The sequence below is a fragment of the Bos javanicus genome, chromosome 9, assembly GCF_032452875.1.
Source record: "Bos javanicus breed banteng chromosome 9, ARS-OSU_banteng_1.0, whole genome shotgun sequence".
Taxonomy (NCBI): Eukaryota; Metazoa; Chordata; class Mammalia; order Artiodactyla; family Bovidae; genus Bos; species Bos javanicus.
This window is the reverse complement of record NC_083876.1, coordinates 62,828,221-62,972,399: the sequence shown is the minus strand read 5'-3', so window position 1 is coordinate 62,972,399 and position 144,179 is coordinate 62,828,221. Positions and strand designations below refer to the sequence as shown.

Here is a 144,179-nt window from a genome sequence, read left to right as displayed (position 1 = left end):
TGAGTTTTCCAAATTTGCTGGCATATTGAGTGTAGCATTTTCACAGCATCATCTAGGATTTGAAATAGTTCAACTGGAATTCCATCACCTCCACTAGCTTTGTTCATAGTGATGCTTCCTAAGGCCCACTTGACTTTGCATTCCAGGATGTCTGGCTGTAGGTGAGTGATCACATCATCATGGCTACCTGGATCATCAAGATCTTTTTTTTATACTTCTTCTGTGTATTCTTGCCACCTCTTCTTAATATCTTCTGCTTCTGTTAGGTCCATAACATTTCTGTCCTTTATTGTGCCCATCTTTGCATGAAATGTTCCTTTGGTATCTCTAATTTTCTTGAAAAGATCTCCAGTCTTTCCCATTCTATTGTTTTCCTCTGTTTCACTGTATTGATCACTTAGGAAGACTTTCTTATCTCTTCTTGCTATTCTTTGGAACTTTGCATTCAAATGGTTATATCTTCCCTTTTCTTCTTTGCCTTTAGCTTCATTCTTTTCTCAGCTATTTGTAAGGCCTCCTTAGACAAACTTTTTGCATTTCTTTTCCTTGGGGATGGTCTTAATCACTGCCTCCTGTACAATGTTACAAACCTCTGTCCATAGCTCTTCAGCCACTGTGTTTATCAGATCTAATCCCTTGAATCTATTGTCACTTCCACTGAATAATCATAGGGGACTTGATTTACTGAGCATGGCCCTGCCCATCAGAACAAGACCCAGTTTCCCCCACAGTCAGTCTATCCCATCAGGAAGCTTCCATAAGCCTCTTATCTTATCTATCAGAGGGCAGAGAGAATGAAAACCACAATCACAGAAAACTAATCAAACTGATCACATGGACCACAGCCTTGTCTAACTCAATGAAACTATGAGCCATGCTGTGTAGGGCCACCCAAGTCAGATAGGTCATGGTGGATAGTTCTGACAAAATGTGGTCCACTGGAGAAGGGAATGTCAATCTACTTCAGTATTCTTGCCTTGAGAACCCCATGAACAGTATGAAAAGTACATCTATGATACCTGTCTAATAAAGTCTGGTCTTGGGAATGTCAATGGGTTTGTGGGAAGAATAATGCATATGACCCCACCAAGCCTCATCCATACACAAACAAGCTTCAGTTGAGACATATTTTGACTCAGAACACCTCAGACATGTTCACAATGAATAACTAGGACAGATCCTTGCCTCACTAAAACCACACTACAAATTAGATCACCACAATTTGGGCGAAGTTAAAATAGACTCTAGTAATTATCTTGAGTATCTCTCTCCCAATATGAAATGTGCCAATGGGTCATCCTATAGACATCCAAGGGATCTGGGTTCTATTTTAAGCTTCAGTGGCATACAACTGAAATTTATTCTAAAAAAGAACATTAGCTAGGTATACATCTGCAATTTTGTCCAAATGTAAAATGATAGGCAAAATTAATTCTATAACCTTATGCAAGTGATACTATTTGTTGTTTTTGTTGTTTAGTCATTAAGTCATGTTCGACTCTTTTGCAACCCCATGGACTACAGCATGCCAGGCCCCTCTGTCCATGGCATTTCCCAGGCAAGAATACTGGAGTGGGCTGCCATTTCCTCCTCCAGGGGATTTTCCTGACCCAGGGATCAAACCTGAGTCTCCCGTGTTGCAGGAAGATTCTTTATGGTTGAGCCATGAGAGAAGCCTGAGTGATACTATCATGGTATCACTACTGTAGAATTTGCACAGCATCCATTATTTGGCCAGTCTCATTCCATATTTTGTTGTAGTTTATTAAAGGATATCATACTAATTCATTAATTTATCCTGTTACAGTGAGTTTCTGCAAGAATGATGGAGGTAAGATTAACTCTATAAAAACATATTGAGACTGTACAGAACATCTTCCAGCCCTATTAGAACATTATCAGTTATATAAATACATTTAATGACAGTCTCACCAGAAAAAAAGGTAATCAATCTAAATATTCATATTTTGAAAACCAAACCATGTCACTATTTATCTAGCCCTATTCAAGACAGACACAAGCAACCCCAACACTATGAAAAAATTCTCAACAGTGAGAAATTCTTCACGGAATGTCTTTTGTTATTCAGTCACTAAGTTGTGTCCAACTCTTTGCGACCACATGGACTGCAGTACACCAGGCTTCCCTGTCCTTCACTATCTCCCAGAGTTTGCTCAAACTTATGTTCATTGAGTCAGTGATGCCATCCAACCATCTCATCCTCTGTCATTCCCTTTTCTTCCTGCCTCGATCTTTCCCAGCATCACAGTCTTCTTCAGTGTGTTGGTTCTTTGCATCAGGTGGCCAAATATTGGAGCTTCAGCTCCAGCATCAGTTCTTCCAATGAATATTCAGAGTTGATTTCCAGAGACTGATTTGATCTCCTTGCTGTCCAAGGGACTCTCAAGAGTCTTCTCCAGCACCTGTGGTAACATGTTATGCTTCCTTGGGGCTTAATAGAAACATCTTAGCAAGCCATTCCTAAAAGTAGCACATCAAGGTTTCTTAGGAATATAAGGGAAAAAATACCTCAAACACTACAACCCCAAAATATAGTGATCTGAATAAGACAGAAGTTTCTTACTCTCTCACAAAGCAGGCTGGATGTGACCGATTCAGGTCTGGTGGATCCCCTCTACCATCCTCTACCAGGGCTTCAGGGTTCCCTCATTCCCCAATCAAACTAGTCAATTCTAAAGGAAATCAACCTTGAATATTCACTGGAAGGACTGATGCTGAAGCTCCAATACTTTGGCCACCTGATGCAAGCAGCAGACTCATCGGAAAAGACTGTGATGCTGGGAAAGATTGAAGGCAGGAGGAGAAGGGACTGACAAAGGATGAGATGATTGGATGGCATCACCAGTTCAATGGACATGAGTTTGCACAAACTAGGGACATAGTGGAGGACAAGAAAGACTGACGTGCTGCAGTCCATGGGGTTGCAGAGTTGGACACGACTCAGTGACTGAACCACAACAACATTCCCCTATCAGAATCAGGACGAAAAAGATGTCTAGGACATGTGAATTGACCTTGAAAAAGATGACATGGAAATCCTATATCTCTTTTGCCCATAGCCAACTAGTCAGTAATTTGCTGCAAGAGAGGTAAAGAAGTGTCATTCCTAGCTGGGTGGGAGGATTTTCTTCCTAAAAAGGACAGAAAGGCTACTAGGAAGAAGTTATTAGTTTCTATCATAGACCAACTCTGGCCATCCAAATACTCATACATATGGAACACATTCCCACCCTATATTTCCTCCAACTCAAAGTCCTGGGTCTCTGAGTGGTACATGTCCTTTCCATCAGGACTTTTCAGGGACCTGCAAACTAACACATTACTCTCTCTCCCTCCCCTTCTCTCAGTTCAACTCACACACACACATACATATGGGCTCACATACAAAAGTAGAGACAGAACAGGATAGCTGCCATAACATCTCCTATTCATAAAAGGATTGCACATGCACAGCAATGAATGGTCCTCAACTATGAACCCTCCTGGGAGTACTTATGGAGACCCCCTCATCCTGGAAGGACAGGTGCTGTCTTGGTTGCCAGGAGGCACCACCTTGTCAGTCACTCTGTGGCCACTGGTACTGCTCTCTAGGTAGTTTTCTCTCATTTACCATCATGGTGGCCCCATAACCAGAGAAGGAGATGTTGGCAAATAGTCCACCTTTCTGATGGTACATGTTTGGGAGGGAGGGAAGGGCTACAAAAATAAGCTTTGTAGGCCAGACCTGTGACTTCTTTGGCAGAACAATTCCCTCAAAGTTGTGATAGGCTCTTATGGGCTTGCTCCTGCCAAGTTCCAAGTGCAATAACCATTCCTAAAGTTCTCTTTAGAGCACAGATCTTAAGAGGAGTGACTCTTGTTTTATTTACTACCCCCTATATTTTCTCAGTTTCATGACTGCTACCCTAAGGCCACTTGAAACAGTCAGCTTGGGAGGGAAAGAGAAGCCTTTAATAAGATCCTTGCCTCTGAGTTGCTTCCTGGTCTGAATGTGGTGTCTTACCATATTTGTGAGAAAAGTTCTAAAATACAGATTTATCTTTAGAACTTTGCTACAGAAGAGCTGACTTTTCCAACCTGGCAAATCCCCAAATTTAACTTGCACATCATAGGCAAAAGCAAATTTATGTTTCTTCCCAGCTCTGCTTCCAAACTGGGCAAATTTTGTCTGCTTTCATCTCTTTTTTGTAAAAACCAGCAGGAAAAAGCCAGGAAACATCAAACACTTGAGTTTTTCCATGTCGTTACCCTAGACCAACAGATTCAGTAAGCATGTCATCTGTCTTTCAAGTTACTAGAGATGAAATTTTACCAAATAGTTTTCAACAGCCTACAGTCAGCAGCATGAGAACCTGTACTTTCTGTTGGTCTGCAAACCACTGCCAGACAACTGGGCATCATTTTAGTTATTTTTACGTTGAAGCTCACTTCTGGGTACCATTTTCTGTATTAGCTAGCTGCTATAACAAAAAGCCCCCAAACATTGGCTTATAATAAGAATGAAGTTCACTACTTTCCCAAAAGGCAGTCTAGAGATTGCAGGGTGGCCCTACATTGGTGATACATGGTTTCATAACTGTTTAAACTGTCACCATTTCCTAGCTAGCAGACAAGGAAGAAGAGACAACTCAAAGCAAATGGGTGCTCTATAGGGAGACAATTTCAAAAGTACTCATATATCTACTCTCATCCCATTGGCTTAAACTTATTTACATTGCCATATCTTGATTCACATGTGTTCTCTAGCTGGTGAAATACCTGCTCCTTGAAAACTGGCTGGAGGAGGATACTATTACTAAAAATAACAGAGAGACTGGCTAGTGAAGAGCAATCAGCAGTCTTTGCCACCATGGATTTTAGAATCCTAGCTTAACGTTACTCCATCATTTTGATTCCCCCTTTCAACCTGGGCTCCTAAGAGTCTGCAAAGCATAGTACACAATGTAGCATCTCAATTACAGACACAAAGACCCATCTTTGATGAGTTTACATAGATAACAATCCCCACACACTACACATTCCTAGTTCAGCCTCACGTTTACCGTAATTTTTCACATCCCATAAAAAGGAGAAAAGAAAGAAACAGACTAGCATACCAGTCTCTTGCTTCCATTTTGAAATGTTCATAATTGAAGACTTCTTTCTTATCTCCTCTTCATGATGAAATTCTTGGAATTCTGTGTCATATAGCACCCACCCACTAGCTATAGTACAGTCTCCCAGTGAATCAGGGTTTCACCAACCTTTTCAGCCCTGATGTTATCCTTCTCAAGTTCCACAAACACAAAATTTATGACTCAGGGAAATACGATTTAATGGTTTAATCAAAACAGTCATAGATGGGCTACACAGTATTCTAAGAAAAAATGGAAAACAAGTCCCCTATTGATTACAACACATCACCCTTTAAGACAAGAGTTCAGTATACCATTTGAGCCTTTTTAATGCTTCTTCAACACACTTTGCTTCTAGTACCATAATTTCACGCTTATCTTCTGATTAGTACTAAGCTCACTTCCCAGATACTTTGGTACCAGAATTGCATACCATGGGGTAAGTGATTCACAAAATATCTATTATGCAGCATAAACTGGATATAATGTTATGTGTGAGATGTATGTGAATGTAATAGTAATGAGGCTGTCATCAAGAGAATCTTATTCCTATAGAATGGGACAAACAATAGAAATGGTGACCCAATCAAGACGTTTTTCCTAAGAGGCTCCACTTATAAGTGATTGTCTCCCAAATGACAACCTCATTGGCCTTCCTTCAAATGCCTTTAAATGCATTTCTAATTCTCATCAGTAGATCTCCTGTAAGCTGTAAATCTAGGGCAATGGTGAGGTGATCTTGCCACTTGTTTTAAAAAACTCTTAATGGACACCCCTCCAACACTAATTAAAGAAATATAACTGTTCTCGACTTTTTATTGTGTTTAATGAAGTTCTGTTTACAGGGAGAAAACACACATATACACACCCCAAGAGCCAGAAAACAAAATCCTGAAACATAATTCTTTTTATCATTTTGGTTGATTACTACATAACATTCCTCATCAATGCCATAATAGATACTTTAAACCCATCATAACAACCTTTCCCACCAATGCCAAAAGTAACCCTAGAATCCTACTCTAGCCCAAGCTCTAAGAAATTGTCATCAATTAGAATTGGTCCTCAGATTGAAACCTATTCAACACCCTGACATCTAATCACATGCCCTCGCCCCCACCACACACACACGTATGCATACAATCACTGATGCCTAAGGTGACACAACCAACTAGCGACAGATCTGAGACTAGGGTCCAGCACTCCTATTTCCTGAGACTAACATTCTTTTTTCTACAATGTATTTTGATGGCTAGTTGATAAACTAATGATATTTTTAACAGTTTGGGATGACTTTATTTGCCAAAGGGAAAATCATCTAAAGAAAAATAAAAATCAATCCATAGCTCCCTAGATGGCAGTTTAAAAGAGCTTTCAAAAGTCCTTCTAAATGTTAAGAAGGTAAGAAAAAATACTGTTAATTAAATTCAATAGCTAATGTTTACTATACATATTTTATCATTATTAGGCTAAACTTAGTAGAGGCTAAACAGAGTAGAGATGTATGTAGGTGTGCTTTCTGCATTTTATAGTATATTCATGCTCTCTTGTATCATCATTTGTGAAATGCTAATGCTATTTCTCCACCTTTTATAAGGAATGTAATTGGCTGTACTCTTACAAATTAGGAGAAATAGATGAGGTCTCCTTTATCTTAGAGTATGGGTGTGGGCTACTCCTGGACTTTTTTGCACTCTAGTTCTCTCTTTGTTGAGTTGAAGGGATCTTCTTTATGCTCTCTGAAAATACTCAAGCCCTATTATTCAAAGCATAATTTGAGGGACTTCCCTGATGGTCCAGTGGTTAAGACTCTGCACTGCAAATGTAGGGGATGTGGGTTCGATCTCTGGTCTGGGAAATAAGGTCCCACTCACCACACAGCAAAAAAAAAAAAAAAAGGCATAATTTTGTTGTTTTAAAATTATTATAGGATATTTCTGGACTTTCTATCTTGTTTCATTGGTCTATATTTCTGTTTTTGTGCCGGTACCATATAGTTTTGATGACCGCAGCTTTGTAGTATAATCTGAAGTTAGGAAGGTTGATTCTTCCAGCTTCATTCTTCTTCCTCAAGACTGTTTTGGCTTGTCTTGAGAATGGAGAAGGAAATGGCACCCCACTCCAGTACTCTTGCCTGGAAAATCCCATGGACGGAGGAGCCTGGTGGGCTGCAGACCATGGGGTCACAAGGAGTTGAACACGACTGAGTGACTTCACTTTCACATTTCCCTTTCATGCATTGGAGAAGGAAATGGCAACCCACTCCAGTGTTCTTGCCTGGAGAATCCCAGGGATGGGGGAGTCTGGTGGGCCACCATCTATGGGGTCACACAGAGTCAGACACGACTGAAGCGACTTAGCAGCAGCAGTCTTGAGAAAGCCCAGAAATAAACAAGAAAACCCAGAAACAAACCCATGTACCTATGGGTACCTTATTTTTGACAAAGGAGGCAAGACTATACAATGGGGCAAAGACAGCCTCTTCAGTAAATGGTGCTGGGAAAACTGGACAGCTACATGTAAAAGAATGAAATTAGAACACTTTCTAACACCATACACAAAGATAAACTCAAAATGGATTAAAGAGCTAAATGTAAGACCAGAAACTATAAAACTCTTAGAAGAAAACATAGGCAGAACACTCAATGACATGAATCAAAGCAAGATCCTTTAGGATCCACCTCATGGAGTAATGGAAATAAAAACAAAAGTAAACAAGTGGGACCTGCTTAAACTTAAAAGCTTTTGCACAGCAAAGAACGCTATCAGTTCAGTTCAGTCGCTCAGTCGTGTCCGACTCTTTGTGACCTCATGAATTGCAGCACGCCAGGACTCCCTGTCCATCACCAACTTCCAGAGTTCACTCAAACTCATGTCCATCGAGTCGGTGATACCATCCAGCCATCTCATCCTCTGTCGTCCCCTTCTCTTCCTGCCCCCAATCCCGCCCAGAATCAGAGTCTTTTCCAATGAGTCAGCTCTTCGCATGAGGTGGCCAAAGTACTGGAGTTTCAGCTTCAGCATCATTCCTTCCAATGAACACCCAGGACTGATCTCCTTTAGAATGGACTGGTTGGATCTCCTTGTAGTACAAGGGACTCTCAAGAGTCTTCTCCAACACCACAGTTCAAAAGCACCAATTCTTTGGCACTCAGCTTTCTTCACAGTCCAACTCTCACATCCATACAAGACCACTGGAAAAACCATAGCCTCGACTAGATGGAACTTTGTTGGCAAAGTAATGTCTGTGCTTTTGAATATGCCATCTAGGTTGGTCATAACTTTCCTTCCAAGGAGTAAGCGTCTTTTAATTTCATGGCTGCAGTCACCATCTGCAGTGATTTGGAGCCCAGAAAAAGAAAGTCTGACACTGTTTCCACTGTTTCCCCATCTATTTCCCATGAAGTGATGGGACCAGATGCCATGATCTTTGTTTTCTGAATGTTGAGCTTTAAGCCAACTTTTTCACTCTCCACTTTCACTTTCATCAAGAGGCTTTTGAGTTCCTCTTCACTTTCTGCCATAAGGGTGCTATCATCTGCATATCTGAGGTTACTATATTTCTCCCAGCAATCTTGATTCCAGCTTGTGCTTCTTCCAGCCCAGCGTTTCTCATGATGTACTACAGATGGTGACTGCAGCCATGAAATTAAAAGATGCTTACTCCTTGGAAGGAAAGTTATGACCAACCTAGATGGCATATTCAAAAGCACAGACATTACTTTGCCAACAAAGTTCCATCTAGTCGAAGCTATGGTTTTTCCTGTGGTCATGTATGGATGTGAGAGTTGGACTGTGAAGAAAGCTGAGCGCCAAAGAATTGATGCTTTTGAACTGTGGTGTTGGAAAAGACTCTTGAGAGTCCCGTGGAGTGCAAGGAGATCCAACCAGTCCATCCTAAAGGAGATCAGTCCTGGGTGTTCATTGGAAGGACTGATGCTGAAGCTGAAACTCCAGTACTTTGGCCACCTCATGCGAAGAGTTGACTCATTGGAAAAGACCCTGATGCTGGGAGGGATTGGGGGCAGGAGGAGAAGGGGACGACAGAGGATGAGATGGCTGGATGGCATCACTGACTCAATGGACGTGAGTCTAGGTGAACTCCGGGAGTTGGTGATGGACAGGGAGGCCTGGTGTGCTGTGATTCACAGGGTCGCAAAGAGTCGGACACGACTGAGCAACTGAACTGAACTGAACTGAAGGAGGAGGGAGGGTATAGGGAAAAGAAGGATTTTCTTGGTGCAAACCGGAAGATGCAAACTAGTATATATAGGATGGGTAAACACAGGGTCCTACTGTATAGCACAGGGAACTAAATTCAATATCTTGTGATAAATCAGAATGGAAAAGAATACAAAAAAGAATATGTATAACAACTGAGTCACTTTGTTGTACAGCAGAAATTAGCACAATATGGTAAATCAACTATATTTCAATAAAATTCTTTTTTAAAAAGTCAGCATGATTTACTCAAGCTACTTCATTTGAGTGCTATTTGGCTATCTGAACTTCAATTCTTAGAATTCTGAATGTAGGTACATTCCAAGGAATACACATCTTTAAAGGAAATATGCATTAGTCTTACTTTATCATATATATATCACAAGTAAATATAAACAAATTTTCTCCATATGAAAATAAAATGCAATATATTTATCAATCAGTTGAGAAAAATGGTATTTATTCATTTTTTATTATCTATAGATAGGCTCAGTAGAGAATGCTTGTGCTTTATTAAAGGAACTGAATTGATTTTAGTAGGGCTGGAAAATAAAGTGCTAGGAAGTGACGAGTAAAGAGAAGCCTGGACTAATTAGCAGAGGCAATGTGGTAAAGGATCTTGTAAGCATTAGGATGGAGTCATAAGGCAGAGGAAGCCATCAGAGTTGTCATCTTCCTACATGATCAGATTTACATTGTAAGAAGCTCCCTCTAGAGGCAGTGCAGGGAACAGATGATTAAAGGGCGGGAAGAAGCAAGAAGAGGCTTGAGTATTCTTTGTTGTTGTTTGATGGCTAACTTGTCAACTGCTAACTTTGCGACCTTATGTACTGTAGATTGTCAGGCTCCTCTGTCCATAGGATTTCCAGGCAAGAATACTGGAGTGGCTTGCTATTTCCTCCTCCAGGTGATCTTCCCAACCCAGGGACTGAACCCATGTCTCCTGCATTGGCAGGCGGATTCTTTACCACTGAGCCACCAGGCAAGCCCTTTGAGTATTCATAGGTGACAGATAATGTTGAGTTGAAATACCAGTATTTGTTGTGGGAATAAAGAGAAGTGGAAAGACTCAAGATTGTAAGAGTTGAAATCTCCCAGACTTGATAATTTGTTGGCAGAGGAACGCATGGCAGAATCACAAACTGGGGGATAAAAAAGAACAGGCTTGGAGTAAGAGACAGAGTTCAGATTGGGACATACAGAGACTGAGCCAGTTAGACATATGGGTGTTGGGGGCCAGCGTGAGGCACTCTGCCCATGGCAAAGGTCATGAGGAAGGAGGCTCGACATACGCAAAGGCGGGATCGAGCCTCAGGAGTCCCCCTGGAAATCCTTGAGCATCTACCCCCATAACCAGAGTCTGCCTACTTTACTACTTTGTGCTCTCACCTACACCTCTGACTTTATGGGGGGCTGTCCCCCACCCTCTCTTTCAGAGAAGGAGTTAACTTAGAGCTCCAGTTAATAAAAATTCCTGGGTGTGACAAGAGTGTTTTAACCTACAAACTCCTCTGAAGGTTCTCTAGCCTGCCTGACAGGCTTGTCCGGCCACATGTGATTGCTCACAGCCTCCCAACCATGAGAGGCACGAGATGCTTTAAACCCTCTAAAAACAGGTTCTTTAGAGAAGTTAGAAAACTATTAGTATAAGTATAGTGGGCTGATTAGAAGTTGTATTGGTGAAGGGTTTTTCATTTGTTGAGCCAATATTTACTGCTAAGTCTCCACATCCCCTGCCCTTGTACACATTAATGAATATATAGAAGAAATAAGTATTAACCTTTGATATAAATCACGTTAGATCTTAGGCCAAGTAAATTCTTTCCTTAACTAAAACCCACTACACCCTCACCCTACAGGAATGTAACTTTATTTGAGTGGCGTCTGTTTTAAGAATAATCACCCCTGGAGAAATAAGTGTTGACTGACCGCTGTCACAAGGAGAGGGTCATAAATTGTCAGCAGGCCCCCCTGGCCAGAAGATGATGAAACACCCTTAAGACCTCTGTATACATTTGTATGAAGCACCTGACTTTTAATAAAGTCAGGACTGCTCACCCCACGTGACTTTTGTATAACATCTCAGTGTATAAAAACAGACTCTGGAAAATAAAGAATGGGGATCAGTTCCTCAAAAGACTGGTCTCCCCATGTCTCTCTCTCTCTCAAACTCTGGCTGAGTCTCCATCTGGAGCGTGGAACCCACCATGCTTACTAATTTTGCCTGGGCTTCTAAAATCCGACCAGGGAGGCCTCAATGTCTCCTCTCCTTCGGGAGAATGGAAGGACGCCTGCAGCCTACGTAAGTGGTGCAAGCTTCTTGTCTTGAAGTTTTATTGGTCTCCTGTGTAAACCAAGCTACTCAGCCTCTTTTCTCCACTGAATTTTCCTACTGAGCTATCCTCATTCTATTACTCTTTATATCTCTAATTAATATCTAATTGAAGCTATTGTATCCTGATCCTCACTGAAGCTGTCTCCCCTTCAAATACCCTGGATCAGCAGGGGCTGGACCCCAGCATATGGGTTTATGGCTCTAGAGAAAGGTCAAGGCCAGAAATCAAAGTGGGAGGATCTCTGGCATAAACACAGTAGTTGAAGCTATGGAAAGAAGTGTAGTGAAAGTTGGGCAAGTGTGTAGTGTGGAGGGTGAGAAGGATCCAAGAAAGGAGCACCAAGATCATAGGGATGGGTCAGAAGAAGCAGCTTGCAAAGGAGAGTGAGAAAGAGGGCTTGAGAGTTAAAGGAAGCCTGGAATAGGAACGGGCCATGGAAAACAAGGGAAACAAGCACTCCAAAACAAGAAGAGCTTCAGTGGTATAAAAGATTGTCAGGTGGAAAGTAAAAAAGGACTAAGGCACGTGGGCTTAGTGTTAGTCAGTGTTTGTGTCAATGAGAGGTTTTTTCCTGCCTCGGTAACTTAAGGAAGAGTTCACTTAACTCAAGAGTTAAGGCTTGAGTAGTGATGAGGCTTGAAATTAGAGAAGAAATTTGAACAGGAAAGAGTGAATAGACTACAGTAGGTGGAGAAGAGCATCTCTGTGCTCAAGGGGGGTTGTTGTTGTTTACCATAAGAAAGCTTTGAACAATTTTTAAATGATAGGAAAAGCCTGTACACAAAAGAAATATTTTAAGAATTTAGGAGAGAGACAGTATGCTGGAGCTGAGAAACAATGTAAAGTGGGAGAGGGGCTAAATTTAAAAAAAAAAAAATGAAAGGGTGGAGGTATTATGGGTTGAACTATGTCCTGTGCTGTGCTGAGCGTAATTGCTCAGTTGTGTGCAACTCCATGCGCTGCAGTCCATCAGGATCCTCTGTCCTTGGGGATTCTCCAGACAAGAATACTAGAGTGGGTTGCCATGCCCTCCTCCAGAGGATCTTCCCCACCCAGGGATCGAACCCAGGTCTCCTGCATTGCAGGCAGATTCTTTACCATCTGAGCCACCAGAGGAGCCCAAACAATGTTACTATCTTTGCATAAATCAGATTTTTTTAATTATAACCCTCACAGAACTGTAACATTACAAAGATCATGTATTTCTACTAAAAAAGGAGACATAAAGGGAAAAAAGGGAAAATAAGTATTAACAAAACTCAGCTTCCCAGAAAAAAAAACCTCATAATCTATATTACACAATTTGTTGTTTCTTAAATTATCTCTGCACATTGGTTCTCAAAATTTATAATTTATATGGCCATGATGCACTCATATATGATAAGCAGATATTTCAGATTAAATTCAATCCTCCAAATTCAGTCCATTTTTTGCACTCAGAAACACCATTCAGGGCCCCCCTGGTGGACTAATAGTTAAGAATCTGCCTACCAATGCTGGGGACATGAGTTCCATCCCTGGTCAGTGAAGATCTCACCGTATCTCGGAGCAACAAAGTTCACTGGCTGGGGGCTTAGTTGAGCTCTGCAGCAAGACAAGCCACCACAATGAAAAGTCTGCATACCTCAATGAAGAGTAACCGCTGCTCTGCAACTAGAGAAAGCCAGTGCATAGCAATGAAGACCCAGCACAGCCAAAATAAACATAAACAATAAATAAATAATTCTTAAAAAAAAAATTCAGACTTTAACAATAGAAAACAATTACATACTCCTAAAGCATATCACGGAGAAGGCAATGGCAACCCACTCCAGTACTCTTGCCTGGAAAATCCCATGGACAGAGGAACCTGGTGGGCTGCAGTCCATGGGGTCGCTAGGAGCCAGACACGATTGAGCAACTTAACTTTCACTTTTCACTTTCATGCATTGGAGAAGGAAATGACAACCCACTCCAGTGTTCTTGCCTGGAGAATCCCAGGGATGGGTCAGCCTGGTGGGCTGCCATCTGGGTCGCACAGAGTTGGACATGACTGAAGTGACTTAGCAGCAGCAGCAGCAGCAAAGCATAGCAAAGCAAAGAAAGGGCTTTCCTGGTCAAAGTATTTTGCTTAAGATCATTCAGTTCAATAACATTTGTTAGAAAAACAAAACAGAATTTTTTAAATTATAAAGTAATTATAAATATATATTATTTATATAATATATAATTTATTTATAATTTATAAATATAAATTAATTTTTTAATTTAATTTTTAAAATTGGCCATTTATTTTACATATATTTGGACTTCTACTTTTTTCCTTTGTAGATAATTGTGAGCAAGAATTGGTGCCAAAAGTAAATTGAGACTTTTGAAGTAAGATAACCTATAACTCCGTTCTCAACACACCACAGTTATGCTGATTCAATATTTCCTTGAAATAACTCTTCTGCCTTCTGATATATGGTCATCAGAGTTAAGCTCTTAATGTGGCAGCATCTAGATCATTGTTAGTCTCTCAATTTTGGCCCATGTTCTGACCAATGGGAATCTCATGGATCACACAGTACTTCACAAACCACCAGCCTGTAAAATTAACAAAAAGTAACACAGCAATATTTCTGATTCAGTCACCTTCTAGAGAATTCAGATAACTCAGATCCTAGACCCTCTCTTCCAAGAAGAGAAACCCCTCTCTCAAAAAAGAAAAAAGTCCTGAAAGAAGTCTTTCTCCTCACACCCATGTCTCTCCTGGCTCCTGGGAATGCAATCTTTCTCAATGTATTTGAGAAACAAGATGCTTCCAATGCCTATTAAATCCAAGCTCACTAAGGATGCCAACCTGATACCAAAATGAGAGCTCGGGACTTCTTTAATGGGTGCTTTTTCTGGTCCATGTTAGATCTCAAAGCAGCATCGTTATGTGTCCTGTTGTGTTTTAAATAAAAGCTCTCATGACATACCTTAACTTATTCCCCTCTCTAGTACAGTTCCCTCTTGACACATGTCCAAAGACAACTGAGCTGGAAGCCAGAAGATGATCACATCTTGGTGCAACTGTGTGCATATCCTACCCCACTCCCACCTAGGTTATAATTTGTGGAGCATCGTTTCATAAAGGAATGAGCTATATGAAGAGAAAGCCCCAGAGATCTGCAGAGGGGCCCAATCAAATCTTTGAATGAATTCTTATCTATCCATGAACATAATGAAACTCTATGAGGCTGATAAAGAGCCTCCAGAAAACAAAAGACTGAACAATTACCAGAGCTCACACAAGCCTGGGAATAGTTTATATTACCAGAGTGCAGAGACTTTTTAACTAATAGGCCACTGGATAGCATCCTTGGAAGGGCATTGCCTTAGTAAATTAGCCCCTAAAGGATATGTTAAATCTGCCCTAACAAATTTTAAAATTAGCTCCCGGAAGAATCAGTCTCTTCCAAGACAAATATACTACATCTGATGTTATAGACTTAGCCTTTCTCAGGACAGAGAAGGAAGGCTCCAGTGTGAGCAGAAGGCTGGAGGGACAAAAACCATTCACACACACAAAAAACAATCACACCTACACAAATACAAAACAGGTTTGCTACTAAAGGCATTTAATGCTATTAGCCATGCATTCTCAAATGTCTTTAAATCCAGCCTTATGGTTCATCTATCTCATATATGAAAGGAAACAATTATGTAAGTTCTTTAAGAAAGACATCAGTTCCTATCGAGTTCAGTATATAACAATCTGTGTCCACTTCGTGCTTAATGAAAGTTGACAAGAATGCTTGATTCAGATCGTCCATGCATTTGAATTATTGTTCTGCATGGGAAATGAATTTCACTTATGCCAGCACCTGAAGGAACACACGATCAGCACATATAAAAATGCTTGCCACAGAGAGTAAACCTTAGTTTTTCTTTCTCTGCAAAACACAAACAGGCAAACAAATCCCCAAGGTTATTATAAAATGTTACAGAAAGTTAATAGGCTAAGTAGATTTTTGCAAAGCTAATGACTTTCAAAGTTCTCAGCAAGATTAATTTACTTAATGAAAAGACCAGCATTCTCTTCCCTCATATATTGTATTTTCCTTCTCGAGTGTCAGAGTTTAAAAATACAGTCTTTGGTATCAGATAATAAGCCTCATTCTTCCTGTCTCTGAGCCACTCCAAAATTATGTTACATGCCATTTTAGGTCACTGGAGTCTCAAAATCTATGGTGTTTTTAATATAAGTTCAATTCAGTTCAATCGCTCAGTCGTGTCTGACTCTTTGCGACCCCATGAATCGCAGCACACCAGGACTCCCTGTCCATCACCAACTCCCGGAGTTCACTCAGACTCACGTCCATCGAGTCAGTGATGCCATCCAGCCATCTCATCCTCTGTCGTCCCCTTCTCCTCCTGCCCCCAATCTCTCCCACCATCAGAATCTTTTCTAATGAGTCAACTCTTCACATGAGATGGCCAAACTACTGGAGTTTCAGCTTTAGCATCATTCCTTCCAAAAAAATCCCAAGGCTAATCTCCTTCAGAATGGACTGGTTGGATCTCCTTGCAGTCCAAGGGACTCTCAAGAGTCTTCTCCACCACAGTTCAAAAGCATCAATTCTTCGGCGCTCAGCCTTCTTCACAGTCCAACTCTCACATTCATACATGACCACAGGAAAAACCATAGCCTTGACTAGACCTAGAACCTTTGTTGGCAAAGTAATGTCTCTGTTTTTCAATATGCTATCTAGGTTGGTCATAACTTTCCTTCCAAGGAGTAAGCATCTTTTAATTTCATGGCTGCAGTCACCATCTGCAGTGATTTGGAGCCCAAAAAAATAAAGTCTGACACTGTTTCCACTGTTTGGAAACAGTGGTCCCATCTATTTGCCATGAAGTGATGGGACCAGATGCCATGATCTTCGTTTTCTGAATGTTGAGCTTTAAGCCCACTTTTTCACTCTCCACTTTCACTTTCATCAAGAGGCTTTTTAGTTCCTCTTCACTTTCTGCCATAAGGGTGGTGTCACCTACATATCTGAGGTTATTGATATTTCTCCTGGCAATCTTGATTCCAGCTTGTATTTAAGTTTAATACAATAATTCCTCCATTGAGCAAATAAATATTAATACTTTTACCAAACATGATTAATATAAACACTGCAAATAGGAAGCATTGTATAATCGTAATAAGATCAGAAATTTCCTCAAATTCCAATAACAACTTAGAATTTTTAAAATATAGAACATATTATTATAAGTTTTAGTCTGTGGGTCATACTGCTTATAAAACAAAAACCTCAAAAACTGTTAGCAAATAGGTCTCAAAGTTTTCTACCTCAACTCCATTCACATGTGCAACCAATTCGTTTTTCCCATCATAGGCATTCATTCAAAAAATTACACTAAATTCCTTCTACAAGCAAAGTGCATACAGGAGTAAATACCACTGACATGGTCCCTATCCTCATAGAGATTAAAGTCTCCTAGTGGTGGAGATAGTAATCAAGCTATATAAACATAAATAGGAATGACAAAAGATTTTAAAATGATATTAAGATATATGAACCCTAATGTTGGCTGCAGCACTAATTATAATAGCCAAGACATGGAAGCAACCTAAATGTCCATTGACACATGACTGGGTAAAGAAGATGTGCATGTATGCATATATATATTGGGCTTCCCTGGTGGTTCAGGTAGTAAAGAATCCACCAATAATGCGGAAGACCTGGGTTTGATACTTGGGTTGGGAAGACCCCCTGGAGAAGGCAACAGCCACCCACTCCAGTATTCTAGCCTGGAGAATTTCATGGATTTAGGAGCCTGTAAGGTTTGCGAAGAGTTGACTCATTGGAAGAGACTCTGATGCTGGGAGGGATTGGGGGCAGGAGGAGAAGGGGATGGCAGAGGATGAGATGGCTGGATGGCATCACTAACTTGATGGACGTGAGTCTGAGTGAACTCCGGGAGTTGGTGATGGACAGAGAGTCCTGGCATGCTGCAATTCATGGGGTTGCAAAGAGTCAGACACGACTGAGCGACTGAACTGAACTGAACTGAACTGAAGGTTACAGTCCATGAGGTCACAAAGAGTCAGACACGACTGAGTGACTTTCACTTTCATATATATATATATATATATATATATATGTAAGTACATATATATATGTATATTGCAGTAGAATATTACTCAGCCATAAAAAAGAACAAAATAATGCCATTTGTAGCAACATGGATGAACCTAGACATTATCACCCTAAGTGAAATGTCAGATAGAGAAAGACAAATATATAATATCACTCATATGTGGAATCTAAACACATAAATTAACTTCTTTATAAAACATAAATAGACTCACAGACATAGAAAACAAACTTATGCTTACCAAAGGGGAAAGAGAGGGAGGGAGTGATAAATTGGGAATTTGAGATTAAAATACACACACTTCTATATATAAAATAGAAAAATAACAAGGATTTAACAAGGATTTCCCTGTGCTGTACAGGATATTATAAAATATTCAATATTTTATAATAACTTGTAAGGGAAAAGAATCTGAAAAGGAATATGTGTGTGTGTGTGTGTGTAACTAAATCACTGTGCTGTACACCTGAAACTGCATGATACTGTAAATAAATAATACTTTAATTAAATTTTTTAATAATTTTTAAGGACATATGAGATTTGGTATCTAGGTTTATAATTTATGATATAGGAAACTCTCTCCTTAAAAACTGCCTCACGGAGATGAAAGTTGGTGTCTCTCTCTCATAGTAGTGCCACAGACTCCTTGTCTTACTGGCCCATCATTCCTTCAGTCAATTTAGTCGCTCAGTCATGTCCGACTCTTTGCAACCCTGTGAATCCCAGCACGCCAGGCCTCCTGTCCATCACCAACTCCCGGAGTTCACTCAGACTCACGTCCATCGAGTCAATGATGCCATCCAGCCATCTCATCCTCTGTCGTCCCCTTCTCCTCCTGCCCCCAATCCCTCCCAGTATCAGAGTCTTTTCCAATGAGTCAACTCTTCGCATGAGGTGGCCAAACTACTGGAGCTTCAGCTTTAGCATCATTCCTTCCAAAGAAATCCCAGGGCTGATCTCCTTCAAAATGGACTGGTTGGATCTCCTTGCAGTCCAAGGGACTCTCAAGAGTCTTCTCCAACACCACAGTTCAAAAGCATCAATTCTTCGGTGCTCAGCCTTCTTCACAGTCCAACTCTCATATCCATACATGACCACTGGAAAAACCATAGCCTCGACTAGATGGACCTTTGTTGGCAAAGTAATGTCTCTGTTTTTCAATATGCTATCTAGGTTGGTCATAACTTTCCTTCCAAGGAGTAAGCTTCTTTTAATTTCATGGCTGCAGTGACCATCTGCAGTGATTTTGGAGCCCCAAAAAACAAAGTCTGACACTGTTTCCACTGTTTCCCCATCTATTTGCCATGAAGTGATGGGACCGGATGCCATGATCTTCGTTTTCTGAATGTTGAGCTTTAAGCCCACTTTTTCACTCTCCACTTTCACTTTCATCAAGAGGCTTTTGAGTTCCTCTTCACTTTCTGCCATAAGGGTGGTATCATCTGCATATCTGAGGTTACTGATATTTCTCCCAGCAATCTTAATTCCAGCTTGTGCTTCTTCCAGCCCAGCGTTTCTCATGATGTACTCTGCATAGAAGTTAAATGAGCAGGGTGATAATATACAGCCTTGATGTACTCCTTTTCCTATTTGGAACCAGTCTGTTGTTCCATGTCCAGTTCTAACTGTTGCTTCCTGACCTGCAAATAGGTTTCTCAAAAGGCAGGTCAGGTGGTCTGGTATTCCCATCTCTTTCAGAATTTTCCACAGTTGATTGTGATCCACACAGTCAAAGGCTTTGGCATAGTCAATAAAGCAGAAATAGATGTTTTTCTGGAACTCTCTGGCTTTTTCCATGATCCAGCGGATGTTGGCAATTTGATCTCCGGTTCCTCTGCCTTTTCTAAAACCAGCTTGAACATCAGGAAGTTCATGGTTCACATATTGCTGAAGCCTGGCTGGGAGAATTTTGAGCATTACTTTACTAGCGTATGAGATGAGTGCAATTGTGCGGTAGTTTGAGCATTCTTTGGCATTGCCTTTCTTTGGGACTGGAATGAAAACTGACCTTTTCCAGCCCTGTGGTCACTGCTGAGTTTTCCAAATTTGCTGGCATATTGAGTGCAGCCCTTTCACAGCATCATCTTTCAGGATTTGAAATAGCTCAACTGGAATTCCATCACCTCCACTAGCTTTGTTCATAGTGATGCTTTCTAAGGCCCACTTGACTTCACATTCCAGGATGTCTGGCTCTAGGTGAGTGATCACACCATCATGATTATCTTGGTCATGAAGATCTTTTTTGTACAGTTCTTCGCCATTCCTTAGGAAGTTCCTTTTGACAGTCTAGTCACCATGCATTGTGTCTACATTCTAACTTCAAAAAGTAGAGGAAAAAAAGAAAGGGGAAGCAAGCAATTTCCTTCTAAAGGACAGAACCCAGAAGCTGCCTACATCACTGCTGCTCAGGTCTTGTCATCAGGATTTAGTTGTTCAGCCACATCTGTCTTCAAGAGAGTCTGTGAAATATAGTCTCAAGCTGGGCAGTCACATGCCAAACTTGGGGTTCTATTATTTTAAAAAGGAGAGAGCAGAGACAGAGGACCTTTCCCAGACTCTGCCTTATCTAGCCCATGCTTTAAACAGATGCATTCAGATGAATAATGTAGTTATCATTTGTTGTAGAAAATCAGATCACAAGCATAAATGGCCTCTCTCACATGAATTAATTAAATGATTAACTGAGTATTAATTAAAAGGGCTTTTGTTCTTAATTTGTTATTATTTCAAGAAAGTTGGAGATTGTGTCTCCTAACCATTTACCAATGTGGAGAAAATATTCAAACTTGGTTGCTAAGTAACCATTCTTATTTGACACATAGTTAAAATCTAACTGAACTAAGTAATCTTCAATAATAGGAGAGAAACTGCTAAAGTAAATTTACAGTACCCTAAATTCATTCCAAGTAATAATTGTAAGTGTTTCTTAACAAACCAGTCATTTAAGAAGTAAAATAACAGTTAATAAATACAAATTAATGAAAGAATAAATAGAAACCAGCTTTTTGCTTGAATATAATTCTGTTCTTATTTCTGCTCATTCTCATAGACTTAGCTATCTTTTATGATAAGCCCCACTAGAAAATAAACATGTAAGAAGCATGGATCCATCAGCCTTTACATTTCAAATTACAACTAAAAAAGATGTGAAAACATGAGAGAATTAGAAGAGCAGATATCTAGATTCTCCATGATCAGGAACAGAGGAATATCCTTCCTAGCCTTCTGGTCTCCAATTATTCAACAAACATCTGTTGAGCACCTTCCCTGAGTTACATGCTGTGCTAAGTGGTGTCATGAGAGAAAGCAGACATACTTTATGCTGGCAAAATCTCATAGTCAAGAAAGATAAGAACAGGGGCTCCTTCACCTCCATGAACTCAGTCAGAACATTTTGAGCCTTCTGCCACAGTTTCCTCATTGTGTTTACTTGCCCCCCACCTCCTGCCACCCCTTGTGTAAGAAATTGTTTATAAGATTCTTTTCTGGGGAATCGGATCAGAGAAACAGAAAAACTTAAAGATACCACTCCCAATTCCCTGATGAAATGGCCCAGACTTTCAAGTCTCCTACAATAAAAGGCATTATTAACATGGCTGCCCACATGCATGCAGCCTCCAGTCAGATGTAAAGAACTCCTCTAAACATGAGGAGACATGGACTTCCCTATGGTAGTTAAGACTTTGCCTTCCAATGCAGGGGGTGTGGGTTTGATCACTGGTCTGGGAGCTAAGATCTCACATGTCTTGAGGCCAAAAAACCAAAACATAAAATAGAAACAACATTGTAACAAACTCATAAAGACTTTAAAAATGGTCAACATCAAAAAAATCTTTAATAAGTAGATAAACATGATGAAACATTCAGAGATCGTCAGACATCTGAGAGATGTGTGTGTGTGTGGTGACAGGGCAGGTGTAAGAGAGTCAGAGAGAATTATCCCATCACAACTGAGGGGACAGAAATATAGGACTTATACTATTTTATAAAATTGTTAACATACCTCCTGTTTGGAGATCCACTGAGTATATGTGCTACAACAGGGGTCAGCAAATGATGGCCCATCATTTGGGCCCAAATCAAGCCTACTCACTCATAGTTTTTGTAAATAAAATTTTATAGAAACACATCCACGCCCCTCATTCACTCATTGCCTATGGTGGCATTCATACTACAGCAGGAAAGTGGAGTGGTCAAGAGGTAGACCTTATGGTCCACAGAAGCCTTAATTATCTACTGTTTGTCCTTTCATAGGAAAAGTTTGTAGACCTCTCTTCTACAAAACAGATAATTTGAATGATCTCTTCAATCAATCATACAATTTTTTTTTGTGCCAGCTCTATGAAGGGAGAAATAAAGGTGATTAAGACATGGATTCCATTTTCAAGCAACCTAAGATTTAGTAAGAAGAACTAACATGTGTGTGTGTGTGTGTGTGCACGCATGCATGCAGGCACGCATGTGTGCACTTAGTCTTTCAGTTGTGTCCGACTCTTTGCAATCCCATGGACTGTATATATCTATGTGTGTGTGTGTATATATATATATATATAATCATATTAGCAAGTAGACAGTGAAAAGTGCTGTACAGGGTAAGATAATATGCTAAGTTATTAGGAGACACATTAATATTTGTGTAGTACAGAGACTCACAGAAGATCCTAAAGCAGATGATTTTTGAATTGGAACTTAAATATTAGCTGCATCCTTGAAATTTTACCTTCTTTTATATCTTTAAAGTGCTTTACATATTTACTGGAAACCACGGGTTTTTAATTCAGATGTTTAAAAAATAATAATCTTGTCCTTTTAAAATATCACTTTCTGTACAAACTGTTATAATTGTATTTAGCTTTGTCTTATTTAATTCTTGTTGTCAAGGATCTTGAAAACTATGTCTAAAGAAATTAATAGTGAATTCACATAATGTTCTCTAACATACTCTGATTTGGGTAGGAAGCATTTATGAAAGTCTATACAGCAGAGAAGAAGAAATGGTTAGGTCAAAGTAATTACAGCCAAGCTGCTCTCTAATCACAAGGTAACTTGGCTGTTTGGCATGAATCTAATTTCACAAAACATACCATTCATTATTGCTGGTATAAAAGAATGTTTAAAAGAATTTTTTTCAAAGAACACTATAGTTCTATAGCAACAGAAGCCCAACTTTTATTTTCTTTTTTTTTCTTCTTTATTTTTTAATTTTACAATATTGTGTTGGTTTTGCCATATATCAACATGAATCTGCCACAGGTATACACGAAACATATATAATATCATATATGAAACGAGTCACCAGTCCAGGTTCGATGCACGATACTGGATGCTTGGGGCTGGTGCACTGGGATGACCTAGAAGGATGGTACGGGGAGGGAGGAAGGAGGAGGGTTCAGGACGGGGAACACGTGTATACCTGTGGCAGATTCATGTTGATATATGGCAAAACCAACTTTTATTTTCAATTGTTCAGTTTTTAAATTGTATTCAAAATAGATATGCACATCTCTTCTGAGCTCCATATACATGAGTAAGCCAACGATGCTCACCCACATCTATCTGGACTGATGGTTTCCTACTTTCCTTTAAAGTATCATTACTGGAAACTTCACAACGGAGGGAAAATCTCTTCTTTGGTGGGGAGGCAGCTCTTATCTCAAGAGTCTCCTTTCAGCCTCCTTGCTACCATCTTGTTGGCAATGACAACCATTAATAACCAACAAGCACAGAAGAGAAAAAGTTCTAAAGCCCTTACCAACGTTTTAGTAAAGACTTTGTGGTAAGAAGGCAGTAAAACCAGAATATCACATGAAACTGAATCTATAAGAGCTCATCAGGACTCTGAGTCTCAGTGCTGCCCTCCTGTCCTTCTAGAGAGAAGATGGGGACACCATTCCCACATTTAACTCCTTGAGCTTTCTCCCACACCTGATTTCCCCCAACCGTTTTAAGAGATTCAATTATTTCACCATGACCCACAGCAGTTAACTCACCACTATGTTCAAGGTTGATACAAGGAACAATTTTTTAATTAAAATACCATTTGAAGACATTTTTTAACATACAACATGTTAATATTTGTCACTACTGCTGTGGTGTGACCCTGGAAAAGACGTTATTAAACAATCTCAAAATTTAAGTTGTCATTTCAGAAACAAGATCATAATTAGGTGTTCAGTATCCATCATGAAATTAGCATGAAGTCAGTCATATACATGATCAACTGTATGGAATGAAGAGAAGGTGCTAATGCGAGGTGGTGCCTGACACATTTCCTTTCTACATCACATGATTGAGCCTCTCAGGACAGCTTTCTCTCCTCTAATGTTTCCTTATGGAAATTCAGAACTTAGCCTGGAAACTGTAGGCCATTTCCATTTCTAATAAAAAATTTCAAATGATAAAAAGAAAATATTATTCCCTTTTCCTCTACAGTTACAGAGAAGTAGATTTAGTTTTGTGACATAAAACTGAACTTATAATTGTAATTTCTAACACATAAGTCTTGTAAAACATCTGAACTTCAAAGATAATTGCTATGCCCTATAAAAGTAACCTCTAACATCTAAAAAAAAAAACAAACATATATGTTATTGATTATCTAAAAAGCCTGCTTTCCAGGTGTTACTATTTAAACAAACTCTTCCTTATTTGCCCAGGCATTTCCTGGTTTGAGCACTAAAAAGTCCCTCTTCCCAGGAAAACTCTCAGTCCCAGGTAAACCCAGACATTAGTCAGACTAATTGACATCCTTGTGTTCTGGAAAGTATAAATACATGCAAATTTTCTTTGTAAAGCCAGAAAAGAATGATTGGCATTTAGCTCTTCACCTCAAAGTAGGAAGATTTTAAAACCTGACTGCGATATTCCTTGCTTAAACAAAGGGGTTAAGAATCTGTGTCTCACTTAACAATTCAAGCAACTGCAAACTATGAACTTCCTTGATAACTGTAAATAAGTCAATATGCCCTGAATCCTAGAATATCAGAATATATTTTTGTGCACACCAAGTACTCACAACAAAATGAAACACATTTAATAAGTCTATCACATAACAAAATAGTTTTATGATTCATTTCATTTATGATTCATTTCAAACAGCTTATCAGTAGTAATTCTAGTGTTCTCTGAAGAATTGAATGGACTCAGCACTATTGAAACACTGCCTTAGAATGAGCCCTATGGTCCTGGATTAGAATCAAGGATGTATGTTTTAGCTTAATATAAATACAAATGGAAAGATAAAATAACAATTATAGACACACACACATATTTATATTATACACATATTATATATACATATGGGTTAGTATACATAAATATATTACCTCACTTTTTTGGCAGAGATGGCCAAGAATAATGACACCCCAGGGGCTGTTACCACATTCAGTTCCTGATCTTGGACCCAGAAGCCAACATGAAAGAGCTTCCAGTGGCCAGAGCTGGAACAACCCAAGCAACAAAATAAATAATATAGCATGAGACTGCAATTTAGAATAAAATATAAACACAAGATTCCACTAAAATTTTAAGGAATAAAAATGACAGAATAAGAAAGTAGACATAAGCAAAAATATACTTCAAAAACATTTTCTGGAAAAAGGAAAGTAGTCAGAATGTTCTGGTAATCAATTAATTGAGATGGAGAAAACCATAAACCAAACTGCTCACAGGAGGGATAGAGATGAAAAGAGGGATGATTTCCCTCATCAAATGCTGATGATGGCTCAATCCTTAGAGATGCAAGATACAGAACGGAGGGGTAGAACTGAGAGATAAGTCTAAAACAGAGGCTTTGGTTAAAAGTGTGTATGTGGAGGGAGGAGGGTTCAGGATGGGGAACACGTGTATACCTGTGGCGGATTCATGTTAATGTATGGCAAAACCTATACAAATTGTAAAGTAATTAACCTCCAATTAAAATAAATAAATTTATATATTTTTAAAAAATGTGTATGTGGAACATTCATTTATTCCATTGCTTTCCACACCCTAAATATGAAATCCTGGGAACTAGATGTCCATTCCCTAGAGGGCACCTTCTCTAGGAAAACTGAGAAGTCCAAGAGAAAACATAATCTCTGAGACAGTAGATTATAGACCTAGAGAGTTGACTATACTCAAGTATAGTCAATAGAAATGGCATCCAAAAGACAGGAATTCAATATTGGTTCATTCAATTAACAGGAGTTTCAGAGGTGAAAAAGAATAACTAGGAGATGTAAATTATCAGAGAAATAATACTAGCGAAATTCCCAGAGGTAACAAGTACAAGTTGTCAGACTGCAAATTCCCACTGACTATCCAATATACTGAATTAAAAAAAAAATAGACCTGTAACACATTATTTGAAATTTTGCACACCAAACTTGAATAAAACAAATGAGAAAATATAGGTTATCTACCCAAAATAATAATGATATGGCATTTCTCATTCATAATCCTATATGCTACAGGACATTAGACCAAACCTTCAAAAATATGAGGGAAAAATTATTTTCAGCAATTAATTCTTTGCAGAATTATCAGCCAAGTGTGAGATAAAAGATACGTTTGTAAAGGCATGAATTCAAATAAGTTCTCCTTCAGCTCTATTCAGTTCAGTCACTCAGTTATGTCCGACTCTGCGACTCCATGGACTACAGTACCCCGTGACTGTTAGTGACCGTCCATCACCAACTCCCAGAGCTTGCTCAAACTCACGTCCATTTAGTCAGTAATACCATCTAACCATCTCATCCTCTGTCGTCCCCTTCTCCTCCTGCCTTCAATCTTTCCCAGCATCAGGGCCTTTTCCAATGAGTCAGTTATTCGCATCAAGTGGCCAAAGTATTGGAGTAAATATATTAATTCAAATAAATTCTCCTTAGGTGCACCTTTTCTAAGGATTCTGTTTGGCAAGACACTCCAAAAAAATAAGAGGACTAACCAAGAAAAAGAAATGGAATAAGACCCAAATTGTTGGTTTCAACCTAAAGGAAGTGGTGAATCAGAGTTCCCAAAGGGCAGATATGGAGAACAATCAGGCCAACAATCAAGAGCAAAGAAGACAGGACACCAAGAGGACTCCAAAGCCCCCAAGGAAAAAAGCAGAGGGCAACAAATGGGATACAAATACAGCAGAACATTTAGAAACATTAAACATAACTGAATGGAAATTGGGGAAAAGAAAAAAGAGCACTTTGAAAAAATTTAACTCTACAATAAATGAATACATTCTTACAAGCATTGACTTTTAGTCACTTAGAGTAGGACTATATCCATAGTGGGAATACTGGAGAAGAGGAGGTAGATATCCTAAAATATATAAACCCTCATCAATTAAAACAGGAAGTCAGTAGGTAATCTCTCAACTTGATTAATAAGAATATAATAGTATAAGCATATCACTGTAAGTAAAAACAACCACTGAAAATAAAGCAAATAAAGACAATAAAAATGATAACTTCCTAAAAGTAATTTTTTAAAATCAGAGAAATAATAGTAGAGAATGTCCTGAAAATGAGTGCTGGACACATTCATACTGACAACACCCTCAAAGTGTGCATCACCTGGCAATATATATGTGCCAGCTTATAGTATTGTATAATGTTGCATCATTAAGGATTAAAGAGAAGATTCATGGATACCAAAAAGTGTGTGCTGATTCCAGCTAATTTTCTAACCTACATTTTCTTTTCTTTTTCTTTTACTCAATAGGTAATTTTCTTGAGCATCTAGCAATGCCAGGCATCATTCTAGATGCTGAGTCTAGAGCAGTGATCAAACACCAAATTCTTGCTTTGTGGAGCTCATTGCATGTACAGAGGACAGACAATATAACTACTAAATATAGAAAGTGTCAGGCATGGTGAGTTTCAGTATGAATAAGCATGGGAGCATAGTAATTTCATAGTAAATTTTGAATTAATTATATATTTTAATAGTTTCATACCTTCATCAACCTGATATTTCCCAAATGTGAGATTCTTGCTATGCTTAAAGCTACTTAAAAGTTGAAAGAAGAGGCCAATAATCACCACCTATATATCCTTTTCCTAAATTCAATTGTTAAAAACATTATGCATTTGCTTGCTCTTACTTTCTCCAGTGAGGGAAGGAGTGAAAAAGAGAGACAGAAACAGAAAGATCTACATTATTTAACTTTTTTCTGAGCCATTGGAAACTATGTTATAAGCATCATGATCCCTACTTCATTCAGCACGTATCTCCTAAGAATAAGAATATTCTCTTAGCTAACCACAATACCATTATTTCACCTAAGAAAATCAATGATGTATGTTTGTTGCTCCTGGGATGGAACTGCTTCTGAGACATTTTAATGAAGATAGCAAGGAAAATATATACACAATTAGTTTATACCAGTATCTTCAATTCAAATCTACATCCCAGGGTTCTACCTTAACTTTTCCCAACCCATATTTGCAGCTCCCTTCTCCCACAATGAAAATCATTATTTCCCCCCTACATCTATATATTCACTCATTAGCTGTGTCCTACTACACAAAATAGTTTGAAAATTATACCACCAATATCACTAAAAACAAAAAAATCTAATAAGAGCTCAAAGGTGTTTGTAATTGTTTTAGCCTTGAAATACTTTCTTCTAAGTGTACATGATCAAAGTACTGTATTCAAAAATCACTTGATTAATTTCTTCTTTGGTGTATTAGGGAGGATATCAACTTTACACAAAGTAAGGATGCTTGTGTCTGTATTTAGTTTCAATGTTTGCTTTTTATTTCACCTGTTTTGTTTGCTTTTTTTGAATATATAAAATATTTACATGAATATTACATCACAAAAGTCAAAACCATTTACAAGTTTATTCAGGGAACTCTAGTTCCCACATGTCTACCTTCCTCAATTCTCACCTGCCTGCTTATATAACCACTTCCATTGGTTTCTAGCTTGTCATTCCTGTATTTCTATTTGAAAAACCAAGTTGTGTGTGTGTGTGTGTTCTTATTTCTCCTTCTTTATTACACAAAGATAGTGCACTATATACCCTCTTTTGCACCTTGCTTTCTTTAACAATATATCCTGGAAATGATTCCATATAGTTTCATAAAGATCTTCTTTGTCATTTCATGATGACAAATTATTCCATTTTGTAGCTCTTAGAGTGCATATTTAGGCTGTTTGCAACATTTTACTAATACAAATCATTTTGCCATGAGTAGCTTGGGGCATTTTGTATTCTATATTTAAGATGTACCTTCAGAGGCTTAAAAATATTTTGAGAATTTGCCACATAGGATGGTTAAATGCTAGAGATATCGTTAAGACAGTGTGGTAGTTGTCTGTCCAAAATCCATTTTCTTCTCTCTACTCACAGAATCTTGGTTGAATTATAGACCTCAGTGTGCCAACTAGAATACTATATTCTCCACCCACTCTTAGGCAGACTCAACAGAGAGGAGGTCCTTTGCCCTTCTCTCATCTGCCCTTTTTTCTTTTTTACTTTTTATTTTATATTAGAGTATAGCTGATTAACAATATTGTGATAGTTTCAGGTGACCAGCAAAGGGACTCAGTCATACATATATATGCATCCATTCTCCCCCAAACTCCCCTCCCATCCAGACTGCATATAACATTGAGCAGATTTCCCTGTGCTATACAGTAGGCTCTTACTGGTTATCCATTTTAAGTATATTAATAGCAGTGTGTACCCTGCACTCTTTTTGTGTAAAATCTGAACAAAATGTCTGGAAGTCCAGATGCCATTTTGGACTATGTACTTAGTCGCTCAGTCATGTCTCTTTGCAACCCTTTAGACTGTAGCCTGCCAGGCTTCTCTGTCCATGAATACTCGAATGGGTTGCTATTTCCTCTCCAGGGGATCTTCCCAACCCAGGGATTGAACCCAAGTCTCCTGTGTCTCCTGCATTGCAGGTACATTCTTTACCTGATGATCCATCAGGGAAATACCTTTGGATTATGAAGTAACTTCAAAATCTGCAATCTACATACAAAGGATGGCATAGCAGATAAATAAGAGACTGAGTTTTGGCCCAAAACTGCCTGCCTCTAGATTTCCTTACATGAAAGAACAATAAACTTCTCTATCATTGGAGCTATTTGTTTGGATTTTTCTGATAATAAGCCAAAGAAAATAGTAGTGATACAGAAACCGGTACCTGATAGCAGAGTGACTTTAGGAACTTTAGTCAAAATATGCCAAGGCTTAGCAGAGGCAAGCCAGCTGGAAAACTGATGATCTTTATAATGGGAGAGCAAAACAGGCAAATGTTTGCCTCTGCTTTGGCAGAATGTCCACATGCTGATGGACTCCAGTGTTAGGGGAAATGGTTGGGATATTCATAATGATCCATGTGTTGGCTCTTTCCTGTCACTTTCAGTAAAACCTAATAGGGAGAAATAACTCAGATCAGAGCTATCAAGTCTGCAACCTGACATTAAAGGAAACCCTGTCTTAGTCAGGGAACTGTTCCCTGCCTGTGTTCTGTAATCTAAGTTTAATTAGAGACCCACAGTTTGAGGCCTCGGAGGTACAGGAGCAACCAGTGCTTCTGTACTTTCAACCCAAAACAGTAATAAGATGTGTCTGTAAAAGTGCAGCCTTAACAAGATTTTAGATGGAAAGTGCATCTGCTGCCAAAGACAAGATCGAGGGTGCACCCTCCCACTGGAGCCATTATTCCAAGTGTCCTCCAGACATCAGCCTTGAAGTTGAAAGACAGCACTGGAGAGAACACCAAAGCCACAACTAAAAGATGAAACTCTCAGGCTTTAGAATTATGTCTCAATGAGAGAACTAGAATAGTACATCCTTTTGAGAAAGGATGTATTGCCACTGCTGCAGCCCTGGACCGTGACCATGAAAACTGTCTCTGCCTCCTTGACTCCTGTCTTCCACAGGAAAACCAGCTGCTCTTGATGCTCAAGTGTTATATCAGAAATGCTAAAGCAGTTATACCAGAAATGCTGCAAGGGAGGAAATGTGTTATTGGCTTTCTTCCTCCTCAGACCAAGAGGCGATCAGGAGTTCTGACTACCATCGGATGGACTAACGACAAGTTCATTCAGTCAGGACTGGGTCAGCTGGGTCTTGCTGACCATACAAGGTCAACTCATAATCCCTAATTCCTTTTGAGCCAAAAAACTTGAATGCTGGTCTTTGACTCTTTCCAAGGGAAGGGGGAAAAAATATGCAAAAAACTACATCTCTGCCAAGATTAAAGCCTACTTTGCCTCTTTCAAACAAGTCCCCTAGGTGACATCATCATAAGATTAAATCGAAGAGATATCTCTTACAGACTTCATGAAGAAGCGAAACTTGAAATATGGGTTGAAATACATTAACTCTGACTTACTTCAAGCAGAATAAGCAGCATGCACAAAGGATTAGGGGAGAAAAGGCTCAGGGTCAGTCTAAAGAATAGACGTATTTGGTTGACGCTTCAGGTACAAGTGAAAAGATATATTTGGACATGGCCTTGAGTGCAAAGCTAAGACATTTGAAAGTTGTCCTGTAGGTAACAAGTGAAATGCTATGCAAGTAACACAGAAACATTTTCTATGTAGGTAACATATAAAACAACGCGGGATTTACAAACACTGTTTTTCTACAAGCTACATAGCAATGCCCACCGTTCAAGGAGTCAGCAAGGACCAAAGAAAAACAGCACAAGTTCAACTGAAAGAGTGAATAAGCAAAATAAAGTGAATCCACATTAAACAAGCAAGTCCCTTTAGTGCTCCCCAGCCCAGGAAGCAATAGCAGAGGGGAAATGAGATCAACTCTGCGTATTTGGAAAAACTATTCCACCTGTATTTCTACAGAATGAGACTAACCAATTTGGGAACTTCAGTAGCCTGTGACACATTATCTTTGCCAATTAAAATTTTGTAAGTCTTGCCTTTTTTCTCTCCATCATAATTTGATAGTAGGTCAGCATTATTTGATAGAGATCAGCATTGTTACTGAAACTAGGAGCATGAAGGGTGAGATTTATAACTCACCCATCCAGATTAAAATCTGTCTAAAGGCATGACCATTTACAGATATGTCAGAACCGTCTAAATAAAGAGACAGAAGTTCTTCTAGGCTTTCTAAGCAATCTTGATTTTTTTGCATCAATTTCTATAGTACACTCTCTATAAGCCTTAACTGAGCTAGGATACAGGATACAAAATGTTGTCTTTCTTTGGTCTCATTTATATCCATCAATTGTGTTACCTCCCTCTGGCAGTATCTAAGGATTTCTCTGCATTCTAGACAATGTGGTCCTGAAATGTGGTGTAATCTCAAGTTACTTGGTGAACAACCACTGTCCTCACATCAGTGCAGTCATCTCAGCCTCTGAACTGTCCACTCCAGATTATAAATTTTCTCTATCTGCTCATGAAGCTGGCCCTCGGAAGACAGATCAGGCCTTGCTTTGAAAGGGGAATGATTAGCAGCAAAGATGGATTCTAGTGTAAAAGAGTATTTAAAAAATTATGAAACCAAAATACATATTATCAATGCCTCTCTACGCAACAGAATAAATTATCCAAACTGAATGCAGCAGAAATATTGCTATTTGAGTTTGCCTTTCTCTCTCTCATTCTCTCTGTTTATCTTTTACCTCTCTCCTGTTTGGTACAGTACATTCTTTTAAATTACATGTTGCCAAGGGCAAACAGTTTTTGCTGGTACTTTCCTATCTCTGGAGGGAAACAAGGGTGAGTGTCATTTGAAGGTAGACAGCATCTTACTTGTACTGTTGGAAACCTTGCATCCTGCAGGCTTGATAAAAGCTCAAAAAATAAGAATCCTACTTCTACTTTCAGTGGTACCATCAAGATCAGTGTCCTTGGTTATAATGAGAATAAAAAATTTAACTCCATAAATGCAGAATTTGTGATCTCATAAACAAAAAAAAATCCTTCTGAACTCAGGCACTTGACTAGCTAGATGTAAGCTTATAAAGTGACAGCTCTGATGATCTTTTTCTCTCCATAAAATCATACTTTCTACTCCTAAAATGAATGCATACCCATCAATCAGAAGTTAATTACATATTTTCTTGCCAAAGTTTTTTTTTTAATTAATAACATTCTCTAAATTATGGAATTTTTCTCAGTGGACTAACACACTGTGGAATGTGGAGATAAAGATGATTGTCTGTCACAGAAACCTAAAGCTCTTACTGGGTTACCAGATAATGTGGGTTGATTTGTGTCCCCCCAAAAGATACACTGAAGTCCCAGGCCCTTGTTCCTGTGAATGTGATTTCATTCAATAGAAACATTTGTTAAGATATAATTCAGTTAAGATGAGGTCATTATGGTGGGCTGTAGCCTAAAATGACTGGAGTCCTTACAAGAAGAGGAAAGTGTCATGTGGAGACAGACACACAGGGGCAGCACCATGTGATGACACAGGCAGAGACCACAGTGATGCAGCCACAAGCCAAGGAACATGAGGGACTGTGGCCACCATGAGCAGCTAGGAAAAGGCAAGGGAAAGTTCTGCCCAAAGGTTCAGATGAAGCAGTACTCTGCTAACACCTTGATTTTTGAACTTTTAGCCTCAAGAACAGTGAGGGATACATTTCTACTGTTCTAAGTCATCTAGTTTGTGGTACTTTGTTACAATATTATAGGAAACTCGTACTCAGGGCAATGAGCTAGTTGGGAGCAATGACATCCCCTTTTCCCAGCTGGAGGGACTGCACCTGAACTTGACATCTCAGAGGACAGAGACACCATATAGCTTGTAGGTGCTGGGCAGTTGACATTTCCCAACACGCATTAAACAGGTGCTTGTCTCCTGTTTTACCAGGTGCTCTTACTCTCCCCTCATTAAAAGGTTGAGCAAAGGGAGGAGGAGTTCTGCTGCTGGAGCACAGTCCCATGATGAGTGCCACTGTGCCCAGGTCAAGCACGGAATGCTGAAGACACAAGAGGTGAGTGTAAGCCACCGACCTGCTCATGAGTGCCAGCCTGCACCAAGTGACAAGCTGGAACTTGCCCCAGGCCCTTTGCAGGACACATCATGAATTCAAAACAATGTGACATTCCATTTACATATCAAATAATAAATGGAGAGTGTGGAAGTATAAAACCCATATCCTAGAGTCACGGTACTTGGCTTCAGAATCAACTCCTCTCTACTAGCATTGTAGCCTTCGGCAATGTATTAACCTCCTTGGCCTTAGTCTCCTTAGCTATGAAATGAAGATAAAGATAGGAAGGTTTCTTCTGGGTGTCCCTGAAAAGAGTAAGTGAAAACAAAATCCATGTAAAGTGGTGAACACAATGAGACGCAAGTGTTCATTGCAGTGGTTGATAATTCTTTTACCTGCCCTGAGCACTAAGTGACTGAGAATTTATTTCTCATGACTGATGATGCATCTCCAGCCTCCCACTGTGCCAACCCTCTGTCTTCCTGCAAGTATCACACTGACAAATTTCACTGGCTCAGCATTTTCACTTGCATGCCGTTGTTCTGGGGCTTCATGTCCTTAAAGACAGCCATGTTTACTGTTTCCATTATTTTTCCAAAATCAGTAGGCAAAACATTTACTTAAATTTTTGTACTGAAAAACAGCACAGTCTGAAGGACTCTGAGCTCCCTTGAATGAATGATGATTGTGAGTATCAGGTAAGTACTGTCACCACCAGTCATTCAGTTGCTTTCTCACTCAACTGAGAACAAAGAGCCACCATACCCCAAGATGTGCTTGCTTTTAATCATATATGTAACTTGCATTCTTCTAACCAAATTCCCATCAAAATGTCTATAATACAGCAAAAACTAATGTTTAAAAACTAAAATATCATGATATTAGATCATTTTGGTTCCTTGTTTATTGGGAATGATGAGTCCCACCAGCACTGGGTTATTCACAGAGAAAAGGATTGCATACATATAACACCCTGTATCCTACAACTGCGCTGTAATTACTCACTTATTCCTGGAGGATTTTTTTCTTTTCTCTTTTTTTGGCTGATTGTTTTGGATTTTCTATATAGACAGTTGCATTATTTACAAAGACAGTTTTATTTCTTCCTTTCCAAATAATGTATCCTTTATTTTCTTTCCTTGTCTTATTGCATTAGGAAAAACTTCTGGTACAACTTTGAAAAGGAGTGGAGAGAGGAGATATTTTTGCATTGTTTCTGATCTGAATGGAAAAACTGCTCTACAGGTACAGTGGGAGGGACTTCCCAGGTGGCGCTAGTGGTAAAGAACCCTCCTGCCAATGCAGGAGTCCTAAGAGATGTGGGTTTGATCCCTGGGTCGGGAAGATCCCCTGGAGGAGGGCATGGCAACCTACTCCAGTATTCTTGCCTGGAGAATCCCATGGACAGAGGAGCCTGGCGGGCTATAGCTCATAGGTTTACAAAGAGTCAGACACAACTGAAGCGATTTAGCACAGTGTAAGGAGAAGGTCTTCCATTTAGTTCCTCTGATTCACTTCAAATGGCCAGTCATTTTCTTCAACACACCCCTTTTTTACATTCTTACTCTTCTCCCCTTCCTTCACTTCCTCTTTGCTTCCCAACTGTGCCCAAGCCAAATCTGTTTCTTTGTCTTCCCAACTTTCAAAGTAGGTCATGCCCATCTGGTTTCTCTTATGGATCTCTAGATGTGGCTGGAGGAAGGGGGGATGGAGTGAGGGGAAAGGCCCCATTAGAGTCAGGCTGGGTTATCTATAAGACAAACTGAACTTCCACATTGCCAAAGCAGACCTTTTTTTTGACATACCCCCTGTTTTACTATTGTGCTACAAAACAAATTAAAGCCTCTGTCTCTTTTCTGGCACCTTTTAAGGTGCTTTCCAAGGCCCTTCTTAGTTATTTTTACTTTGGTATATTTCAAGCCTGAGAAATGGCAGGAGGTAAGGGAAGGGAGAACGCAACCCTGCTATATGTATATTATGTTTATTATCACTAAAATTAAATTCATAAGAATCTTAATTATATGTTAACTAAAAAAAATTTACTTGAATTATAAAATAATTACTTTAATCGCTGAACAAATTATAAATGTGTGTTATTCCAAGGAAGTGTTTCAAAAATTAAAATAATGGGACTATATATTCTGCTATTCTGGACACAAGGACTACTCTGATATGTCCTATCAAATAACTGATTGTATCACTCTGACACTTTCTAAAGAACTTTATTCCTTGATGTCACTGATTTTTTTAAATTTCTGCTTTGCAATTGAAAAAGTGAAAAAGGAAACAAAGTGTTAAAAAACTGTAGTGAAAGGAAGCTAGAAAACTCTATATGTTTCCTATGTCACTGTTGTTGACAACGAGACTGGCTTTGTGTGCCACTGCAATGGACCAAACTGTCCCACTAAAATCCGTATGTCAAAGCCCTAACCCCTCACGTGACTGTACTGGAGAAAGGGCCTCTAAGAAGACATATAAGGTTAAAGAAAATCATAAGGGGAAGCCCTGATCCCATGGAACTGGTATCCCAAGGGGAGAGACACCAGAGATCTCTCTCTCTCTCCACCATGTGAGGACACAAAGGAGCATGGCTGTCTGCAAGCCAGGACGGAAGCTCTCACCAGAAACCAAACCCTGCTGGAACACTGGTCTTGGACTTCCCAGAGCTGTGAGGCATAATTTTTTTTGTTTGTTTAAGCCACCCAGTCTATGTTATTTTGTTATGGCAGCCTGAGACAACTTAGACAATCACTGAATAGATGCCAGGAAAAGGAGGGTTACCTAGTATGAACAGCTTGAGAAAACCTGTTCTGAGACAAAATTACCTTCATGAAAATATATTGTATCTGAGTCTCCAGCAATATTTTGGTTTTCTTTTTAACACATTAGGGAATCATCTGGAGAAGTTTCAAAAAACAGATTCCTCAGCCACAGCCTCAGAGATTTTGATTCAGTAGATCCAGACACATAGCACGCATGGAATTCTCATGCTGCCTCAGTCACCTGTGAATGCAAGAATTCACTGGAACTAGAGTAGGTCCGGGGCCCTGTCAGACATGCATGCTTTGTGATCCAAACTTAAAGAAAAACAGTTATGTCTCCTTCAGCTTTTACTTCCCTTTCAGAATCCCCCTCTTCAATACAAGGTTATTCGTCTTCTATCTCCGAGGATCCTAAATTCCACCACATCTGGCTTTGTACTGATCTTTAAGGAAGAGGCTAATGACAAAAGGACCTGGGTTCAGGAGAACTGGGATCTCATCCAGGGCCTACCTCTGACCAGATGTGTGGCTTTGGAGAAGGTCATATACAACTTTCTTTTCTCAGTCATGTCATCATCCATACAAAAAGAGGTATGCTACAAATATGTCTAAGGTGTCCAATTTTGTCTAAAATTCTCTGAGATCTAGTAAATAAATTTATAACAAACATGCCCATACCTGGTGGAAGAGAAACACAACCATTTATTAGCAATGGCCTTCAGTAAGTCAAGTCATCTAACTTCTCTAGGCCTCACTGTGCTGTGCTTAGTCGCTCAGTCATGTCTTAGTCTTTGCAGCTCCATGGACTGTAGCCTGCCAGGCTCCTCTGTCCATGGGGATCCTCCAGGCAAGAACACTGGAGTGGGTTGCCATGCCCTCCTCCAGGGGATCTTCCCGACCTAGGGATTGAACCCAGGTCTCCCGCATTGCAGGCAGATTCTTTACTGTCTAAGCCACCAGGGAAGCCCTACCAGGCCTCATTACTGATGTCAAATTGTCCGATTTTTAAACCCCAGTTTTGCCACCTACTGGCTACAAAGATTTGGGAATATTACTTAACCTCTTTGAACCAGTTAACCAAACTAAAAGATGAGGATAATAATGGCTCTTTCATCATAAGGTCATTGCAAAGATTAAATGAGTTAATATACTTAGCATGTTTAGAGAAGTGCTGCAAATAGTAAGAGCACAATCAATGTCAGCTATTATTATCATCCTTGTCATAATAAAATGAGAATAACCACCTGCTTTGATTTCTTGCCATGATTCACAAGGACCAATTGAGGTATTGTATATCAAAGTGATTTTTAAATTTAAAAGTTCTATTTAAAGTGAAGAAATGATCCAAATGTTCAGTTACTGGTTACTGAATTTTTAAGATATGTGCCATATACAACAACTATGGGGAAGACTATGGAGGTTCCTTAAAAAAAATAAAAATAGAACTACCATAAGATCCAGCAGTCCCAATCCTGGGCACACATCCAGAAAAAACTGTAATTCAAAATGAAGTGTGCACCCCAATTTTCACTGCAGCACTATTTACAACTGTCAAGACATAGAAACAGTTTAAATGTCTATCAACAGATGAATGGATAAAGAAGATGTGGTACATATACACAAAAGAATACTACTTAGCTGTAAAAAATTAAATAATGCCATTTGCAGCAATATGGATGGAGATAGAGAACATCATAATAAATGAAGTAAGCCAAAGAAAGACAAACATCATATGATACTATATGTGGAATCTAAAAAAGTGATACAAATGAACTTATTTATAAAACAGAAACAGACACACAGCTTTCAAAAACAATCTTGTGGTAACCAAAGGGGAAACATGAAGAGAAGGCATCAATTAGGAGGTTGGGATTAACATACACACACTATTATGTGTAAAACAGATAATCAACAAGGACCTACTTATAGCACAGGGAACTCGACTCAATATTCTCTCAGTGACTGATATATAATTCAATCATATTGCTGTACACCTGAAACTAACACAACACTAAATCAACTATACTCCAATATAAAATAAAAAATTAAATTTAAGATAAATATGTGCCATATTCATACAATGGAACATAATTCAGCAATTGAAAGGAACTAGCACACACACTGGAGAAGGCAATGGCAACCCACTCCAGTGTTCTTGCCTGGAGAATCCTAGGGACGGGGGAGCTTGGTGGGCTGCCGTCTATGGGGTCTCACAGAGTCGGACACGACTGAAGCGACTTAGCAGCAGCAGCAGCACTCCAGTACTCTTGCCTGGAAAATCCCATGGACGGAGGAGCCTGGTAGGCTGCAGTCCATGGGGTCGCTAAGAGTCAGACAAGACTGAGCAACTTCACTTTCACTTCTCACTTTCATGCATTGGAAAAGGAAATGGCAACCCACTCCAGTGTTCTTGCCTGGAGAATCCCAAGGATGGGGGAGCCTGGTGGGCTGCCGTCTATGGGGTCGCACAGAGTCAGACACGACTGAAGTGACTTAGCAGCAGTAGTGTTACATGTATACTGATGAAACCAAAGACATTTTTCCAAGTAAAAGAAGCCACACACAAAATATTGCATATTTATTCTATGTACTCATCTGCAAATTTATAGAGGCAAAGCAGATCAGTGGCTAGGATAGGTGTGGGAGGAGGGAAATTGACTGTAAATGGGCATGCGGGAAGTTTGGGAGTCACTGGAGATGTTCTACAACTGAACTGTGGTGATGGCTGCACAACTCTATTAAGCTACTAAAACCATTGAATTGTATGTTCACAGTGATTGCAAGCTATGTTGTATAAATTAAACCTCAATCAAGCTATTAAACTAATAAATACAAAGTGAAGGCATTACTGCCACTTAATATGTTATATTGTAAACCCTGTTTCTTTCTTAAAAATTGATTTGACATTGCTCAGTTTTGAAAACAAAGTGCTTTGAAAGCTGTCATTCTCTACACAAAGTAATAATGTTACTTATAAAAATAAAAATAATAAAAACATTTTAAGGCACTCTGTTGTGGCCCATCCCCCCCCACAACCATTCCCACAGTCAAATACTCCCACAAGAGTCCCTGTTTCATGAGCCCGAGTTCCACAGTCCACTCACTCCCATAACTAAGCTTTCCTCAGAACTCCATCAGCCCATCTTGGGGATCACACTCCAATAGAATGAAAAAAAAAAAAAACAAGCTTTAGAGTTAGTCATGGGTTCAAACCTCAGTTCAGCACATACCACTTGTATGACCCTAAGCAAAGTATTTACCCCAAGCACCTCCTTTTCCCAAGGGCAGGAAGACAGGAACCAAAGTAGAGAGATCAGTCCTACACTGAAAAAGCCCACTCATTCTCTCCACATCTTTCCAAATTCAGCTGAGTCCTAACTCCTCCATGTGGGCTTCTCCTAACTCCTCCTTCAGCTCTTCTATGAAGTCATCCATGGAAGTTCCTTCACCAACCTTAACTCTGAGCTCCTTGAGGATAGGCACCAGGTCCTCTATATATGTTTCAAACTTTTAGGTGGGAGATGTGCAAGCTATATTCATTAAAAATAAACTATGGTATTTCTGCTCATCACTGAGTGAGCTGCTTCTCATGATCATTTTTGATAAGAAGGGTACTGACCATTAGGTCCCTGTCTACATCCCAGGAGCCTGAGGTTTTATCCTTGTTAGGTTTGCCCTAACCTACCTAGTCTGCCTTTATTATTTCTTCATGGGAACAGATATTAAAATGTGCCAACATGTTAAAAATCAGAGACGTCACTTTGCTGACAAAGGTCCATATAGTCAAAGCTTTGGTTTTCCCAGTAGTCATGTATGGATGTGAGAGTTGGACCATAAAGAAGGCTGAGTGCTGAAGAATTGATACTTTCAAACTGTAGTGCTGGAGAAGACTTTTAGAGTTCCTTGGACTGCCAGGAGATCAAACCAGTCAATCCTAAAAGAAATCAACCCTGGATATTCATTGGAAGGACTGATGCTGAAGCTGAAGCTCCAATACTTTGGCCACCTGATGTGAAGAGCCGCCTCATTGGAAAAGACTTCGATGCTGGGAAAGATTGAAGGCAGGAGAAAGGAACGACAGAGGATGAGACAGTTGGATGGCATCACCGACTCAATGGACATGAGTTTGAGCAAACTCTGGGAGATGGTGAAGGACAGGGAAGCCTGACATGCTGCAATCTGTGAGGTCGCAGAGTCAGCTACAACTTAGCAATTGAACAACAACAATACATGGAGAAAGAGCCAGTATGTTGCCAGAGAATGGAGCTTTTTCATAGTGCGAGGACAGCTGTTCCTATGAAGTCTGGATTCTGATGACAGAGCCTAATCAGTTAAGTTCATCAACCTAGATTTACTATTTTGCCCCCCCCCCCCCATCCTAAGTTTGGTGAACATCATTAGCCAATAGACTCAGTAAATAAAGATTTTTAAAGAGAAAAGCATTCAAAAGCATGGCTGGAGACTTGTCAGTTGAATACTTTGTTGACTATATTTGTCACTCAGGCTCATTTACAGAGCCTTTCCCTGGAATCCCTCCCACTAAGAGAAAGTCATTTGACATCAGACTCAACCACGTGATTTGCTTTAGCAAATGGAATGTGAGCAGAAATGATTAACCTTATAAGTAAGCAAAAGCTTTAAGAACCATTGTGATGTTCTGCCATTACCCTTCCCTCTGCCTAAGCATAGTCTGGCTCCATCGGTCTGTGTCTCAGGACAAACATGTGGAGTGAACCCACTAGTCCACAGTTTATATGTACTGTGGGCAAGATACAATCCTTTGCTGTAATAAGCCACTGAAATTTCAAAGTTATGCTTTGTTCACAGTGGAACTTCCTGAGAACTGACTAACACAGAAAGTTAACTGTACACATCTCATACTCTCTCTCTGGTTTTTGTCACACCATAAATCTAGAAAGAGTTAGATGGTTGAATAGCATCACCAATTCAATGGACATGAGTTTGAGCAAATTCCAGGAGATAGTGAAGATCAGGGAAGCCTGGCATGCTGCCATCTATGGGGTTGTGAAGAGCTGGACATGACTTAGCAACTAAAAAACAACAACAAATCTTGAAGGAACTGGAAGCTCATTTTTTTTAAGTCAACAGCAAAAGAGAGAAGAACTATGTCATATAGCTGTTGGAATTGTCTGGTGGGCCAACGTATGGAATCATCTAGGATTCTGTGAGCTCACTTAATGTGAGCACCTCCCCACCACAACCTGTTCCCTTCTCACTTCATTCCTACTTCCACAGTGGAGGTAGGAAATTACAGATAAATGTCTACCAGGGTCTTAACTTTTCTCTTTACAGGTGAGATGAACAAGTCATACACAGTCCCTACCTTTAAAAGCTTCTAGGGAGCTTCTGGTAGGAAAATGTGCATATTTGCTTCCTCAGATATTAAAGTAAGGTTTCAGCATCCATGTGGAAAGCTAATAAATGTGACTGGGATGTGTCTAGGAGTCAATGCATTGTTCATCATTCTTTCCACTCCCCACTGCTTCAACCACCTTCCTCCAATACATGCACAGCTACCACCCCCACCTCCAGCTATCACTCAAGCTGGATTAGATTCCCCTCTGAGTTCCCACAGATCTCTGGACTTCCCTATTTGCCCAACTATTACTAAGGACTGGATTTACTTGTTTGTGAATCAGTGAATTAAACTACATTCTTTATCGTATCCCCAGAAGTTGGCTCAGGGGGTACAATGCTTGGAACAGGGTACTCATTCATTAACATTTTTGAATGAATAAATTTGATCAGTTAATTCCTTCATAATGACTTTTGAGCTCTCACTACAAGTTGATCAATTTGTTATGCCATGGGCTCAGGGCTCCAACTCAATCCTCATAGATGCTTTTTAAACTTAACTTACAAGGAGTTCTCTATGTGAAATCAGTACGTGATTCACATACACCTACAATGTTAAAGCACTCACAGAGCCTCGTGGAAATTCAAATGGGCAATCCACAAATTGAATTATCAGCTCCTAATTAGGCAGATGTTAACTTTCATTAAAACTGGTAAAATATATTCCAGAAGTTAATTAATAGCTTTGAAAATAACCATGAGCTTCACAAAGCTGAAATCTGCCAAAGCAGGGGTGTTCTGAGGTATGTGCAGCAGAGTTTCCAAGTGTATGATATGTTTCCATAGTTGCCTACACTGTAATAATCAAAGAATAGATAAATTAATTTATCTAAAAAATTAAAAAATGGAGTGAACTCAAATTGCCTTTATCTCCTGAAAGGCCTCCAGAGTTGCCAGAGTAAGAAAGACCATGCCCTTACTTACTCCAGGGGTATCTAAAAAACTTTGTTTCTATGAGTTCCTTTTTATAGATGAGGAATGATTCTTATTCTGTTTATTTTTACATAACACCTCTATCATCAACCATATTTCAAAATGATGATTTGGATTTGCTGAAGCCACTGTGGAAAACAGCATGGAGGTTTCTCAAAAAACTTAAACAGACCTACCATTTGACCCAGCAATTCCACTCCTGGATATACATCCAAACAAAAACAAAACACCTAGAGCAGGACATCCTGGAGTACAAAGTCAAGTGGACCTTAGGAAGCATGACTACAAACAAAGCTAGTGGAGGTGACAGAATTCCAGGAAGCTATTTCAAATCCTAAAAGATGATGCTGTGAAAGTGCTACACTCAATATGCCAGCAGATTTGGAAAACTCGGTAGTGGCCACAGGACTGGAAAAGGTCAGTTTTCATTCCAATCCCAAAGAAAGGCAGTGCCAAAGAATGCTCAAACTACTGCACAATTGCACTCATCTCACACGCTAGCAAAGTAATGCTCAAAATTCTCCAAGCCAGGCTTCAACAGTACAAGAACTGAGAACTTCCACATGTTCAAGCTGGATTCAGAAAAGGCAGAGGAACCAGAGACGAAACTGTCAACATCCACTGGATCATTGAAAAAGCAAGAGAATTCCAGAAAAACATCTACTTCTGCTTTATTGACTATGCCAAAGTCTTTGACTATGTAGATCACAACAAACTGTGGAAAATTCTTCAAGAGATGGGAATACCAGACCACCTGACCTGCCTCCTGAGAAATTTGTGTGCAGGTCAAGAAGCAACACTTAGACTTGAACACGGAACAACAGAGTGGTTCCAAATTGGGAAAGGAGTATGTCAAAGCTGTATATTGTCATCCTGCTTATTTAGTTTATATGCAGAGTTCAGTTCAATACTGTTCAGTCACTCAATGATGTCCAACTCTTTGCAACCCCATGGACTACAGCACATCAGGCTACCCTGTCCATCACCAACTCCCAGAGCTTGCTCAACTCATGTCCATAAAGCCGGTGATGGACTCAGTGATGATGCAGTTGGTGATGATGCATCCAACCATCTCATCCTCTGTCATCCCCTTCTTCTCCTGCCTTCAGATTTTCCCAGCATCAGATACATCATGCGAAATGCTAGGCTGGATGATGCACAAACTGGAATCAAGATTGTTGTGATAAATATCAATAACCTTGGATATGCAGATGACACCACCCATACGGCAGAAAGCAAAGAGGAACTAAAGAGCCTTTTCATGAAAGTGAAAGAGGAGAGTTAAAAAGCTAGCTTAAATCTCAACACACAAAAAACAAAGATCATGGCATCCAGGCCCATCTCTTTATGTCAAATAGATGGGGAAACAGTGGAAAAAGTGACAGACTTCATTTTCTTGGGCTCCAAAATCACTGCAGATGGTGACTGCAGCCATGAAATAAAAAGACGCATGCTCCTTGGAAGAAAAGCTATGACCAACCTAGACAGCATATTAAGAAGCAGAGACATTACTTTGTTGGCAAAGTAATGTCCATCTAGTCAAAGCTATGGTTTTCCCAGTAGTCATGTATGGATGTGAGAGTTGGACTATAAAGAAAGCTGAGCACCAAAGAACTGATGCTTTTGAACTGTGGTGTTGGAGAAGACTCTTGAGAGTCCCTTGGACAACAAGGAGATCAAACCAGTCAATCCTAAAGGAAATCAGTCCTGAATATTCATTGGAAGGACTGATGATGAAGCTGAAACTTCAATACTTTGGCCACCTAATGCGAAGAACTGACTCATTGGAAAAGACCCTGATGCTGGGAAAGGCTGAAGGCAAAGGGGACAATAGAGGATGAGATGGCTGGATGGTATCACCAACTCAATGGACATGAGTTTGACCAAGCTCAGGGAGTTGATCATGGACAGGGAAGCCTGGCATGCTACAGCTCATGGGATTGAAAAGAGTTGGATACGACTGAGCACCTGAACTAAACTGAACTGCAATGAATTAAAAAAGATACATACACTCCAATGTTTACAGTAGCATTACTTATAACTTCCCAGTTATGAAAGCAATCTATGTGTTCATCAACAGATGAATGGATAAAAAAGATGTGGCACATATATACAATGGAACACTACTCAGCCATAAAATACAGTGAAATTTTGCCACTTGCAGCAACATGGATGGACTTGGAGGCCATTGTGCTGAGTGAAATAAGTCAGTCAGAGAAAGACAAATACCGTATATATCACTGATATGTGGAATCTATAAAACACAACAAACCAGCAAATAATACAGAAAGAGGCAAACTCACAGATAAAGAGAACTACTGTTTACCAGTGGGGAGAGGTTACCAGTGGGGAGGGACCATACAGTAGAGGAGGGGAGGGCAGGAGTTATTATGGGATTATATAAAATAATGTATGTGAAATTTTTGAAAATTGTAAAGCACTACAGAATTTTAAAAATCTAATATTGTATGATATCACTTATATGTGGAATCTAAAAAATACAACAAACTAGTGAATACAACAACAACAAAAAAGAAGCAGGCTCATCGACGTAGACAACAAACCAGTGGTTAGGGGCAGAGGGGGTGGTGGCAATGTAGGGCTGGAGGGGTGGGAAGCACAAACTACTGGGTATAACATGGGCGCAGGGATATAGTGGACAACATGGGAAATATTGCCAATAATTTGTAATAACTGCAAATGGAAAGCAACCTTTAAGAATTAAATAATTTTAAAATTTTAATAATACAAAATATAAATAAAATCAAATTTTTAAAAGAATCTTTCATTCAATTAAAAAATGAAAAAAAATTAATTTTTAAAATGATAACTTATAAATACCATCTTCTTTGGCAGAAAAAAAAAAATCCTTCCATCCAATCCTCCTATTAGGCTTTAGTCCACATAAGCCCTTTCTCTTAGTTTAACAGGATTGACAAAAACAAATCACAATTCAAGACTTCAGTTTGTCAACTTTCCTTTCCCCTGTTCAGTGAAATTCTCCTACCTACCCATCACCCAGTCCCTGCTGATCCTGAGAGGCACTCCAGAAGGCAGGAAGAAGGGTACACATGCTTGCTTTCTGAGTTGAAGAAGAGGATTTCATTTGTTTTAGAAATGCCAAGCTATTGGGGGGGGGGGGGGAATCGCCTTCTCCGTTTAGCCACGAGGCTACACACAAGAAAGATAAGCAGTAAGGCAAGGATTTCGGGAAACACAAGGGTTGTCTGCAGAAGTTCCAATATCCTTTCAACGTGAAGATTATAACAAGCTGTCCACAAATCACATTGTCTATGTAAAATTGTCTCTTTCATTTCGTTGCTTCCTTGTTTCCTCTGCCATCTGCGAGGGTTGTGGTTCAAATAATTTGATTTTACCCCTGAAATATGGAATCAACTTATATAAAGCCTCATGGGTTCAGAGCCACCAAGGTTCCAGACAGGAGATAACCAACTAGCCCTAGGGAAGCTTCCTTCAGCAGCAGCACCAGGATTCCATAATGTCCCTCCCAAGTAAATTTCTCTGGCCTTGCGGCAGGTGGGTACTCCTGGAACATTATGAAGATCACGAAAGCTCCTGCCAACCCGAAAAGTCAGCTCCAACCCACTCCCTTCTCCTTTTCTTCTCTGCCTTCCCCCATCTCTCTGCCCCTTCCACTTTTCCCCATCCCAATTTGCCTCCACTACTTCCCCACCCTCTTCTTCCCATCCCTCTCCTTAAAGCATCCTGTAGATGTTGACCGAAATTTTCCCCTTGAGGACATCTGTGTAATAATTCACCTCCAGAGGGTTTGCCTCTGGAGAGAGACAATGTCCGCAGAAATACAATGTCCGAATCTGCCAACTCCTTTCTTTTCCTCTGTCTCCCAACCCAGTCTGGCCACGGGAGGGGAGAACGGGGTCTGCTTCTCCTGGGCACCCACTAGCCACCGCCAGCAAAGGGCTTAAGAGGCCGGACCCTCGTCCACTTCCCCCACCCCCATAGGCCAAGTTTATAGTGTGGCCAGCGCTGCCCTCTAGCGTTGGCAAGTGGGAGCCCTGGGGCGCCATCAGCTCCAGAATTTCTCTTTTACAGCCTAAGCAAGACCTGAAGAATCTCGGGGCTCCGAGCCCCTGGTTCTCCTCCACCACCACTCTCCGCATTGCACCCCGGCCCACCTTTTCACCCCACCCACCCCGTTCTCGGTTCAAGGGTGTCCTGGAGGGCTGTAACCTACCGGTCGATTTAACAGACTGCCCCCTGTTCCTGCTCCTCCTCCTGGTCCTCCCCGCTCTCGCTCTCGCTCTCGCCGCCTCTCCCAGTCCCGGCACCCAGACCTGGCGGAGCGCAGCTCCTGCCGCCCTGCGCGCCGCGCTCCCGGCCGGGTCTGCCGCAGCCCGGGGGCACCGCGCGGGCAAAGGGCGCCCGAGGGGCCAGCGCACCGGCTCGGCGAGCCCTGGAGCCGGGTGCGGTGAGAAGCGGCGCTTTGGTAACGCTCGGGAGCAGAAGGAGCGGCTCGGAGTGAGACTTCTGGAACCAGAGGACGCCCGGGTTCGCCCAGGGCGCGGCGGCTGCGCGCTCCGTCCACAAGGTGAGGGGCGCACGCCTTCCGAAACGCCCTCGGCTTTCCCTTGACCCCGTCTCCGGGCAGGGGCTCCGTTGCGGGCTGGCGGATTTCTGCCTGGTCTTTGGTTCAAAGGCGGCGGGGGTTGGGAGGGCAACGACTGGGGTCGCTCGGGCGCCGTGCCTGCCTCCAGAATTCTTTGCACGGGACACGGTTCTCGGTCAAACAATCCCCCAAATGTGTGAAACCTGAATGTCGACATTGTGTAGAACTATACTTGGAGAATTTTATCCTACTTCCTTGCAAAAGGATTTGAGCAGCTTAAAAATTAAATAAATTGTGGGAAAGGGGTGCTTGGAGGAAAAAAACTTGCATGGAAATTCCGCGGAGAGGGCTGTGCTGCGGGGACCGCGAGACCACGAGGGAGGTGCAGAGCCCACGCTCATGGGAAAACCTTTGATGAGAAAGGACTGCACTGTTTCTCCAGCGGTCAGAAAATTATGATGTGCTCTATCCTGAGAAAGAAAATACCCGTGTGGGGAGGTGATGGGGCTGACTCATTTACTTAAATTACCAAATACAGCTTGTAAGTGGGGACTGGGAAGTTTAGTCTTGAGCTACTTCCACCCAGTTCTGCAAGGTGAGAGATTGGCCCTCTACGTAGTGAAAATGAAAGGGAATTGAGGCTAAATGGAAGGGGCTCCTGCTCCTACCTCAAGATCAAACAAGGGTTTGCATTGTTAAAATATCATATACATTTTTTATGTGTTTCCGTCTGCGTCCAGTTTGGGGTAGGACCTTGTATTCAACCTTAGCCTGCTTGTCCTTGGCTTAGAAGGATGAGACAGAGGGTGTCAGCCTCCCAGGATGCTTCTTCCTAACCTTCCTTGTTGTCCTTCCATACTTCCTGCATCAAATCTCTGAGTCTGGGAGGGAATAACAGATGGTCAAGTGGATTGGGGGAGGGGTGTTTTCCCAAATAGTTCAGGGTCCTCTTACCATTCTTATCTTACTCCCAGCTCCACAGTAGTATATGTTCAGGTCTGAACTTGACATGGCTTCACAATATGTACTTACCATAGTTTCTACACTCAGATGCAAAGTGCTTGACCTTAAACACCCAAGGTGGACTTGTGAATCCAGGGCTTCCCTGAATTAACCCTTTTCCAGGGGCAGGAAGCAAGGGCCTGGGTCTGGCTCCCTGTGCAGTATCTTCCATGGAAAACATATTTGAAATACAGAGGAGATTATGAGCCAGTCTTTCTTCTCTTACTGGTGTACTTGTTTTCCTGCTGAATTAAATGAGGTGACACTGTCTTCAACAAACAAATGAATGGAGGTGTCTGAGGCCAACTTAGCAAATGCAGGAAATATATCTGCCTGTCTTTTTCAGCCCCCAGACCACAGAAATGTGAAAATGAAGCAGGCCTCCTAAATGGGAGGCCTAAAACTAAGTATTTTGCTAGTATTGTAGTATTGCTAAGTACAGCTAGAATTGCTAAGTATTTTGCTTATTTCTAAAATTGCACAGCTCCTCCACAGCTAACCATTTTTATGCATAAAAGTGGAAGAAGTACTTCTGCCCATGTATTTCATCACTAGAGAGCTACACAGAGAAGTTCATTCAGATCCTGATTCATTGTTGTTGATCGAACTTACCTATTATGTCATCATCACCTGATGTGGCTGTTGAAGCCCAAGGGTTGCTGCAGACCTCTGTATAGATTGAGACATCATGAAAGAGCTGAAATGGAGCTCAAAAATAATGCAATCAAGGCTCAGATCCACAGAGTCTTGGCATAAATGCATGCCCAAACATTCCTTTAGGTGATCATTGTTCCTTTGGGGAAGATTTTGAGGGATGAAGACTTTACAGACTATTTTCATACTAAAAAGTATTCAGAAATTGGCCATTTATGTCAACCAGCTGACAGATTTAAAATTCCATGTGAATCAACATAGAAAACTCAAGCTTTCCTTCTCTTCTCTTTTCCTGCCCATGGTAACTTTACACAGGGTGTATTCCCAGACCAGTACTCCTGGCACTTTGTTCCCTTGGACATATGTTGAAACCTGAGCCACAGCCTCCTTTGCAACTGGCCCTGATGTCACTTTTGTTAACCTTTCTGGTATCTGTTCAGAACGTCTGCTCACCATTTCTTCTTATTGATGCCTGGTCAGCATCAATCATGTAAATACTATTATATCCCTTTGAGGAAAATAACCAAGTCAAGACAAGTCAGAGATTCTCAGTGATGATATCTAGGAAGAAACAAAAATCTAGGAAACATCTTTAGCCCAGGTGACATTGCACTACTTCCATTTCCTGCTATTTGATGAGATACAGTGAAGTGAGCTACATTACTAACAGCACCTTGTCCCCATCTGTCTCAAGCACCTCCTCATTGACATTTTAACAGCCCCCTCCATCACCTTCAAGATCTCCCAAGGCTCAGATAGAAAGTAGAAAACCTCAGGCCCTGACTTGCTGGGTTGATGTTGTTGTTTAGTCGCTAAGTCACGTCCAACTCTTTTGTGACCCCCTGGACTGTAGCCTGCCAGGCTCCTCTGTCCATGGGATTTCCCAGGTGAGAATACTGGAACAGATTGCCATTTCCTTCTCCAGGGGAATCTCCCCAACCCAGGGATTGAACCTGGGTCTCCTGTATTGGAAGGCAGATTCCTTACCACTGAGCCACCAGGGAAGCCTCTGACCTGCTGGGTTATCTTGGCACTAACCAGGCATCTGATTTCACCTTTACACATGGATTGTTTTTTCATTTTTATGTAGTCTTTCTTGGAATTTTATTTCTATACTATCCTTTAAAAGTAGAAGATTATAGTCTAATATTTTTACAGAGAGGGGACGTCTCTATTTCTGGAGGCTTATTTACATGAGAAAATAAGCTTGAGGCTACTCAAGATGTGAATTTCAACCAAATAAGGATTTACTGTTCATACCACATGTTTTCAGGGTCATCTCAAGATAAAGGTGAATCTGGGCCTCTTATGCTTTATGCTCCTTTCTGCTCCACCTCCCACATTTTTATGTGTGGGAAATTATATGAACATGAATTGCAGGGAAACACTGAAGATGAGAATACTATAAGGATAGGGAGGGGTATAGATGACTGGATAGAGAAGAGAAAAGGGGAGAATGGGCAGTGGCTCTTTAGAGCATCTGACTTTGCCCCTGAGTTATTTTCTAAAAGTACTGGGGATCCTAAAACATGGGTCCAGTCATCCTTCCAAAGTCTTGTCTTCCTAGGAATGAAAATACTTTCATCAACATATCCCATCACCTTGTCATAATTTGGTGTTCATCTCCCCATTTTATGGATTAGGAAACTGAGACCAGAATTTATACAGCTCATTCAGTCAATTACCACATCCTAAATCACAATAAATTGGAAAAAATCTTTGAAAATTCTAAACCAGTTTGATTCTGATTTTATTTTTCATTTTTAATTTATTTTTTTATTTGTTTCATCCACTGGTTCGCTATGGTCCTGGTGCTAATAGATTTTAGTTCTTTTAGTTCTGAAAAATGCACATCAGCAGAGGAATACTTATAATAGATTTGTTGTTAGAGCTGTCTCCTGGTGACCAGTTCTCAACACATGCAGCTGTAGGATTAGGAAGACAAAATCCTTTGGAAGAACCTGTGAAATCCAGTCCTTATACACATGGATCATTTTATGTTGTAAGAGGAATGAGCATCTCAAGATTCAAGTTATCAGTACAGACCAGATGGAAGGTCTTTTATGAAATCTGGCTTGAGAAGGAAAGCATTTTTATAGTGAGAAGGTAATATTTTGAAAAATAGCAACCAATAGCAGCAGCAGCAGTTTGAAAGCTCTCAGATCCTTCTAACAATCCCATCTACCTAAAGTGACCAGGTAAAGTAAAACCAGACCCTGGACAATGTCTCTCCTTATCTGCAGCCATTTTTTATCCCTTTATCATAGTGGGCATATGGTGATGTTTCCAAAGAAAGGATCTGACTTAAACATGAAAGAATGGGTTTGGTTGGGACAGCTTGCCCAAGAATGTCAAATTTTTGTCAAGATCTGTATTCTTGGGAATCAAAGACAAGCCACAGTACCTTTTTGGAGTAAAGTCCACTGAATGGATAATGAGATTCATAGGCAATACCTTCCAGAAAATGACTTCAGCGACAATATTCTAATAATGTGCAGAGTTTTCATAAGTCCATTCATAGATGGTAGAAGGGAGAGAGGAGGAAGGAACTATCACGAGTATCTGCTATGCTTCAGGAATTGTGCCATGAACTGCACTTATATTCTTTTATTCAGTGCTAACACAGACACTGCAGTGTAAGCATTATCAACCCCACAGTTCATTCATCTAAAAACTACATTTGTCATCCAACTTCCAGACCTACTGTCCTTTTCAGAAAGCTGCGAAAATCCAGAGTAAAGTGAACACACACAAGGGGAACCGCTAGAGAAAAGGTCTGAAAACTGTGCTGGCCGTGGAGGGGATCCAGTGAATTTGGGCTTGACTCTGTAGGCCTGGGGGGATCATTACAGGATTTTTTAATGAATTTATCATGAATAATATACATACAAAAAGTGTACAAATCATAAGCGTTAAGCTCAGTGACCTTTCTCAAAGTAAACATACCCAGGTAACTAACCACCACCAAGATGAGAAACAGAACATCCCCATTACACAAATCCCCTTTCTGTCCCCACCCTGTCACTCCTTCACCCTCCTCCCTAAATGAAGCCACTACCTGCCTTCCAGCATCATAGATTATTTTAAGCTTTATAGATACAGAAATCCCACAGAATGATTTCTTTTGCAATTTGGCTAAGTCTTACATTTGTGAGATTCATTCTTGTGGACGGTGATAACAGTAGCTTGGTTACTTGTGGTTGAAATTGCATTGTATTATATGAATGCCCTGATGCTGGGGAAGACTGAAGGCAAAAGGAGAAGAGGGCAGTGGAGGATAAGATGGTTAGATAGCATCTAACTCAGTGGATATGAGTTTGAGCAAACTCCAAGAGAGGGTGAAGGACAGGGAAGGACTGCGTGCTGCAGTCCATGGGGTCACGGAGTCAAACACGACTGAGCAGCTGAACAACAATAGTCACAGGTTAATTAATTATTCTACTGTTAATGGGCATTTGAGTTGTTTCCAGGTTTCTAAACCTGGTGAATAGTGTTTCCTTTCACCAAGGCTGAGAACACAGGAGAATGAGTTAGAGCGCATTTGTTGGCTCTCAGAAGATGAAAAGAATTGCCCAAACCTGTGCTGCTGCCACAGATACTTTTTCCCCTAGCTCACCCATGTCCCTTCCTCTGTCCCAGCACCCCTCACACCCTGAATTGTAATGAGTAGTCACCTAAAAGGGAACATGAACTACTTCATATTTCCTGAACTGGTGACCTATGAATCATATGCTTTTTTCCCCTTAATTTTACCTCCTTTTGGCAGCACAATTACAAAAAAAGGAAGGAGATGATGAATCAGCTAAAACTTTCTTGCAAGACAGAATTCAGGGCAAGAGAATGGAAATAAAGGAAACAGAATGCAGAGGGCCTAGTCTTGTTCTGGTAGGTTTAGGGAGACTGACCCAGTTAACAAAATGCAGAGAGATGCCAACACTTTTTAAAAGACTGACACTATCTAACAATGCAGTTGGGCCATGGATGGAGTGTGTGCTGTACTCTGCATTGCTAGGGGCATGTCCTAGGCTGGGTTCTCCAAGAAACACACCCTGAGATGGGGTTTATGGTATAGAATATGTATTAGGGAATGCCTGGAGGGGAACACACCAAAGGAAGGGCAGAAAGCAGAGTTAGGCAAGAGGAGAAGTTGAACTTCGGTGTGGGCCCCTGGGTGGGGTGAGGGTGGGCCGAGGGGTGTCTGAGCATTCTAGAATGATCTATTAGAATTGTCCCAAGCTGGGCCATAAGAGTCAGGCTTCCCAACTCTTCTTCCAGCAGTAACCAAGAGTGGCTGCCCTGAGAAGGGCCCAACTCAGCAGTCTGCAGCTGAGGTCATTCCTGAAAGGCTGACCACTCAAGGCTGTCCTGACCCAAACCCAGCATCCAGGTCACAAGCCCTTTCTTTTTTTAATTTTTAAAAGATTTTTTTATTGGAGTATAGCTGATTTGCAATGTCATGGGCAATGGTACCCCACTCCAGTACTCTTGCTTGGAAAATCCCATGGATGGAGGAGCCCGGTAGGCTGCAGTCCATGGGGTCGCTAAGAGTCGGACATGACTGAGTGACTTCACTTTCACTTTTCACCTTTATGCTTTGGAGAAGGAAATGGCAACCCACTCCAGTGTTCTTGCCTGGAGAATCCCAGGGATGGCAGAGCCTGGTGGGCTGCCGTCTATGGGGTCACATAGAGTCGGACACAACTGAAGTGACTTAGCAGCAGCAGCAGCAGCAGTTAGTTTCAGGTGTACAGCAAAGTGAATCAGTTATACATATACATATATCCACTCTTTCTTAGATTCTTTTCCCATTTAGGTCATTACAGAGTATTGAGTAGAGTTCCTTGTGTGGGTGTGCTAAGTCACTGCAGTCGTGTCCAACTCTGACTCCATGGACTGTAGCCCGCCAGGCTCCTCTGTCCACGAGATTCTCCAGGCAAGAATACTGGAGTGGGTTGCCATTTCCTTCTCCAGAGGATCTTCCTGACCCAGGGATCAAACCCGCATCTCTTATGTCTCCTGCATTGGCAGATGGGTTCTTTACCACTAGCGCCAGTTATCTATTTTATATATAGTAGTGTATACATGTCAATCCCAGTCTCCCAATTTATACCCCCCCAACCGCTTACCCCCTAGTAACCATAAATTTGTTTTCTACATCTGTAACTTTGTTTTATAGATAAGTTCATTTGTACCCTTTTTTTTAGAGTCCACATATAAGCAGTATCGCATGGTATTTCTCATTCTCAGTCTGACTTGACTTCACTCAGTATGACAATCTCCAGGTCCATCCATGTTTCTGTAAATGTACAAGCCCTTTCTCAAAGGAGGGATCTGAACAGTGTGGGTCTGTATCCATTTAGGATATTTTTTATATGGACTCTATCTATAGAGGGTTAAACGAAATAACTTTCCAGGCCCCTTCTAACTGTGAGTTCTGCATTGACTTTTTTCATTATACCCAGGTTTCTAAGCCACTGAAGAACTTCCAAAGTGTAACTAATTTGCCATTTTGCCTCTCAGTTCTCCTCCCCGCCATTTTGGCAAGTAAATACATCACTTAAACTACTCAAGGCAGATGGGTGGTCAGACTCCTATAATATAAAATTCTCCCCTTGATGCAGAAAGAAGGTGGGGAGTGTGTACTGCCAACTGTCTTCAGGAGTAACCTTTTAGATGATCATAAAGGAACTCTGTGTGTGCATAATGGTGATACCTGTATTTAATGCTTGAGAAAGATGTTGCTATAACTGCTCCTTTGTGACTGGACCTGCATGATGACAAATACAATGGAAAAATCACCCATGAAAACCTCTCCTTACTATCTCTGCCTGTTCAACTCAGTAACACGCTATGCCGCAAAGGGGTGTTGACTGTACATTGTTGAGAAGGCGCCGGCTAATATTTGTCAGCTTGAACAACCTCTCAGAGCAGATTTTGCTGGGGAAACCCTGCTCCCACACCAGACACAGCAACCCTTGAGTTGGACACTCTGCCTCTGACCTCGTGACGTGTTCCATCGTTCCCTTTAATGTCAAGACTGCTGCTCTCAGTTTTCCCACAGCTGTATTTAGTGAATTCCTAGCAAGAGCCTCTCCACAGCACTTTTCTGATCCAGAAAGGGCAGAATTACAGTCTGCATCCATCTGAGCTCCTTTCCTGGGTGCTATTTGCTTTTCTTCCCTCAGGTTGGTTTCCTTTCAAAAATAGTTTTAGTGCCTGCAAAAGCATCATTATAAAAGAAACAGTCTGTTAAGAAAATGTCAATAGTTTTTATGGACTCTGTTGCATTCGTTTTCTCTAACACCCTTACTGCAGTTCTCCAGTTTGCTTTTCTTGATGGCAATCTGATGCCTCCTCCTCCCTTATTACCTCCAATAATTTCTTGGACCACTTTAGACTTCAGGTGTCCTGTCGCTAACATGAGAATGACAATTCCTGCCTCAGAGACCTATTGCGGGGAGTAAAGAAAGGGCAGTGTAACACAGGCTGTGAAGAAATGGAGGTATTATTACAATTAATGTTTTCATTACTATTCCTGTGGGGGTGTTGTGGAAATAACCTTGACCTAAATTTGGGGAAGAGTGTGGCGTGGGCCTTGTAGAAAGTAAAAAGTGGTGGATTTCCGACTGAATTCCACTGCACAGAACCCTGTGGGCAAGAATATTTCCTCTCGGGAATAGCATTGAAACATGTATATTACTATATGTGATACAGATCACCAGTCCAAATTCGATGCATGCAACAGGGCACTCAAAGCAGTGACTGGGACTGCACAACCCAGAGGGATGGGATGGGGAGGGAGGTGGGTGGGGGGTTTGGGATGGGGGACACATGTACAGCCGTGGCTGACTCATGTCAATGTGTGGCAAAAACCACCACAATACTGTAAAGTAATTAGCCTCCAATTAAAATAAATATTCTCTTTTTAAAAAAAGAATATTTCCTCTCTGGACTTCACAAATGGTCCACTGAGGCAGGAATTGTCATTCTCATGTTAGATCCCACGTATATGTGATATCATACAGTATTTCTCTTCCTCTGACTTATCTCACTTAGCATAATGCCCTCCAAGACCATCCATGCTTACATGCTAAGTGGCTTCAGTTGTGTCTGACTCTTTGGGACCCCATGGACTGTAGCCCACCAGGCGCCTCTGTCCATGGGGTTCTCCAGGATAGAATACTGGAGTGGGTGGCCATGCCCTCCTCCAGGAAATCTTTCTGACCCAGGGATCAAACTCATGTCTCCTGCAGTTTCTGCATTGCAGGCGGATTCTTCACTGCTGAGCCGCCAGGGAAGCCCCCAAGTCCATCCATGTTGCTGCAAATGGCAAAAAGATTTTACTGACTGACTACTACTACATTGTGTGTAGATATACCACATCTTCTTTATCCAATCATCTGTTTATGGACACTTAGGTTGCTTCTATATCTCGGCAATTGTAAATAACACTGCTATGAACATTGGGGTGCATGTATCTTTTTTCACTTTTTTCAGATATATAGTCAGAAGTGGAATTGCTGGGTCATATGGTAGTTCTATTTTTGATTTTTTGAGAAATCTTCATACTGTTTTACACAGTGCTGAGGCTGAAACTCCAGTACTTTGGCCACCTCATGCGGAGAGTTGACTCATTGGAAAAGACTCTGATGCTGGGAGGGATTGGGGGCAGGAGGAGAAGGGGACGACAGAGGATGAGATGGCTGGATGGCATCACTGACTCAATGGACGTGAGTCTGAATGAACTCCAGGAGTTGGTGATGGACAGGGAGGCCTGGCGTGCTGCGATTCATGGGGTTGCAAAGAGTCGGACACAACTGAGCCAGTGAACTGAACTGAAACTGAACTGACACTGGTTTAAATTCCTACTTGCAGTGTATGAGGGTTCCCTTTTCTTCACATCCTCACCAATATTTGTTTTTTGAGTTCTTTTTGACGATTAGTCGCTTGCATCTTAAAAGTTTATTTCAGGGTGCAGATTTTAATGTTGAACTCTGTCCTCCTCAAGGGAATTGTTATCACCTGACATGAGAATTGCACATTTAGTACTGTGTAAATACTCACCTACCGTATAGTCCAGCATAATTTAAGTAAACATTCAAGGAAAGAAGCAGGGTTTCCTATTTCATTATGTTTTCATTTGAACTGTTTTAACTTCCAGATCAGTCTGTTGCTCTGAACCTAATTCAGTTCCTTACAAAGATGCTCTTAAAAAAATCAAGTGTTAAATATGGCATTTAATTAGCTATTAGCAAATAAATTCACACGTGCATTTATATTGGCAAGCATGTTTTATTTCATAGATTCTAAACTGATAGAGTCATGTAATCTCCTCACCCTTTCTATGACACGATAAGCCTGTTTCTAAGGCCACCTGAGGCCTTACCTGATGTCCAAGGCATTGGAAGACCAAAATGTGCTGAGCCCAAGGTTTGGTGGCTTAAATATAAATGAAGTGTTTTACCAAGAAGGCATGAAAAATGACTCTAGAGGAAACAGAAGTCTCAAAGCTCATGAGATGTGGTTAGTTTTTCAGCTGAGTAGCAGAGGCAGTGCTCCTGGTATGCCGATGGAGCAGTTTTCTCCAGCACGTCCATGGCAATTTGTTGTTGTTGTTCAATCGCTCAGTCATGCCCAACTCTTTGCAACCCCATGGACTGCAGCACACCAGGCTCCTCGGTCCTCCACTATCTCCCGAAGCTTGCTCCAGTTCATGTCCATTGAGTCGGTGATGCCATCCAACCATCTCATCCTCCGTTGCTGGCTTCTTCTCCTGCCCTCAGTCTTTCCCAGCTTCAGGGCTTTTTCCAATGAGTCACCTCTTCACATTAGGTAGCCAGAGTCTTGGAACTTCAGTTTCAGCATCAGTCTTTGTAGTGAATATTCAGGATTGATTTCCTTTAGGATTGACTGGTTTGATCTCCTTGCTGTCCAAGGGAGTCTCAAGAGTCTTTTCTAACACTACAGTTGAAAACCGTCAATTCTTTGGTGCTCAGCCTTCTTTGTGGTCCAACTCTCACATCCATACATGACTACTGGAGAAACCATAGCTCTGACTATACAGACCTCTGTCAGCAAAAGTGATGTCTTTGCTTTTTAATATGCTGTCTCAGTTTGTCAGAGCTTTTCTTCCAAGGAACAAGTGTCTTTTAATTTCATGACTGCAGTCTCTGTCAATGTCCACAATGATTTTGGAGCCCAATAAAATAAAATCTGTCACTGTTTCCACTTTTCCCACATCTATTTGCCATGAAGTGATGGGACCAGATGCCATGATCTTAGTTTTTTAACGTTGACTTTTAAACCAGCTTTTTCTCTCTCCTCTTTCATGTTTATCTAGAGGCTCTTTAGATTGTCTTCACTTTCTGCCATTGTAGTGGTATCATCTGCATATCAGAGGCTGTCGATATTTCTCCCAGCAAACATTGGCATGTATTTAATGAATAATTTATGATTCACACAATATTATATTTTATAAATATAAATATTATATTTATATAATATATTGTTATATTAATTAATTAGAATAATTAATTATAGTGATTAATATATTAATATATTATTATATTTTACTTACTTTAATGAATATTTTATTGTTCACAGTTTTTATTATTATTGCATATTACTGTTATTAATATATATTAAAATATGTGGTATTTGTAGCATATAGTTTGCCAGTGTAATAAAAATTAGCATGAATCTAAGGGTGAGGATGCATGGAGCAAAGACAGAGAACCTGGATTAATGCCTCAGCCTCTGGCTTCTAAGCTTCATGGTTTATCATCATTGCTGGTGGTGGTAGTTTAGTCACTAAGTCGTGTCCAACTCTTTGCAACCCCATGAACTGTAGCCCACCAGCCTCCTCTGTCCATGGGATTATCCATGGAGTGAGTTGCTACGTCCTCCTCCAGAGGATCTTCCCGAACCAGGGATCAAACTTGCATCTCCCCACATCTCCTGCACTGCAGGTGGATTCTTTACCACTGACTGAGCCACCAGGGAAGCCCTTATCATCATTACCATAGGACAATAATACCCTGCCAACTTAGCCTTCTTTTAGAAAAGTTTCTCAAATCAGCATGTGCTGTAGGAATTCATCCTCTCCATGATCACCTGTGTTGAGTCAAACTGCATATTATCTTCCTCCTAGGGGGTAATTCAGCATGGAACTCAAGCTCTGGAGTTCAGCAAGCCAGGTGCAGATCCCAGCTCAGCCACTTATTAACTGTTTGCTTTGGGGAAAATTACTTACCTCTTTAAATCTTAATGTCATTTGTTAGGGCTGGAATAATAGACCTACCTCATAGGACTACCTATGGGAATTTAAAATATGTATTAATTATCCACTGCTGCATAACAAATTACCCCAAACCTAATGGCTTAAAACAACAGAACTCTCACTTATGTCAGGTTTTATGTGAATGAGGAATCTGGGCATAGCTTAGCTGGGTCTTCTGGCTCAGGTTTCTCAGAAGCCTGCAATCAAAGTGTCAATCAGGACTATGGACATCTCCTGGCACAAGTGAAGGAAGATCCCCTTTCAGGCTCACTCGTGTAACTATTGACAAGCCTCAGATCCTGTCTGGCTGGAGACTTAGGTTCATGATTACATGGACCTCTCTAAAGGGCTATTACCAGCACAGCTTACTTCTCCCACATGTTGCAGTTTGCTTTCCCCAGAGTGAGGGCTGAGAGTGAAAGATTCCAAGATGGAAGTCACACTCTTTTTATAACCTAATTTCAGAAGTGTCATTCCATCACTTGGCCTGCATTCTGTTCGTTACAGACAAGACACTAGCTCCAGCCTATATCAGGGGAAGGAGTTACATGGGGGCATGAGTGTCAGGAGGCACAGATCACTGGGCCCTCTTAGGTTGCCTACCACAATATGATGATATATGCAAAGTAGTTTAGTAAGGACTCAGGTCAGTATAAACTGCTATTACAACCACACAGTACTGTTCTTGTAGCTCAGCTGGTAAAGAATTCTCCTGCAATGCAGGAGACCTGGGTTCAACCCTGGATCGGGAAGATCCCCTGGAGAAGGGATAGGCTACCCACTACAGTATTCTTGGGCTTCCCTGGTGGCTCAGATGGTATAGAATCTGCCTGCAATGCAGGAGACCTGGGTTCAATCCCTGGTTTGGAAAGACCACCTGGATCAGGGCATGGCAACCCACTCCAGTGTTCTTGCCTGGAGAATCCCCATAGACAGAGGACCCCAGCAGGCTACAGTCCATGGGGTTGCAAAGAGTCGGACACAACCAAGTGACTAAGCACAGCACAGTACTGTTCTTAGACTGAACTTAGAATCAATGTAATATATTATAATATATGTAAAAGAAATTTGTAAAATGTAAACATCAATGTAAAATCAAGGTTTGATTAGCTTCATAATGTTGAAAATCTAGTTCCAGATTATAGATGGTGATATAAAAACAACAAATCAAGGAGTAAGTGATCTGAATTCTACACCTTTCTGTGAGAATGACCTTGGAATAACCATTTATTTATTTCATGCTTTAGTTCTCTTATAAGAGCAATATTAATAATAGCCTTGCCAGGATAAAATGTGATAGTATATATATATTGATAAAATTATGCTCAAACCTAAAGAAAATAAGACAATGATGATAATGCTGACGGTGATGATAATGATGACAACAAGTATAAAAATGATGATATAGTCCAGCTACTGCTTCTTGGTCCTTTGTTGACAGTTCAACTGAACAGGTGTGACTTTTATCAGTTATGTTTTAAGTGTATGTATAAAATCCAGCTGCTCCCAATTTTTACAGTAATTTTATATGGCTCAATCTTATCCTGCTTTGATTACTAGATATGCTGCACTGAAAAGTGGATGCAAATAGAGTTTTTAGAATCTGACCTGCAATTCAAATGCACAGAAAGGGTTTCCATATATCTAGGGAATATTTCATGCAAAGATGGGCACAATAAAGGACAGAAATGGTATGGACCTAACAGAAGCAAAAGATATTAAGAAGAGGTGGCAAGAATACACAGAAGAACTGTACAAAAAAAATCTTCATGACCCAGATAACCACAATGGTGTGATCATGCACCTAGAGCCAGACATTCTGGAATGCAAAGTCAAGTGGGCCTTAGGAAGCATCACTATGAACAAAGCTAGTGGAGGTGATGGAATTCCAGTTGAACTATATCAAATCCTAAAAGATGATGCTGTGAAAGTGCTGCACTCAATATGCCAGCAAATTTGGAAAACTCAACAGTGGCCACAGGACTGGAAAAGATCAGTTTTCATTCCAATCCCAAAGAACCTCAATGCCAAAGAATGCTCAAACTGCTGCACAATTGCACTCATCTCACACACTAGGCAAATAATGCTCAAAATTCTTCAATTCAGGCTTCAACACTACATGAACCATGAACTTCCAGATGTTCAAGCTGAATTTAGAAAAGGCAGAGGAACCAGAGATGAAATTGTCAACATCCATTGGATCATTGAAAAAGCAAGAGAATTCCAGAAAAACATATACTTCTGCTTTATTTATAAAGACTTTGACTGTGTAGATCACAACAAACTGTGGAAAATTCTTCAAGAGATGGGAATACCAGACCACCTCACCTGCCTCCTGAGAAATCTGTCTTCAGGTCAAGAAGCAACAGTTAGAACTGGACATGGAACAACAGACTGGCTCAAATTAGTAAAGGAGTACGTCAAGGCTGTATAGTGTCACCCTGCTTATTTAACTTATATGCAGAGTACATCATGCGAAATGCCAGGCTGGATGAAGCACAAGCTGGAATCAAGATTGCCGGGAGAAATATCAATAACCTCAGATATGCAGATGACACCACTCTTATGGCAGAAAGTGAAGAACTAAAGAGCCTCTTGATGAAAGTGAAAAAAGAGAGTGAAAAATCTGGCTTAAAACTCAACATTCAGAAAACTAAGATCATGACATCTGGTCCCATCACTTCATGGTAAATAGATGGGGAAACAATGGAAACAGTGATAGGCTTTATTTGGGGGGCTCCAAAATCACTGCAGATGGTGATTGCAGCCATGAAATTAAAATATGCTTGCTCTTTAGAAGAAAAGTTATGACCAACCTAGACAGCATATTAAAAAGGACAGACGTTACTTTGCCAACAAAGGTCCCTCTAGTCAGCTATGGTTTTTCCAGTAGTCATGTATGGATGTGAGAGTTGGACTATAAAGAAAGCTGAGTGCCAAAGAATTGATGCTTTTGAACTGTGGAGTTGAAGAAGACTCTTGAGAGTCCCTTGGACAGCAAGGAGATCCAACCAGTCCATCCTAAAGGAGATCAGTCCTGAATATTCATTGGAAGGACTGATGATGAAGCTGAAACTCCAATACCTTGGCCACCTGATGCAAAGAACTGACTCATTGGAAAAGACCCTGATGTTAGGAAAGATTGAAGGCGGTAAGAGAGAGGACGACAGAGGATGAGATGGTTAGATGGCATCACCGACTCAATGGACATGAGTTTGAGTAAGCTCTGGGAGGTGGTGATAGACAGGGAAGCCTGACAAGCTTCAGTCCACGGGGTCACAAAGCGTCAGACATGAATGAGCTATTGAACTGAACTCAATGCAATGTTTACAATGCAAGTGTAATGTAATTAGTATTTTTGCAATAGAAAGGATTATATTTCTCTAATTAGCTTAGTTTCTGACATTATGTCAAGTGCTATAGATTGGGCACATCTGGAAAAATACTGTGTTTTTTGTATCCATCAACTTTTTCAATTAACATTATATCTTTAATATCAATAGTTTCACTTATAATTAAATATGTTATAAAACATCTCTTCTAATAAGTATATAATATATTGTACGGATATTATTGTAACATTTAACCAATCATTACTACTGGGTTTTTAGATTGTCACTTTTTAATACTATAAAATTGTAGTGTGAAGTTATATAAATTTAATACTGTAACATAGTGTGACATTTTTTACTTAAATCGTTGCCTTTTATTATTCTGGTATTTTTAGTAAGTGATCTGTAGCAGAGGAGTTCTTGCAGTCACTACGTAGAAAATGAGGTTGGGTAATTTCATTATGGATAGGACTATCATACATAGCATAGCCTTTTCTTTCCCTTCCTCCCCTCCTTTGGCAGAAATTTGTAGCCTTTTAGTGCTGGAAATTGCCAAAGCAACAGTCTAATTGGAGTGGCATCTGTCTTTTTATCCCTCCCCAGCATCCATCCTCCTTATTCTGTAGTAGTGACCTGATTTTTCTTGAAGAACCACTCCTCTTTACTGTTTGTATGACCCACTCAGATCAAACTGAATGCACCCTTGGCTCTAAGAGTTACACATAACCCAGACCAATCACAACATCTTGCACTTGTAGCCACTGTGATTGGTTCAGGGATGCTTGTGATCCAGGACGGACCAATCAGAACCGGTGAAACTCAGTTCAGAGGTTTACCGGCGCCGCCAAAACCCCTGTATCCACTGTGCAGATTTGAGGATTTATGCCTGGAACAGCATAAATTGCTGGGACCTGATATAAAGGCAAAGACCCCTAAAGATAACATCTTACATGGTGGAAAGAAGAGATGAAGAAAGATTCTTGATTTACTCTTTGACTTTCTTGATCCAGCTGTGCGTGAATCTGCCTTGGACATTAAAATCTCCCAAGCAGTTTCCTCCCGCCCCACCTTTTTTTTTTTTTTTCATAAACCAGTTAAAGAGGATTTGTGTCATGTGTGTTTGAAAGGATTCTCATTAATCCAGGGATCTTACAGTCTCAACTGATGGAGAGGAGTTGTGATTAAGATAGGATAAATTCATATTTTATAAATTTTTGAGTTGTGGTAAGAAGATTTTGGAGCTTAATTGTACATCCATCTGGGGAAAGGTCGTTAACACAACCTTCCCTGTCACCTCAGCTTTAATGAGTAGAATGAAGAGTTAAATACATTAATATGTGAAAAGTGCTTAGAACTATGCCTGGCACCTCCTAAGTGCTATGTAACTCTGCCCCTGCTGCAGCTTTTGTTATTTTGAAAGCAGAAAGTGAAGCACAGGGGAGTTAAGTGACCTGTTTTACTCAGAGCTTTGTTGGTCAACCTAAAATTCAAACGTAGGTCTTCTTTTTTCTCCACTCGGTTAACCATGTCATCATCGTTACGAGAGAGATTTAAGCATTAAGCTTTGAGAGGGTTTTTGTGTATGTATTTGAATATTTCTGTCAAAGCATTGGAGGGAAATCTAGGACCCACAAAATAGCTTCATGTTACTAGCAGTGACTGGACCTTACCATTAGGACTGTAGGTTTTAATCCATAACTGAATATATTTTATTAAAATAAATGTAGTTAAATGTATTTAATTGTGAATATATTTCTAATTATGGATTTATATTTGATAATAAATGTATTTGCAATTATATATAATTATATAATAATATATTTATACATATATTTAATTATATACATAAATATATTTAATTAAAATTAGAATGCGTTTTATTGTAATTTCTGTTACAAATGACTGAAAAGGGAATACTTGCTCCCTTTCCCAACTTTTTATTTCTTAAGTAAAATATGTGTGTGTGTGTGCTTAGTTGTGTCTGACTCTTTGCAACCCCATGGACAATATATAGCCCAACAGGCTCCTCTGTCCTTGGAATTTTCCAGGCAAGAATACTGGAATGGATTGCCATTACCTCCTGGAGGGGATCTTCCCAACCCAGGGATGGAACCCGGATCTCTTGAGTCCCCTGTTGACAGGCAGATTCTTTACCACTGTGCCACCTGGGAAGCCCCTAAGTAGAATATACTTTCCCACTAAACCAGTTGCTCCTACAGAATGCTCTCAGTTAGCAGGCTCCCGTTACTACTGAGCGCTGGGGGAGTGTGTTTCCTGGGAAGGCAGCTAGTCTCTCCCAAATGTAAATCAGATTTCATCATGTCTGGCTCAGAGAGAACGTGGCATATAGAAAACAAATACACAGCTGCCTGGTGAATTTTTCCACTGAGAATTAGTCTAATACCTAAATGCACAATGAATAAAACATTTTCTAAATAAGACTATTACATTCAAATTCATTGTCACCATTAAATATTAAGAGTCAGGTCACTCCCTTGAATTATAACAAAATCCCACTCTCCTCCTTGAAAAAAAGTCCATATTACCTAGCATTTATTGTCACACTATTCAAATACGGGCTGCCTTTTAAATTTTATTATTAAATTTTTTCGGACAGCTACATTGCCTGTTATTAAAATATAAATTCTCCTTTGAGTGGAGAACTTCTCTGTAAAGGCCTCACAAAGTTCTTTTTTTTAATTATTTTTTAAACACTTCTCTTTATTTATTTGGCCACACCTCAAGGCATGTGGGGCTTCCCTGGTGGCTCAGTGGTAAATATTTTTTAAAAATCCACCTGCAATGCAGCAGATGCAAGGATACAGGTTCAATTTCTGGGTTGGGAAGATCCCCAGGAGTAGGAAATGGCAACCTGCTCCAGTGTTCTTGCCTGGAAAAACCTATGGACAGAGGAATCTGGTGGGCTACAACCCATGGGGTCACAAAGAGTCCGACACCTCTAAGCACACATGTGTGCACGTGTGCACACGCACACGCACGCGCGCACACACACACACACACACACACACACACAATGCTCTTAGCACAGTACAGGCTGTAGCTAGCCCTCAAAAACAATGCGCGCTGCTTTGTTATTGATTCCAAAATTTACAGAATCATCTTTGTAACCATGGGAAAATTATTAAACCTTCCTGGGCCTCACTTTTGTCATCTTTACAAGTAAATTGGATCAGATTCAATAGAAAATGCCTTTCAGGTTTCAAATGCTATGACAGTGCCCATAGGGATGGGGTAAACCCCAAATCTCTAACAGTGTGAGTGTTGGGGGAACTTTTTCAAACCTGTTCTTTCACAGTGAAATCAAGCTTCACCCATTCTCAACAAGGTTCATCATGAATTTTTCTGCATCCAGTGCTCAGATTTTTTAGCACTTGTTTGGGAAAGAGAATGACTCACTCATTGCAGAACTTTCCTCATTATGACAACTTTAATAATATTATTGACTTTCAAACTCCATAATGAATTTTTTTCTTTTTTTAAGATTATCTTATTATTCTTATTGTTGTTTATGTTTATTTTTTGACCATGCTGTGTGGTATGTGGGATCTTAGTTCCCCAACCAGGGATCAAACCTGTGCCTCCTGCATTGAAAATGCAGAGTCTTAATCACTGGACCTCCAGGGAAGTCCCTAAAAGTCCACAATGAATCTTTATTATAATCAAAGGGCTGCATGATGTAGATAGCACAGATAAAACTAACCAATTCAAGGGTTAGCTTGGTTAACGAGGATCACTAATATAGATTATTCCCTCCCAGTTGTTTTGGTGGGGTGAGTGTTAAGCACACTATCTAGCCATCTTCGCTGATTAAGCTAACCTGAAAATCTCCTTATCAGCCCTTAACTTTGTGCTTCACCAACACAGCCTTTGAAGTCTTTTTTTCTTTCTCATGAATAGCTTTTTTTTCTTTTTTTCCAGCCTAAGCTCCAAATTAAGAAATTAAATAGCATTACTTTCAAAGTAGATTTATGAGACCATTCACACATCATCATTAAATCTAAATTGATAAGTATTTTTTTCTCTAAATGATGCTACTTGTAGAACTAGTGGTATTTCCTATATGAATTACCATAGCTATATTGATTTGTGAACTCCAGAAAGAATTACCGCTAGGAGAAAAGACAAGCTAGAAGAGCATTAGCTGTTAAGTAGATATAACATTTTAAACTGTGTGTGTTAACTGATATTTATGCTCATTTTCCAAAAATGAATTGTAGATTGATGAAAGATATACTCACAACTCGATTTACTGGAAGAAAAAAAACCAATATATATAAATACACCCTGTGAGACTAAAAAATGTTTTTCTTCCAATAATTTAAATGGGCAATAATGCAAATAAGAATGTCATCTGGGTTTTAAGTGGCACACACAGTATTTTTGGATCCCAGATTGACTACTGGCATAAATTGTTGTTTAGGCACTGAGTCGTGTCCAACTCTTTTTCGACCCCATGGATTGGAGCCCATTGGGCTCCTCTGTCCATGGGATTTTCCAGGCAAGAATATTGGAGTGGGTTGCCATTTCCATCTCCAACTGGCATTAAGTACCAGAAAATAAAATAGAAACTAGATACAGCTGCTACTGCTGCTAAATCGCTTCAGTCGTGTCCGACTCTGTGCGACCCCATAGACAGCAGCCTACCAGGCTCCCCCATCCCTGGGATTCTCCAGGCAAGAACACTGGAGTGGGTTGCCATTTCCTTCTCCAATGCGTGAAAGTGAAAAGTGAAAGTGAAGTCGCTCAGTCCTGTCTGATTCTTAGCGACCCCATGGACTGCAGCCTACCAGGCTCCTCCATCCATGGGATTTTCCAGGCAAGAGTACTGGAGTGGGTTGCCATTGCCTTCTCCAAGACACAGCTAGGCATTGGCAAATATCCTTTCATGTTACTGTTAAGAGATTAAAATAACTGCCTCTTTATTGGTGTGAATTTTCCTTATTTGAGGCTTTCTTGATTACAAATAACAGATTCCCACTTCAAATTAGCTTAATCATGAAGGGAATTTATTAGAAGATGCTGGACTATAATATGGTGAAACCCCAGATCCAGAACTAGCCGTTAGGAGGTTACCTGACACCTGGAATGCAATGTATGTATGTCTCTCTTTCTCTCCCTCCTCAACCCCTTCCCTCCTCTCCTGTCTCCAGATTGGCTATTAATGCTTCTGCATGCACGTAGGGAAATGTAGTTGTTCTGCAGCTCCCTAGCTTAAATGTCCAGATTCAGACAACTCAGAGAGAAAACCAATAAACCTCTCTCACTCACGGGCTCAGATTTTTAGAAGAAACTGATTGGCCCAGCTTTAGTTAAATGTGTTGTTGTTGTTCAGTTGCTAAGTCATGTCTGAATCTTGCCACCCCCTGGACTGTAGCCTGTCAGGCTCCTCTGTCCATGGGATTTACCAGGCAAGAATACTGGAGTGAGTCACCATTTTCTTCTCCAGGGGATCTTCCCGACCCAGGGATCAAACCCACATCTCTTACGTCTCTTGCATTAGCAGGTAGATTCCTTACCACTGAGCCACCAGGGAAGCCCAGTTAAGTGTGTACCCTTGGCCTAGTCAACAATGGCCAGGGAGTAAGGTTCTGGAAATGCAAACATGGTTACTGGGAATCTAGTCCTAGCAGGAGGAGAACAAACAGTATGCACAAAAACAGAGGATATGGGTTGTATAGAGATACTCCCCCCAAAAGTTGTCTGTTCTTCCTTTTGACTGGCATGCATACACACACACAACTCTTTCTTCCTGATTATGCAATACATGATTTAAAACATCTTACATTGGACTAGCCCACTCTCTTCCTGAAGGGAGATAATCCAATCAGTCATCTCTAGCAACTGAAACCAAAAATGTCATCAATGGGCCCCTCTCCTCAAAGTGAATGATTTTCAGGTCAGCCCATCTTCCCGTTAGACCAGACTCCATTTTGTTCGGAGTATGCTCTTTTTCATCCTGCAATTCAGTAGTTAGATGAAAAAGTTAGAAAGCAGTCAGAACCACATACCACCCCCACTTAGAAGAAGGTACAGGACGCAAAAATCTTCAAGGCAACACCATCCATTGGTTACCAGGTCATAGAATAGATTGCATCTCATAGGAAATAGATTGTTAAAGGGAAGGCTAAAAATATTTATGGGCATCCATTAGTGTTGTGGTAAGTTCCTTGCTTAGTTAGTTGCTTTAGTAAAACATAATTACAAATGAGGGATTTCTTTCTGCATACTATCCTGAGTGACTCAGCCAATGAGTTCTTCAGTCTCTCTGTAGCCTCTTCTATTGATACAATTTCTCTCTTACTCAAGATTCTTTGGGTTGAAGGTGAAAACATACACAGACACAAAAACACACAGCTTAGGGGGAAAATGTTAGAAATTTATTGGAAGGATAAAGGATATATCAGGTAACTTTTACCAGGTAACAAATAACCCCAAAACTTAAAGACATAAAACCATACCCCTGAGGACTCCCTTGGTGGTCCAGTGGTTAAAAATCCATCTTCCTATTCAGGGGACCGAGGTTTGATCCCCGGTCAGGGAACTAAGATCCCACATGCCTCGGGGCAGCTAAGCCCATGCATGACTAGAGAGCCCGTGTGCTTCAACTAAGAGCTGATGCAGCCAAACAAATAATTTTTTTAAGTACTCTTTATTTAACTCAGTTTTGGAGACTGCTGGGTAGCTTTTCTCATGTGGTCCAACGCAGCTGGTCTCTGCTGAGATTCCTCGTGCATCTGCACAACTGGAAGGTAAGTTGGAAGCCTGATCTAGTGTGTTCATGCACTTGTGGTGATTGGCAGGCTACTTACTGTCTAGTGCATCTAAGTGGGTCACTCGGGATACTAGACAAGGTGCCCTCAATTGGTGGGCACAGGGTTCCTAAAAGAGCAGTGGAGGAAGCTGCAAAGCTCTTGAGAGCCAGAGTCAAAGCTCAGACAGTTCCATGTCTGCCATATTCTACTGGTCACGGTCACTCCTAAATTCAGCTGGATTCAAGGAAAAGGGAAAAGATCTACTCCTTGATGGAAGGAGTGCAAAATCTTATTAGTATTTCTGCAGTCTCCAGTAAGTGATATTTCAAGATCAAAGATAATACGAATAGCCAGACACCACAGTGACTAGATCTGGGAACTGTAATGCTTACAGAGCCTGGGACATTTCCATTTTCATTCAGGCTGTTGTCTGCCTCTCATCACAGCTAACTCTGCTCTTCTCAATAAGGCAGCTGACTTTAATTTGTGACTTTCTTCTCCTCTTTCGTGGGTGTATACAAAACCGAGGGAATAACCTCACAATTCAGAAGTGTGCATGTCTTCTGTTCTAGTGACCAGGGGCAGCTGTTGACCCAGCCCATTCACTGTGTCTGGGTGAAGAGCCACAGAATAGACACATGGTAGCTGGGAGCCCACCTGTGGAAGGGAAAGTTTTGGGATCTTTCTCAAAGGTGAGAGACCCAGGAGGCACTTTCTGTCACAGTGTGTAATGACAAAGCCTGTGTGCTATAAAAAAAAGACAAATGGAATAAGTACCCGATTACCACATCAGTAGCAGACAAGTGCAACAAAAATTGAAAACAAGCTTGTCATTTTCTTTTATGTCTTCCAAATCTGAAGCTCCTGTAAATACTCTCTATTCTTTTAAAAGGTTTATAAACGGTATTTAATGGAAGTCAGATTTGGTCTGCAGCATATTTTTTTCATTTGATTTTTTTCTCCTTATCTTGGGAACATCCCCTGATGAAAGGAATATTGCAGAGCACCATCATAGTATCCCTTCCATCCATCTGGGAAATGAGCACAGCATAAACCATAGCAAATAGACTATCTGCTTTCTGATAACAAATGTGATTTTTAGGAGTTTCTCTGAGCCCATGTCTTATGATTGCACCACACTTTTCTATACTTCCTGGTGGTCCCACAGAGAATCAGTTTTCCCTGGTACTCTTGTTGGGACAAATAATATCTCTTGCTGGCACCACTGCTTATTTTGTAGAAAGTGATTCAGAGGGGTATAAACCCCACGCAGATTAGTTCCCCACTTGCACTTACTCACTATGTCACCATCAGCAGGTCCTGGCAACCTTAGATCCACAGGCATGGAGTAGAAGGGTGTATTGTTCACTCAGCTCAAGCTAGAAGCACAGCGAGGCAGCAGCTTCTAGGGCAGATGGCTCTCCCCCCTGCCCAGTGGCACAGCATCTGTGAACTCCTCATGAGTGCGGGCTAAGCTTCAGCCTTTCTACCTGTCCCAGCAGTTCTCCAAGCAGCCTAGGAGGCTTGTCTTCTACATGTAGGACACTAGGACTGGGATGCCCACTGTGTGGCTTAAGCACACACACTAAGCCTGGTGTGTACAATGCTTTCCTTCCCATCCTGCCCAATTAAGTATGCATCTTCCTTACAACCTTGATGATATAGGAGTCCTTCTCCCAGTTTCCAGTTAGTTTTCCATGAGAATTTTCCCACAGGTAGATGTACATTGATGGGTTCACAGGGGAAGATGAACTCCACATCCTCTTACTCCACCATCTTGATCTCCTCTGGCCTTCAGTTCAGTTCAGTCGCTCAGTCGTGTCCGACTCTTTTCGACCCCATGAATCGCAGCATGCCAGGCCTCCCTGTCCATCACCAACTCCTGGAGTTCACCCAAACCCACGTCCATCAAGTCGGTGATGCCATCCAGCCATCTCATCCTCTGTCGTCCCCTTCTCCTCCTGCCCCCAATCCCTCCCAGCATCAGAGTCTTTTCCAATGAGTCAACTCTTTGCATGAGGTGGCCAAAGTACTGGAGTTTCAGCTTTAGCATCATTCCTTCCAAAGAACACCCAGGACTGATCTCCTTTAGCATACACTGGTTAGAGAAACTCCCCAAGTAGACTCAAAGGCAAATGGAAATTTTGATTATGATAAAAGTAGCTTTCCTCTAACATTACTGGAAAAATGATGGCTTGTAAATAAATGGTGTTCAGGCAACTGGACTGCAATTTGAAAAAAATAAAACTAGCTCCATACCAAAATTCCAAATTAATTACAATTCTAAGTGTAAAAATACTATATAAGAACAGAAAAAAATACAGATTCATGCCTTTTATTATAAAGGCTTTTCCCTGGTTTATAAAGGCATGAATCTGTATTTTCTTCTGTTCTTATATAGTATTTTTACAGTTAGAATTGTAATTAATTTGGAATTTTTGTATGGAGCTAGTTTTATTTTTTTTCAAATTGCAGTCCAGTTGCCTGAACACCATTTATTTACAAGCCATCATTTTTCCAGTAATGTTAGAGGAAAGCTACTTTTATCATAATCAAAATTTCCATTTGTATTTGAGTCTACTTGGGGAGTTTCTCTTCAGTCTCATCTGTCTGTCTGTTCATGCACTAAGCTCCACAATTCCAAGAACTAACATCAAGGATATGGGAAAAAACCAACCATGGAACTGAAGATTAACTGTACTTAAAACAATCAAGATGATGCCAGTCAGACCACCACATGACCAATTTCAAGATGACTGTCAGAGCTGACTGTGCTGTTTCTGCATGGAGCCACCTCCTTCTGTCTATAAAAGCTCTTATCCCCTATTGCCGGTGGGGAGGGCGTAGTCTGCTTTCGGATAGGAGTCCAACCTCCCCCTCTCTGGTTGTCAGCATCCAAAATAAAGCAAACTTTCCTTTCCACCAAACTTGCCTCTTTATTGACTTTTGAATGATGGTCAGCCGGACCCCACTTTTGATTATATGACCAACAACCAGCAAAAAACAAACAAACCTGAAGCTCTAGAATCTTCCTCTCTTTTTCTCCCTCTCCATTGTGGGTTTATAGAGGCAAGCTGCCATGAATCCTACAGCCATAAGAAAATTCATTTTGCCAATAATCTGAGAAAGCTTAAACGTGAATCTTTCTGCATTCAGGTCTGTGACAAGAACCTAGCCCTGGCAGACACCTGAGGGCAGACTTATAAGACCTTAAGCCAAAGACTCAGCTTAAGTCATGCTCAGACTTCTGATCCCAGAACCTGAGAAAATAAATAAGTGTGGCTTTAGGCTGCTGAATGTGTGATAGTTTATTATACAGCTGCTGCTGCTGCTGCTGTCAGTCACGTCAGTCATGTCCGACTCTGTGCAACCCCATAGATGGCAGCCCACCAGGCTCCCCCGTCCCTGGGATTCTCCAGGCAAGAACACTGGAGTGGTTTGCCATTTCCCTTTCCAGTGCACGAAAGTGAAAAGTGGAAGTGAAGTCTCACTCAGTCATGTCCGACTCTTCGTGACCCATGGACTGCAGCCTACCAGGCTCCTCCGTCCATGAGATTTCCCAGGCAAGAGTACTGGAGTGGGGTGCCATTGCCTTCTCCTTATTATACAGAAAGGAACAACTAATACAGTGTTCACTCTTCAATGTAAAATAGCAGTTTGAATAATAGAATCCTAAGTACGTATGAATATATGTAGGCTTGAGCAAGAGAAAGTGTGTGTGAAAAATAAAACACGTTTAAAAATTAAATACATTTTTAAGAATCAGAAAGTGCTGAGATGCTACTTGCTTAGCCTATGGTAAGCAAGTAAGTAAATAACCTGTAAATAACCAGTATTATTATTTTTTTTTTTAGTGTGTGTGTGAGAGAGAGAGATAAAATAAGACTACCACTACCAACCTTAGAGTTTTATGAGAGTAAAATAATAAAAGTATATACATATGCTTAGTGCATTGTTTGGCCAGGGTAGAAGACTATATAAATATTAGGTCTGTGCTTACACCTTTGTTTGACTGTTTATTGATGTTCAAGGGGATCCATGGCTGTGTTCCATCACATGCCAACTTTGTCACTCAGCATATAAAACAATCCTTGTTGAAACCATCAGTCTACAGATACCCAACAAAAAGTCTGTCTGAGACTCTGAGACTGCTTAGCAAAGCCTATCCAACAGAACTGAGAAGCCTTGGGAGCAGGCTTTGGGGGGCATTTTAAAAGTTTACGCACCAATCCAGGGGTTTTTTGTTTAAATGAGGTGGCATTGTGGAATTTTTCAAAAACAATAAGCAGAACACCATTGTTCTGGTTATTATTGTTATTCATTGTTCAAGATGATTATTTCCTGCCTGCTGGGGTAATTATTTGAGCAATGTATTTCAAATAATCCTAATCGAAGAAGAATTTTTCACTTCAACCTTTGAAAAGATTCTTTGAAAACCTTTGAAAATATCTACCATCTTCTCTTAATAGTTGTGTGAACAACCTCTATTTATTAGGATATTTAGAAGTTTCTTTTCATGATCGATACTGGCTAAGACCACCTGTGTTTTTATAAAGCATAGTTAGAATTAAATCCCAGAATTCAAGGTGAGCTTTCCCTCACTGTTATTTTTCTTCCTACTTCTTGACTCCACAAGGACTCTCCGTGGATATATCAGCCCCATCTTCTCCGTCCTGAGCAAAAGCACAGTGGAGTCTGTCTCTCATCAATTAATCTGAATATTTAGCTCCTTCTGTTTGTTTTACAGTTTTTACAAAATAAATTCTTTTCCCAGTGGGGGAAAAAAGATTTGTAGGCATTTGCATGGAAAGATTTCTAAGATGTATTGCTAAGAAAAAAAAAAAAAAAGCCTGTGATGGAATGAAGACTAATATGCAAAGCCAGATCCCACAAGCATGGAAAAACATGGGCAAAAGTTTGATGGGTTTGATGGTTCCACTGCACACCCATGGAAGGGAGCGGAATGGGAAGTGGCCAGGGTGCCTGTCGCCTTTAATTATGTCCATTTCTGTATCATTTAAGTTTTTTACAGTAAGGCTGTATAGACTCACTGTTTCAGGCTTCCACGGTGGCTCAGTAATGAAGAACATGCCTGCCAGCACAGGAGACACAGGCAACATGGGTTCAATCCCTGGGTCAAGAAGATCTCCTGGAGGAGGAAATGGCAACCCACTCCAGTATTCTTGCCTGGAGAATCCTGTGGACAGAGGAACCTGGCGGGGTACAGTCCATAGGGTCACACAGAGAGAGTCGGACATGACTGAAGCGACTGAGCATGCACACATACACAGACTCACTATTTCATTTTTTTTTAATTTTATTTTATTTTTAAACTTTACATAATTGTATTAGTTTTGCCAAATATTTCATTTTTTAAGCTGTTTTCAATTAAAAAGAATATGCAGACTTTGATCAATAGAGGCACTTATCACTGGCAAGCCTATGTTTAGATGTCGGTTCCTTGAAATCACCTTCTTTGACCATTATGTCTAAAGGACCCTCTCTTCTTTCACTCTGTCCCTGAGTCCCTCATCTCCCTCAAAACTCTTGTCACAATGCAAAATTCAATTGTTGGGACTTCTTTGTGGTCCAGTAGTTAAAATTTTGTGCTTCCAATGTAGGGGGCCCAGGTTTGATTCCCTAGCCCCCCAGGCTGCACAGCATGCCCCCCTCCAAAAAAGAAGAATAAACTAAGAACAAAATCACATGGACACAACAATTCAATATGTTCTTTTAGAACTCATAGTAGATCTGAAAACCCATGAGTATGTGAGTAGAACTTCCTGCTTGACTTTCTTCTAATGCCCTTACAACGGCCAAAAAAAAGAAAGAAAAGGTGAAAAAAATAATAGTACCACACTCACATGATTGTTGTAAAGATAAAGTGGAATAAATTATCTGTTATAAAAGGAACAAAATTCAATCAAACCAAGGCTTATTGGCCTCTCCCAGCTAAAATGCAGATTTTGTAATGGCAAAAGTCTCATCAATCTTGTTCAGTTTTGATTCTCCAGTGTATGGTAGAGAACTGGCCATAGAGTGGTTGGTCAGGAAATATTTGAATGAATGTTGGAATGAATGAGGCAGATGCCCATTTACCCTGTGTTCTCAGCTGCACAACTTCAGAGGGGCAGGAGCTGCAAGAGAGAGCTGTAGCTTGCCCAAGTTCTGTATCTGCTCCAATTTACCCCTTGCTTCATCGTTAGAGACACTTATCTCAAGAGCTTCAGAGAAAATTGGCCCAATAGAGGATCCCAGCAGTTGCGGATTTGTGACAAGGAAGTGTCTGCCAACCTGCTGTTGACTTGGCTCCCAAAGAGTATGGGGCAGTGTTTTACTCCAGGTTCTGCAGAAAAGAAGAACCAACAGTGTGTATATCTCTCTCTCACTCGTTATACCTATTTTTTTTAAACACACATTATAGCTCTGTTCAAAGGGCTTTCTTGGCAGCTCAGATAGTAAAGAATCTACCTTCAATGCAGGAGATCTGGTTTAATTCCTGGGTTGGGAAGATCCCCTGGAGGAGAGCATAGCAACCCACTCAAGTGTTCTTGCCTGGAGAATCCAATGGACAGAGGAGCCTGGTGGGTTGCAGTCCATGGGGTCGCAAAGAGTTGGATGTGACTGAGCAACTTGCATATGTATGATATGTGTGTGTGTGTGTGTGTGTGTGTGTGTGTGTGTTTATGCTGTAAAAATGTAAGTGAATGTTTATTACATGAGGGGAAAGCACAAAAAAATAACTAAAGCCACCCTCTTGTGTACAGAGAGATAGTCCCATATAAGATTGTAACTCTCATTACAGGTTTTAGGTGAAGCAATGATACTACTCAAAAGAACCCAGAATTGGGCTTAAAGTCTCTCTGTCACCTGGCCTGAAGTAGTGAATGAAATACAATTCTAGAAGAATAGAAGATGTTTGATATAGAATGACATGAAGGCAACAAAGTGAAGTAACTCATCACTAGTAATTTTTTTTAAGGTAGCGTGAATTTAAGCTTGTGGCCATCTTTTGGAGCTTAGGTATGATAAAAGAATGGCACCACAGGACAGACAGGTCCTAACTATTGGGAGGGGTTAACATGAGCAGCTCTGTAGAACCAAGCTGCTTCCAAAATTGTCACTGTGATGTTTCGGGTACCACTTTGAACTTTGGGCACATTTTGAGTTAGAGATTGGTCCTTTCTCTTACTATTTTTTTTTTTTTGTCCTATTCAATAGTTCTACTGGTTTCAGAAGCATCATTCCACATCCTACCAACAGAGAGAAAGAGAATATGAGAGAGGGAGATTGAGTTTAAGGAATTAGCTCACAAAATTTTAGGGGCTGGCAAGTCCAAATCTACAGGGCAGGCCAACAGGCTTGAGACCCAGAGAAGAGTTCATGTTTCAGCTTGAGCCCAAAGTCAGTCTGCTGGCAGAATTCCCTCTTCTTTGAGGGACATCAGTCTTTCTTTCATGAAAGGTCTTCCACTGATTAGATGAGGTCCACCTTCATCATTGCAAATTTGGAAAACTCAGCAGTGGCCACAGGGCTGGAAAAGGTCAGTTTTCATTCCAATCCCAAAGAAAGGCAATGCCAAAGAATGCTCAAACTACCACACAGTTGCACTCATCTCACATGCTAGTAAAGTAATGCTCAAAATTCTCCAAGCCAGGCTTCAGCAATATGTGAACCGTGAACTTCCTGATGTTCAAGCTGGTTTTAGAAAAGGCAGAGGAACCAGAGATCAAATTGCCAACATCTGCTGGATCATGGAAAAAGCAAGAGAGTTCCAGAAAAACATCTATTTCTGCTTTATTGACTATGCCAAAGCCTTTGACTGTGTGGATCACAATAAACTGTGGAAAATTCTGAAAGAGATGGGAATACCAGACCACCTGATCTGCCTCTTGAGAAATTTGTATGCAGGTCAGGAAGCAACAGTTCGAAGTGGACATGGAACAACAGACTGATTCCAAATAGGAAAAGGAGTACGTCAAGGCTGTATATTGTCACCCTGTTTATTTAACTTATATGCAGAGTACATCATGAGAAACACTGGACTGGAAGAAACACAAGCTGGAATCAAGTTTGCCAGGAGAAATATCAATAACCTCAGATATGCAGATGACACCACCCTTATGGCAGAAAGTGAAGAGGAACAAAAAAAGCCTCTTGATGAAAGTGAAAGTGGAGAGTGAAAAAGTGGGCTTAAAGCTCAACATTCAGAAAATGAAGATCATGGCATCCGGTCCCATCACTTCATGGAAAATAGATGGGGAAACAGTGGAAACAGTGTCAGACTTTATTTTGGGGGGCTCCAAAATCACTGCAGATGGTGACTGCAGCCATGAAATTAAAAGACGCTTACTCCTTGGAAGGAAAGTTATGACCAACCTAGATAGCGTATTCAAAAGCAGAGACATTACTTTGCCAACAAAGGTCCATCTAGTCAAGGCTATGGTTTTTCAATTGGTCATGTATGGATGTGAGAGTTGGACTGTGAAGAAGGCTGAGCGCCAAAGAATTGATGCTTTTGAACTGTGGTGTTGGAGAAGACTCTTGAGAGTCCCTTGGACTGCAAGGAGATCCAATCAGTCTATTCTGAAGGAGATCAGCCCTGGGATTTCTTTGGAAGGAATCATGCTGAAGTTGAAACTCCGGTACTTTGGCCACCTCATGCAAAGAGTTGACTCATTGGAAAAGACTCTGATGATGGGAGGTACTGGGGGCAAGAGGAGAAGAGGACAACAGAGGATGAGATGGCTGGATGGCATCACTGACTCGATGGACGTGGGTCTCAGTGAACTCCGGGAGTTGGTGATGTACAGGGAGGCCTGGTGTGCTGGGATTCATGGGGTCGCAAAGAGTCGGACACGACTGAGTGACTGATCTGATCTGATCTGACCTTCATTGTAAAGGGTGACCTGCTTCACTCAAAGTCTACTGAATTTTAAGTGTTAATCTCATCTTTAAATATGCCTTCACAGGCAGGGAAAGTCTGCACCCTTCCCCCATACTTTGCCCTGTGTATCTATTCCATCTGGTTATCCTGAGTTATAGCCTTTTATAATAAATTAGTGACCTTGTAGGTTTCCCAGGTGGCACTGTGGTAAAGAACTCACCTGCCAATGCAGAAGACACAAGGACATAGTTCCACCCCTGGGGTTGGGAGGATCCCTTAGAGTAGGAAGTGTCAACCCACTCCAGTATTCTTGCCTAGAAAACTCCATGGATGGAGGGGCCTGGGGGGCTACAATCTATGGGGTTGCAAGGAGTCAGACATGACCGAGCGACTGAGCACAGACAGTGATCTTGTAAGTAAAATGTTTCTCTGAGTTCTGTGAGCCAATTTAGCAAATTAAATAAACCTGGAGAAGAGTTAATTGCAGTTTCCCATTGATAGCAGGTAGGTCAGAAGTACAGGTGGCAGTCTGGACTTGAGACTGGCACCTGAAGTGGGAGGGCAGTCCTGAAGGAGTGACCCCTTAACCTATGGGATCTGATGCTATCTCAGCAAAGACAGGTCAGAACTGAGTTAATTTGTGGTGTCAGAGAATTTCTTCTTGGTATAGGGAACCACCACCACCCCACTACACACACACACACACACACACACACACACACACACTGGAATGGGTAACCAGAACCTTTAGAGACTCACTCATGTTGTGTGTAGTTGTGGTTTGTTTATTCTCATTGCTAGATAGTATCCAGTGTATGAATATAAAATAAATTTTAAGAAATACCAAAAAAGCCTTCATAGAAACATTTAGACTAGCATTTGATGAAATATGAGGGCAGCGTGTCCTAGCCAAGGTGACACATAAAATTAATCATTCCAGGCAGGATGGCAGAGCTTCAGCTGAGGCAAGTGAGTAGAGTCCTATGTTGAAAAGCTTAGACACAAGGGCATGTGTGAGGAAGAAAGAGCAAGTTTTATGTAACTTCCTGACTGATGCTGAACCTCTCTTAACCTTCTGTTTATATTTTTTAATTGTGGTATAAGTCACATAATCTAAAACATACTATCTTAACCATATTTAACTGTACAGTTTAGGGCACTAAGTACATTCACATTGTTGTGTAACTCTCATAATCTTTCCTCTCCCGAATTTTTCACCTTCCTAAACTGAGATGCTGTCCCCATTAAACAACTCCTCACTCCCCCTCCCCACCCCCAAACCCCCAGGCCCTGGCATCTACCAATGTACTTTCTGACTCTATGAACCTGACTGTTTAGGTAACTTGTATAAGTAGAGTCAAACAATATTTTTCTGCACCCAATGCATATTGGAATGCATGTTTAAGGTCTTAACTCTCTTTTGTGCTCTGATTGGGGGTTCCCAGGTGGCACTAGTGGCAAAGAACCTACCTTTTAATACAGGAGATGTAAGATACATGAATTCAATTTGCAGGTCAGGAAGATCCCCTGGAGAAGGGCATGGCAACCCACACCAGTATTCTTGCTTAGAGAGCCCATGGACAGAGGAACCTGGCAGGCTGCAGTCCATAGGGTCACACAGAGTCAGGCACTACTGAAGCGACTTAGCACATGCAGTGATTAGAAAGAGAATCAGAAGCTGGAGCCAAGTCCAGCAGGGGGAGGAGCCCTGGCTTCCAGTCCCATCTCAGCCAAATGTAGAGATGAAGCTGTTGGTGGAAACCAGGCAGCTCTGAGCACCCAGCTCTGACTGCGGTGACCTTCTTCCTCAGCATTACTACATTCTTGGGTACCAGCAAGAAAGCCAACCAATTCTAGCCAAACTACAGATAAATAAATTGAAAGGCAGACTGTCTAAACAAGCCACCTTCAGTGGCACACTGGAACAGTTGTCCAGATAAGTCAGGGTAAGATTTTGTCAGCAAGGGTGAAAAGCTTATGTTTGGGGGTTCCATTATTCCAGGGGGTGATTTTCACCGGTGAGATTATCTTTAGCATTTAACTCAGGGAGTTGTTCTGTTGTCACAGATGTTCATCAAGCTCTGTGGAGCTGCCAGTGAGGAGAGAAGTGGAACAGGGACAACTCCACCAGGAAACTGGGACTTTATGAAAGGGTGTCTGAGGGACAGGATTCTAATCCGCTTCAACACCTCTCTGGCTGATTCAGGACCAATCACTTAACCTCCAGCCTCAGTTTCCTCTCTGATTCCCTCCCAGCCCTATAATTTCCTTGGATTTCTAATCTCAGACTCTCTGATGGCCAAAATGGCCTCTGTCCTCTCTCCTAATGCCTAATGCTAACCCCGTGTGCCTTTGCTACCAATGCTGTTGATTTTATTTATTTATTTATTTTTGGTCTGTGCTGTGGGACATGTGACATCTTAGTTCCCTAACCAGGATAGAACCCACAACCCCTGCATTGGAAGCATGGAGTCTTAACCACTGGGCTGCCAGGGAAGTTCCATGTTGATTTTATTTCTGCCACTTGAGTCACAGAAAACCCATATTAAAGAACATTTCTTTTTCCCCACACTGGTGTGTCAGAATATGGGTTGGGAATTCCTTTATACATATACTATATGTTTCTCTAATTCTAATAGAGAATAATACTGTGCCAGTGATAAAAACTGGAGAAGGCAATGGCAACCCACTCCAGTACTCTTGCCTGGAAAATCCCTGGTAGGCTGCAGTCCATGGGGTCGTGAAGAATCGGACACAACTGAGCAACTTCACTTTCACTTTTCACTTTCAGGAAATGAAAGTGAAGGAAATGGCAACCCACTCCAGTGTTCTTGCCTGGAGAATCCCAGGGAAGGGGAAGCCTGGTGGGCTGCCGTCTATGGGGTCGCACAGAGTCAGACACGACTGAATCGACTTAGCGGCAGCAGCAGCAGTGATAAAAACAAAGCAAGGAACAATTAACAGAGCCTGATTGTATTTCCAAATACCACTATATCCTTTCCTGGTTTGGTTTCCAGTATTTGGGAAGTCGGTTTTTCTTTTTTTAGTCTTCCTGCTGTTCACTTGATTCAGAAAATCTCTTGTTGCTATGGAAGTCAAATTTTTTTTTCATGTTTTCATATCCTCTCTTCATGCCTTTACAATTAAAACTCAGACCTAATTATAATGCTAAACATTTCAATCTGAGATCACATATGAAGTAAAAGAGAAAGCTTTGTCCGACTTGGTTTATTTTTCTACTTGACTTTGAACTCTTTTCCATTCTTTCACATCCCACTTGAATGAGGCTAAGAGGTGACGAAAATCAATTATATGAGTTTAATTTGTCCAAGCTTGGGATCAAATTTTATTACTCTTTTCCTGAGCATCTGGTTATTCTAATTAATTTTCTCCTCCTTATCAGCAGTTTTAATGATTCATTTCCATGCCCTTCTTTTGCCAACTGCGTCAGAGCGATATGGTTGGCCAAAGGTGTCTCCATGGCTGTTGAGAAGCTCTGACTCTGGGAGAAGAATGAGGAGCAGGATGCTGAGCAAAAGAGGAGGGTTGAGGTCATTTCACTGAGCAGTGACTGTCACCTTCATTTTGCCTGTGGGTTTTGTCATCTCCACGCATGCGTACACACAAATATACATCATTGGATGGATCCTCATGTCAGAAATGGGTAGCAAGTAAAAATGAGGGCATATTCCACACTTTTTACCCTAGTCTAAATTCAGGTTCTCTGTAGCACTTCTCCTAAGTAAGCTCTTTTATAATCGGATCCCTTTAATTACTCCAGATCCCCTTAACACATTGCTGTCGTAGCCAAGTCACAGGTTGACATGCACAACAGGGCAGATCAGTAATGAATGTGTGAACCTGTGGCGTGAGATCAGGCTCCAGGCATCCATGCTCATGAATGGCATTGAGAGGAGTGTCAGACCTGTAGGAAGTTAAGCATGTGATGTGAGTTCCTGGAATTAAGAATAAACACAAATTAAATCAGAAATGGTGTGTGTGGCCCCATCCTTGAAAGGTGTGAAAATGGCCCTGCTCCACTGTAGCCCCCAGTAGGTTCATTAAGTCCTTCCCGAAGGGAACATGGCTCAGTCCCAGACTCTGAGCATCTGCAAGTACTGAAAAACATGCAGGGAAATAAATGCATGAAAATGAATACATCCATACAGAAGGGCACCATCACCTCCAAAGACTACTGAGGCTGATGTCAATCACTCAGAAAAAGCAAATAAACAACCCATGCCTTATGCTCCTGTTTCACCTTTAATTCCCATGACTAATCTTCTAAGTAAGAACTGCCTTCCTGAGAGCATTTTTTTCATGTACCTTTTACCTGTTCACAAAGAGTAGGCAAAGATAGAGTAGGGACATTCTGTTTGCACGTGAAGAAGGATTTCTTGGGGATGAACAATACAGCAGCTTATAAAATGTGGTGTGTAGTTTTCAACCCTGGAGCAGGTAAAAAAAAAAAAAAAAAACAGTTGTCTGAAGTTACTTGGGTCATAAATGGCAAGGATTGGATATACATTATTTTAACCAGCTGTGAAACTGGTCAGATATAGATATGGAGAGAATAATATCATTTGTCCTATAAACACTTGCCAAGTACCTGCTATACACCAAACACTATGCCCAGTTTTGGAAATACAATGAACCAACTCTCTTTCCAAGGCACTCATAGTCTCAGGAGTGGGACAAGCAGGCAAGCAAATTTTGCTATATAGGTCAGGACATAATTCCAGAAAACTCTAGTAAAGGGTATGCAAAGCACTGGGTGCTTTGGAGTAAAAAGAGAGATATCTAACTTGGGGCAATGCATGCTAGGAAATCCTCCCTGATAACCAGCCCTCTAGTTATAAACACTAAATAATCATGTGATTATAAAGAAAGTTCATCTGTGGGAATAAAATAATATGCATTGGAATCGCTTCTTGCATATGGGGTAGGTTATTAGCACACAGGATAAAAATCAAATGTATTGACAGTTATTCATAAACTTCCTGCACATTGCCCATTCAATACTATGTACATGAGTTTTTGCAGTTTTATGTGATAACTATATTCAGTAACAAATATGCATAAATGTGTGATCTAAACAAGCACAAAGATAACAATCAGCAAGATGCTTTCAACGTGAGAGACACAAGACAATGTGATATATTTATTTAGTGATAGAGCAGAACCACTTGCAGTATTTAAATTATTTCTTCCTTCCTCTGCCTTTGTATTTTTTTTTCAAGCATGGGTAGTTAGATTTGTCTAAGTTAAACGAGGACATGGTGTGATTGCACCATATTACTTTGACTTCTCCTTACAACAATGACAAATTACAGTTGGAACAAAAGTCTTTAAAGTATCTTGAATTCTCTTAAATCAGTGATTCACAGAGCTGAGGAACTAAATGAAAACTACAGCAAAATAAACTTTTAAAAATAACAAATATTTATTAATTTTGGTATCCTTATTTTTTTAATGTCCTGCAATTAGGAAGAATTATTTCATTCATAAGAATGATGACTTTTGCATAAAATTACAATTGCTCATTTCAAATTAACAAGTGAAACAATATAGTACCATTAAAAGAAATGAAAACGCACATCACTAGAAACATATTCTCCAAATTTGCTCTGTTCCATCCGCCCATGGACTGTGTTGGCCCAGCTGTTGCTTCAGAAGCAAATCTGCTCAGTTAATATCACCTTCTACCTCCTTTCCATTGCCTCTATAAGCCGAGTGAAACTGGAAAGTCGTTCAGTCATGTCCAACTCTTTGCAATCCCATGGACTGTAGCCTGCTAGGCTCCTCTGTCCATGGAGTTCTCCAGGCAAGAATACAGGAATGGGTAGCCAGTTCCCTTCTCCAAGGGATCTTCCCATCCCAGGGATCCAACCCAGGTCTCCCACATTGCAGGTGGATTCTGTACCATCTGAACCACCAGGGAAATCCATAAGTCAAGTCCCCGGTCACTGTTCCCCTCCGTGCCCCATATGCAACCTTCCAAACCAATCCTTCATTGAAGGACTCAGCATCCTGGGCTTCTTATCCCTGAAGGGGAGCTGTTCGAGGAGCACCTAGGTCAGTCCTGGGACATGCGCACTGCTGCTCAGGCCCAAAATGGGACCAGAGTTGATCTCTGACAAGGCAGCTCTGAGTCTTCTCGCCCTCCACTTAAGGCCCCCTGTCTGATCGTGATACTCCCATTCTTGTCATGGTATCTGCCCCCACTCTCTCACCTTCTAGGAGTCCCACTCCAGGAAGTCTCAATGATACTCAACTGAAAGCATTCAAATTCCCTAGTTTAGTAGTTCTCAAGGTTGACTGCACATTTTATTCTTGGGAAATTCTTTAAAAAAAAAAATCATTGTCTGGCCCTACCCCCATAGATTCTGACTTATAAGTTCTGGAGTAAGTTATAGTTATTAGCATTTTGTGTATGTTTCTAATGTGTGTGCAGCCAGGGTTGAGGACCACTGCCCTAGCAAGTGTTATGTGTAATCGCAGGCTCACCTTCCCAGGCAGTGCCAACAGCCAGGCTAGTCCGTCTAAGGATTCCTAACATGCACACACACACACACACAAACACCAGACTAGCTAAAAGTAAATAACGCAAGGAAAGATTACCAATAGAAGCAGAAATAAAGTATACCTACCATGCTGTGTCTGAATGCCTGGCCCACAGAATCCAGAAGCATGATGACGTAGTTGTTGTTATACACATTCTGTTTGGGAGGTTTTGTTACATAGCAGTAGATAATTGGAACAGCAAGTTACATAACTTTTCTAAGGTCTGATTTGGTTATTTTCTAAAGTTTTGAAAGGTTGTGTTGAAAATTAGAGTTAATGTATATCATTTACCGGCACAAAATCAGTGCTCAATAAATGATATCTGTTCATGACAACAGTTATCATTATTAACTCTTGTCTCTATGAAACCTGGCTGCTTCTACTTCATAGTTGCCCTTCAGATTTGAAGAGGCATCAGGATGTGAACAAAAAATTTTATATGATGAATGCTCTTTCAAAGCTAACTGTTCAGAAGGACCAGTCTCTTGATTTGAAGTGACACCAGTCATTTATCCAACAGCTCAGTCATAAATTACTTTTTTGATTCATGTTTTTTCTGAGCAGTTTAACAAGTTTTTATGGAACAGTGTGCTATATACAATGACACAAAAGATAGAATCTCTGCCCAAAGGGGTTAATAGTCTTAATAATAATTAAGAAAACAAAATCATTAAATAGGGCTGAGAACGTCCAAAATATTCCTTCATTTTATTCTTGAGGAAATTGAAATCTGGAAAAGTTCCATCAAGCTGCTCAGGACCACATATGATTAGCAGCAGAGCTGAGACTAGAACCCAGAACGCCTTACTTCCAACCCTTTATTCATTCCTCCCTTCAGGAAACATTTGTTGAGCACTTCCTATGCTCTGGCCACTGTGGACTCAAAGATGAAAGGGAAACACTCTTGCTGACAAGGAGCTCATAGTCTGATGGGAGGTACAGTCACAAAGACAGATAAGCACAGAGTTCGAGGGAGGAGCTGCAAGGTTGGAAGGTGGTCTGCGAGCACCGAAGAGGCTGCCGCCTCTTCTTTGTTGAAAGATTCAGAAAGGAGATGACATTTGGGCTGATTTTTAAAGGCTGAATAGGAGTTTCCAGGCAGGGAAAAGGCATGCCAAGTAAAAACAATTAATTTTGTGATGCCTTAGATATATGCATATGCATTTTTATTACACTAGAGTTTCAGAAACTCAGCTCCATGCACCTATGGAGAATTTTGATCCTTTTAAACAGTTCATATTTTATTCAAGTTTATTAAACAGACACCAACCCTAAATATTCATTGGAAAGACTGATGCTGAAGCTGAAGCTTCAATACTTTGACCACCTGACGCGAAGAGCTGACTCTTGGAAAAGACCCTGATGCTGGGAAAGATTGGGGGCAGGAGAAGAAGCAGGCAACGGAGGGCGAGATGGTTGGATGGCATCACTGACTGAATGGACATGAATTTGAGCAAACTCCAAGAGATGGTGAAGGTCAGGAAAGCCTAGCATGCTGCAGTCCATGGGATCACAGAGTCAGACATGATTTAGCGACTGAACAACAGCAGACACAATTCTTCACACGCAAGAAAACAATATGAGACACATAAAATATACATCTTTTCTAAAGAAACATGTAGTGTCTAAATTGGAGAGACCTTCAGAGATCATTTATCTCAGCCCCTGTGGATTCATGATCCATAGACATGGAGGGATATAGCTTAAAGAGCAGGAAGACTATGAAACCAGAGATGTAGTTAAAAGCAAGAACAATTAAAGGTTAAACTTAGATTATTATTCCCCCTTGATTCCCTTCCCCCATGGCATATCACAAAGTATAAAAGCAAAGGGGAGGAAAAAAATCAGCCACTGGGAGGACTCCCCCCTCTAGCCAGCCTATCACAATTATAACATGGTATTTGAAAGAAGAAAAGACATTTCCAAAGGGCAACGTTATTAATGCCACCAAGAAAGAATTGGAAAGTTGCAGTTTAAATCATTGGTTTTGTGCCAGTTCTCCTTTTTATATAAATATCAATTCTCACTGTGAGTTACTGCACCCTAATTTAGTTAGGAATACATCTTAAAAATGGCTTGCTAGAAGGTGTGATTCAATGGAGGAAAAGGATTATCAGGTGGGGCAATGATCCATAAATAGATGTTATTATTATTTAACATTCGTTAAACACCCACAGTGAACTAAGCACTGTACTAAACTTTGGGAAGATATAGTTCTTCCTCTGACAAGAAGAGGCTAAACCCACAGAAAAGATGAAAGTTTAAATCTACTTAAGATCAGGGAAATTTATTTTTCTACTCCAACTTTTCCTTGCTTCACTTGTCAAATTAATATTATTCAAGATATTAGACTAGTATTTATAACAGTTATCCCTTACCCATATTCAGCGTCTTATACTTTTTGTTATTGTTGTTGTTTAGTCTTTCAATCACGTCCGACTCTTTTGTGACCCAGTGGACTACAGCCCACCAGGCTCCTCTGTCCATGGGATTTCCTAGGTAAGAATATTTGAGTGGGTTGTTATTTCCTTTCTCTAGGGTATCTTCTCGACCCAGAGATCAAACCTGCATTTCCTGCATTGCAGGCAGATTCTTTACCACTAAGCCACTTGAGAACCCTAATGTTTTATACTTTCTAGAGGGTCTTATGTGCATATCTCATTAGATAGCTAGGTACATAGTCTTTGGGAGCTGTTAGCATTAAGAAGAGAGAGCTTCATTTCAGGAGAAGATAAAAAAAGTTAGAGGGGTCAGCTGACCTTTCAGAGCATCAAAGGGCAGCTATACTTGGGGAGGAGAGAGATTTTTCAAATATGTTAATATATGCACAAAGCAACTGTCCTCCCCACCTCTGTCTTTCAGGCCCCAGTTTCTTATCCTAGAGACAGAACAAATCAATTTCTTGTGTATTCTGCCAGAAATATCATATGCAGGTACCAGCATACAGATTACATATGTGGTGTCATACTATATGCATGGTTATGCACCCACTTCTTTTTCTTATATTTTGGAGATTTTTTTCATGCTGCGTTATTGTTTGTAATGGTTGCATCATATTTCATGTATAAATGATCCATAATTTACTTAATTAGTGTGGTTGTTGTTGCTTATTGTTCAGTTAATCAGTTGTGTCCAACTCTTTGTCACCCCAGGGACTGCAGCACACCAGGCTTCCCTGACCTTCACTATCTCCTGGAGTTTGCTCAAACGCATGTCCATTGTGTCAGTAATGCCATCCAACTATCTCATCCTCTGTCATCCCCTTCTCCTCCTGCCCCTAGTCTTTCCCAGCATCAGGGTCTTTTCTAATGAGTCAGCTCTTCTCATCAGGTGGCCAAAATATTGGAGCTTCAGCTTCAGCATCAGTCCTGCCAATGAGTATTCAGGGTTGATTTCCTTTAGGATTGACTGGTTTAATCTCCTTGCAGTCCCAGGGACTCTTAAGAGTGTTCTCCAGCACCACAGTTCGAAAGCATCAATTCTTCAGCACTCAGCCGAATTAATGTGGTAATAAAGGATATATAGATGACATATATACACTACCACATATAAAATAGATAACTAGTGGGAACCTGCCATATAGAGCAGGGAGCTCAGATCAGTGCTCTGTGATGACCTAGATGGATGGGATGAGGAGGATGGGAGAGAGGTCCAAGAAGGAGGGGGTACATGTATACATATAGCTGTTCACTTCATTGTACAGCAGAGACTAACACAACATTGTAAAGCAATTATACTCTAATTTTAGAAATGGGGAGAAAAATAAAGTACTATTTTAAATAAAACAGTATTTGGGAGGGTTAAGTTTTTTGTTTGTTTCTTCAAACTTTCTGCTATTACAATGATTCAATAGTTCAGTTCAGTTGCTCAGTCATATCTGACTCTTTTTGACCCCATGAACCACAGCATGCCAGGCCTCCCTGTCCATCACCAACTCCCGGAGTCCACTCAAACCCATGTCCATTGAGTCGGTGATGCCATCCAACCATCTTATCCTCTGTTGTCCCCTTCTCCTCCTGCCCTCAATCTTTCCCAGCATCAGGGTCTTTTCCAATGAGTCAGCTCTTCTCATCAGGTGGCCAAAGTTTCAGCCTCAACATCAGTCCCTCCAGTGAATATTCAGGACTGATTTCCTTTAGGATGGACTGACTGGATCTCCTTGCAGTCCAAGGGACTCTCAAGAGTCTTCTCCAACACCACAGTTCAAAAACATCAATTCTTTGGCCCTCAGCTTTCTTTATAGTCCAACTCTCACATCCATACATGACCACTGGAAAAATCATAGCCTTGACTAGATGGACCTTTGTTGACAAAGTAATGTCTCTGCTTTTTAATATGCTGTCTAGGTTGGTCATAACTTTCCTTCCAAGAAGTAAACTTCTTTTAATTTCATGGCTGCAATCACCATCTGCAGTGATTTTAGAGCCCCCCAAAATAAAGTCAGCCACTGTGTCCACAGTTTGCCATGAAGTGATGGGACCAGATACCATGATCTTAGTTTTCTGAATGTTGAGCTTTAAGCCAACTTTTTCACTCTCCTCTTTCACTTTCATCAAGAGGCTCTTTAGTTCTTCACTTTCTGCCATAACGGTGGTTTCATCTGCATATCTGAGGTTATTGATATTTCTTCCAGCAATCTTGATTCCAGCTTGTACCTCCTCCAGCCCAGCATTTCTCATGATGTACTCTGCATATAAGTTAAATAAGCAGAGTGACAATAATACCCTTGTAAAAACAACTTTCCTTGTTGTTTTTTGCTAGTCAAAGTGGATTTGCTAGCCAAAGTGTACATGAATTGGTCATTTTGATAGCTGTTGACAGATTCTTCTCTGGAACGTCTGTTAACGGAAATTCTTAGCAGCAGCATTAGGACTGCCTGTTTTTCCACTGTCACTGACACAATGTGTACTATCAAAACTGATGGTTTTTATAATCTGATAAGTAAAAAATAGAATCTTGCAGTAGTTTCATTTGCCCTCCTTCTAAAAATGAGACTTCTTTTTTTTCACAGTTTAAAATGATGTATAGAACAGTCTTATGGACTCTGTGGGAGAGGGAGAGGGTGGGAAGATTTGGGAGAATGGCATTGAAACATGTAAAATATCATGTATGAAATGAGATGCCAGTCCAGGTTCGATGCACGATACTGGATGCTTGGGGCTAGAGCACTGGGACGACCCAGAGGAATGGTATGGGGAGGGAGGAGGGAGGAGGGTTCAGGATGGGGAACACATGTATACCTGTGGCAGATTCATTTTGATATTTGGCAAAACTAATACAATTATGTAAAGTTTAAAAATAAAATAAAATTCAAAAAAAAAAACATTAGCATTCCTTTCTGTGAACTCTGTTTATATTCTGTATAAGATTTTCTTTTAGGGGTGGTTGTCTTTTTTCTGATTGATTTTAGGGAACTCTTAATACATAATCTGAATTGCATGTATTTTTCATAGTATGACATTTATCTTTTGATTCTGTTAATGATAATTTTTGTCTTAAAGAATTGTCTACTTTTAATAAATACATGAATTTGAGGGCATGGCAACCCACACCAGTATTCTTGCCTGGAGAATCCCATGGACAGAGAAGCCTGGGAGGGTCCAGTCCATAGGGTCACACAGAGTCGGACACAGAACAACTAAGCAGCAGCAGGTTTTGTTTCATATTTACAAGTCATTATTAATACAAGATTATGTTTTAAGAAACTCCCTAGTTTTCATCTGGTATTATGATTTTTATATGTAAGGGATTAATCCATTTGGTATTTATTTGTTGTAAGGTAGGCATCTAATATTTTGTTTTTCTTGATGGCCACCAGGTGATCCCAACTCCTTTCATGAATAAATCACCTTTAAATGTAAAGGCCACTTCTGCCAAATATCAAATTCCTTTATGGACAGCAGTGCTTTGTAAAGGCCATTATTCAGTTTAGGAATCTAGAAATTCCTCTGGGTCAGTTCACCAGAGCTGATGCTAAGAATGACCTCCTTAATCCAAGTAGATGTGTGTGGCATAGAACACAGAAAAAGTGACATGCAGGAAATAAGTGGAGTGCCTAGCTGGCCTGGAGATAGCAAATAGGAACAGAGAAAAGATAAAATATGAGGGGAAATTTAGGGCAGATTCCATAACAAATACTTTATGATACAGAAGGTGATCTGCATTCCAGGTGCCCTCCTGATAAAATAGGCAATCACCTATTCCAAATGCCCTGATGATAAAAATTGAAACTCCATCCAGGACCTGTCTAATCCACCTCTGCTTACCTCTCCAGCCCAGGATAGGCTGTTACCCCTACTTGTCTTTCAGCTTTCAGCTTAAGCACTATTTCCCCAGGTCTACTTCCCTGACCTGGCCAGGACTGAGTCAGATATTCCTCTTATGTGTCTCTGCAGGATTTTGTGCTTTGTAGGGTGTAACTGTCTAGTCTCTTAATCCTTTCACCTTTGTTGCAAACATTTTCCCCTGCCTCCCATCTTCTATAAGATCTTTCTCCTGGTTAATAAATTTCTCCTGGGGGACAGTCCCATCTCTTACAATAAGTTCCATATTTCTGGGGCATTGACTCCAACCAGCCCAGAGATCTCACACTTGATCTAGAGCAAAGTCATTTAGCGCTTGGTCCAGGAATGAGCATGTGCCCAAGGAGAACTAATAGACACTTAGACTGGGGAGCCTGAATACAGACTCATGCCAAAAGCCATTGCAGAACAGGAGGCTGCAGAATGAACCAAAAATAAAGTGGGGCCGAAAAAATGGAGAGATAGAATATCACCTGAAGCCCTAGGTCAATCTGAAATCAGTCTTGTCCTCAGACAGTTTAATGACATGGATTATTTCCTGTTTTTCCTCAGGTCACTTCAGTTTGGATTTTCCATCACTTCCAACTACAGTTTCTTAACTTAAAGATTATGTTTCTTCAGTTCAGTTTAGTTGCTCAGTCGTGTCCAACTCTTTGTGACCCCATGGACTGCAGCACAACAGGCTTCTTTGTCCATCACCAACTCCCAGAGCTTGCTCAAACTCATATCCATTAACTCAGCGATGCCATCCAACCATCTCATCCTTTGCCTTCCCCTTCTCCTCCTGCCTTCAGTCTTTCCCAGCATCAAGGTCTTTTCAAATGAGTCAGTTCTTCACATCAGGTGGCCAAAGTATTCCAGTTTTAGCCTCAGCATCAGTCCTTCCAGTGAATATTCAGGACTGATTTCCTTTAGGATGGACTGACTGGATCTCCTTGCAGTTCAAGGGACTCTCAAGAGTCTTCTCCAACACCACAGTTCAAAAGCATCAGTTCTTCAGCACTCAATTTTCTTCATGGTCCAACTCTCACACCCATACATGACTACTGGAAAAACCATAGCTTTGACTAAATGGACCTTTGTTGGCAAAGTAATGTCTCTGCTTTTTAATATGCTGTCTAGGTTGGTCATAGCTTTTCTTCCAAGGAGCAAGCCTCTTTTAATTTCATGACAGCAGTCACCATCTTCAGTGATACTGGAGCCCAAGAAAATAGTCTGTCACTCTTTCCATTGTCTCCCCATCTATTTGCTATGAAGTGATGGGACTGGATGCCATGATCTTCATTTTTGGAATGTTGAGTTTTAAACCAGATTTTTCACTCTCATCTTTCACTTTCATCAAGAGGCTCTTTAGTTCTTCACTTTCTGCCATAAGGCTGATGTCATCTGTGTACTGCTGCTGCTGCTGCTGCTGCTAAGTCACTTTAGTCATGTGTACCTGAGGTTATTGCTATTTCTCCTGGCAGTCTTGATTCCAGCTTGTGCTTCATCCAGCCTGGCATTTCACATGATGTACTCTGCATATAAGTTAAATAAGCAGGGTGACAATATACTGCCTTGACATACTCCTTTTCTGATTTGGAACCAGTCTTTTGTTCCATGTCCAGTTCTAACTGTTGCTTCCTGACCTGCATACAGGTTTCTCAGGAGGCAGGTTAGGTGGTTTGGTATTCCCATCTCTTGAAGAATTTTCCACAGTTTATTGTGATTCACACAGTCAAAGGTTTGTCATAGTCAATAAAGCAGAAGTAGATGTTCTTCTGGTATTTCTCTTGCTTTTTTGATGATCCAACAGATGTTGGGAATTTGATCTCTGGCTCCTCTGCTTTTTCTAAATCCAGCTTGAACATCTAGAATTTCATGGTTCATGTATTGTTGAAGCCTGGCTTGGAGGATTTTGAGCATTACTTTGCTAGCGTGAGATGAGTGCAATTGTGCAGTAGTTTGAATATTCTTTGGCATTGCCTTTCTTTGGGATTGGAAAGAAAGCTGGCCTTTTCCAGTCCTGTGGCCACTGCTGAGTTTTCCAAATTTGCTGGCATTTTGAGTGCAGCACTTTCACAGCATCATCTTTTAGGATTTGAAATAGCTCAACTGGAATTCCATCACCTCCACTAGCTTTGTTCATAATGATGCTTCCTAAGGCCTTAGGGGCAGGAATTAAGTTTCTTAGGGGTAGGAATTAACTCAATGTTATTGTATTCCTATCATCTTGCCTGGAGCACAGCGGCCTTCAATATTGATATTCTACTTGCAAAAGATCACTGAGCCAGTGGTTGTAACCGAGCCTGGATTCATATCCACGGCTCCTTTGGGTCAAAATCCTTGGTTTTCTAATCTATAAAATAGCAACAGTAATACCTACTTTGAGGTGTGACATAAAAATGATAATAACATATGACCTGCTCCTGGTGAAGGGCTGGAAGACCCACCACACACCACCACAGGCCAAGTTCAAGACCAGGCATGTGGTGCTCTCCATGAGGTTGTTGTTCTTCAGTCCCTGAGTTGTAGCCAATGCACACCAGGCTCCTCTGTCTTGCACTATCTCCCTGAGTTTGCTCAAATTCATGTCCACTGAGTCAGTGATGCTATCTAACCATCTCATCCTCTGCCACCCCCTTCTCCTTTTGCCTTCAATCTTTCCCAACATCACAGACTTTTCTCCATGTGGACCCAGCATGACTCTCAGTACTGCCAGACTGTGTATATCCTCGGGCTGAAGTTAGTGCCCAAGGTGCAGGATAAGGTGAAGCAAGCCCAGGCCAGGTCCTGGCAGAGTACAAGATGCTGGAGGACTGCAGTGAGTGTTTGGAGCTGACAGCCTGGAAGCAGGCCAAGAACCTGGAGCAGAAGCAACAGCCGGCCAAAGAGAAGGCCCCCCAGGCTGAAGAGGTGCAGGCCTGGGCACAACTCAAGGAGCCAGAGGTGCTACAGCTGTAGGAGGAAATGAAAAACTTCCTCACCAAGAGAACTCAGATATGCAGGTGCAAGACGCATTGGATTCCTAAAAAACTACCACTCTGGGCCATTCCCAGCCCAGGAATCTTACTTCCCCAGCCAGGGATGGAACCCATGCCCCTTGCAGTTGAAGCATGGAGTCTTAACCACTGGACCACCAGGGAAGTCCCTGGAATAAAAATATTTTTTCTGAGGAAGGCTCAGCCTACTCCAGGACAGCCCTCCCCTTCCGGCCTCTGCACCTACCGCTTGGTCAGAAACTGCATGGGCTCATCTCACAGAGGAGCAGACCAGGCCATGGTGCCCCTGGGCAGCCAGGTCATCTCTGAGTATCTTTAAGGATGTTGTTCTTCTGTCACCCAGTCGTGTTTGACTCTTTGCAATCCCATAGACTGCAGCATACCAGCCTCGCTGTCCCTCACCATCTCCCAAAGTTTGCCCAAGTTCATGTCCATTGCATTGGTGATGCCATCCAGCCATCTAATCCTTTGACACCCCCTTCTCCTTCTACCCTCAATCATTCCCAGCATCACCGACTTTTCCAATGAGTTGGCTGTTCACATCAGATGACCAAAATACTGGAGCTTCAGCTTCAACATCTTCAAGGATAGTAGGTAGCAAATTATAACACAATGGTCAAACCTGAGCTTCTGCGAATTAGCCAAGGCTTATCAGAATGTGATGATAATCACACACACAGTGATGATAATAAGAATAGCACATATCAAATACTTATTCTTAAACTGATTATTTTATCCTTTTTCTCCTGTAGACTTAATCCTCTTCAGAACCTTTGCAAATTATAAAAATCCATGTGAGAACTCTCAAAACTCTGAAATGAAGGTATCATGGGTATAAGAGATAATCCCAATTTTGCAAATAAAATTATATTTTTAACTCAGTTTGCAACCGTCTCTGCTGATGAGAGAATTCAAAGTAGTGGATAATCAAAAGTCATTTATACATAGTTGGGGACCTTGTTCTGTGATGAGCTCAGCAGTAAATTTTCTTTCCTAATTACATTTTGCCTACAGCAGCACAGAAATGAGTTTGGACTGTGTAAGCATCTGTTGACCAGGTGATAAAGAAGATAATCATTGGGTAGGACAGGAACAGAAAGCATTTTTAAATGTTTTAAAATTCTCCATGGAATCCTCAAAGCAGGTAATCCAAGGAAGCAGAGCGGTGAATGTCAACAAAGTATAAGAAATTATTTTTACTCCATCATTATGACTTTAAACATAGCATTATATTTTTTTATTTTGCAATAACTAAAAACAATTTCAGCTACTTTAGTTAGAAGAACTTTTATTAACTGTAAGATTTAATACCACTTGAGGACTCTCTTGTTTCAATTACCATCTTCTTAAAATAGCACAAGAAATGGTTGAAGCATTATTCATTCTATTCATAAGTTAATGCTCTTTTAATTCTGTGACTGAAGAGGATTAAAAATTCTTTATGGAATTCTGCTGATCCACAGATCACAGTAGGTGGAGCTGGGCTTTAGAGAACAAAATGATTCCTCTATGCATGTATAATATGATTGGGGAGCCAGGATAGGAAGTATAAGAGCATAAACTGGTTTGCAGTGAAAGTGTAGCAGGGTCAACTGAACCGGGAACTGTCATCTGAGGTATGCCTCCTGAGATTTTCAGGTGCAAGGCATTGCTAGAGGATTCTTTTCTTAAATGTCATTAAACAGACTTCCCTGGTGGTCCAGTGGCTAAGATTCCACATTCCCAATGCAGGCGGCCTGGTTTGATCCCTGGTCAAGGAATTAGATCCCACATGCTGCAACTAAAGATCCTGCATGCTGCAACAAAGACCTGGTATAGCCCAAACAAATAAATAATTTTTTAAATGTCATTGAAAGCAATTTGTCGCCATAGTGACATCAGCATCATGGCTTCATGATGCTCCCACGGTCTCTTCCCTTCAATCTACAACTTTTAAAACATCCATAACTCAACAAAGGCTCCTCTGCCGGACACACCAGGATGCCAGAGAGATCCACAGGTCTGTGAATCTCAAGGTGAGTGGATTGGAACTACACAGAGCAAGCAGAACCCAGGGAACAATGGAGGCAGTGCCCACAATCCCAGCCCCTCCAGCCACAACTCCAGAGAATGCAGAAGCAGCAGCAGAGGTGTCACAACGACTCTGGCCTCCCTGCAGCACAGGGGATCAGGTGCAGTGGCCGTGGGCCTGGCTAACCTGACAATCCCGGATGTGGCAGAGGCACCTGCAACTTTGGTTCACCAACCTTCCCTCTCCACAGTAGTGGTGCCCGCAACACCGAACGCGGCAGAGAAGTCAACATCCCGGTGGCCCCAGTGGCAACACCAGCAGCCGAAGGGACACGAAAGAAGCAAGGCCCCAGCAGCCCCAGAGACACAAGCAATGATGACAAGTCAGGGGCGGAAAGCGCCAATTCATAGTGTATAACCAGAGAAAGCGCAGGTAAGAGAAACCAAAAATTTGTGCTGTAGCGCCACCTACTGAAATGTGGAAGAACGGCCTCTAATTACCAACCTGTTGAATTGTTACAAGTTTTCAAAAAGTTTTTTTTTCAAGAAAAAAACACATTTGTTACTTCAAATGCACCGGCAAAGGAGCAGCACATCAAGGCACCGTGAAAAACCATGGTTACACAGAATCACAAAAAGAAAATGACAATTCTCCAGCAACCACACATAAAGTCATGAAAGACTGTGATCTAACTGACAGAGAATGCAAGATGGCTGTCATGAAGAAACGCAGCAAGTTAGAAGAAAATTCAGATAGGCAGTTCAATGAGCTCAGGGATAATATTAACAAATAGAAATAATATTTTACCAAAGAGATTGAAACTCTAAAATAGAACAAGACAGAAATTCTGGAACTTAAAAACTCAGTGCATTAGAAATCATTGGAAATACAGCAGATATGGAATTCAAAGATAGAAATCTAGAAATGATTCAGGTAGACAAAGAGAGAGAACTAAATTTTTTGATGAAGAAACTCTGAGAACTACCTGACCCTTTTAGAAAAGGCAACATAAGGATAAGGATATCCCAAAAGGATAAGAGAGGGAGAAGGGAGCAGAGAACTTAAAGAAGTAGCAGCTGAGAACGTCCCAAACCTGGGGGAGTAACTGGATGTACAAGTCCACAAAGCTAATACAGCACTTAATAATGCGAAATAGACCCTCTCAGGAGTTCCCTGGTGGTCTAGCAGTTAAGACTCCATACTCCCAAAGCAGGGGGTCCAGATTCAATCCCTGGTCAAGGAACTAGATCCTGCATGCTGCAACTAAGACTCTGTGCAGACAAATAAATAAATAATTTTTTAAAAGACCTTCTCCAAGACACATTATATTAAAATTGTCAAAAGTCAAGGATTAAAAAATAATTTTAAAGGCAACCAGAGATAAAAAGACAGTAACCTAGAAAGGAACATCCACCAGGCTATCAGCCTATTTCTCAGCAGAAACTCTACAGTCCAGGAGAGAGTGCAATGGCATACTCAAAATATTGAAAAATAAAAACCTGTTCACTGAAAAATTATATGCAGCGAAGTTACCATTCAAATATGAAGAAAAAATAAAGACTTTCCCAGACAAACAAAAGCCGAGGGAGTTCATCACCATTAGACTTACCTTACAAGAAATGTTGAAGGGAACTCTTCTACCTGAAACAAAAGGCAAAAGTAAATAAAACGTTGATCAGGTGATAGACAGAATCAAAAAATTGCAACTCTGTATCCGAATAGGTTGTTAAACACAATTACAGCATAAAGGTTAAAGTAGGGGAAAGCACTGAAAGCAACTACAGCTATTTCAGTTTGATTGAGCCCATAAATAATAAGGGATAAATTATGGAACCTATATAGACAAGGAGAAGGCAATGGCACTCCACTCCAGTACTCTTGTCTGGAAAATCCCATGGACGGAGGAGCCTGGTGGGCTGCAGTCCATGGGGTCACTAGGAGTCGGACAGGACTGAGCGACTTCACTTTCACTTTTCACTTTCGTGCATTGGAGAAGGAAATGGCAACCCACTCCAGTGTTCTTGCCTGGAGAATCCCAGGGATGGGGGAGCCTGGTGGGCTGCTGTCTCTGGAGTCACACAGAGTCAGACACGACTGAAGCGACTTAGCCACAGTAGCAGCATATAGACAAATGAAGATATGATGCTATCAGGAGAAAATTGACATTTTATCTGTGAGACATGGATACAAAGCTTATGGTAACCACAAAACAAAAATCTAAAGCAGAGACACAAAACATAAAAAAAAAGATACTCAGAAAAAAAAAACAACCCGTAGAAAACCATCAAACTAAAATAGAAGACAGAAACAGAAAGAAAAAGAAAGACTGGAGACATAGAGCAGTCAGAAAATGAAAGATAAAATGGCAGTATTAGATCCTCATTTATCAGTAGCCACCCTAAATATAAATGGATTGAATTCACCAATCAGAAAACACAGAGTGGCTGGCTAGATTAGGAAACAAGACCCAACTAGACGCTGCTTCTAGGAGACTCCATCAAGACATAAACTTATTAATAGGTATCCCAGGCAGTACTAGTGGTAAAAGGAAAAAAAAAAAAAAAAAACAGCCTGCCAATGCAGGAGATGTAAGGGACTAGGATTTGATCCCTGGATCGGGAAGATCCACTGGAGGAGGAAATGGCAACGCACTCCAGTATTCTTGCCTGGGAAATCCCATGGACAGAGGAGCCTGGAGGGCTACGGTCCATAGGGTCACAAAAAGTCAGACACGACTGAAGTGACTTAGCATGAACATATGCACCTTAAGAGCACCAAAATACGTAAAATAATTATTAACACACCTGAAGTGAAAAATTGACAGCAACACAATAACAGCAGGGCAATTTTGCAATGCACTTACATCAGTGGCTAGACAGTCAACAAGGAAACATTGGCCTTAAATGAAACATTGAAACAGATAGACCTAACAGATATACATAGAACATTCCATTCAAAAGCAGCAGAATACAAGTGCACATGGAACATTCTCAGGGATAGACCATGTGTTGGGAGACAAACCAGTCTCAATTAATTTCAAAAGATTAAAATCATAGCAAGCATCTTTTCCAACCACAAAAATATAAAACTAGAAATCAACTGTAAAAAGAAAGGGAAAATCACCAAAATGTGGAGGCTAAACAGTATGCTGTCAAAGAACTATTGGGCCAATGAAGAAATCAAAGGGAAAATTTTAAATACTTGAAGACAAGTGAAAATAAAAATATAACATGCCAATATCTATGGGAGACAGCAAACATGATACTAAGAGTGTATTTCACAGCAATACAAGTCTACTTCAAAACACAAGAAAAATATCTCAAAAACACTCTAAACTTACACCTAAAGGAAGTAGAAAACAAAGACCAAAGGGACAGAAGGAAGAAATAATACAGATCAGTGGAGAAATAAATGAAATAAAGACCAAAAAGACAATAGAAAAGATCAGTGAGACTAAGAACTGTTTCTTTGAAAAGATAAACAAACTTGACAGATGTTTAGCTATTCTCACTAAGGGAAAAAGAGAGAAGGCTTAGACAAATAAAATCAAAAGTGAAAGAGGAAAAAAAATTTCAGCTGCCATGTAAATGGAAAGGATTAGTAAGAGAATTCATAAGAGAATACTTCAAATAGCTATACACCAACTAATTGGACAATCTAGAAGAAATGGATACATTATTTGGATCAAGCATAGAATTTTCCAAGACTGAATCATGAAGAAATAGAAAATCTGAATAGACCAATCACTAGTAAAGAGACTTGAAACAGTAATTAAAAAAAAAAAAAAAAAACTCTCAAAAAAGCAAATGTTCTGACCAGATGGATTCACAGGTGAATTTTACCAAACATTCAAAGAAAATTTAATACTGATCCTTCTCAAACTCTTCAAAAAAATTTGAAAAGGTGGGAATGTAAGATGCCAACGCATTAAACAAGACTAACATTACCCAGATATCAAAACCAGAAAGGGACACCACACCAGGCTTCCCTGACCTTCACTATCTCCTGGAGTTTGCTCAAACTAATGTCCATTGAGTCGAGGATGCCATCCAACCATCTCATCCATTGCTGCCCCTTTCTCCTCCTGCCCTCAGTCTTTCCCAGCATCAGGGTCTTTTCCAATGAGTCACCTCTTCACATCATGTGGCCAAATATTGGAGCTTCAGCTTCAGCATCAGTCATTCCAATGAATATTCAGGGTTGATTTCCTATAGGATTGACTGGTTTGATCTCCTCGCTGTCCAAGGGACTCTCAAGAGTCTACTCCAGCACCACAGCTTGAGAGCGTCAATTCTTCAGCCCTTGGTCTTTTTTATGATCCAACTCTCACATCCATACATGACTCCTCAAAAAAACATAGCTTTGACTATATGGTCCTTGCCAGCAAAGTGATGTCTCTGCTTTTAAGTATGCTGTCCAGGTTTGTTATAGCTTTTCTTCCAAGGAACAAGCATCTTTTAATTTCGTGGCTGCAGTCACCATCCACAGTGATTTTGGAGCTCAGGAAAATAAAATCTGTCACTATTTCCACTTTTACCCCTTATCTTTTCCAGGAAGTGATGGGACTGGATGCTGTGATCTTCGTTGTTTTGCATGTTGAGTTTTAAGCCAGCTTTTTAATTCTCCTCTTTCATAGATATAGATTCCACCAAAACAAATAAAAACTATTTTAAAAAAATAAATGAACACAGAAAAGGTGCAAAGGACAAAATAAATATACAAAATCATGGCAACCCACTTCAGTATTCTCGCCCTAGAGAGTCCCATGGATGGAGGAGCCTAGTGGGCTATAGTCCATAGGGTCACAAAGAGTTGGATAAAACTAAAGCAACTTAGCACACTGCATTTCTGTACACTAATAATGAACAAGCAAAAAGAGAAATTATTAAGAAAGCACACTTCATATTCTTAGTTATGCAGGATGTAAAGACCAAGCAGAATATTTGAAGATACTTACTGCTCAAATACTTTGGGCAGTCTTTTTAAAAAAAATAACCTAAACTTGGGAAATGATGCACTTTTACAAGGAAGTCTCTAGTACGTTTCACATTATGGCCAGTATCTGTATACATTAACATATTATTTCTATAGTTCAGTTTTCCAATTTGTATAAAAATCCCTGAAGTATTTAGCATTTGGGTCAATTACACTTTAAGGAGCTATCTTAAGAAAATAATGACACACAGAAAACATCTCATCGCAGAACTATTGATTATAGAGTGAAAGATCTAAATTTCTAACTATAATAACATATCTGTAATTTTAAAAAGCATGTTTTCAAAGATTATTTCATAGCCAGACAAGATGATTGCAGTGTAATTATTAAGTAAAATACCCACACAGAAAAAACTATCCCATACATCTATATGAGTGTGTATAGGGGGAGTAGGGGAGTATGATAGAAAATTTGGCAGGTATTACTAGGGTTGTGGGATGATGAATCATTTTCACTTCTCATTTCAACTTCCTGTGTCATCACAAACATATGTAATAAACATGTGTAGACTTTAGAGGTATGGGCTTTATTTCAGTAACTAGATCCAGGTTCTCAGAGTACATAGGTTAAGCATACACCTCATTTTAGAAGATGGTTCCTCAAAAGAGGCTTCAAGACTGGAGCTTGTTTTACTGCAGCTATTTCTAATTATCCAGTTCCTTTTTGTAGCTATAGTTTGCAGCTTGGTCTATGATATACAAAGTTTAAAATTGTTAGCTTAAAAGCATAGTATGTTTTGTGCTTCTTGCCCGGAGGCAAGAAGACCCTTGAAGGGGCTGTTAGAATGGTCTGCATCAGAAATGATTACCCTGAACCAAGGCAGTGGCAGTATGTGTGTGTGTGAGTGTGTGTGGCTAAGTGGGAGATTCAGTTAGCCCACCCAGCCCACATGTACCCTCAGCCTGAAGTGATCTTCATCTTTGCTCAGCCAGATCTTCCTTCAAGCAACCATTCAAATGCCTCCTCCATAAAACCCTTCATATTTTGTGTTTTGAAGCAACCCCAGTTACAGAAAAGTTTCAGGTACAGTACAAAGCTCTTTCTTAAACCATTTGAGAATAGGTTACACAACTAATGCTCCATCATCAGCCCTGAATACTTTCTCATGCATTTCCTACCAAAACAGACATTCTCTACATAATCAATCACAACCAGCAAAATCAGAAAGGTAATATTGAAATATTAATACCATCTATTCCTCACCCAAGTCATGCTTTTTTTTTTTTTCCAAAGCAGAAGGATCCTATTTAGAATCAATGTCTCTTTAATCTCATTCAACCTGGAGCAGGGTCTGTCTTAACCTTCATGACCTTTACACTTAGAAAATCACAGGCCAATAGTTTGTTGTTGTTCAGTTGCTCAGTCATATCCGACTCTGTGACCACATGGACTGCAACTCTCCAGCCTTCCCTGTCCCTTCACCATCTCCTGGAGTTTGCTCAGGCTCATGTCCATTGAGTTGATGATGCCATCCAACCCTCTTGTCCTCTGTCATCCCCCTCTCCTCCTGCCTTCAATCTTTCCCAACATCAGGGTCTTTTCCAATGAGTCAGCTCTTTGAATCAGGTGGCCAAAGTATTGGAACTTCAGCTTCAGTATCAGTCCTTCCAGTGAATATTCAGGGTTAATTTCCTTTAGGATTGACTGGTTTTATCTCCTTGCTCTCCAAGAGTCTTCTCCAGCACCACAGTTTGAATGCCTCAATTCTTTGGCACGCAGCCTTCTTTATGGTCCAACTCTCACATCCATACATGACTACTGGAAAAACCATAGCTTTGACTAGATAGACCTTAGTCGGCAAAGTAATGTCTCTGCCAGTAGAATATTTATCAACTTGGACTTGTTTGGTATTTCCTTATGACTAGATCCAGGTTATATATCTTAGCAAAAATAAAACAGAAGCTATACAGTAGTCCTATTAAACAGTACATGACTGCAATTTTTACTACTATTGGTTATGTTCACTTTGGCCACTTGATTAGGATGATTTCTGCCAGTCTTCTCAACTTCTCAAATATTTTCCTCTATGTAATTAATATTTTATAGGGCTATACTTTGAAACTTTTAATTTATGTATTCATTTATTTTTACAAGTACACACTCAGTCACCATGAGAGTCTCCTTCACTCTCACTCATTCCTCTGTGAATCAAAAGTTTGCAAAGGAAAATCAAATTAATATTTTTAATGGAAAATACTGCGTATTACATTCTGCTGCTGGAAAGATACTTTTGGTACAGCTAGAATGATGGCAGCACCAAAGGGAATACAGGAAGATATTATGGAAGACAGAAGAAAGGGGATGAGGAAATAAGAAATTGAAAATTGGGGAATGAGGAAGGTACAAGGAGGGAAATGGAAAAGATGACCTAGGTGAGAAAAGGCAGATGGGGGAGACTGAACAAGAGAAATGTAGAAAGGGAGTGGTGGAGTGACATTCAGGAGGATCTGACTTGGTCACCAAATCCCAGATACTCCAACCATATAATCAGCTCCAAAACAGAGATACTGTCAAAATGAAGAAGTATCAACTACCCCAGGATCACTGATATATTTAAGTAAGCTATGCAGGAAGTGTTAGTTCATATACTTCCTTTAGGGCTTCCCTGGTAGCTCAGCTGGTAAAGAATCCACCTGCAATGCAGGACACCCCAGTTCAATTCCTGGGGCAGGAAGATCCCCTGGAGAAGGGAGAGGCTACCCACTCTAGTATTCTTAGACTTCTCTGGTGGCTCAGACTGTAAAGAATCCACCTGCAATGCGGGAGACCTGGGTTCGAGTCCTGTGTTGGGACAATCCCCTGGAGGAGGGCATGGCAACCCACTCTGGTATTCTTGCCTGGAGAATCCCATGGACAGAGGAGCCTGGAAGGCTGCAGTCTGCAAAGAATGGGGTCAGAAGGAGTGGGACACAGCGGAGTGACTAAGCACAGCACAGCACATACTTCCTTTAATACACTGTACAACCGGGAACTACCCTAGTTAAAACTCTGGGTTTCCACTACAGTGGGCATGGATTTGGTCCCTGGTCAGGGAACTAAGATCTCACATGCTGTGCAGTGCAGCCAATAAATAAAATAATATAACTTAAAAATATGTATGTATTATACAACTGAATCAAACTAGCATCTGGAAGATTAGTGTAGCAAATTTCTAGATTTTGTCATGTGTTTGCTTACTGACACCTGTAAGTAATTTCTATTTTGAGAGTCACTTTTGGAAACTACACAGGCATTGTGGCATGGTCAAAACTTTAATGGGAAAAAATATTGATACTATATGTACTGCGGAAAATTCTGAAAGAGATGGGAATACCAGACCACCTGACCTGCCTCTTGAGAAACCTGTATGCAGGTCAGGAAGTAACAGTTAGAACTGCACATGGAACAACAGACTGTTTCCAAATAGGAAAAGGAGTACTTCAAGGCTGTATATTGTCACCCTGCTTATTTAACTTATATGCAGAGTACATCATGAGAAAGGCTGGGCTGGAAGAAGCACAAACTGGAATCAAGATTTCCGGGAGAAATATCAATAACCTCAGATATGCAGATGACACCACCCTTATGGCAGAAAGTGAAGAAGAACTAAAGAGCCTCTTGATGAAAGTGAAAGAGTAGAGTGAAAAAGTTGTCTTAAAGCTCAACATTCAGAAAACGAAGATCATGGCATCTGGTCCCATCACTTCATGGGAAATACATGGGGAAACAGTGAAAACAGTGGCTGACTTTATTTTTCTGCGCTCTAAAATTACTGTAGATGGTGACTATAGCCATGAAATTAAAAGACGCTTACTCCTTGGAAGTAATGTTATGACCAACCTAGATAGCATATTAAAAAGCAGAGACATTACTTTGCCAACAAAGGTCCATCTAGTCAAGGCTATGGTTTTTCCAGTGGTCATGTATGGATGTGAGAGTTGGACTATAAAGAAGTCTGAGCGCCAAAGAATTGGTGCTTTTGAACTGTGGTGTTGGAGAAGACTCTTGAGAGTACCTTGGACTGCAAGAAGATCTAACCAATCCATCCTAAAGGAGATCAGTCCTGGGTGTTCACTGGAGGGACTGATGTTGAAGCTGAAACTCCAATACTTTGGCCACCTGATGAGAAGAGCTGACTCATTTGAAAAGACCCTGATTCTGGGAAAGATTGAGGGCAGGAGGAGAAGGGGACGATGGAGGATGAGATGTTTGGATGGCATCACTGACTCGATGGACATGGGTTTTGGTGGACTCCAGGAGTTGGTGATGGACAGGGACCTGGCGTGCTGTGGTTCGTGGGGTCACAAAGAGTAGAACACTACTGAGTGACTAAACTGACTGACTGATATGTATAAAAGGAATGCCTGCAACTCCTAACATAACACTGATTTCACTGCTTTGATAAAGAAACTATGTATCCTGTAGCTCAGTGTATCAGACAAAATGTATCAAAGACAAAATGGCATCAATGTATCAGACAAAATCCCCTATGAAGGGAGTCCCCAGGTGGCTTAGTGGTAAAAAATCGGTCTCCCAGTACAGGAGACACTAGAAGATGCGGGTTTGATCCCAGGGTCGAGGAGATCCCCTGGAGGAGGAACTGGCAACCCACTCCAGTATTCTTGCCTGGAAGATTCTATGGACAGAGGAGCCTGGCAGGCTACAGTCCATGGGGTTGCGAAGTGTCAGACATAACTTAGTGACTGAGTATGCACACATCCCCTACCAACCACCCAGAGGATCTTCTTTCCAGTGCTATGGTCTTGTCAAAGCCCTGGTATTAAACCACTGCCTTTTAAACAATTTTGGTTCAGAAAAGTGTAACAAAATACAAAGTTCTTTTCTAATACACCTAAGATTGCTGGATTTCCAAAAGGTATTCTGGAAACACAACAGAACTCAAAGCAAAAGATTTAGAGAAAAGGAATACCTATTCTCTGAATAACTTGATAGTTAATTCACAGTTTGGTTTAATTAGCAGATATTTTTAGCTGAGGTAAGACTTTCCACCCGCTTCCTACAGGTGATGTTATATATACAACTGAAAGTATCAATAGAGAACATAAGCTGCCTTCCTAACATCTACTCTCTTTCTTCCTAATAGAATTCTAATTTTGTTCAGAGATCTCCCCCAAAAGACTGAGAGTAAAGAGACCTCATTTTGCAAGACTGTTCTTGCAGTCATCACGTGGCATTGCTCTGGCTCCTGTTGCAGAAAGAGAAGTCGTGTGACCTCTGTTAGTCCAATCATAGATGGGGCAAAACATTCTTTCTCTATTAGGGTGCGAACAAGAAACATTTGTTGTATCAGATAGTCCTGATACATACCTTGCAGTCACAAGCAAAGATGGTCTAAATTCATTGCCATCACACAGAGTAGACGTATGGATAGAATTTGGATCTCTAATGAGATCCAATGACTCAGTAATTACTGAGTCACCAACCTGACTAAAAACTAGCTCTGTTTCCAGACTCTCTGTTATGGAAGACAATAAACTTCTTTACTATATACTTCTTCATTGAATTGGGCTTTCATATGTATAGTCAAAAATATCCTAGTTAATTAAACCATTTCCAAGCTCCAGTCTGAAAGCCAAAATTACATGCAAATATCCATGTCAACTTTGCAGTACTAGGGAAAGTGCTTTTATAGGTTAGAGTCAAGAGTTATAAGGTCTTCTCGGTTTTCTTGCAGAAAGGAATCTGAAAATAATTGGAAATGCTGGAGACTCTCTTTGGAGATTCCTCCTGTTTAAACAACTTTAAGACTTCAATGTAAATTCATAATCCTTTCTTTTCTGGCATAGAGAAAAATCAGTAATACCAGCTTTGCCAAGGGAAACTCATCGATTTGAGTTTTTCAACACAAAAGAATCTTGGAAAATTTTGATGTTCTTTGACAACAATCTCCCTTTGAGCCACACTTTTTAGCCCAAGCTTCCATCAAAATTAAAATGTCATAATTAATTTAGTGCTCAAGATAACTTTCACACTGCTATGTCAAATTCTTTTTCAAGTTTAATATCAGAAGTCTTAATTTGAGCAGAGTTAATGTTTACTTTTTAGGAGGGTTTTTGTTCTGTTTTGTTTTTCACAAATTAGATTTATTTCCATTTTTCCAGAAAGTCACTATTAGATTTCACATGATTTTGTCCATGGAAAAATTATTCTGGTCAAAATCAATTTCCAGATGAGTAAAATAAGTTATGTAAATTTGTTATGTATATGTTTTATGTATTTTTCTGGGGAGAAAAAAATTATATTTTCTTCTGGTTCACAAATGAGTCATGACTCAAGAAGTTAAAACTGTTGCTAGAGAATGAATAATAATTGTAGGCAGTCAGAAAAATAACCGCAACAGGGGAAAGAACAAGAAGAAATAAAATAAGATGTATCTAAAGAGTTTTGAGGGACTTTCCTGGTGGTCCAGTGGGTAAGACTCCACCCTTCCAATGCAGGGGAGCTGGGTTTGATCTCTGGTCAAGGAACTAGATCCCACGTGTCTCAACTAAAGATTCTAGCACAGCCAAATAAAAAATATTTTTCAAAAGTAAAAATTATTGTTTAAAGAAAGAAATGAACATATTTGGTTCTATAACAACTTTGGTACACATTTGGGGCTAAAGTATACAGTTTTGAATCCTTTCCATTTTGTTAATGTTAGCTTTAGAGGTATGCCAACATACCTCTCATGTTGGCAACTTTCTGAATATGGACAAATACATATTTTATAATCATTAACTTTCTGACAGTAAATCCAATCCTTTTTCTCTCATGCAGAATGACTCTCCTAGCTCCATAATCTTGGCAGTACTTTATTATTGTCAAAGACCAAAGTGTTTATGTAAACGTGAGATCATCTGCTTTGACTCCACCTCCAATCTATGCTCATTCACACTTGATTTATTCTTCTCTTTTGAGTCATTGTGAGCATAAATTGTGTCCAGAAGTGTGGATAGGTATGTGCAGATAATTTACTGAACTGATCAACAGGGAGACCATGTGTCCGGACAATCTGAAAACTAGTTCATCATGTCTGTCTTTTCAGGAACTGATTGTATAAGGTGTGTGTGTGTGTGTGTGTGTGTGTGTGTGTGTGTTAGTCACTCAGTCATGTCCGACTCTTTGCGACCCCAGGGATGGTAGCCTGCCATGTTCCTCTCTCCATGGAATTCTCCAGGCAAGAATACTAGCGTGGGTTGCCATTCCCTTCTCCAGGGTATCTTCCAGACCCATCTGGGTCTGGGAACCTGGGTCTTCTGCATTGCAGGCAGATTCTTTACCATCTGCGGTAATATGGTTCAGTGGAAAATGTTCTGGACTTTGGGTTTGGAGGCACTGCTTATCATCTGTCTTTTCACTAACAAGCTGTAGGGCTCTACAACTCCCTTCACCCATCCAGCTTCTCTTTTTATTTCCATAAAAAAAAAATGAGACAACAGAGGCTCTTGATGTCAGTTCCAGCTGACACTTAAAATTCTGTGCTTATCATGCAAGACTAATTACCATACCTAATAGGAACCATCATTTTGCTGCTTATTGGTAGCTTTAGTGTGAAAGGGTTTTTTTTTTTTACTGAAGTAGAGTTGATTTACGTTGTGTTACTTTCAAGTGTACAGCAAGTGATTCAGTTACACACATATATACACACACACATTCTTTTTTAGATTCTTTTCCATTACAATTTATTATAAGATATGGAATATCCTTCCCTGTGCTATACAGTAGATCCCTGATGTTTTTATATTTCATATATAGTAGTCTATAACTATTAATCCTGGGCTTCCCTGGTGGCTCAGACAGTAAGGAATCTGCCTGCAATGCAGGAGATCTGGGTTTGATTCCTGAGTTGGGAAGATCCCCGGGAGTAGGAAATGGCAACCTACTCCAGTATTCTTGCCTGGAAAATTCCATGGACAGAGGAGCCTGGTGGGCTATAGTTCATGGGGTCACAAAGAGTCTGACACAACTGAACAACTAACACTTTCACTTTCATCTATTAATCCTAAACCCCTAATTTATCCTTCCCCCTACTTTCCCCTTAGGTAGTCATAAATTTGTTTTCTATGTCTGTGGTTCTATTTCTGCTTTGTAAATAAATTCATTTGTATCACTTTTTTTAGATTCCACATATGTGATATCAAGCTTGTCTTTGTCTCATATCATATTTTGCTTAGTATGATAATCTCTAGGGCCATCCTTGTTGTTCCAAATGGCATTATTTCATTCTTTTTTATAGGTGGATAATATTCCCATTATAAGTATATTTATATGTGTGTATATGTATATATATACCACCTTCTTTATCCATTCAACTGTCAATGGACATTTAAGTTGCTTCCATGTCTTGGCTATTGTAAATTGTGCTGCTATAAACACTGGGGTGCATGTATCTTTTCTAGTTAAAATTTTCATATTTTCCAGATATATGCCCAGGAATGAGATTGCTGGATCATATGGTAGCTCTATTTTTAGTTTTTCAAGGACCATCCATATTGGTTTTCATAGAGGCTACACAATTTACATTTACATTCCCATGTAAATTGTGGGATTCTGAAAGGGCTTCTTTTAAACCAATATAAAGAATGCTAAATACTCTAAATTAAAATGTAGATAAACAAACAGATGACATTAAAATCCTCAGTGACTTTTTGAGAGTCTAACAGCTCTAGCCTCCCATGAGCCTTGGCATTTCCCTGAATTGCAGAAACTATGTTTACTATTTCACAAGTAAATATTTACATGCCTAAGTAATGACTCCACAAAGCTATGAGAAATGAAGAGGATAATTTATGTTCTCATAAATTATCATTTGTGATCCATGCTTTGTCATTCAGTTCCATTGAAGAAATCCTTCTTAATATCTTTTATATCTTCTCCTGTGTCCTAGAACAGAAGAGGCTGAAGTATTCCATGCAAGCTGGCACTCTTTACATAGGCAAAGAAATAATTACTTTGTTTTTAACACCTACTACATGCTGTTTTTTTTTTTTTAAACTTTACATAATTGTATTAGTTTTGCCAAATATCAAAATGAATCCACCACAGGTATACATGTGTTCCCCATCCTGAACCCTCCTCCCTCCTCCCTCCCCATACCATCCCTCTGGGTCGTCCCAGTGCACTAGCCCCAAGCATCCAGTATCGTGCATCGAACCTGGACTGGCAACTCGTTTCTTACATGATATTTTACATGTTTCAATGCTATTCTCCCAAATCTTCCCACCCTCTCCCTCTCCCACAGAGTCCATAAGACTGTTCTATACATCAGTGTCTCTTTTGCTGTCTCGTACACAGGGTTATTGTTACCATCTTTCTAAATTCCATATATATGCGTTAGTATACTGTATTGGTGTTTTTCCTTCTGGCTTACTTCACTCTGTATAATAGGCTCCAGTTTCATCCACCTCATTAGAACTGATTCAAATGTATTCTTTTTAATGGCTGAGTAATACTCCATTGTGTATATGTACCACCGCTTTCTTATCCATTCATCTGCTGATGGACATCTAGGTTGCTTCCATGTCCTGGCTATTATAAACAGTGCTGCGATGAACATTGGGGTACACATGTCTCTTTCCCTTCTGGTTTCCTCAGTGTGTATGCCCAGCAGTGGGATTGCTGGATCATAAGGCAGTTCTATTTCCAGTTTTTTAAGGAATCTCCACACTGTTCTCTATAGTGGCTGTACTAGTTTGCATTCCCACCAACAGTGTAAGAGGGTTCCCTTTTCTCCACACCCTCTCCAGCATTTATTATTTGTAGACTTTTGGATCGCAGCCATTCTGACTGGTGTGAAATGGTACCTCATAGTGGTTTTGATTTGCATTTCTCTGATAATGAGTACAGATGGCTAACAAACACATGAAAAGATACTACATGCTGTTTTATGTGTCACATATACTATTTAATTCTCACAACTCTTCTTTGATATTAAGTCCAATTTCCTGATCCCAGAGAAGTCAAGTAACTTAACCAAAGACAACCTAGTAAGCAGTGGAACTGAGATTTGACCCTCATAGTCTAGAGCTGATACCTTCATTTTTTTTTTGCCAGGGGAGAGGGGGAGGTGATGTGCATATAGTTGCTTTACAATGTTGTGTTAATCTCTGCTGTACAAGGAAGTGAATTAGCTGTATGTATACAATTATCCAGAGAAGGCAATGGCACCCCACTCCAGGACTCTTGCCTGGAAAATCCCATGGACGGAGGAGCCTGGTAGGCTGAAGTCCATGGGGTCGCTAAGAGTCGGACACGACTGGGCGACTTCACTCTCACTTTTCACTTTCATGCAGTGGAGAAGGAAATGGCAACCCACTCCAGTGTTCTTGCCTGGAGAGTCCCAGGGACGGCGGAGCCTGGTGGGCTGCCGTCTATGGGGTCACACAGAGTCGGACAAGACTGAAGCGACTTAGCAGCAGCAGCATATAATTATCCTCTCCCTCTTGAACCTCCCTCCCACTCCCCCATGCCATCCCCTTACGTCATTATGGAGCACCAAGCTGCGCTCCTTGTGTTTTACAGCAACTTTCCACTATCTGTTTACACAAGGCAGTGCCATACGTCAATCTCAATCCCACTCCCCTGCCCCACTGTGTCCAAATGTCCCTTTCCTATGTCTGTGTCTCTATTCCTGCCCTGGAAATAGGTTCATCTGTATCATTTTTCTGGATTCCAAATATATGCATTAATACACGATATTTGTTTTTCTCTTTCTGACTTACTTCACCCTGTATGACAGACTCAAGTTCTGTATCAGAGGCAATTGATTCACCAAGGAGGCTTGTCTTTAGGCATTAAAAGCCTTATCTCTTTTTATTCTTAATTATAGACCACATTTTCCCCATAAGTATCTGCCTCCTCTCTACTTCCACCATAATTACCCAATTGTCCAAATAATCTACTCCCTGACTCAGTTCTCTCTAGAAAATACCTACCTTCTAAATGTGCTTTAGAAGATTTTACACGTTTACTGGTCTTGGAGGAATAAAAAAGTATTGGAGACACTGCCCTACCCTTTCTGTCTTAAATGGGATCTCCTCAGAACAGACCAAGATGGAAAATTGTGTGCAGACTTGGTTGGGGAGTCCTCTGAGGAGATTCGCCTGCAAGGAAGTGAAGAAAGAAGGACTGAGGAAGGGTGAACCCAGGAGTAGGTCAGCTCTCAAGAGGCGTCTGGGATGAGCCCCATGGTGCTCACTACATCCCATCAGACTGGAGAACTGAATTTGTGTCTTCAGTGTAATTATCTCTTTCTCTTCCCAACAAAGGGTTTCTCTCTTGGGAAAATAAATGGAACAAAGGAAGATTATAAAATATGAAAGTTCTAAAAATAATAGAATGAAACTGGAAGATTTGAAGGAAAGTCAGTCAAATCTATGTGGAATATAGCATATTACTGATTCAACATCAAGCCACACAATTATATTCTGTCTACCATGCAGTTTGTATACCATGAAACTTCCTGTGTGAGGTCCATGTTATCTGATTAGAGAGAACAGAGAGAGAGACAGGGGCAAAGGGGAGCATGTAACAGAGTTTAGTTAAGGATGACAGAAGGCATTGCAAATTCAGAAACATCTTTAATATGTGATCAAAATGATGCAAATTCATCTTTTGGTTTCTATAAATAAAGAGGATTTGATTATCTTAAACCTTAGTAAGAATATCCTTCCCTTTCGTCTTCCCTGAACTTGAGTATTTTAAAATTTGTAACAGAGAGAACCATCTTTTTAGATCTAACTTAACATGTTGTTTCAATTGAATGTAGCCAAACCCCAAAAGAAAATCCTTTCCTAAGACATAATTAATTTATACAAAATATTGATTTAGCAGCTGCTAAATTAAGAACATGGGCTTCCTAGGTGGCACAGTGGTAAAGAATTCACCTGCCAATGCAGGAGACACAGACATGGGTTTCAATCCCTGGGTAGGGAAGATCCTCTGGAGTAGGAAATGGTAACCTACTACAGTATTCTTGCCTGGAAAATTCCATGAACAGAGGAACCTGGCATGCTATAGTCCGTGAGGTCACAAAGAGTTGACCACAGCTGAGTGACTGAGCATACACACAAATTAGGAACATAGATTTCAAGATTTTCTAGGTTCTTCTGGTCAAACTTTAAAGATATACTTTCAAAAAAAAAAAATATATATATATATATATATATGCCTCAGATTCTGTGATCAGGGGTTTTCAGTGACTAAAAGATGTTGAGGAAAATGTAAAGCTCTAAGTTAAAGGTATCAAGTCAAACACATTGGTGGTATTATCTATGCTAAAAACAATTATTTACTTTTGTCCTAGTAAGAGATGAAATAGTAAACATTGCAAATTATGCTCTTAGGCTAATATGATCAAATACATTAATATCTCAATAACTACTCTAAAGTTTTGAGGAATGTTTGCATATAAAGAATAAAGAGGTATGCATGTATATAGTTAAAATAGTCTTCATAATTTTTAGTGTCCTAAGAATTATATTAAAAGCACTTTCCAAGTCTGTTTCTAAAGGAGCCATCATTAATATTTCATTTTAAATAAATTATTCTAGGAATAGGATATAAATCTGTGGAAGGCAAAGTTTTTTATCTGTTTTTTACACCATGTCCCCAACAAGTGGAAGAGTAACTGACATAGAATAGGTGCTCAGTGAATATCTGTTGAATTAATATATTAGGACAAGTTTAGTGAGGACTAGGAGAAAATACAAGAACTGGCGCTGGCCATTCAGTGACCATACTTTGTCTTAGAAAGAGAACTAGCAGGTATTGAAAGCAAATGGATTCGATCCAGATTTGGATTAACACTAAAACACTCTATTGAAATCTGTCCAAATTCTTTCCACAATCTTAGGTTTTTACATAGTTCTGAAATCTTTTAAAATAGAACAGGCATAAGCCCAGAACCATGACAATTTTGTTTCAATAGAGAATTAAGAGGAAGCTGGCTTATGAAATATCTTTAAAATGAATTATTCATGCTGGGAAGTCAACAAATTACTTACTGATTTAATTGTAATACTTAACTGTGTTATCAGACCAAGAGATTGAAATGATCTTGAAAAATTCAGGAGAGACAAGAGAACATGGCAAGTAAGGAACTGCACCCAGTGGAGTCACATAAAGACCCTAAATGCTACGTCATCATCATTAATATATAATGTGCTCTCTGGTGGTTCAGAAGGTAAAGAATCTGCCTGCAATACAAGAAACCCAGGTTCAGTTCCTGGATTGGGAAGATCTCTTGAAGAAGGGAATGGCTACCCATTCCAGTATTCTTGCCTAGAGAATTCCATGGCCAGAGGAGCCTGGCAGGTTATAATCCATGGGGTCACAAAGAGTCGTACATGACCGAGCAACTAAGCACAGAACATAATCATTATAGCTAGCACCTAAAGAGTATTTCTTTCTGTGCCAAGTACTATCTGTGTGCTTTCACATGTTAACTCACTTCCCACTCACAACAACGACAAGGTTCCAAATAGGAACCAAGGCATCTGCTTTACTAAAGTTATTAAGAATTGGCAAATTCAGTTTCAATCTGATGTAAAAACTACAATTTTTGTCCCTCTGCCCTGAGTTGAAGATAGTCAGGGAATGACTGCTCTCACTTTTCCACCCAGTGTCCTGCAGTACAGTTGAAACAGACAGAACTGAGGTCTGGCTACAATAGGCTTGTGTGTCCTGGGGTCTTTTTTACTAACAGAACCTAAATATGTAAACTTCAGACTTTCCTCAGTTCCACCCACCTCTAGAAAGTTTTTTCAGTGGTCAGAAAATTGTTACTGAAAATGATGCTGTTCTCTCCTGGGGAGTCAAGCAGATATCCTCTGTGCCTCCACGGGAAACTGCAGGGAGGAAAGTGAGTGTCCCAGGCTATCCTACCCCCAACATCTCCAACAGCCAAATGAGGAAAACTGAGGATCAAGTAGGCTTAGAAGCTTCCTCCACATCAAAGAAAGGCAAATAGTAAAGACAGATCTTGAGTCCTAGCACTCTGATGACTGTCCCCATCATGTAGGGGTCCCCAACCTCAGGGATCTAATGCCTGATGATCTGAGCTGGAGCTGATGTAATACTGATAGAAATAAAGTGTACAATTAATGTAATGCACTTGAATCATCCTAATAAATTCCCCCTCCCCTGGTCCATGGAAACGTTGTCTTCTGCAAAACCAAGCCCTGGTGCCAAAAAGGTTGAGGAGCGTTGCTCTACTGAACACTGGAAACCTTCCACTCAGATAAGTTTGGTGAGACCTGAAAGGCAAAACTCTTGAACACTCTTCTAGAAACGCTCTCATGCCTTAACCAGATTCTCCTTTTCCCAAAACTTTTTGCCACATGATCTGAAAACATATCATTCAAACCACTTCTTTCTGAGCCAAGTGAAGAGATGGAGTGAACAGCAAAAAAGAAAAAGGAAAAGATCTAACTGTGCTTCATCTTACATCAGCACATTTAAAAGTTGACCCCATTTTGACCTTGCTACACTTCCAATACTCAATAAGTACTCACTATATTGAATAATACAGTAAAGATCTTCGGTTTAGAGAGTTATCAATTGTGCCAAAAGCACTAATATTTTGCTTTGGCAAACATCAGAGTCAGGAGCAGATGACTCATTATTCTCTTACGTGTATTTTCATCAGTCTTCATTCAACAGGTATCCAAATATGAAAGCACCTGTTAGCTTACTTACCAGTAAGTACATACACATAATTAATATGAGCTAGTTCATGCAGTATTTACCTTATTGCCTATTAACAGACTTAAACTGCAGAGTCCAAATAAATTTGACTACCTGTTCCCACTAAGAAAAGGTCTTATCAGTCTAATGCCATTAAGGAAGGTCTTTCCTGTAATTTATTTTGTGGGTTTCTTAATAACCAGTTTGAATGATTCACTGTGTTTCTAAAGTTCTTTTTAAGAACTCCACGATGATAATTTAGAGTTTAATACCTAATCTTTCATTCAGCCTTTGATCTCTTAAACTATTCTTCTGCCAATAAGCTCTCCAGTCGCAATTATAATGAGAGATTCTATAACTTATTAGAGTAGACTTTGAGATGTGGAGTGGAAAGGGAATTAAAAATGTCCTTTCTTCTTCCCAAGAAGTTCTGCCAATTTTGGACACTGTTATCATGTCTGTGGCAGCCGAATACCTTTTGTTTATGCTGTAATGCTTCCTAATCAAGTAAAAAATTAAAAAGGTTAAGTAACTTCAAGACCTTATAAAATCATGAGAAAAATCATTTCAGTTTTGAATAAGCCAGTAATTACTTCAGATAATGACATCCAGCTCATATGTCTTCCACTTCCTGTGGACAGATTTTCCTTGGTGTCCTTTGAAATCTTACTTTTTTTTATTTGATCGTCTGTTGTTAAGGTTATTGTTCAGAGACCTGATTTAAGTATGTAATATTTGGGTTTAAGATCAACAGAAGTTGTTTCCACTAACCCTTCTAGAACCAGAGCATCCTTTCTGCTCACCCACCTTAATTTTGGTTTTCAGTGAGTTTGTTTAGTTTTACTGTTGTATCCACTATTGCAGTCGTATAGTTCTAAATCATTTCACTGCCCATGACAATATAACCAGTGTAGTAAAAGCTTAGAAATCATCAAAGAAATGCATTTCAGTAGTATGAAAAATGTTTCTAATGAAATTTTTCTCTGTTTCTGATTGAATAAATCTACTCATCCCACCAAGTAATTAACTTTCAAAAATAACCAATAATAAAACTTTTAAAAAGTCAGAGATCATACCTTGAATTGTAACAAAAATATAGTTATTTAAATATATATACTTCTAGAGTCATTTAACTTTTACTTAATGAATGTTTTTCCTGATCAATCTCCCTGATTAACTTCAACTTTATATTGGCCTGTGCTCATTTTTTTTTTTGGAAAGACTATAAAAAATTTTTCCAAACTGGGCTTATTAACATAATCCATCCTTCCTATTGCTGTAAGAAATTCCAATTTGATCCATTTCCTGGGGGTAGTTGAATCTTGGTTGCTGCAACCTTTGCTTCAGTGGCTTTAGTTGTTAAGGTAAAGCCTCACTTCCCTAATACATCCTATGTCTGAAAGTGAAAGTCACTCAGTTGTGTCCAACTCTTTGCGACCCCATGGACTTCTCCAGCCCAGAATACTGGAGTGGGTTGCCTTTCCCTTCTCCAGAGGATCTTCCCAATTCAGGGATCAAACCCAGGTCTCCCACAATGCAGGCAGATTCTTTACCAGATGAGCCACAAGGGAAGCCCAAGAATACTGGAGTGGGTTGCCTTTCCCTTCTCCAGTGGATCTTCCCAACCCAGGAATCAAACCAGAGTCTCCTGCATTGCAGGCAGATTCTTTACCAACTGAGCTATCAGGGAAGCCCCAGGCAAATGTCTTTAAGACTCAAAGGCTACATCTTTAGACTTAAGAAACAAAAGCAGAGGTGGTTTCAGTGTGTGTGTGTGTGTGTGTGTGTGTGTGTGTTAGTTGCTCAGTCATGTCCAACTCTTTGCGGCCCCATGGCTTGTAGCCCACCAGGCTCCTCTGTCCATGGGATTCTCTAGGCAAGAATACTGGAGTTATTTGCCATACCCTTCTCAAGGGATCTTTCCGACCCAGGGATTGAACACACATCTCTTGTGTCTCCTGCAGTGGCAGGTGGATTCTTTACCACTGTCACCACTACGGGAGAAGCCCAGTTTCAGTATACACGTGTGTAAAATATAAAACTGTCTTCCAAGGTAAAGGGTCTATAATTCTGCTCTCACCGGGAAATCCAGGGCTCTGAGATGTTTTTCACAAAGTAGATAAATGAATTTGATCAATCCACAGTCACTCAACCAGTCTTTCTTCAAACTGAACCACAGTGCCCTGAGTTTCAGTGTTTAGAGCAATTATATGGCCTTCACAAGGAGTTCACCCATGACTTGAACTTTAATACTGTGCCCTTAACCGATGGCAAGGGTGAGCCACCAACAAGAAAAGACAGGGACACTAGTTTTATGTACTTAATTACATGCCTTTACAGGTTAGGGTGACCCCAAGTATAGCATATAATCCCTGACATGTCAGTGGCTTGACGCAGCAGAAATTGAGTTCATTCTCAGATAATGGTCCAACTCAGGAACCCCTGATTGAGTGGTAGCCCTCCTTCATGTGATGATTTTAGACAGCCTCTTGTGTCTTTTGGTCCTGCCATTCAAGGCCTCATAATCTTCTATACCCATTGACAAAAGAAAGCATGAGAAACACCCCTGCTTCTTTAAAGTGTGGCCCAGAAAGTAATACACATCACTTTTGCCCACATTTCAGTGATGAGAAATTATCACAAAATCAAACCCAGGAGCAGGGGGAGGGGGAGGGTTGAAAATATAGTCTTTGATTAGATGGCAACTTGCCAGTGATAAACCTAAACTAAAGAACAAGAAACACAAGTTTGATGTGTAGCTGATCACTACCACCACAAGCATCACTGAACAACAATTGACTAACACCTGTTTTGTTCTGGATACTACATTAATATCCTGGGTTGAAAAGACCCCCTCGAGGAGGGCATGGCAACCCACTCCAGTATTCTTGCCTGGAGAATTCCATGGAGAGAGGAGCCTGGAGGGCTACAGTCCATAGGGTTGCAGAGTCAGACATGACTGAAGTGATTTAGCCCAAATGCACCACATTAATAATCAACATATGTGTAGTGACAATAATTAACTACAGTAATTAACTACAGTTTATTCACTCAGTCATTCAACAAATTCTTACTGAACTTCTTTTTTAGGAGGATGAATTAGGAGGTTGGGATGAACATACACACCCTGCTGCTGCTGCTGCTGCTAAGTCGCTTCAGTCGTGTCCGACTCTGTGCGACCCCATAGACGGCAGCCCACCAGGCTCCCTCGTCCCTGGGATTCTCCAGGCAAGGACACTGGAGTGGGTTGCCATTTCCTTCTCCAATGCATGAAAGTGAAAAGTGAAAGGGAAGTCACTCAGTCGTGTCCGACTCTTAGCAACCCCATGGACTGCAGCCCACCAGGCTCCTCCATCCATGGGATTTTCCAGGCAAGAGTACTGGAGTGGGGTGCCATCACCTTCTCCGCATACACACCCTACTATACATAAAATAGAAAATCAACAAGGACCTACTGATTAGCACAGGGAACTCTACTCAGTAGTCTGTAATAACCTATGTGGGGAATGAATATGAAAAATAACTGATATATGTATAACTATCGCTTTGCTGTACACCTGAAACTAACACATAACTATGAATCAACTATACTCCAACATAAAATAAAAATAAAATAAATAAAAAGGGAAAAGATGAATTTCTACTGTGTGCTACTTGCTAGGCTGTGAACCAGGGAAATAGGGCAGTGTTCCCAATCCTGTGTAGGAGATAGGGGTGAGCAGTTCTAGAATACCCTCAAAGGAAATCAAGTACATTTTTAGGGTTTCATTGCAGAAACATGAGAAAAGAGACTTCTCCATTTCCTTTTTCTCTAAAAAAAAACCTTTTGAGATAATTTCATCAAGAGGCTCATCAGAAAGTTCTTCGCTTTCTGCCATAAGGGTAGTGTCATCTGCATATCTGAGGTTATTGATATTTCTCCCAGCAATCTTGATTCCAGCTTGGGCTTCATCCAGCCTGGCATTTCATATAATGTACTCTGCATATAAGTTAAATAAGCAGGGTGACAATATGCAGCTTTGACACACTCCTTTCCCAATTTGGAACCAGTCTGTTGTTCCATGTCCAGTTCTAACTGTTGCTTCCTGACCTGCATACAGATTTCTCAGGAGGCAGGTCAGGTGGTCTGGTAGTCCCATCTGTTGAAGAATTTTCCTCAGTTTGTTGTGATCCTCTCAGTCAAAGACTTTGGCATAGTCAATAAAGCAGAAGTAGATGTTTTTTCTGGAACTCTCGATTTTTTGATGGTCCAACAGATGTTGGGAATTTGATCTCTGGTTCATCTGCCTTTTCTAAATCCAGCTTGAACATCTGGAAGTTCACAGTTCACATACTATTGAAGCCTGGCTTGGAGAATTTTGAGCATTACTTTACTAGCATGTGAGATGAGTGCTATTGTGCAGTAGTTTGAACATTCTTTGGCATTGCCTTTCTTTGAGATTGGAATGAAAACTGACCTTTTCCAGTCCTGTGGCCACTGTTGAGTTTTACAAATTTGCTGGCATGTTGAGTGCAGCACTTTCATAGCATCAGCTTTTAGGATTTGAAATAGCTCAACTGGAATCCCATCACCTTCACTAGGTCTGATAATGCCTAAGCCCTCTAAAATATCAACTTGGTCTTGAATATTTAAACAAATCACTTTAGAAAAGACCTCACAAATGGGATAGGATTTGGGTCCTTGGAAAAAGAATAGGGTTCAAATGAGGAAAGTAGACGAACAAGGCAAGGTGTTGCAGGCCAAAGGAACTTGAGTAGTGCTGGTCAGGAGATGGGCTTTAAGGGGGCGCCATTATGGCTGGGAATGATCAATTAACATGAGGGCAGGAAAGGTTGTCGTAGTCTAGGCTCACTCAGGCTATGATTTAGAGAAATCGGGTCTATTTTTCCTGGTGAACTGTGAGCACCTGAAGGCAAGAACCATAGTCAGCCTTTAACTCCAGTAGTATCCATCCGGTTCTAGGTGTTTGCCCAGCTTGGGAGAATTAAATACAATTGAATATGTGCATCCACTTGTATATGATATAGATGACATAACTATACATATCTATGGTATACATATACCGGGAGACTTTTTAATCATCTTGACTTTGAAAACCATGTATTGTCAGATTGAGGACTTCCCTGGTGGTCCAGTGGTTCAGAATCCACCTCCCACACAGGGGACACAGGTTCAATCCCTGGTCCGGGAATATTCTACGTGCCCTGGGGAAACTAAGCCCATGTACCACAACTACTGAAGCCACATGCCTAGAGCCTGTGCTCTGCAACACAATGAAAGCCTGTGCACCACACCTAGAGAATAGCCCCTGCTCACCACAATGAGAGAAAGCTGGTGCACCACAACTACTGAAGTCCTTGGGTCTAGAGCCCATGCTCTGCAACAAAAGAAGCCACCACAGTGAAAGCCTGTGTATTGCAACTAGAGAATAGCCCCTGCTTTCTGCAACTAGAGAAAGCCGATGAGCAGCAGCAAAAGACCCAGCATGGCCAAAAATAAATATATACATAATTTTTTAAGTAATAAATGAAAGTAATTTAAAAAACATATATTGTTGGATCAAGATGGGAAGGTGAGTGCTCTTATGTGTCTAGGATTGGAATGCTTCTTACTTGTATCACAAATTATATTTACTGGAATATTTTCTTTGTACATTTCACCTTCTGCCATCACTTCTTTCTTTGTGCAGTAAATATTAGATCTGTTTTGTCACTTAATCTTCATCCCAGAAAACTACCATTATCTATTCTATTCATCCTAAGCATCTGAAGTATTGGGAAAACTGTTAGTTAAAAATTCATGGTGACATTCTTCACATGCTGTAGAAGAAATTCTGGTCATGATTATTATTTCTAACATCTAGAGGGCTATTATTCATTATTTATGCAGTTGTAGAAGGGGGGAAAGTTTGATCACTACCTTGCTGTATTTCTTGTAAACAATTTTTTAAAAGTAGCATAGAGGGTCACATTTCTATCACTGTTCTCATAAAAACTGGAATTCATGAACATGGCAGTTAGAAGAGATTATTTTTCTCTAGGTGGAACTGGGATCGAAATTAGATTGACTCAAAATGATAGTCCTCAAGATATTTGCTGCCATTTGGAAGGACAATGACTATTTTTTTAATTCTGGGGGGGGAAAATCTTAGCTTTTCAGATACCAATCTGGACTAGTTACTAGTGACTGATTACTAATCAGTCATAATCTTCTTTTGCTGAGTCTAGATACAACCTCTGGATCTTCAGCCCAACACTCCCACAGCCAGGACCTATGAGTTGGAGTTTATATGAGGTGAAGCTACTTGCTTTTCCTATTAACTCTGAAGTACCTCACCTATAACAGTTTAAAAATAAAATATATAATCCTATAATATTTGCAGGGATATCCTGCCCTTTTAAATTCTAATTAGTGCTACTAATCCCTATAAACAATTTCAACACTGCCGGAAAATAGTGAAATCTAATTAACTGTGTTCTAGAAGGGACTGTGGCAGATAATAGCTTAGCAACTAAGAGGGTTCATCAGGGGTAAAAAGAAACACACAAAGTTCCCTTGGCCCCTTAATAACCATAATATTGATGAAGGAATAAAGAAAGGAGGCAAAAATGGACAAATATTATCAGTTTGGGAGTCAGACAGTATAACTATAGGAAAATCAAAACATTTCCTTTTTGAGGCAAGTTAGTCAAGTACAAAGTAAACAAACAAATATATGACCAAAAAAAGGTAAATATATAGGATACATGCTCTCTAGCCCCTCCCCACACCCACAGCAAATATCACTTCCCATTCACAGCATTATCACATTGAGCCAGGATGCAGCCTTAAAATGCAACCACTGGTACATGAGATGAGGCTTAGTTGTCCCCCCCCCCCAGTCTTGTCTCTGTTGCCAACTCCAGATTTTATTTGGATTTGACCATTTTTTCCATTAATATCCTCTTTCCATTTCAACCCAGGACATATTGTATTTAGTTGTCACATTTCGCATCTCCTCTCGCCTGTGACGCTTTCTCACCATTTTCTTCTTTTTCATGACCTTGATGTTCTTGAGGAGTTCTGACTAGGTATACTGCAGAATAACCCCAATTTTGTTGCTTTTATTTCTTTATTTATTTGGCTGTTCCAGGTCTTAGTGGCAGCATAAGAGATCTTTGATCTTCGTTGTGGCATGTGGGCTGTAGTTCCCTGACCAGGGATTGAACCTGGGCCCCATGCATTGGGAGTATGGCGTTCCAGCCACCGGACCACCAGGGAAGTACCCTTCCACCACAACCTTGTTGTCTGATGCTTTTCTCATAATTAAAGTGGGGTTATGGGTTTGGGGAAAGAATACAATGAGGAAGTGCCCTTCTCATGACAACATATCAGAGCATATCATATTTACATAACACTGGGAATAAACCTTCATCACTTGGTTAAGGTAGTGCTTGCCAGGATTATTCTCTGCAAAGTAATATTTTTCCCTTTCTCTACTCTATCTTTGGAAATGAGTCATTAAGTATAGTCTACCCTCAAGGGTGGGGAATTAAGCTCCACTTCCTGGAGGGGGAAATATGTATATATATTATTTGGAATTCTTCTTTAAAGAAGATTTGTCTCTTCTCCACTATGTATTCACTTATTCAACAATTTATATGTGTATATACCCATAAGTCATTCCTAAGGGGACAGTAGCCTTTCATTTGGGGGGAATTACTTTGATGCAGATGTAGAGAACGACCTGTGGACACAAGGTGGGAAGGGGAGGATGGGACAAACTGGGAGAGTAGCACTGACATATATATACTAGAAGGCAATGGCACCCCACTCCAGACTCTTGCCTGGAAAATCCCATGGACAGAGGAGCCTGGTAGGCTGCAGTCCATGGGGTCGCTAAGAGTTGGACAGGACTGAGCAGCTTCACTTTCACTTTTCACTTTTCACTTTCATGCATTGGAGAAGGAAATGGCAACCCACTCCAGTGTTCTTGCCTGGAGAATCCCAGAGACAGGGGAGCCTGATGGGCTGCCATCTATGGGGTCGCACAGAGTCGGACATGACTGAAGCAACTTAGAAGCAGCAGCAGCATTCGTGAAATAGACAGCTAGTGGGAAGTTGCTGCATAGCACAGGGAGCTCAGCTCGGTGCTCTGTGATGACCTACAGGGGTGGAAAGGGGGATGAGAGGGAAGGGATGCATGTATATATAAGCAGATTCACTTTGTTATACAGCAGAAACTAATACAACATTGTAAAGCAATTATACTTCAATTTTTAATTAGATAAAAATAAATAAACATATTATATATATGTAATAAAAATACTCCAATTTTTTAAAAAATGCTATTGATGCTTATATATGTTATTTATTTATATCAGTATGGACTCTTGAATGTTTTTCTTCTCTTGTTTATAATCCAATACTACGCTATTTGTTTTACTGCTCAAATTGTCCCAGCTCTTGCAGTCATTCTCATTAGGAGCTCTTTCAGTTAATGGCTCTTGAATCATCTCTTTTATCAGACTATTTTCCCTTGTCCTCTATGGACTGGATACATCTCTTTGAAAGATGATAGGGAAAAACAATCTGTCTTATGAAGTATAGATAAGGTTTTAGTTAATAGACAGTTTATATTGTAGGCAAATAAAGCCTTTTAATATGAAGGGTACCTGTAGAAGTGTTATTTGCTTTTCAGCTGAGAATAAAAATGAACTTTATGAAGTGCCTGTCATTTAAGCTAGCTGGTGCTTGAGGTTGTATTGGCATACTTTTTTTGAAGTGACATGACTTTTTTTGACCCAGCTTAATGACACAACTGAAGTACTCAATTCATCAGAGATGATCTGGGCTCCTTCCTGTTCTGTGCACATATTTTTATTTTAAATCTTCTGCAGCACAATTGCCTTTGTACCAGACTCAAGGAAATGAGCATTTAAGCTGCCCCACCGAGCTAAGGTTTCCTACTGAGCTTCTACCTTGAGAAGTATTGCTGTCTCAGACCACTTGGCTCCACTCCAGCTGCCCCCAAGGGCATGTTTATAAGAGGGACACTGGTAGGTACCCATGTTGGGTTTTTGTTTTTTTTTTTTTTTTTTTTGCTCAACCTATTGGATTGGCCAAAAGTTCATTCTAGTTTTTCTGTAAGATAGTATGGAAAAAAACTCAAGCTTTTTGGCCAACCCAATTCTTTAGGTTGAGAAACAAGAAATAGTATGTTGCCTAGGTCCTGTGAATGCACCTCAGATCTATCAGTAGTTGGTTGTATGGCCCTGAAAAGATGCTCCATGCCTTTGGGTCTCAGTTTCCCTACCCCATCTGTGGGGCTTCCCTCATGGCTCAGATGGTAAAGAATCTGCCTGCAAAGCATGAGACCCTGGGTTTGATCCCTGGGTCTGGAAGATCCCCTGGAGAAAGGAATGGCTACTCAGTCCCATATTCTTATCTGGAAAATCCCATGGACAGAGGAGCCTGGCAGGCTACAGTCCATGGGGTCGCAAAGAGTTGGACATGATTGAGCGACTAACACTTCCACATCCACTTCCCTGTCTCTGTAATTAGTCCTTAGTTATTTCTGAGCATCTATTAGGTCTAACACCCTAGAGTTTTATGCTACAATTTTATGGTGGCCGAAAGAAGGCTATGTGCATATATTTATGTTTCAGTTCCAAGAGAAGTAGCCTCTAGTCTGAGGGAAATTATGTTTAAAAATGTATTATTGATGCCCAATAAAAATGCCAAGAATTCTTGACATTTACATGACACTATTACTTTTCAAATTTACTTTCACATTTTCTGGTCTCAATTTTCTATTTTTAACTTTGAACATATACTTTTTCTGCCACACATACACATTTATCCTTCGCTTTGACTCTCAGGTTGATACTTAGGCATATCTTTAACTGACTGATTTTTTCCCACTAGGTCACTTGCTGTGGGTGGTGTATGGTTTCTCACTTTGATGAAAGTCTTGGGATTGCCTTTGTTCCAGACTATCATCCCAAGAATGGTTGTATAGAAAATAGCCTTGGATGATAGAGATTGGAAAAGGAAAGCATGTTTAGTCTAGTATGCCTCCTTTCGGAGTAGGGGGCAGGATGCTTACTGCCCATTATAAAAGATTTGGGCTCCCTAGTTCAGTATGCAACTTATAATACACTCACTAAGTGTGCATCACTCTTGAGCTTGGGAAATGGGTGCAAAAAATGCTAATACAAATAGGCTTATTATATAGTGATTATTTTAATTGAACAAGAAAACTGGAAAAGAATACTGCCTCTGCAAATGACATGATTGTTTCTTAGAAAAAAAATCATAAGAATCTATAAAATAGCTGCAAAATTTATGAGTATTTAGCAAGATAACAGATTCAAAATTAACATCCAAAAATTCATTGTGTTTCTCTATATAAGCAATAAAAATGGAAATTGAATTGCAAATACTATTTACAAAAACATATTAAAATACATAGAGATCAAGTTAAATATGTGCAAACCTCTATACTGAAAATTACAACTAATACAAAAGAAATTAAATATCAAAATAAATGGAGAATGCTATTTTCTTCACAGACTGGAGGACATACAATGTTGATAAATTTAAATTCTCCTTAAATTAGTCTATAATTTCTATACAATCACAACTAAAATTCCAGCAGGGTTTTTTAGAAATTTACAATTTGATTCTAAAATTTGTGTGGAAAATCATAGAACCTAGAATAGTCCAAACTATCTTGAAAAAAAGAAAAAAGTTGGCCTCATACCACCTGATCTGAAGATTTCTGTAAATCTAAAGTAGTATAGATACTGTTATATTGGCACAAATGTAGATCAGTGGACCAGAAGAGAGAGTCTTTAACAGACTGACACATACAGAGTCAACTGTGTTTTTGGACAAAGGCACCAAAGCATTTCAAAGGGCAAAGGAAGTCTGTCCCACAAAAAGGGCTGAAATAACTAAACATCCCATATTTTAGGGGAAAAAATAATTCCCCTTTCTTTTTTCCAGTTTCTGGAAAAATATTTATCTTAGAATTAACAAAACATGCATGTAAAAGCATTAACATTAAACCCTCAATGTCCCAACTACCAAAATAGTCACTCTCAAGCCAGGTTGCACTTCAAAACCACCTTAGAACACCTGCCTAGGCCCTGTCCAAATATTCAGAAATTCCAGGGACTGGGAAGAAGGCGCCCAGGCATGGTATTTAGGAAATGCTCTCCAAACAATCCTGTAATTGGGAACTGCTTTAAGACATACAAGCCTATTATGCTGCAATTAGAAAAGAAAAATTAAGATGTAAAGGTGTTTCTATAACTTTATTTGACAATCAGCAGTTAGTTCTCCTTCACATTAACTGTCTGGAGACTTGAAAGCGGTGACAGGTACACAGGTCACCAGCATTTAGAGTTTGTTTGGTTAATCTTTATTACGTTTCCTGGACAACCGCACATAGATAGAAGTGTGTGTGTGTGTGTGTGTGTGTGTGTGTGTTCAGTTGCTCAATCCTGTCCAACTCTTTGTGACCCCATGGAGTGTAGTCCTCCAGGCTCCTCTGTCCATGGGATTTCCCAGGCAAGAATACTGGAATGGGTTGCCATGCCCTCCTCCAGGGGATCTTCCCGACCCAGGGATAGAACCCACCTCTGTTGCATCTCCTGCATTAGCAGGCGTATTCTTTATCACTGCGCCACCTGGGAAGCACATGGATCCAGCATTGGACATTCCTTTTTCCTTTGGTCCAGACAGCTTTGCTGATCCTGGTGTCAGTGTATACATCTGGGGTTCCCTCTTGGCAAATTTCAGGATTTCTCTGAATGCCCTGAAGGGTACAGTTCTTGGAACCCATTCCATGGATGTGCTTGTGAATGTTGATAGTGTATTCTCTGGTCACCACCTTGTTGATGGTGGACCAGCCCTTCTTCTCAGCACCCTTCTTTGCAGGAGTCACTTCTGCTGGACTGAGGTGCAGGATTATGGGAGAAGGAACACAGTATCCTAACCCACCCCTTGATAGGAATAGAAGTTCTTACCATGTGTGCTAAGAGATTCTACCTGGAGAAATAAATATATTGCTAGGAGCTCTTGGTTTATGGAGCTATGTCAGGTTTCTTCCCCCTTTTAGAACTGGGACAAATATATTAGGGGTATTTTTCCTTCTGTTGTCTTTGCCACAGTGCCGAGCCTCTACCTTCCAGACTTGTATGCATGTCTAAGTCCAGTGGTAGGTCTGTTTGAGACATACCCAGACTTTTAAGCAGCTTCACTTTCATTTTTACCTTCTCAATGGTGGCTTGGACTTTAAGAAGCCATGTCCCATGCATGCCCTTCTTTATCAGGCACTATAAGGGTTGGCACATTGTGCCAGGTGGGAAGTAAAAGTCCTCCAGAACCCCCAAGTCCCCAGGCAGACTTGAATGCCTCTCATGTTCTTAGGGATTGGCTAGGTTTGTACATTATCAGTCAAAGTTTCTGGAACAATATACATTTTACCCAAATAAATGGCTTCCAAAAATTTTATGGCAGTGCCTGGGTCTTGAATTTTCTGTGAGTTCATTGATCTATTCTCTTCTCAGACGTTCCAGAGAAGTCTACAGAGTGTCCTGCAGCAAGGCAAATCCTCATATATTATTAACATTATATCATCAATGTGCTGCTCCATACTCAGCTGCTTCAGTCATGAATGGAATGGAATGGGCCCATTTTATTGATGTGGGGAGAAGACCCAATTTGAAACATCAAAGGGAACTTCCTGACTATAACTGTTTGCCCCCTGCCACCATCAGTGGTGCCAAGGTGGTGCCAGAAAACTTTTGAGGGTGCCCATGTATACTAAAATACAGTTGGCTCCAGTATCAACTAGAACTGTCTCCTTTAGTTCATTTTGGGGGGACCGGTGAATAGTGAGCAGAACAGGAAGCCTCTAGTGGCCCTGATCTGGATATGATCTTGTCTGCATGCTATACCTGGGGAGTGAGGCACCATTCCAAATAGGACTGTATCCCTGAGGCCTCTACTGGAGCTGGCAGGGCACCAGGGCTGGTTGGGGCAGGTGGGGCAGGTGGGGCAGGTCTGAACTGCTGTTCAGGATTTAAGGCTTTCCATAGGCCAGCCAGTGGAGCATTGGGTTGCTGGTCTATCCTTTTAGATGGGGTCCTGGCAGCAAGGAGGTAAAACCACGTTTACAGGTTACTTTTACTAGGTAACTTTCACAGCCAGCTAAGTAAGATAGCCTTTCGGCTTTCTGACCTTCTTCTCTGTCTCCAGACTTTATTTTTTAAATAATTTTATTTATCTATTTGTTTGTTTGTTTTTGGCTCTGCTGGGTCAGGTTTTTCTCTAGTTGCTGGAAGTGGGGGCTGCTTACTAGCTGCAGTGTGCGGGCTTCTCTTGTTGCGAACCACGGGCTCTCAGACGCACAGGCTTCAGAAGCTGACACACATGGGCTGCTCCCAGGCTCACGAGCACAGGCTCAAGAGCTATAGTGTGCTATAGCTATAGCCCAGGTTTAGTTGTTTCATGGCAGGTGGAATCTTCTCAGATCAGGGATGGAATCCATGTCTCCTACATTAGCAGGCAGATTCTTTACTATGAAGCCACCAGGGAAGCCCTGTCTCGGGGCTTTCTTGCAGCCCAAACCTGTATCTGGAATTTGTCAGTTTCCTCCAATCAATGAGTTGCCCAACATCATGAATGTCTTATTTTATGACCAGGTTTAGCATGGATATCAGTATCTCATATCAGGTGCTAGGGGCGGACTGGGGTATCTTGGCTTTCATTCCTGCAGTGAATGTGACCCATTCGGGACTCAAAGACAGGGATGTAGGTGGCCTGTTTTACCAAACTCCCTAATAATTTACTTACCTACTGCCTAGATCCACATGCCCAAGGAGAACCCTTTCAATGGGCCAGGTCTCCCTGCAGGATAGAATAATCCAACCTGTAAGGGAGTAAGTACCCTGAACCCCTAGGTGCTATGCAGGCACTGCTGGGGGCAGGGGGTGGTGTGTGATCACGTTGCTCATTTTCTCCGCTTCCTGACTGTTCAGAGAACCACCATCACTCCCTGGATCTCACAGCCATACCAACCAGGTGGGGATATTTTCCCTGGCCTTTTGTTGGAACTTGGCAGCTTTATCAGTAAGCTCAGCAGGAGTACATTCTCTCGCTGTGTTTCCTGAATCCGGGGCTGACCCACTCTCTGGTGGTGGTGTTTTCTTTTTTCATTCGGGGTCAAATAGCACAGAGCATTTCATCCATTTAATTGTCAACCATAACATCCTCTTCTTCGAGTCTCTTTCCCAGGGATTCCACGTCCTAGCAGCCCAATCAGGCTTTGTTCCGCCACTTAGACCTTAATCCTCAACAGCTTGTGGCCTTCTAGCTTTGCAAACTAGTGCACCAAGGTCTCTAACTTCTTACCCTGCTCTCCCACCTTGTCTGTCAGCCCACAAGCTGGAAGAGCCACGGACATCCTTCTCCAACCTCAGTTCTTCTTACAACTTCTAACTCGAGTTCCCACCTGCCCGCACTAGAGACTAGCCCACTTCCAGCCCTTCAGTTCCCTTCTTTGCTGCAGTGTACCACGTACAGTTCCCCAAACAAGCTCACTAAGCCAGGGTTCCAGGGTGTGCACAGACACACACAGAGGACCATGAGCATTTAATACATAGGTCACCCTTCCCCCACATAAGGGTCAATAGCCAACTCAGGACTTCTCCCACGGACATCTCTTTCCCAAAACCCACTTCTCCAATCTCCTAATTTTTTTGGTTTTCAAATTCAGAAATTTCCAGAGTGAAATCTGAAATTGGCCCTCAAATGTAGAAAGCAAAAAGAGACCAAAGAAAGAAGCAGACCACTCCAGATGGGTAGGTGGGAGCTAACTGAGCAAGGGAACCTGTATCTGAGGCTAGTCTTAAGCAGCCACCAGATGAATACATCTTTGCATCCATCTGCCAGAATCTTTAAAGTTTATGTAGAGGCCTTAACTGGATGCAGCCACATATACTGTCCAGATGATCTCAATAATACTTTAATTTCTCAAGGCTTCATCCTTGAAAACGGCTCCCACCATGGGAACTGTGAGCAAAACATATGTTCTAAAGACCGGAGAGGGATGGAGGAGCCTCCCTTTGCTCTGGTCCAGCTCATGGGTCAGCTGGCAGTCATGCCCTCTGGGTGACCTCCCCTTAGATGAACATAAAACCTAAAACTATTAAGCTTCTAAAAGAAGATACAGAAAAGTATCCTGGTGACTTTGAGATTATAAAAAAAAAAAAAAACTTCTTAGAAGCTCTAATCACAAAGAAAACATGGATCACTTACCCTTTCTCAAAATTAAAGTTTTCTGCTTTATCGAAAGCCTTCAGACAAAGGCAAGGAATTCCCTGGTGGTCCAGTGGTTAGGAGTCTGTGGTTCCTAACCTGCAGGGGACACAGGTTTGATCCCTGGTCAGGGAACTTAAGATCCCACATGCCAAGTGGTGTGGCCAAAAAAAAAAAAAAAATCTTTTTTTTAAATACAAAGGCAAACCACAGAGTGGAAGAAAATGTTCACAAAACGTTGTTCTGACAGAAGACTTGTGTCTAGAGTATGTAAACATCTCCTGAAAATATGTCCTGTTTTGTTTGAATTTTTACAATGATAATATTGTCCTGTTATTATGATATAGTAACCTCATAATGACCACATTTCATGTCCCAATCACAATTTCAATCATTCAACAAATAAGAAAATGGGAATGAAGAACCCCACACTCTAGTATCTGTTCTACATCTACCTCTGCTCCCACTAAAAGTCACATTGAGAAACACACTGCTAGTCACCCTTTCTTTCCCTTGACAGGCAAAGAACAGTCTTTATGAAGACTGAGGAAGTGGATTTAACAAATAGGGAGATAAAATTACTAATATGAGGGCAAGCTGCCACTCCTGCAATAATGAAAAGAAGAAATTGGCACACATTTTCAGAGCTCAGAAAAACTTGGGCAAAATGAAAACAAAGAAGAGATTAAAGAATACAGTAAGTCCCCAACATGAAATGAGTTCTGTCCTGAGAGTATGTTCATAAGTCCAATTTGTTCATAAGTCCAATTTGTCCATAAGTCAAACAGACTTAACCTAGGTACCCAACTAACACAATTGGCTACATGGTACTATATAAAGTAATAGCTTTATAATACTTGTCACAAAAATATTACATAAAAAACCAACACAAAAAATAAAACATTAAACATTTTTAACAAACATTAAACATTTTTAATCTTACAGTACAGTAACTTACAGATACGTGAACTAACTTACATGACTGGATATGTGAACACATGTTCTCATCTTTGAAAGTTCACAACTTGAAGGTTTGTATGTAGGTGACTTTACTGTATTTATGGTAAATTATTAATAGTTATGAAAACCAATAGGATAGTAGATAAGATGGTGAAATTAAAAAACATTTAAGTATGCTCATAACCTCTTCTGGTGCCTGGTGCTCTGACCATCACTGGGATAATATAAACCAGAGGCTCTGAGGTATCTTGGTAAATGGGAATGGGAGCATCATGCACTGAGCCAGTTGGTATAGACTAATTCTTTTCTATTGGTAATTCTAATGAAAAATAATTTATTAATAGATATGGATTTATACTGCACTGGTATTTTCAATGCCATGATTAGAGCAGAAACAAAGTTACAAAACCACCCACAAGATGTTCCTGCATCAACTCCTGATATGTCTGTTTTTAGTTATGATTATTGCAGTCAATTTTCCATTCCAGAAGACTAATACAAGTTTGGTATGTTGCTATCAGTATTTGCATTGGTTCTGCAAAATGTGTTTTGGGTTCAGGGTTACTATGGCCCCTCCTCCCCTACTAGGTGTGAAGCTAAAGCTACTTAATAGATTTTCAGACGCTATTTAACCAGCTCTGTTCTAATTAGAAATCGTACTACCTCCTATGGATTCAGTGCTCAGTTGCTCAGTTGTGTCCGACTCTTCGCAACCCCATAGACGATAGCCCACCAGGCTGCTCTGTCCATGGGATTTTCCAGGCAAGAATACTGGAGTGGGTTGCCATTTCCTTCTCCAGGATGGAGTTGGTAGTGATTCTAAAACAGGTGTTATTTTTCTTAAGAAGGTAAAGGAAGCCAAGACAATTGAGGCTGGATCATTTCCTGAGTAAGGCTCTAGCCTCTTCACCACCCCCAATGTAATCTCTTAAATTGCTACTTACCCGTGTCCCCAGGCCCCACTGACTCTCGACCTCCTCCATGACTGCTTTCCTGCTTCCTCTTTTACATTCCACTCAGTCCACAAACACTCCCTGTCCCAGTATAAAAGTTATTGAGTGTAGCAGTAAAGGAAACTATAAACAGCCCAGTTTAAAAAAAACACCTCTCATCTTAAAGAGAGAGCAACCCTGACTCCACATTTCCCTCCACAGTCACCACCTTAATTTTCTGCTCCCCTTTTCAGTAAAACTCTGGAAAACATTGCTTTTATTGGATGTCTCAATTTCCTCTCCTCCCATTTCCTCTTGAAACTGCTGCATTCTGCCTTTCATCTCCATCTCTGCACCTGAACGCCTCTTGTCAAGGCCATGGATGTCACCCAGATTGCCCAGCCAGTATTTAGGTCACACTCTCTTACTTAATACATTTTCTTTACATGGTCGTGGCATAGAATTCTCTCTCCTTGTTCTCCTCCACCTTGGGAGCTTTTCTTGTGCTCTAATGAAGAATTTATTTGCAGGGCAGCAATGGAGAAACAGACATAGAGAATAGACTTATGTTCATGGGGAGAGGGGAGGAGAGGGTGAGATGTATGGAAAGAATAACATGGAAACTTAATTACCATATGCAAAATAGCCAATGGGAATTTGCTGTATGGCTCAGGAAACTCAAACAGGGCTCTGTATCAATCTAGAGACTGGGATGGGGAGTGAGATGGGAGGGAGGTTCAAAAGAGAGGGGAGATATATATATATATAGAAGTATATATATATATGTATATATATATGGCTGGTTCATGTTGAGGTTTGACAGAAAACAACAAAATTTTGTAAAGCAATTATCCTTCAGTTAAAAATTAAATCGAGTTTTTTTTTTTAAAAAGAGCTAACAATGCAGTCCCTGAAAACTATGTTTTTACTCACTTAACTAGAAATTAAATTTAATTTAAAATTAAAAAGACAAATGAGGTATAGATCTTACCCTCCAGAAATGTATAGTTTGCTGGGGGGAGAGGGGGTTGAAAAATAAATAGTTACAAAATAAGGAACAAATGGTGTTGCCAGAGAAATGACAGTTGGGACTTATGGAAACTCAGATAAATAGAGCATCTCTTAAAAGTTTGATGAAGCTGAATTAGTTTTGACTTTTTTATTGCACACTTGCAAAATTAATGCATTTCCTAATTGTCTCTGTAATCAGATTGAAATTTCTAAAGTTTTCTGTTGCTTGTTCATGCTCCCAATCTTATAATTGGAATGGAAAAGCCTTTTTCTTGGTCTATGTCACAGACCTCAAGAACCCAAGAAACACATATCTAAGGATAAATATTTGAAGAAAAAAAACAATTTTATTTCATTTTATTTAAGAGGAAGGGGTCAAAATGTAGAGATTAACACACGGGACACTGGGAGAAATGTAGAGAGGTTTCCCTAAGCAGCTAGTAGATGGTTCCTCTGGGATCTGAACCCAGGTCTGTCTAATTCCAGAGCCCATACTCTTTCAGTATTATAGCCTGGTCTCAAATATAAATTCATATTTAAACATTATACAAAGAGGGTAAGGTACCCGTGGGTAAGAAAACATTTGATTTACAAAAACCAGGGAGTTGTTGATGGCACAAGTGCCCTGGAAGAACTAGAGAAACACAAGACATTTAAAAGTGAGCACATCCATGGACTTCCCTGGTGGTCCAGAGGTTAAGACTCCACACTCCCACTGCAGGGGACGTGGGTTTGATCCCTGGTCAGGGAAACTAAGATCCCACATGCCAAAGGAAGATACAGACTATCTTAGGAATAATTGCCCCATTTGATTGTTAGTGAAATTATCATTTCCTTTTATTTTCTGTATCTAAAATATAAATGATGCTCATTTCCTCTCTTCTTGGTTTTTGTGCTATATGCAGGAGAAGGTAAATTTAGAGCTAAATCTTATCCAAGCCGGAGATTTAGATTCCTGTTCTCTGCCTTTCAACTCCCACTTCATCCAAAGACCTTCACCATCACTCTTTACCGGCTCTTGCCCTCGTCCTCTGCTAAAATCATTATGTCTGTTGGGTCTAATCCACATCAATCTTCAACCCTTCTTAAAACTGCTGAAACACTGGTTTTTCTTGGACCTAATGTCATAGAGTCATATCAGAGGATTTGATTTTTGTTCTAACCAGTAGTCATCAGTTGTGAATATTCCTATGCAGATTTTGATTGACTTGTTGTCATGAGTACAAATTTATATTTAACTTTACAGCTATGTATTCAATAAATGTCACTATCTTATTTACTGCCCAGCTTAATGACAGCTATCCAGTAGACAGATGACAGATAGAGAGACAAAGAGATAAATAGAGAACACAAATGTTAACCAAAAGTAAACACATCTTTTTAAATATAGACATCTTTGGGCTTGGTGATAATGCTGTTTCACAGCTGATTTACTGTATTACTCTGAGAATAATTAGCCATAAACATCAAAGGAATGTTATATGTTTTTTTCTCTCTTTTCTCCAAAGAAACGCACAGTGGGATATGTAAGATGTCAGAAATAATTAGACAAAATTGCACAATCCCATTGTGATACTAAAATATCTCTGAAGTTGAATATTTGCTGTGAAACCTTAAAATCTGGTTTGAAAGATGCTTATTATAAACAGTATATTTTTTCTTTAAAGGTAATGGTCCCAGAATTTTTAAAGCATGGTATTATGTGACTATATGGTTCCAAGTGTGAAAAGATGTATAAAGATAAATGAGAAAGTCATCTGGGTGGCAAGATAGACTTAAAATTCTGTAATGTCGCCCTCAGAAAGAGTTTGGGAACTTAAAAAAGTAGCATTTGAATAATAATATAGGGATGAAGTTTATTGGTGAACATAACAGAAAAGAAACTGACTCACAGATATAGAGAACTAGTGGTTACCAGTGGGGAGAAGGAAGAAAGGAGGGGCAATATAGAGGATTAAGAGATACCAAACAAACTACTATTATATAAGATAAGCTACAAGGATAGGGACTTCCCTGGCAGACCAGGGTAAGACTTCGCCTTCCAATGTAGGGGATGAGGGTTTAATCCCTGGTCAAGGAGGTAAGATCCCACATGATTTGTGGCCAAAAAACCAAAACATACAACAGAAGCAATGTTGTAACAAATTCAATAGTTTTTAAATGGTCCATTTTTTTTTTAATCCTTTTTGAAAAAAAGCTACAGGGGGCTTCCCGGTGGCTCAGCAGTAAAGAATCCACCTACCAGTGCAGGAGACATTGGTTCAATCCCTGGTCCAGGAAGATCCTGCATGCCACAGAGCAACTAAGCCCATGACCACAACTACTGAGCCTGTGCTCTAGAGCCCAGGAGCCACAACTACAGATGCCCGCACACCTAGACCCCATGCTCTGCAACACAAGAAGCCACAGCAATGCAAAGCCCATGCCCTACAACTAGAAAGTAGCCCCTGGTTGCCAAAACTAGGGGAAAAGTCTATGCAGCAATGAAGACCCAGGACAGCCAAAAATAAATAAATAAATAAATAATTTTTAAATGCTGCATGGATATATTGTACAGCACAGGGACTACAGCTAATACTTTTAAATAACTGTACATAGAGTATAACCTTTAAAAATTGTGAATCACCATATTGTACATTTATAACATATTATATATTAACTATACTTCCATTTTTTAAAAAGAGGGAGTTTACATTCAGAGAAGAAAAAATATATATCAAAAACATGTAAAGGTTTTATGAATACTGAAATACTGTCATTTGTCTTCCAGGTGAAAGAACATGGCTTTTTCATTCAGACTATAGCATACAGTACTGTGGTTTTTCTATTTACCCACACAAAATGGAACCCAAGAGACAACACAGCTGAGGAAATTACAGAGTCTTTACCAATGAAAGACATTCAAGTCTGCGTAGTTTTCAGCTGAAACAAATAACCACCAGCTTCTCCACAGCATAGATTAGAACAGGGGAAAATGAACATCACTAACTGTACCCCGGAAGCCAGTGTGGCTGTGAGACCCAAGACCATCACGGAGAAGATGCTCATTTCTATGACTCTGGTGATCATCACCACCCTGACCATGCTGCTAAACTCCGCTGTGATCATGGCCATCTGCACCACCAAGAAGCTCCACCAGCCTGCCAACTACCTGATCTGTTCTCTAGCCGTGACGGATCTCCTGGTGGCTGTGCTTGTCATGCCCTTGAGCATCATGTACATTGTCATGGACAGCTGGAAGCTGGGGTACTTCATCTGCGAGGTGTGGCTGAGTGTGGATATGACCTGCTGCACCTGCTCCATCCTTCATCTCTGTGTGATCGCCCTGGACAGGTACTGGGCCATCACCAATGCTATCGAGTACGCCAGGAAGAGGACTGCCAAGAGGGCCGGGCTGATGATCCTCACGGTCTGGACCATCTCCATCTTCATCTCCATGCCCCCTCTGTTCTGGAGGAGCCACCGCAGACTCAGCCCGCCCCCCAGTCAGTGCACCATCCGGCACGACCACGTCATCTACACCATCTACTCCACACTTGGGGCATTCTACATTCCCTTGACTTTGATACTGATTCTCTATTACCGGATTTACCATGCAGCCAAGAGCCTTTACCAGAAAAGAGGTTCAAGCCGGCATTTAAGCAACAGAAGCACAGATAGCCAAAATTCGTTTGCCAGTTGTAAACTGACACAGACGTTCTGTGTGTCTGACTTCTCCACCTCAGACCCTACCACAGAGTTTGAGAAGATCCACACCTCCATTAGGATTCCTCCCTTTGACAATGACCTAGATTACCCAGGAGAACGCCAACAAATCTCCAGCACCAGGGAGCGCAAGGCAGCACGAATCCTGGGTCTGATTTTGGGTGCGTTCATCTTGTCCTGGCTGCCATTCTTCATCAAAGAGTTGATTGTAGGTCTGAGCACCTATGCTGTGTCCTCCGAAGTGGCTGATTTTTTGACCTGGCTTGGTTATGTGAATTCTCTGATCAACCCTCTGCTCTACACAAGTTTCAATGAAGACTTTAAACTGGCTTTTAAAAAGCTTATTCGGTGCCGAGAACACACTTAGATTGTAAAAACTCAGAAGGCTTGACTTTTAGCAGCCTCATGAGTGCACAGGGGTAAGGGATGTAGCTTATTAATTCTTGAACATAGTTGGTTCAGGAGAGTTTGTGAGTACGTGTGGTCTTGTTTTGTCTTTTTTTCTTTTCCTGTTTTGTTATTTCATGTGCTGTTTTCTACCTCTGGTCTTATTTGTGGTACATAATTTCAAATAAACACTATCAAACAAAAACAGAAATTTCATAGCAGTAATAATAAGGTGAAATAGTACATACTTTTTATTTCTTTAGCCATTTCAGTTAACCCAGCAATTAAAGAATGCCAAAATAAATCTTCATTTGCAGAATTCTTTATTACTTATGTATCAAATACACGATGACCTGCCTTGGTGTGTGGCGTTAATTCTGAGGTTATGGATCCAAATGCTTAAAAATTTCATTGGATATTGCATGATAACATAAAGGATTTTTTTTTTAAGTTGTGCGGTGTCATCTACTGCTTGCAGATCTGACCTGAAGTCATTCCTTATGACTACATGGCCTGCACCTTTCTGGCAGTATAGCTGCCTCTTAGTGCTCTTAGTTCACGATTAAATAAGCATCTTCATTCTCTAAAAAGAATGTAGAATGAATGTACTAATACTTTCCTAGGCCTTTGACTATGAATGTGAAACATAAGCAAATAATATTATGAAACAATTATCAAAACTGGTCACTTTGTTGTTGACACATCGGGCCTCCTCTAGTTCTCAGAAGCATCACAGCAAAACTTCGGATATACTCTCCCATTCTAGCAGGATTAAAGTGGGAGCACATGCCAAACTGGAGAACTTTTAAAGCAACATTAAGCTACTGTACCCATTAAGGGATGTATTGATCAGATGAGGGAATACATTACCTGAAGAACTTTGTTGGAGAAAGTTACTCATTAAATTATCAGTTGTGCATATGGAAAAAAAATTAAACACTGAAACATCTATGTATATAGCAGAAACCACCCAGCAGGAAGTGAGTATGAAATTGTGTCTCCTGGAACCCCAGTGGCTTCCGTGCCAGACTGCTGTGTGGGTCCAGGAGGTTGCAGGTAGGACCCAAGGCCACGCAATGTGTGGCTGACCAGGACCAATGGCTCCAGTCCCTTGGAGGAGCTCACCGCTAAGTCAAGAGTGCTGACAGAAGGGACTGAAAGTGCGTAAATTCTTGCACATTCCTCAGTAAGTGACTGTTGTAGAGCTGGGCTCCCCCACCTCTCATCCATGACCTCTCCCACTTCTTCACATCCCCCAGATTGCATCTCTTCTTTGCTGAGAAGACATTGGTTTCTCAACCATCTGCACCTCCATGTTTTACTCCTTAATTCCATCCCCTCTCAACTTTTCTATAATCTTGCCCCTTTCTCTCAGTCTCTCCCTCTCCTTTTCAATCTCCTTCCCATCACCGCTTCCTCTCCCCTCTCTTCTTTACTCTCAGCCATCAATTTGCTCGAATCTTTTTTTGCACTAGGACGGAGTCCTCCACCTGTAGTACCTCCTTATGCTCCTTCATCTCTCTCCTCGTTCTCCCACCTGAGTCTCCAGTTATCCACCCATTTGTTCTGCCTCCAGTTCTCACCTGCCACTGCCTATTCTCTCTTTTGCCATCTGGGTATGCCTGTCCCAATTCCCCCAAAACTGATCTCCCAAAGGTTACTGGGGACTTGCCAATGGGCAAATCTAGTGACCTTCCCTCTGTCCTTATCTAACTTCCTGTTCTCATCAGTTCAAACAGTTAGCCATCCCTTTCTTGTTTAAGCCTGTGCCTTCTAGGATCCTTTACTTTCTCACTTCTCTAGTTACCTTCTCATTCTTTGCCTCCTTTTCTTCCTTCTGGGAGTTAACCATCAGTTCTTACTTCCTGTATATTCATACTCCATTCCAACCTCCATCATTTCCACAAATATTTCCTTGCCTGAGGCTCTAAAATATGTTTCTCTGATTGTGATCTGTCTCATTCTCACACCATAACCCATGAATTAAGTCTGGTGGACATTCCTTGTGAACACTGTCAGTGCCTCAAACACAGCCCTTCTAAACTGAACTCATGATCGTTTTCCTGCACTCAAACCTTCTCCTTTCTACCTTCTCAGTCTCAGACAACAGGATTTTGTTTTATTTATTTGGGGGCTGCACTAGGTCTTTATTATAGCACATGGGCTTTCTCCAGATGCAGTTCATGGACTTACTTGCTCCCAGGCATGTGGGGTCTTAGTTCCCTGACCAGAGATCGAACCTGCATCCCCTGCATTGGAAGGCAGATTCTTCATTTGTTTTTTCTTTTTGTTTTCTTTTTTGGGGTGGAGGGAGCTGTGCTGAGTCTTCATTGCTGTACGTGGGCTTTCTCTAGTTGTGGCGAAGGAAGCTACCGTCTAGTGGTGGTGTGTGGGTTTCTCATTGCCATGGCTTCTCTTGCAGAGCATGGGCTTTAGGGTGTGTGGACTTCAGTAGTTGTGGCCCATAGGCTCAGTAGTTGCGGCTCCCAGGTTCTAGGGCACAGGCTCAGTAGTTGTGGTGTATGGGCTTAGTCGCTCCACGGGATCTTCCCGGACCAGGGATTGAACCCATTTCTCTTGCATTGGCAAGCAGATTCTTAACCACTAGATTACTAGGGAAGTCCCAGACAACAGGATTGCCATTCATTTTATCATTCACATTAGATAAATGAGATTCTCTCTCTTTGTGGTTTGTCTTTCACATCCATACAGTATAAAAGTTTTATTACCCATTTATCTCTGTAGAAATGTTTGTATATGCACCCTCCTTCTTCAATAACTTGGTCCTCTCCCCTGGACCAATCTTCTTATCTGATCCACCTACCTCTGGACTCCTCATCTACAACTCTGCCCCTGCTCACCTTCCAGATATACATCTTCCTAGAGCAATAGTTCTCAAAGCAACATCTCCAGACCAGCCGTGTTAGTTTCACTTGGGGACTTGTTAGAAAAGCAAAGTCTAGAGCCCCACTGAAAACCTACCAAGTCAGAAATTTCAAGGCATGGGGCATCCATCTCTGTCTTAACAAGCCTTCCAGGAGACTCTGGTGCATGCTAACATTTAATAATCACTCTCCTAGAATGTCCTGTTGATTTTTAATAACAGCACTCAAAATCCCCCACTATTTTCCCATCAGTATAAGATAAATTAAAATTCCTAAATATAACATTCAAGGCTTCTTCACCATGTGGCCTCAAGCCACCTTTCCAAAGCTAAGTTTCAGCACTTCTTCTCACTCCCATCATATTCCAGAAAAATCTGGATATTTCCTGTGTTTTCTGAGCCTTCCTAACATTTTGCCCCCACTGCTTCAGAAACCTGACCCCATAAGTTTCCATCTTTCTTCCTCCAATCCTTCATCATGGAGTGCAAACACAATCTCTTCTGCAAAGTCTTCGTGAGAAGATTGTCTATCACCATAAAATTCCTCTCTCTGGGGTCTGTGCTCCCTGGAACCTCACGGGGACCTCTGTTATTATAAGTGCTTCCTATCTTGTTGTGCGTTTGTGTATTTCTGCTGTCTGCCCCCAGTAGATTGTGAGCTCCTTGAGGACAGGAACTGTGTCTGTTTTATCTCTGTATCCTTAAGAACTCCAACAGTGTTTTACACACAGTAGGCACTCAATAAATATCTCTTAATGTGAATGAAATTATGTCCCCAGAAAAAAATGTAAGTGTGCAATGTTCTCTCAGTGAGAAAACCAAACTTAAAATCTCATGATGCAATACACACTTCCTTTTTCTTTAATATTTACCCTCTCATCCCAGCTTTGTTCAAAAACTGCTAGGAATGCTTCCACATGAGAATAAAATTAATTTCTCATGCCGCTGAACATAAATGAATGTCCTTTATTGGTTAGGATTCAAGCTAAGCTGTTCCCAAAGAAGAGACCCCCAAATACAGCAGTTCAAGCAAGACAGATCCTCTTTTACATGACAGTCAGGAGGTAGGAGGGAGCCCAGAGTGAGCAGGAAACTCTGCTCCACAGTGTTCTTCAAGGACTTGGGTCTTTACATTTTGTGACTCTGCCATCCTCTCAAGGCTGGTCCTTTTCTGAATGGCCAAAGCTGACTCCCCATCACATCCGTGTTCCAGTCCATAGAAAAGGGGAGAGAGAAATGGAGACCAAGCAATTTCCTTTTAAGTAAGTTGCATGGAAATTATACACATCATTTTTCCTTGGATTCCATTGGCAATAACTTGGTCACATGGGCTTCCCTGGTGGTTCAGCTGGTAAAGAATTCACCTGCAATAAGGGAGACCTGGGTTCAACCCCTGGGTTGGGAAGATCCCCTGGAGAAGGGAATGGCTACTCACTCCAGTATTCCGGCCTGGAGAATTCCATGGGCTGTATAGTCCATGAGGTCACAAAGAGTCAGACACGACTGAGCAACTTTCACTTTCACTAGTCACATGGACACACCAAACTGTAAAAGAGAATTAAGAGTGAATTTCTTGTTGGGCAACCATGTGCCTTGCCAAAAATGAGCACTTCGAAATAAAAGGAAGAAGGAGAGAATGGATACCAGGGGCCAGTGAGCCATCCCTTCTACAAGAGAATATTGGTTTCTGCATGTGCAGCTCAAATATTACAGGGCAAGCCAGATGGCTGTCCAGTCAATGGTGACCTATGTACCAGGATGTTGAGGTTTAAGTTATGGGTGATTTAACTAAGATTGTCCCTATGCTGAAAATCTAGTATTTATCATGACTGTAATGTCTGCTTGCTTTTTTATCACCCTCCATAAGTCTTCATTGAAAATTCTTGGCAATTATGAGTTTAAAACTTTCACAAGTCTAAGTAAATAAAAACACAAAAAATATATGCATAACTAATTTTCACTTACTAACTCATTTCCAGCTTACTAGATAGATCCTAACTAAATATGCTTTCTCATACCTACCTCTGTTCTTAGCAAAGAAGAGTCCATGTATGTTTCCTAGCCTAAATCAAACCTGCTAAAAAAAGTCTGTTGTTCAATTTACTCCTTTAACTGATAGTGTGAGTTGCTACTGACCATTGTTGCCCCCTTAAATTAAAGCTTGAGTGAAATAATAGTAACTTCTGATATGGTCGGTGCTTCTAGGGTAAACATTAGCAGATTAAAAGTAAACCCCAGGAGTCACATTTCATTCACCTCCATTAACTAATAAATTAGGACTTTGGGGCTTGTGTACTTGGTAAAAGAATTCTTGGACATATCACTCCACTGGAGACCTGATGCTTTGCTTGAAACTAGTGTCAGTAAGAATATAATACTACTATCAGCTTTGGATAACTCTATAGGCACCCCACACTTATGAACTTCAGTTTGCAAACTGATACTTATACACCCAGAGCAACACCCAGCAACTGTGCAGATTACCAGCACAAGTCATTTGTTAATAGTTTCAGCTATCACATTGATCTTAATCGACTCGTGTGTTTGCAGTGTTTGCTAAATTTTTAAGATCTCCTACAGATAACTTCATTCTGTAAATATTTGCAAAAACAGTGAGAACACTAGAAAAAATAGCAAGAAAGAGTATATGACTACAATAGAAATACAAATAATGGTAATTTTTAAATTAAAATTGCTGAGACAATGACAGTCATTGGATATGGGAATGGGATGAAATCTTGTTGAGTTTGTAGGGGACACTATAAACAACAGGTGAAAAGGCCCTGTGCCTAAATTGTCAACTATAATTATCAGGAAATAAGGGAAAGTAATTAATGAGATGTCCCAGCATTGCACAGTAGTTCTAAGAGGTATCTGGGAATGTGTGTGATCACATGTAGTAATCTCAGCAGAGAACACCAGTGACATTTTATGGTAGGAGACAAAAGAGGCTAAATCCTGCAATTAAAAACAAAAAACAGTCCCATTCAGTAAAGAATTATGCCACCCAGAATACCATTATCACCACCTCCTGGAAACCCCAGGTATATCAGCAGGAATGCGGGATACTCAGGAGCCTAATTAATTCAGCTGTTGGCTTGGGGATATTTGAGAACTTAAAGACTACACCTCATGAAAGTGTTGCTTATGAATTTTA

At 40.5% G+C, this 144,179-nt stretch overlaps 1 protein-coding gene across 2 annotated transcripts; it reads left to right on the top strand.

Moving 5' to 3' along the window:
* The first annotated feature begins 47,281 nt into the window (after positions 1-47,281).
* HTR1E (5-hydroxytryptamine receptor 1E) lies at positions 47,282-143,257 on the top strand. Of its 2 annotated transcripts, none has more exons than XM_061427889.1 (2): positions 47,282-47,367; positions 136,817-143,257. In XM_061427889.1, the coding sequence occupies exon 2, from the start codon at positions 137,021-137,023 to the stop codon at positions 138,116-138,118; it is 1,098 nt and encodes a 365-aa protein (XP_061283873.1). In that variant the 5' UTR covers positions 47,282-47,367; positions 136,817-137,020; the 3' UTR covers positions 138,119-143,257. The 2 variants fall into 2 exon arrangements, with proteins under 2 accessions (XP_061283873.1, XP_061283874.1); XM_061427890.1 differs by lacking the exon at positions 47,282-47,367 and adding an exon at positions 131,489-131,840.
* Positions 143,258-144,179: the final 922 nt, after the last annotated feature.

Coding starts and splice junctions, on each gene's coding strand:
- HTR1E (XM_061427889.1), top strand. CDS start 137,021: ATGAACATCACTAACTGTACCCCGGAAGCCAGTGTGGCTGTGAGACCC.